The following is a 132,484-nucleotide window of genomic DNA, read 5'->3' on the forward strand; positions in this document are numbered from 1 at the left end:
GTGGCTAATAGATAAATACAAAAATTATAATACAATTATATATTTTTCCGTGTGTATGAGTAAAGTACCTATATAGCCGATTTGGGCGTTAAGAGTATATACAAGGTGCCCGTGACCCGTGAGCATTGCGAGAAATTTTAACGGTGCATTCCTGATGGCAACAGAACCAAAAAATCTTATATGACTTTTTGTGAAAGTCGACAAAAAAATTTTTTTTTTCCTTTTTTTTAACACTGTACATAAAACGTAATTTTTATTGATTAACACATAACCTAAAATTAACTAAAAAGTTTTTTTTTTTTATTTGCGGGTAGCCTCTCGAATACATTTTTTTAAATTTTTCGATGTCAATCAATAGGTATGTATGTTCAGACTAGACCTCAAAGTGGCAATACCGCAGTCAAAAATGTGTTTTGTACCGACTTATGGCGAAATAATGATTTCGAAAAACATTAATTATCTCTGAAAGTAGGCCTAATCCAGAAAATTTTATATGACATTTTAGTTTCTAAATATTACCAGGAATGCTTAGTTAAAATGTCTCGCAATGCTCACGGGCACCTTGTATATCAGCTCAGCCCCTTCTCAAATTTGATCATTTTGACGGGGATGGCTCCTAAAATTAGTGTGATAAGGACAACTGTGGTCGTGGTAGAAGGCGCACATCATGGACTAAAAATATAAGAGACTGGTTAAAAGTGAAGAGCATAGATAGACTAATTCGCATGACTGAACATAGAGAGACATATAGACATATGGTCGCCAACCTCCTGGACGGAGATGGCACGTGAAGAAGAAGAAGGACAACTGCAGCTCAGGCGAAAAAATCCTGCGTAAAAATCTTAAAAATCGAGGTCTCGCTCTCGACATTGTCTTCCTCCAAAACTTGACCAATCATAACGAAATTTTGGGAACGTAATGAAAAAAAAATTACCTGTGTCTGACTGTTTTAACTTTTGCGTTTATTGTTGCCGAGTTTGTATGCTTCTTTTAAAGTTCTTTTAAAGAAAGAATATCAAATAATACAAAACGTACAGACACACATACTGGTAATATTGATCTCGAGAGACGAAAATGTCGTATTTGGATAAATGTCTACTAATGTACTAATGTATCTTCTTAATTGATTTGTATTTATGGCTCAAATTCCAAAAGCTAAGGTTTTATTTCGGTTGATTTTACAAACCATTTGCTGGCTTGACGTCCACTGATGAACAGCTGCCTGACGCTGGGATCTAGAATGGGTTTCATTGCTCTATAAATTGAATACATTTTTTCAGGTTATTTCTTCGTAAGAATAGTAAGAAAATCAACAATGAAAGGAAAACATTGAACATGTTATCCATGTATGCCACCCCTGCAGAAGGTGCCTGCGCCGTGAGAGATTCGCGTGTGAACACACAGCGATTAGGTTTTCATGAAGCTTTGACGGCGATGCGCTTTCTGCCCAGAACCGATGAATAACATTACCGAGTGCCCCGATATTGCTTCAGAAACCTTCCACGTTTTAAATAAGAACCGAGAAAGAGGAATAAAATTACAAAATAATGTGATTTTATATTTTATTTTAACACAGAAACAAAATTTAATTACTAGTTATCGATTTATTAAGTACCTTAAGTTAGTTTATTGTTAAGAATTATGAAGTATTGGTGTAAATAAATCACCTTTTGTAACATGTCTTCTTTTGTTTGTATGGCACGAGGCCTTATTAAATGCATGATCAATAAATATGTAAAATTTGTGTATGTTTGCGTTGACGTTATAACCAACAATATATATTTTTCTCATTCTATAATTAGGTATTATACCCGTTGCGGATTTTCAACTAGACGTAGATACAGCGTGCCTATAAAAATATAAGTAAGTCCATCGTTCAATAGAAATGGCCAGCAAGAACCATTAAGGTAATCCTCTTACCTCTCAGCCACACTATTACTGAACTCACTTTAAAAAGTAAATCATCCCTTGATGTTAAAACTTCATAAAACTTTCTTGCGTTCCAAGAAAGCAAGCAATGTATATTCTACAATTCGGAAAATACACAAGATTATAGAATTTTAAGATATTATAATACGGTGTAAGTAGATGGAGTTAAGGTAAAAGGTGGTGATGCTGCATTAAATAATTGGGCCATAATTTTAAGAATTAACATCGTCTATAAGGAGCTTAGGTGCGTCGGCACTTTCCGCTAGCCTCAATGGTTAAAGTAACTTTGTAGTTTAATCACGGACTCTACATAAAGAACAGGGGAGAATTGCCTAATTAAAAGTGTTACTGCCATTTTCTTCCGTTTGGGGCGCCATTGTATAAAAGTGCTACCTAACCGAGTCCACTATCCGAGCGCTGCCAACAACGGCTTAAAACTAAATCTACACTGACCGTCTGTGCGTCTGCATTACGTAGATATTATTACTACGTAGGAAGTAGTACACTTCCTTAAATAACGTGATTACTTTTAGATGTGATGTCTTAAAGCCTGACCAGTAATATAGAACAATTTTTTCAAACTAAACTGGACTGTCGCCCTATTCATGAAAATAACAGCTCCCTCCTGACAATTATCATTTATTAATTAATTGTCGGGGTTTACCTTAGAAAATTTATACATAATTAATATAAAGTTCGAATTGACTTTAAAATACGTCAAATGTTTCGTAAAGATACGATATGGATTGGATATGTCAGTGCCAAAAGTGTGTTCTATAATCCATACCGTATCTTTAGCAAATGTTTGACGTATCTTCAAGTTCTAATCGGCCGGTAACCAGTCACGCACGAGTTAATCCTAAGAAAAATATTTAAAAATTGTTAACGTTATTCCTTACGCGACATTCATTTTATAAAGTATTATGATCCTAGAGTCGTCACGCAGGTAGACCTAATCAATGGGATTTCTTTGTCCAACTCTTTTAATCATGTACCTAACAGGTCTTTTTAGACTTTTAACCAGTACCATATGGGGAAAACCGGAGATAAAAATGTACATATATGAGCTGCTACCTAAAGGTTGTCTGAAAGAGATCGCTTTTTAGCGATAAGACCACCTGTTGTTACCTAGTTCTATTTTCCTTTAAAATTTATTTGTAGTTTTACATGTATGTAAAATGTATAATTTGGTGCAATAAAAAAATATTTACTTAAAAGTGGTCAGTGGTGGAGGAATTAGGATGGAAGGGAAATCTTATGCAATAGTTATTTTTGAGATTAAGTTTATTATACTTACATTATTTACAACGTTTTACTTATTTCAAATAAACCATATCATGGCTAAGTGCTGTGGGGGGCCAGTAGATGGGATGGGTGGCTGCCCGAAGCGCTAGCTGGACCTGCTGCTGTCCAGGCCCGGGGCGGGGGGCGGGGGTCCGGGCCCGGGGCGAGGGGCGGGGGTCCGGGATACTCAGCGCACGTGCCGCAGTGTAATCAGTGTAATCACCCCCGCCACCGGACACCATTTCCTTAGCAGATCCGGTGCATATTTAATTATTTAGTGCAGCACATATCGCTATCCATGCAGCGAGGCAAAGTCAGCAGCATGATTGGCACATTTATACCTCTCGATCCCAGTTTATAGTCCTTTTAGTTAGGTATATTTATTTTCAAAACGTATTCCCTTTCATAAAAAAAGTAACTACACCAATAAAACTACGAATTAAACCATTCAAGCGGCAATACCTGTTACGAATATAACTACACACATGTAACATTTCAATATTAATTATGTACTCAGTTTGTAGTTTGTAGGTAATGAGCCATAACGGCAATCTCTACGGGTTGTAAATGAGTAATTCGCTATTGAGTGTGCCTATCGACATCATAAATATATGTACACTTCTGCACCTTAATCCCTGGCGATAACTGAATACATAGTTTCGATGCCGATCTTAGGTACCTGTGGAAGCTATTAAAGTATGACCGAGATTGATCCCAATGCGGGATTCGGATGATTATAACTAACACCCTTGGGGATAATTTAAATAAATGAAAGATAAACTATTCAGTTTCATTAAAACGTTACGCGTAGACCGTGGAACCAACAATGGTGGTGAATGATTAATGAAAGGTGCGGATTTTTATAATTTTTTCAAGTAGGTACCTAAGTTAAGGCTTTAAAGTATGCCCAAAGAAGTTCCTATTCCTTCTTTCAGAATTCAGAACAAGTTCCTGAAAACTTATAAAACGCCTGCATATAACCAGGAACACTACAGAGGCCCGCCTCGTTACCAATATAAAAACAAAAATCTACATGCTAAATTATATATCGAGAACGAAGCACTGTAGTATAATAAGTGATCAAACGAACTTACCTTAAGTGATGTTCGATCATTACCTATTATATGAAGTGCTTCGTTCGAAGATATATACCCACCCAACCCAGACCAATAAGGCTAGGGCCTTTACTAGTTACCCTTGGGAGTTGTGATGATTTGGCTCTGAACGAATGACATAAAAGTGAGATAGTCTATGAAGCTAGAATATGCATAGACAAGGAATATTTTTTTATTGTATCAGCTTTAAAAACTTGCTCTTAAAAATGCGTTTTGTTGCCTAGTAACATAAAGATACTACATGGTAAATTATATATCTTCGAACGGAGCACTTCATATAATAATGATCGAACATCACTTATGGTAAGTTCGTTTGATCACTTATTATCTTTCCCCCGCTTGTGCTATAGACTATATACCGCTTTACTGTAATATAGCTGTGAAAGTATTCGGTTGTTTTCTTTGGAGTCAGATCCCGCCACCACAACGACATACTTATTTGGCTGAATTTCATAGCTGCGTGAACATAAAAATTAATAAGTAAATCGGCGCCTGCTATTTTCATTTCAAATTTAATTGATCAAAATAATTAATGTTAAATTGCAACTGTGCGAGCAATTTTGTATAAAATAAGTTATTGTGATAAATTTTTGCAATGTATTTATCATCTTAATACGTAGTAGTAGGGTGCGGAGTGTTAGGGCCGGCAACGTGCATGTAACACCTCTGTAGTTGCATGCGTATATAGGCTATGGAGACTGCTTACCATCAGGCGGGCCGTATGCTTGTTTGCCACCGACGTAGTATTAAAGAAATCAATTAAGTTCAAGGGAAACGTACAAGGGCGTAGCTAGCCAGTGAACTAGGAGGGCAAGTTCATATGTATAGCCTCCGGCCTTGGCGGTCAGACACCGTAGAGGGGCATGTAACTGTAGGTGTAATAGTTTTGTAAATCTTTTTTTTTTTTTCCGCAAATATTTAAAAAAAAACCTTGTTTATTGTACAGTCAGCCAAGAAAGTGGTTTACCACTTCCTTGGCTGACTGTACTTGTCCAAGTGTCATTATGTAGGTATTTGTCCCGTGTCTTTTATTCGCCTATGGCATCTCTACTATTACTAGGTACCTGCTAATATACGTACCTTTTAATAGTTAAGTAAACAATAACGTTTATATACTTGCTTGTTACATTTTTATTGTAGATAGATTTATTTTTTAATATATTATATTCTTCTTTTATGCGTTCCGGAAAACCTAGCTTCATATCCGAAAGTTACTTGGATTTTTTATTTTATTCAACAAGCGTTTTAATACCAAAAGAACGACCTATTTATTTAATTAAACGATGTATGTATCCTCGTATTTATTGTTGTCTCCGCAACGTTCGGTTCTTGTGTACACCGCTGTGCACATAAATCTTGACAGTGTTTGTATTACCGCCTAACGAACCTGCTGCGTCTAACTTGCATCTCTAGTGTTGTGTCCTGGGAATATTGGGAATTTCTGGCATATCTGGAGACGATTGTAACAAAGGGGTTGCGTTATTATTTATTATTAAATGCAATGACACCATGACCTTGCATTGCCATCTTACGAACATGTACATACTCATACCTATTTCATTTCAACTTTAATCGTTAAAACACAGCCAGCCCAGTAATGAAAGACAAGTAATGGCCTAACCAGAGGCCGGATTCATATAGAATAGATAGAATACTCTTTATTGGCATACCTCAGTTAAAAGACACAAGAAAATAAACAATTGATTAAATGTAGAGGCAGACAACAGAATTTGTGATTAGTCCCCTTATCTTATGGTAGTAGTAGGAAGATAAATAATTACTATGAGGACAGAACACGTAGGAGGTATTATTTTATATTTGAGTAAATATATAAAATGTTAAATAATTTAAGTAAATATATAAAATGTTAAAGAAAATTAACACATATTTTTTTTACAAATTCTTACGTATGCCATCTGCGGTCTAAACAAAAAAAAAGTAATATTCTAAGATTGCCGGCAACGTTAATTCTCCAGTTACATAAGCAAGCCGACTACGCAGCCTTCCAAAGCAAATATGACGTAAAAACATATTGGCTTAAGATCGTTTTTTTTTTAATTTTTTTATTTAATCATTTATTTCAAGTAACTTTAGACTCATAAATATGTTAGTATGCACTTACAGCTATGTTAATATCTACAAACTTATCACTAAATAATTACTAAGACAGCTATGTTTCTAGAAGCACCTTCTTAGTGGTTAGACATAATAGGTACTTCTAGAAACATGCATATCATCACAATGCCTCAAATATGGGCAGTCAAATCTCTCGGCAATCGAGCGCAGGATTGGGTTGGGGCTGGCCCGCACCCGGCGCACCAGGGATGTGCATCGTTTGCGCATAGTTGTAAAAAAGCAATCGACGCGCACTTCAGCAAACATCCCTGATTATTGCATTAGTCTATGTAGGTACAGAGAATAAGGATGGATAGTGATGTGCTTGTAATAATGCCGGAAATAACCTAATGTTGCCGGCAATCTTCTCTTAATTCTTAACTTTGAGTTGTAATTATTAGGCGAAATGCTTCTGTGCCATATTGCTTAGCTAATGGTGTCTCTTTTTATGCAAAATAGAATATATGTAATTAAATATTGTAAACATGATGCATCAAACAGGTAGTTTCAGCTAAGTAAAACAATCAATAATATCAATTGCCAACTACCCAGTCACACCAAATCGCAATGATTTCAGCGTATTTTACGAATTAAATTTATCACTCAAAATCTCTCTAAGTAATAAATATTGTTTTCACCACAGCTAAAACAACAGTAAGATATTACTTTCTCCTGTCGATTGCAAGTCCAGTAAACATGTATGGAAAAAATGCCCGATGACAACAGTTTAGTTTTTGATTGGCACGATACGACTACGGGTTTCGAACCAAAAATTAAGATTGATAAAACAAATATGTATAATACTCGTTCAGTTTTTGAAAAAGATACATTTTTGACATGGTAAAAAAATTAAACTTTCTTTGTTTAGGTTTAAACAGCAAAATCTGTTAAATGCATGCCGTGTTTGCCTGTAAATAATTGGGTGAATACTCAAGCAATCTTATTTTATAACTTGTCATTTATTAGTACATTACGATACAAGTGCGAAAAATAGGAAATTCGAAACGAGTGGCGATAAATTAAAACACGACCGAAGGGAGTGTTTTAAATCGACACGAGTTGCGAATTACCTATTCGCACATGTATCGTACAACGTTTTACAGTACATATGGCCCTTTAAATGTTCGACACAGTAACATAATATGCTACTTCTCGCACTAGTGCTATAAAGTAGCCCCATATGTACTGTAAAAGTATTTTTTGTTTTTCCTGTTGGAAAACCTAAATAAAATAAATAAATAAATTAAGTAGTATCAGGCATAATACTCGTTGATGTGTTATTTGAATGAAAATACCATACAATACTCTTGGTTCGAAACTATTTTCAACGACATCAATCTTTCTTAGATTCAACAGGTGACGTCAAATTGCATTCTTCCACGGATATATTTAACTAGTCCGCTTTTAGTGAAGAATGCTCAATTTTCGTATTCGTTTCGTGAAAATTGAGTATCCTTTACTAAAAGCGGACCAGTTAAATATACTCGTAACCACAGTCGGGCTAAATGGATTCTATCGGGAATTTGAAGAGCTCGGTGCAATGTAGCCGAGTGAAATTTTAATGTGATTAAAGGCAAACTTCACAGAATACGTGAGTGGTGCAAGGCGTGGGAAATCACATTCAAATAACACTAGCACTCGTACTATGTAATTACTATAGTTTGTTCTCTATATCTTTAAATATTTTAGTCACATTACTTTCACACTCGACTATATGGGAAGCATTTTCTAAGAGTACTCTATGCAGTATGCAAACTTTCCAGGGAACTCTTTCACGTTAAATCAACGAAAAAAAAACAAGGTTGTTCTATCCACTTCAGTGGCAAACAAACACGCAGCCCTCTTAACGGTAAGCGGTCACCTTTTAAAAACCTATACTTCTTTTTTTGGAAACTTAATGTCCCTCGACAAAACCTCAGCAGGGAGCTCATTCCACAAAAGGAGCGTCCGGGGGAGGGAATTCCTCTGAAACCGCATAGGATACAACAACCGTTTATAGGTTCCAGGGTATTAGGATGAACGCTCTACCGACGGCAAACAGTGCGGTGGTAGAAAGTGGCCGTTGGCATTATGACATTTCTTCAGAGCTCATCTCATAATACTAGCGGTAGACCACATATAATGAGGCAAAATCTCGATATCACTTGTGAATCTAGGATCGTCGACAATTCACCTTTGCACTTAGTCGAAGGGCCCAAGTCGGTATCACAACAAAATATTAAGTAGACAAGAGGTGTTTTTATTTTAACAAATCACAATCAGCCAGTATCAAAAGACTAATTCGCATTCACTTGTCACTAGGAAACTAGCTGAACGCGAACCAAAAGTACAATTTTCTAAACTTCGGCGCGACCAAAAGGTTCGGATGTTTTTAGGTTGGAGCCAAATCATTGGCCGAAATATAATTCTTATGTCAAAAACCTGCTGAAATGGAAACTGGAACTTTGGTCGGACACTAATTTATTTTAGTTTTTTTCCATATTATAATTCTAATACCACAAAAATTTTAAAACTCAATACATTTTCACCAATGGATATACGGAAAAACACGACTCAACCCTTGAGCTGCACCTAGTTCCTTGTATTGGTCCGAAAATGCAATTGTTATTACTTCCTCTCGTGCTTTATATCTGGTCTACAAACAAGCTCACAGTTAATTTATCTAATTCAGGAACCCAAAGTTAAAGTTTTATAAATCCTTTATCCTTTGAATCCCGACAGAATAATGTAAATGTGAACTTACATAAAATAGCCAGGAGGTCACAATGTAAAACATTTATTTTTCCTTGGACCACCGCCGAAACAGGAATAGGTAAAATTGAAAACGAGTCGGATGGAAATTTTATTCAATGGGGAATAAATTGTTAGTTTTAACTGAAATTTACGATCGGGCCCTGGTTTGTTTATTTATGAAGTTTAAGGGATGATGTAGGGCGACGCGGTCGGGTATGAGTTATGGCTCACTACCAGAAAATTATGAGATTGAAAAAATATCGAAACCTAATTCGTTCAAAACATACTTAATATTGCGTATTGTATGATCTTCTACTCTCGTAACTGATGTCAGAGAAGTTGTAGTCATTTAGGTCGTTGCACGGCCTTTTTTATTGTTTCCCGTCACACTGCTCTTGTTAGTGCTTTTCGCACGCACAGATTTAAGGGTGACCCGATGAGAACCTTAACTTTGTCGGTCCATCGCATTGCGGGACGCAATCTGGGTCTTGTACCGTCCACTCTACCCTGAACAACAAGCCTTTCCCTGAGGTCGTCTTCCTTGCGCGTAACGTAGCCGATGCATTAGCATTTACGTTTACATTGCAAAGTATGTTAAAGCTATTGCATAAAAAAAATTACCTACTTCGACTCACCGACACTATCGTCAACGCTGCAGCAGCTGCAGTGGCCACATTCATATTAATATTCGTATATTCACAATATTTTATTTTATGTGTCCCTCTTTATTAAGCAACTACTATAAATTAAAATAAATGCATACTATAAATTAAAATTTGTACGATATATAAAATCTGCAAAATGGTAGAGACTGGTGTTCGATAAGTCATCGTTTAAGCCTACACTTAAAACTGTAGTGCTAAGATGGTCGGCTCTTTATCATTTGTCATCATACCTGTCACTCCCAAACAAATATGTAAGCGCGAAAGTGACGGGCATAGTGACAAGTGATAAAAATAGAACCATGCTGCCACCGCAGGTCGATGATGGCGCATCGACGTGACGTATGCTATTGTAAACCGCCAGTCCTATTACATGTGTCAGTTTTACGGATTTCGCCAGTCTGTGCTTAACGCCCAGGACGAGTTTTCGGACTTTTCGCAGATTTCGACCATGGATATCCGCTCCACTTCGCTGCATCAGATCGGGCAATATGTGAAAACGCTCTTAGCCTTATTAGGATCTAAGGTAAAACATATTTTGTCCTTACCCTTACTTAAAATATTTTTATGCGAAACTTTACTAGCAACGTGGTAGTTAACAATTAGGTTATTATTAAAAGCTGATTGATATTTGTTAAATTACTGACTAAGATTAACTTTTTCGTATAGGTAGAACGATTACAGCAGCTGTTTAATTCCCTTTATTGTAGACAAAATATTATTATATTATTTATGTTGGCTAAATCACCAAGAGTCGGGCTATAGACAGGATTTAAGAGAATACCACTCATTGCGTAGGCATATTAGCACACGTCCGAAAAAAAATACTTAAAATAAATAAAGGCTTAGTAACGAGATAGTTTCAGTTCGTAGCGTAGATTCAACTAGCATATTGGGACATATCCGATTGACCCCTTTGGCTCACTTCCAAAATTAAACTATCAAAGAATTTACTTCGTTAGCCGAGTATGCGATTCGTATTTAACTGAAACAAAGCAAATACTCTTGTAAAGCTTTTTAAATCTCAGCATAGTCATATGTTCAAGGTAGGTATCTAGGTAGCATCTGGTAGGTACCATGTTACTGATTCATAATATGATATTTTACTACCTACCTGTTCCCGCTTATGTTGAAATGTGGTGCACATCGAAATCAGTAAGACGATCAACGCGTAATTGATTCTATCAATTCGCTATCAGGATACAGTATAAAGCCACATTATCTTAAATCCGTTTGCCTTGTGTCTATCGCACAAAGGGTCCCCGGATACCTGGATGTGTTTGACATTCAAATCGAACTCTGTTCCGGACCGATGCGACCGCATCAATGAATCGCGTTTATGAGGCTACCGGATTAATGTAATTACGACTTCAATGATTTCTGTCTCCATCAGGGCTCGTATACTGGGACGAGTGATTCAATCTCATTATAGTCTGATTATTTTGCTTATGCATAGACAAGAGAATTACGAATATTATTTATTACCATCAACTGTGATCGAATATGAGTGGTTTTATAGAATTTAATTATACCTAAACATGGGCATCAAATTAGATAAAAAAAAAAACTATTTACAGGTAATTGATACTTGAAACATTTTAATATTATTTCACATACTTATATGACAAGTCAGTAACAAAAATGCTATTAAAATTAACCATTCAGAAATATACAATAGTATACGGAAACATTTTTCTAAGACAGCTATTAATAATATAACCCACATTGATCGCTATTGAACTTTAAGTTAAAATCATACAATATGGCTGATTTCATGTACCTAATTTTATAATTGGCAGTTGCAATCATAGTTATATGAAAATGGACAATATTGTACTTTTTACAATATTTTTCATACTCGAAATACAGTAAATAGGACTAAATACCGATTCTGGTAAAGAAATAAACTGTCCTCAATATTCTGTACAATACCGATAACGTACAGCATTCATATACCTACTCGGTTTTAGAAACTATATCGATCTTATCCTGACACCATCTCAACTTTCCCCCAGTCTTGTTATGTCGAAAAACTATTTTTAGAAGGTTTTTTTACTCATTGGTACCGCATCACCGGAGTGTTATCGATGAAATAGGGAAGTTTATTATTTGCTCGTTCAGCACAAACTTTTGTAAGTATTTTGGTTACCCCATCGTACCTTATATTAACAAAATAAAAAATATAAAGACAGAGAGCCACAGATTATTTGCTTAAAAACAGGAACTAAACTTAACATCTCGTTCGCATTTTGAACCTTATGGTCATCTAGAATAAACACGGAAATAATTCCTGGGACCCAATCCGCGACAGGTACAAGTCTGGTCTTACAAGAGCTTTTACTGCCTGCTGCTTTAGGTAAGTCCTATATGTATGTTACCTGCACACTTGTAATAAAAGACTTGCAACGATCCTGGAACGGCTCCCAGGACTTTGATTATGTAAATATTTACAGTACAACTATTTGACACAAACGCCTTGGTTTTACCTATCTTATGCTAATTGAAACATCAGTCTTTCAATAAAGATAATTTAAGTAAATATAAACGTCTATATTTTTATAATGGTTGATATCAACACTATAAATTACTTCTAACATTAAGTTTTACATTTTCATGAGTGGCATTTCATTTGTCATTAACACGTTGGCTGCCCACCATACTTCATCTAAAGTGTTGCTCCCACACCCCATAGTAATTTAGTGATCCCTCGGTGATGCTCACCGAATCAGAGTAATACTGAGGTTTGATAGAGAGGCAATGAGCTTTTGATCCCACCAGAGATGCTCATGGCCACACAAAGATTACATGATCGCACCGGTGATGTTCATGGCAGCCAACGTGTTAAAAGTATTGGCACGTCGTAAATTAGATCTAGGTACAGTTTGCATAAATAGTAGCGAATAAAACAATGCGAAAAGTATCTGCCACCTTCGAATATTTTTCCAAATAGAAATATATTTCTACAGTTCACGTTCAAAAGTATTTTGATAGTTATTTTGATGCGTACTCCGATCCGCTACTGTTTATGGTGACTGTACTCAAAATCCATAAAGACTTAGTCCTTGCTCGAACTTATAAGTTCGTGAAAAAAAACATTTTTGAAAAATCTAAATATCTCTCCAAGGAAAGTACTAGTATTAAAACACTTTGTTGTAAAAAAAAAACAAAACAGGAAAAAAACATTTATCATTAATACAAAGGCGAACTTATCCCTTTAAGGGATCTATAATTTCAGTTAAAGTATAGATCATATTAAAAAAAATTCAACGAGAATTTTTGACAATTTGCAGCAACCTGTATTATTTAAATACACCAATAAATATATTAATATTTAATTACCTAATCGCACATGTATCATACAACGTTCTACAGTACGTATATGACCCTTTACATTTTTGACATAGTCACGTAATGTGCTAATTATCGCACTAGTTCGGTAAAGTAGCACCATATGTACTGTAAAATGTTGTAGGCAATTCGCAACTCGTGTCGATTTAAAACATTCCCTTGCAAATTTCCTAGTTTTCGCACTAGTAACGTTATTTACTATTAACTGATCTTTATGATAGTAAAATCATAAAGTTGAATTTATTTCCACCAAAATAAATATACGAAAAAAAGTAAAATAATATAATTTTATGGAAACATTACACTACAATGTAAATCGGAGATTACATTAGATCCATAATTTCTGACGCAATCCATGAGGTTATTCGGAGTGGTTTTTCAATTTATCATGGAAACTTTTGGTAGGTATTCAAGAGTTATTACATAGGTATTAATTTGGTCATATAGGGACAACAACAAATGAATTTAGATGGCGCCCATGATTGCTGTGTATAAGCATCATGTTGATATGTTAGTTTGATTGTTCTATATTACGTATTTATGTAGTACTTAGTACAGTTGCATTTTTCTTTAAATAGTGTTCCTTCGGAAAAGTTCATGATTTTTTGGCTATAATTTAATGCTTCAGTTGTTATCTGTGATGCGGTGTGCGGCAGTGTCCTGAAAACGAAGCAAGACAAGTATTTTGAGAAATCATATGTTGGAACTAAGTATCTGGCCGATAATTATATTAGAGCAAAAATTACAGAACAGCAATTTCTGGTCTTATGTCACGTCATTCAATAGTTTTGCTGTACTCATGCCAATATTTCATGTTAGTTAGGTAGCTCATTAAATTTTACGAGGCGTGCTGGCAGCGCCTACGCCAGCTTCTAGCACTAATGACCGTTAATTGACCTGTTACCCAATTTGGCTCCAACGAGACAGTTGTGTACGACGTGAGTATACCGAGCGTAATTAATGACAAGGTAAGTTAGTAGGCAACACCTAGGGACCTATTTAGGGACAAAAGGTGATTGTCAAATTGCGCAATTCGCCATGGAGCCTTTGTACTTCGTTCTCCTAGTTTTACAAGGTTCCATCAGTTCAGTCACATTCACACAGTCACTCATGATCATCGATGTGTTTCTGGGAAATAGGGACAGGATATCCTATAGTACTGATTTAGTAAAAAAACTTGTTAAAATTTAATTTCAAATTCACCATGTTATTCGATTTTCTGCTATAAATTAAGGGTACAGCTTTATGACTGAAAGGTGAAATAGCATGCACCGAGTCCCAATCAACCATGGGTTTATGAAACAATAGCCTAATTTTTAACATTTTAATGTAAGTTAGAAATTGATTATGATTTTGGTGGTCATTAGACGGGTTAAGATTATTTCCTATTTAACGGAGAGTAAACACTAAAAAAGTTTGTAAAATACTTTAACTTAGCTGACCGTTGAAAATAATCTTACTTCGCGGAATAGCTGACATAGTAGCTTTTGAAGTGCTGTCACTGTCATCCGACTCGGAGCGAGCCTGGAAGCTGGTTTCTGTTGACAAAAATAGGATTTATTACGTCATCTAGCATTTTTTCAGTTAAGTCATCTAATGTGGATTTGTACGCTGAATTTCAGATTACAAAAGGTCTTATTTAACAAAAAATACGTGAATTTAAAAACATGGCTGAGATACGCGTCATACTCGTGAGCGGGTACTGTCTGTTTAAGCTTACACGGGCTACATGTTATGTTAAGAATCAACTTTTTAGCGTCACTCGTTGCCATGGTTACGATTAGTTGTCCAGGGGACAAAAGTTCATTGAAATACTGATTTTATGGTACTTAAATGTATTAAACTTGCGTTTTTGTGGTCGTTATAACCAATGTCCATAATGGGCCCCCTACTAAGCATGTTAATAGAACGGCATACAACGTCTCTTCAAACAAACTGTGCCACTGTTGTCCCTTGGACAACGGGACAGGATAACAAAACAAAAAAAGTTGATTCACCCAACTTTACGTTTGAGTGGCACAGTGAGACACTTCATTCGATTCTTGTCTGTTTCTTAGATTTAATTTCTTGTCTTTTAATTATTAATTACAATAACAATATACATAATGGATATATACAGAGGATTACTATAACTACTTTATTTATATAAGAATGTCTTGGAGACCATTTACATCTCCAAAGAATTTTAAAATTGCCCCTGTGGCCAGGGCTCGGAACCGGTTTTTTTAAACCTTGAAATAGCCCAATATCTTTAATTATTTTATGTTTTTAACGTATGACAGAATAATGTATTTAGGTAACAACTTCGTATTTTTAGATTCTTCCATTAAAAATATAGTAGATTGTTAACCAAGGGTGGAAAGTGAACCACATCAGCCGAGATATTTTGGCGCTCGAACGAAGTGAGAGCGTCGATAGTTCGAGGGTGAAATAGTTACTTTTACCTGAGTTAAACACTCTACTTTTCATTTCGACTATGAGCAAAGTCGAACACATGACACAAACAAGAAATGTAGGTTGAGTTATGACTGCAGGAATTGGCGCCATTTACATTTTCATCGGAAAAAAATCTAAAACCATAGACAATCGGATCTGAAATTGGGTCGTGTCTTAAACGGTCTAAATGTATACGCGCCTTAAAAAAAGTGGAACCAAATGAATGAATGTAATGTAATGATAATATTTTAAACATTTATCTTGATTTTTTTTTCTTTGATTTACTAACAAATATTTATGTTTATTTCATACATTTAAATATTAAATACAAGTAGTATATTTTTTTATTAATACTTGGTATGAAAAGGCGGAAGCTAATATGAGAGCTTTTAACTGAATAATTCCACCCGGCTATCTGCCTATGAAACGTGAACTTTGCGATTAGGAGAGATGAAAAAATAATAAATCAAAGAACGTAATAATACCGCTTTTTTTTGTATGAAGAAAAAACCGGTTCCGAGCCTTGCCTGTGGCCTATTTGTTGAATAAATGTTTAATTGATTGATTGTTGATATACTCAATACTCGTAAAACCTGAACGACAGATTTGTGCGGGCAACATGAGCGTGACGCAAATTAGTGTTCGAGAGCCTACATCTGTAGGTATAGGTACATATGTCATACAGAACCATTCCGTTATACTGACAGACAACCAACAGGCTAAACCGTTCAAGGTAGGGCCTTAATATTTAAACATATACTCGTATTCTTTGAATGTTGTTGAGCTTCATTAAGAAAGTATCCCTAAGAACGTTAAAATTCAATGCAGGCAAAAAAATTACATTGTTTTTTAGCTTTCTGTTTTGAAATTATTTTTTTTACATTCGGTCACGGAAATTAAAATGGCCCGTTGACTGATTTTATGTCGAAGTCAAATAAAGTTACTTTTAGCTACTCATCCCTAATAGACGATATTGGTGACCTAAAGTGGGCAGCCAAAGCTATCTAACAAAAAGGTTAATGTGCCAACAAAACGATCAATCAATTACCGAACCCCAGGGATCTCCGAGACAGATTCATTAAACCAACCTCTACGAAAAACTTACTTAAATGGAAGAAACAGTCATTAATTTTATCTTTTAATTAATCAAGATTAATAGACAGTATTAAATTTAAGAGGCTTGGGGAAAATTAATATTAATGTTTAACATTTGTAATTGGCGTAACGAAGTAATGAAATCATGCTCCTAGTTTTAAATGTAATGAATATCGTTTTTAAACAGCGTTTAATTTCATTAAATATTTACAGACACAGCAATATTACCTTTGACTATAATGTGATCAAAAAATTTCAAGGTATGATGTACAAAAGTTTGTAAAATTAAAGGTTATTTCTATCCTGAGCCATACTCTGATGACTATGGGACCAACTCTGAAATAGCAAAAAAATGGCAGACCTAAAGAAAATATCGACATCTCATCAGTCAAAACACGTGAAAGATCAACAGTTTTAAAGACAAATTTGTTTTTAGCTATATTTACTTATTCTTTTATTCATTAACTTTTCCTTTTTTACACAATTAAGGTACGTAAAAAATAAGTCTGCTATAATACTAAAGCACATATTCAATATTTCTCTGAAAAAGGATCCCATTGGTTTTGATAAGCGACTTAAGCACAAAAATAAGTCAAGTTAGTACACAAGAGAAAGATACAGTGATCGACCTCGATTTCCTCAAAGCACATCAATCACATCATATAGCAAATAATAGCTGCATTAGTATGGATAGGACAGAACGCAAATCAAAGTGATTGGCAGCCTCCGCATGGCAGTTGCCACCCGCATCCCGATTGGTCGACCCAGCAACTATAACAATGGAGTCCCAAATGCAGCGTTGTTACTCTACCTTTGTGTAGATTGTCTGAACATGGAAGAGACAGTTTGAACTAAGCTTAGAATAGCATTATAATAATAGCAATTTGACTGCATTCGTTTCGACGTGTGGGGTATAAAATTATAAATCGACAGAACATCGGTTTTTCGAAACTCATCGGCGCGGCGCTACATAGTATTAATGATTCTGGTTAGTGTGATAATATAAAAAGAAGGTCAAAGGTTATATCCAGTATTTTGGACGGTGTAAAAAATAAGGGTTAGTGCCAACAAGTGAGTAATATTAAAATTATTAAAAAGAGATGTAATCGCACATGCGGGTTTAATTTGCTTTAAACGGATACACATTTGGAGACACATTTTTATGTAAGTATTTTTTAATTTAATATTTCCGTGTCTCTTATTTACCAACAGACTTAGTCTTAGAATTGATTATTTGTTTTGCAGATATAACAAAAGATTCCTATTGCACGAATTTCAACTTCCTCAAAGTAAATCAATAGTATACCACTGTCCAAATAACATTTTATGGATCGGCGTGTACAGTCAGTATTAGAAATGGGTCGCAGGTATTTACCCAATTTACCCACCTAGGTAAATACTCAGTAAATACCCAGCTACCCGGTATATACCCGTATCTACCCAAATGGACGGGTAGATTTCTTATTGCACATGTCGATTTGTGTTATAGTAGAGACATATACCGAATTAGTGGTAATAATTATTGTGTATCATTTAGAATGAAACGGTATCATATAATACTTATAAATAATTAAAACATGCCGTTATGAGAGTATTTTTTTATTTGAGTAAATTATCGTACTTATACGTTGATAATAATAAACATTCCAATTTCGGTCGGTTGGTGTGTGGTTGGAGGAGAGGTTTAAAAAGTAACTTTTTTATATTTCTAGGAATCTGTCAATAATATTGAACAGTGTTGTATGTACAAATTAAAGTACATTTTTGCTATAAAGCCGACTACATACGAGTATATTTGACTTATGAGCTTCCTGAGTTGTGTTCCCGATACTACACAATTTTTTTTTATTCACTAGCAGTCTTTAATTTGAACTTTCTAATGTATATAAAAAGCATTTTAAATAATTTTACACGATTTTCATAATTGGACTCTTCTTATTCCTCGCGTTGTCCCGGCATTTTGCCACGGCTCATAGGAGCCTGGGGTCCGCTTGACAACTTATCCCAAGATTTGGCGTAGGCACTAGTTTTTACGAAACCGACTGCCATCTGACCTTCCAACCCAGAGGGTAAACTAGGCCTGGTTGAGATTAGTCCGGTTTCCTCACGATGTTTTCCTTCACCGTAAAGCGACTGGTAAATATCAAATGATATTTCGTACGTAAGTTCCGAAAAACTCATTGGTACGAGCCGGGTTTGAACCCGCGACCTCCGGATTGAAAGTCGCACGCTCTTACCGCTAGGCAACCAGCGCCTATTTTCATAATTGGACTGACACATTAAAATCGAACGTCACCGCAAACTTTTCGTTATTAATTTGAATGTACATTATATAAAACATTAGAAAAAAATACTTAAATTAATCTTATTTAAACTCACACACTACTTAACACTTTAGAAGAAAAACCAAAATACCCGCGTATTTACCCACGGGTAAGTAAATATCGGGTTTTTACCCGATAGCGGGTATTTACACGAGAGCGGGTATTTACCCGGTAATTACCCATCTCTAGTAGTCGAACTGTTAACAGTTCTTCTTGAAATATGAGAACAAACGGGTTTATACCCGACATCCAAAATGAAGATGTCTTAATTGAATTTCAGACTTCGTGCCTGGTAATTAAATTCTGAGTTCCTGTGTAAGTAGATTATTATAATATTTCGGGTTGATGAATAAAAGTTTGACGTTTTTGGCCCTAAATGTGTTGACAATGCAAAAGTTTCAGAGGTACCAGAGTTAGAAGTTTTGATGACGGTAAATTTATATAATTGCCATCATTTAAGAATAATTAAGTACTCACAACTTTACTGCGCTAAAAAAGAAAAAAAAATATTCTATGCTAGTCAACCGAACAAGTTGAAAGTACCTATCCAGGATTTTTTTTAAATTAACAATGTTATCATCGTCATCGAGTTTTTTCCCGTATTTAATTTAATTTGATTACGATCATGCAAGACGTTACTTTATTAAATGATATCACTGAATGTACAAACTAGGAATTACCGGCTGACCGAAAGAGCTGGCGGTCTCCTCACACAACGTATCAGCATTGCGATACAACGAGGAAATGCCACCAGCATACTTAGTTCAGTTTAGTATTTGTACAATTACTGTGATACCTCTGTAAGTATATATCTATTATGAAAATAAATGAACTATTTTTTAAGAATTATAAGAGTCAACTGAAATAATGAAGATAACCTAATAATCAATATTCCGCATACGGCGAGTTGATTAGCGAAGTCCTTTAATTTCCTGTTACAGTCAATTGTTTGGTATAAGCGAAATTAATATCCCTTTCTATCTCATCCAAACCCCAGCGTACCTATAACAGCCTGCGAAGAATTTATTGCGTGCGAATAGGTATAGTACATTGTGAGACAAAACTAAAGTTTAAGGATTCTTAAATACGGTGACATTTATCAAACATTCGTCCGCCATTTTATAATTTCTTGACAGGTTAGGCATCGAAAGTACAGACCTGTTCGGCATTCAGCCACGATTAAAAATGATGTAAAAATATTTTAAACGGCTGTTAAATTAATCAAATTAAATAATTTTAAACACAAACAAAAATATTAAATTATAAACGTCAATATCTTAAAAGTAAAACTCATTTATGCTACTTAGTTTGTTTGTATGAATAAGTGACATAATAAAATAAAATAAAGCTATACCTCCCCAAGGAGTTTTTTTTACAATCCATAACTCCCGCGGGAACAATATGGGCCTTTGTCCTTCAGTACACCTGCATGAAATAAGATCTTTTTCGAGCAAGTGTGATGAAAAATAATTAAATGAGTTTTTCAATGGCTCTTGCGGCTGTTATGCGTAGCGGGAAAAAATTTAGGCCAAGTTTAGCATACTTCTACAACAATCTGCACAAAAGAATTTTAATAAAATTTGTTTTTGATTTGTTTATCGCAATGACATTGTAATATATGTCATCTAGATCGCTTGCACAAGTAATACAAATGTTACATGATTGAATGATGAATGATTAATTACCGTGAAATGGGGTGAGTAGGGACGAAATCGAAGTTCAAACCTGAATAAGAGTTAAAGTTATATGTGGCACATTGATTTATATACAAAAAAAGTGTTCCGGATGTATGAATTTTAGTTTGTCCATGATAATTTGTTGTTCAATTTCATAGTTACAACGATAAATACACAATAGTAGGCAATCCCAGCTCACCCTGTAGTTGGGGTTAGAAGGGATATCAATGGGGTGAGATGGGAAAATTGCTAGGGTTGACACTCTCGGATCATGACAATAGCTTGACTTGTCAAGATAATATTTTTTTATGTAACAAAATTATGATTTATTTATGTTCCTACATAAAAAGATTTAATGTTTTCTGTAAGTTCTGACCTTTATTGTTATTTTTTATTTGTAGATATATTTTTTAATTATTTTGGTCTATATAGAATTAGCAAGGTGAATCCCATAAAAAAATATAAATATGAAATGAATGACAGCCAAGTATAAATATTAATAATAAGCTATTTTATCGACTGCGCCGACAAGAGTATTGATACTCGTATCTACATATAATGGGTGCCGGTTTCAGTGTAAAAAGTCCTCAAATTTTAGTTATAGGATCATGCCACACAAAAGAATTTTAAATGTTAATAGACTATTACTTAAGCAGTTTTTTTGTTTCACTTGGGACATGATTATACCCCGGGGTTTTCGGTGCGTAAATGTTTGAAATTAGCCAAAGATGTACTTTAGCTGGTTAAAATACATTTTGTTTGTAATCTTTGGCTAATTTCAAACATTTACGCACCGAAAACCCCGGGTACAGGTATTATTGTATGAAATAAATAAAATGAAATTTCTTCAACTCCTCCCATACTTCAATATTTTAATTTAATCATAATTTTAGTCACTTTTAACTACTCATGTAAATTTACAACCCTGAACTACAAACACCAACACCCCTCTCTACCATCCCGTTACACCCCGTTCATAACACCAACTCTCCCCATTCATGACCTAATTGTCCCCGTTGTCATCCCAACTCACCCCTCAATACATGCCTACTCACCCCATAAAATTCCTCAAATGCGGTTGAATTGTTTTTTCATTTTCTATGTTACAACTATTATAAATAAGGAAAATATAACTTATATTTTTCTGTTTTCAATAAGCCTCGTAAGTATACAAACGATATCCAAAAGGTTGGTGAAACTTACTTTGGCAAATTTCACATAAAAACGAAGTTAAATTCAAACAAAATCCGCCGCTTTCGAGCATCCTGAGTCCAAAAATCAAAGTAGCTACTGAAAAAAGAAATTCTGGATTTGCATCCCTATTCCCCCGCAATCCCTACTCAACCCATTTTACGGTACCTAATGCAAATCAAATCGTATTCTCTAAATTGTAATGCTGCTAGTTCTTATGATCTCATCGGAAGATCAGCGCTGCAAGTCGCCATCAACTGAGGTCATTTCATGGCACATTATTTTTCTACGTTTTTCATATGTGTAAATTATCTCCTTTGTGTTTACGAATAAAAATATTTATATTCTACACACAGGCTAATAAAAAAATATATTCTATTTCTTTCTATTTATTGGTTAAAACTAAGCAGTATTGCGAAATCTAAATAAGATTCGAATAAACATTTCGACATCTGAAGTTACAGCCGCGATCAATTCCGTCCCAGTTACTGCGAGCATTGCTCACTCTGCCGGCAGGACAGTCCTGACTCGGCTCTGTGGGAATATTCTAGCAAAAATTGTTTAAAACTAAAAAAAGCAAAGTTCCTAGGTGTCGTACATTGCTAGTGAGTGCATTTAGACTGTTACTTTATTCTTTGTGTTAATAGTTATTTGTAATGAACGTTATGTCCTATTTGCACTTTTCATCGGAAAGAGGCTACAATCGTTTCAGTTACTATGACCATTGCTCACTCTGCCCGCGAGATAGTCCTGACGTGTAGTTATCCCTGCGGGAATATTTTAGAAGAGGTCTCTCGTTCGTTGGTGAGCACATAGTTATTTTTTTTTCTTTATATCTTATGACGTCTTTGTATCACTGGTTCTACAAAATGTATCGTGTTATTATTAAAACTGACACAACATTTTATCAACAATGCGCTGTTTCAGAAAAGTAACTCCTTTAAGTTGATGAGGCAGCATAATTACGAAAGCATAATAACGAAAATTATAAATAATAATTTGCAAGAATCTCAAATTAGGGTACCGGTTAATTTTCAAGTTCTCATTACCCTTACCAATTTAAATCACTAGCAGAATAAGCATGTTTAAAAGCAACAGAGAGACATTCAGTGAGATTTATCTCGGCCTGTTTCCTCTCCGAGTTGGCACAGATCTGAACCGGACTTTATGTTAATTAAATCAACTTTTTAAGCAAAATAAATTTTCTTTCTGCAATTAGAGTTGGACTTCTGAACAGTTTCAATTTAAGAATAATTGACTGTCAGTTTATTTTAGGTTTATCTTTACAGAAAATATTAAACATTCGAACCTAATAAGCTTTAGCTTGTTTACGAGTAAGTATGTTTCTATATTTAAGTGATTCCGAGAAATGGTTATCTTAACATACCAAAAATATAGCATATTGCTTTCAACTTGTAATCAAATTTTATTAGTCTTGGTAGGTAAGTCTTAATAATAGGTACTCATTTAAATATATTTTATTCAACGTTAATAATAAAGTAATTCTATGCTTTCTTAAAACATGATATACTTATATTATGTTAATGTTCCTAAGAGCAAAATAACGCAAACATTACTTAAAAGGAGTGGTCATAGAAATGCAAATATGATTAAACGAAGATACGTTGCAGCTGCTACCCGGCCTATATACCTACTTATTGTAGGTAGAACAGGAAAAGTTATAAATAGGGCCTCTTTAGAGGAAAATTAATGTCTCGTGAGGAAGCTCCGTAATACAGTCGACTTTGTGCCATTTTGTAGGAAAAATTTGCGCTTAAATGGGACATCATTATTAACAATTAAATATATTTAATAATGCATTTAGTTAAACATGGCTGCGTAAACACTCGATAGCAAAAATTTAAGGGAGTTTTAAACACGGTTTACCTGTATCAAATCGTGGTCGCCCAGGCAGCCGGCTTGGCAAGTCTTGATTTTCCACATGATCAAAGGTTCGGAAACCCAGGGCAAACTCGGCGTAGGGACTGATTTCGAACATTTCTGTTTGAATAAGGACTAAATTAGAAATGTTGTACAAAATCCTTATTAAGAACATTTTCTAAAAGTTTTGCTCTTATTAGCTGCCTACTGCCGTGTCACGCGTAACTCGTGTAACTTTAAAAGATGACTTTCGAGATAATTACATTTTAAAGTTTTAATGATCACTTAGATTATCGTTGATGGATCCTAATTTTATTTAATGATGTATATGTAGGAAATATGGTCACAGAATAGGGAATATTTTTTTATCATTTTTTTTTTTTTGGCATGATTGAATAGTTTTCATTTTATTGTAGTTAAAGGAGTTTCACTTGACCAACTCTTGTATACATAAATATAGTACATAATGTGACCGAAGTCACACTATGGTATGTAAGTTATGATATACGCGTGATCAGACGTGGCGTTATTAGTTATAGGATTAACAAATGTAACTAACACAATATTTCTAGGATATCACATTGATAATAAAATAAACCACTCATTTCACATTGAAAAAATTTGTAATAAAATAGCTTCTGGTAATTACGCGCTATTAAAACTGAGGCCCTTAATAAATCGTAAAACACTTTTATCGGCTTACTACGCACTGGTTCACGCTCATCTAAATTATGCCGTAACTACTTGGGGCAATGCGGTTGGAATACAAAGAATTCTTATATCACAAAAACGAGCTGTAAGAATTATATTTAGCTTACGCAAAGGCAGTACAGCCAGAGATTTCTTTATAAAAAGTAGAATCATGACAGTAGTTTCATTATTTATATTTAATAGCCTGTTAGAAATCCACAAAAGCAAAAATGATTTTAAAACACGGAAGGACATTCATACATATAATACGCGTAATAAGGATAAACTATGCGTTCCTTCGACTAAGCTAGTTAAAACATTTAAGCAAGGTATCTCCCTAAAAGTTACCCTTTACAATCTATTGCCTCTACACATAACTAATTTAACATGCATACAATTTAAAAATAAACTTAAACGTTTCTTCCAATTAAATCCATTTTACTCAATCAATGAATTTACAGATAAAATGAAAAATTATGATTTTATTATGTAAAATAATTCTAAGCGTAGGTGCTTTTATACTGTATTATATTGATGTATTTGATCATTTACCATTTAATATATTTTGATTTATATAATTTTGTCTACCTATATACCTAATAAGACATTGCATGATTAGTTTTAGCAATGACCTGTATTTTGACATGCTAGATGTAACGTTCTGTTGTTTCTTGGCCAAATAAAGAAACTTGAACTTGATTATATTACTTTACCAATAAGTTACCTGAATTATCTGATCACGCGTATGTCATGTAACTTAAGAAACAATCAAATGGTGATATTTTTATGGTAAGTGTAAAAATATGGGTGTACACATCTTACCCAAAAATATGTCCCATAGCATCTTATTCCAGTGTAATAAGAGCGTAGTACCATATTTATGAGACGATTCTTTCGATACATATTTTTGCACTTGACTTTACCAGTCGTGCATATACGTATGTATACATGTATATCATGCAACTCAGGTTAAATGAGATGTGCTTTGTGCTTGACGCCGTCGGCAAAAAAATAAGTTATATGACTTAGTTATTTGTATTTCTCGGTAAATAGTTAATATTTTCAAAATTGTATTTTGATGATGATTCATCAGGGACAGAGGGCTCACAGAAGGGATTTGCAATTTTCACGGTCCAGCGCGGCCTCCTCAATCTCCTCCGCTCAGTCAAGGCCAACTGATGCAGCCTCCTTTTCCACTGTGCGCCTGCAGGTCGTACGTGGGCTCCCTTGCCACCTTTTTCCAGAAATTTTCCAAGTCAGCCCTTGCTTGGATATGTGGATAAAAACCTAAATTGGCTTTCGTAATTTTTTTTTAGCATATATATATTTAACGGTTTTAAGGACGACTTAAGACTGGTTATCCATAACTCATGTAACGGAGTTGCGCGTGACACGGCAGGCTAAGGATGATAGTATTAGAACCTAAAACTTTTTGGCTGTTAGTTGAAATACGAATACGAAAACTCATGCATATAAATAAGAGCAAATAGACTACTAATATCATGACCCCTCATTTACATACTTTTTAAGAAAATAATATAATTATTACAAACAATTTAATTAACGAAAACTTTCTAAATTCTTGTAAATAATTTAATTTGCCATTGTTATGTAAATATTGTACTAATTTAACTAATTCTTACCCCGCCTGTTGTCTGCCTCTAAATTTAATCAATGGTTTATTTTTCTTGTATATTTTTACTGAGGTGTGCCAATAAAGAGTATTCTAGGTATCTATCTATCTTACCGTTCTTACTGGTCTTCCTGTTATGGACAGGTGAGGTGTATATCCGCGGCGTGTGCGCATACCGCTCCTTGTGCTCCGACTGTGACGTCATGCTCTCGTTGCGGGACTTCACGTCCTCGGCTATGGAGTGGCGGTATTGGGAGGAGAAGTTTTGTCTATGGAGAAAGCAAGTTTAAGAAATATATATAAGTAACAATATAAACCCGAGAGCCCCAGGATGAATCATGATAAAATAATGGATGGGCCCAAGTGTCCTGTAAATTTTACTGTTTGTCACCCAAAAACTTTCTTCTTGGATTATGGCAGTTATCTACCCGAAAATAACACAATCCTTTGGGCAATAACACAATCATGTTATTTACGGTTCATAAGTATATAATTATTGCAATCTTTTACTTATTACATGTCAATGACATGTCAAAGCCATTCCTCATAAGTGTAGATTGATAGAATGTAGTTACATAACGTAAATCGCAGCCAAATAACACTAGACCCTACTCATAGTGTTGTGTTCCTGCCGGTGAGTAAGGTTGCCAGAGCTCAACGAGGGGTGGGAGGGGGTTAGGGGAGGCAACGCGCATGTAACTCCTCTGGAGTTGCAGGCGTACATAGGCTACGGATACTGCTTACCATCAGGCGGGCCGTATGCTTGTTTACCTCCGACGTAGTATAAAAAAAAATGAAACTCTAAAATAAACAATTTGAAATTCCTTGCCTTCTTCTGAAGAGGATGCAAATAAATGCAAAAACACAGACGACAAGGAGAATGGAGCTGCATATGATCACAAGCATGTTTAGATCTAACATGTCTGACGGCGGCCCAATTTCTTCTGCAAAAAGAATAACAGATTACCAGTGTGATCGCAACGTTTGTTTCTGCGATTAAATTGTAGTTACACAATAAATGAAAACTGAACCAGCTTTTTCCAGTTGACCAAAAAAGTTTCAGCTTATAGGTAGTAAAATGTGTGTAGTATTTTATTATTTCTAAAAATACTTCACTTTATCTTAAAGTGATGTTAGCTGTAAATCTATATCTCCATACTCAATCCCTAGTAGCAGTAGATGTTTAGAGGTAAGCTGAAAAAGCTTCTTCTAAGAGATCAATTCGCCTTTGTTACCTACAATACAGTAATGTTTTAGTTTTACTAGATAGACTACACAAAAGTGTAGTCTATCTAGTAAAACTAAAACATTACAAGTAAAAACTTTCCACTGACTGATTGGTTAAGTCAACCAGTCTCAGCGCGTCAAGTTCATTAGGTCATTTCGTGGTAGTGCATATGATCCCTTTAAAAATAAGGGTGTGGTGAAAGATGTAGGTAGTTGTTTTAGGTACATCAACTCATCGTATAAAGGGCTTTTATGCGTTAATAAAAACGCCTTATAAAATTCAAATAGGCGAGATGTTACGAAGATGGTTAACATTTTTCTTATTATAAATAGTGTTAATATTAATAATAAGCATGTTTGGTTATGCCTACAGAAATTAAAGTGACCGCGAGGATAGTCGTTATAAATTTTCAGTTAAAGCAGGTAAGAATAAGGATATATTGTCTCCTGTAAAAGGATTTGAAAATATGTACATAGAACATAAACGAATACATTTCCTCACACTAGTTCTGTAAAGCACTTTGTAATGACTGGGCCGAAAGTGCAATAGATGGACCCGTATTTTCGAGGGCCTCCCTGACAGGTCGGCGCTCAAACTAACTCGTCCATCTGTTAATCACTTTCTAGCCTCTTCAACAATGTACTATTATTACTACTATATAAACTGAACACAGTTTCGTTGTGAAGATAATTTTAAGAACTTCAAATTAATTTGGAAACATGGCCCGCTTAAGCAATTCTACTGCTTACCGCATAGTTCTATAAATTCAATTATTTATCAACAAGTTTCAATTACTACAATGTTAAACATAAAATCGGTTATATAACCGTTTATCTACTATTTCAAGTTCCTCAGTGCTTATTTGCTTCGAGTTTAGTCTAAAATGAGAATTATTTCAAACCCTAAAGTTAGCAACCGCCTATCCGCAGTTTTAATTAGAAATCTACAAACCGACAGCCAGTGCGGTTATGTGGTTGTTAAATGATTGGTTGTTGAAGTGGCTTGTTAAACAAAAATTTTATGTTACGGTTGGAGTGTTAACATAAAAATATATATTTGAGAAAAAAATGGTATTTCAAACTACCTTAGTGTTTGATTTATAGTAATAGAACAAATGACACAAACATACCCACATAATTATATATATACATTCATACATTACACACAAATATACACTAAAATCATAACCCTTTCCGTAGTCTGGGAAAAAATTGCTTTATTTATTTAAAAGAAATATAGCAAGCATCGTTATAATAGTGGCACGTGATGTTTTAGCTTAGTTAAAGCCTTTAACTAAGTTTTTGGACAGAGGAAATAAGATATCGGGGCGCAGGGGATGACGCACCTCGGGACACTGTATAATATTAAATCATTAAAGACAGTGTATTCTCTTTTTAAACGATTAGGCATTGAGATTTTACTCATTCCACTTTGGACAGCTTACGAGTTTCAAACACTTGAAACTCCAATCTATATATCACCATAAAAACCAGTTTTTAATGAAAATGTAACGCCGTAATAAAATAAAATAAACTAGTTTTAACTATTAAAACGCGTTATGTCTAGTCAAATAGTATAGAAATTAATTTTGTACAACTAGTCAAAACTAGTTTTCACCAAGGCACTTGGCAAAAACTAGATTTAATTTTAACTAGAAAAAACGCGTTTTTACTTAAAACGGGTTTTTACGGTAGCATATACCTACATATACGAGGTTGCTATATGATATTTGTGGAAAGCCTGCGCTTGTCGGGTTTCTAATTAAAGTTAAAGCGAAATTATCGGCAAATTCGACTTCACGAGATTGAATACCTTTAATAATTATGTTTGAGTTCAAAGATTTTGGGGTTGATTTAGGATTCGCTAATATTCAGTAGTTGAGGGTTGTTTGTACGAACTTCGTGGCTAGAGATGCGTAGGGGTGCTTTGAGTAAATACTGACAAATACTCAGTATTTACTCAAAGCACCCGATAAATACTCGTATTTCCTCATTTAGGTGAGTAATAAGTACTACTAATAAGGTATTAAAAAAATCGAGATTTAAGAACTACATTGTTTTTTATTGAAGAGTGTTAACGTATATTCACAATATTTACATAATAACAAGTATATAGGACGCTTAATTTTTGAAAAAAAAAAGAGGAACCGTCAATGAGAGGCAATTTGTGATAATGTGTAGTTAACAATTTTGTTTTTAAAAGAACACCCACCTTAAAAATATGGGACTATGGAATTTCTATTGATGGTAACACGTTGGTGGTTCTGAATATTTTTTGTTACAAATAGTTGTGGAGTTTCCCCCTTAAAAAAATATTTCTTACAATTTTGAGTACTTAATCCAGCAGCGGCTTACAAAATACACCTATTTCAAATTTATATGCCCCTTTCAGCACTCTAAATAGTTTATACCCACCAATTTGGGTATAAACGAGTAAATACTGCTAAATTAAGTAAATACTCAGTATTTACTCGTGAGTATTTACTAATTACCCATCTCTATTCACGGCAGGTTTAAAAGTTTACATAATCGAGATCCTTCTTCCATATTTTACGTAAACGTTGTATTTATTTGTCACTATATTTTTGTACACGTGCCAAGAAACTAAGTAACTAAGTGGTAATTGTATATTGTATACTAATGTTCAAAAATGTTATCCATCACAACCTACTAACCTCCATCCACATTCTTCGTAGCAAATGTGTAAACGGTGGAAGCAACTCCAGCATCATTTGTAGCCGTCACTTTCAGCTGATACCAATTCGCTGGAGAGAGAGGTCCGATTGCAAAAGATGTCGGCATTGCACGAAGAGGAGGAGCTTGGTAGAAACTCCAGCCCATGTTCATATCGACAGGCTACGAAACAAATATTAGTATTATACCCATATAGATCATAAACAAAAAAAGAAACATTAATTGCATTTTAGAAGTTACAATAATATAATAATTATACTCCTCCAGCCAATAGAAAACAAGGACTAAATGCGAACAATTTAACAGATAATAGGCTACTGAGTGTTGTGATTTAAACTTACTGCTTTATTCTCCGCTCTATGCCATAGGTTCGATCCTAGAGGCCGATATTCCACGTCCCATTTTGTGACGTCACAACCGCCATCATCCCAGCCGCTGAGTTGAATGTAGATGTGGGTGGCATTGCTCCATAACCAGTCGGTGGAGGGAGGGGGGACTGGCGCTATTGAAGCACATTTTTGATTAAAACTAATTATTTACAAACCAAGTGCAACATACACCTAAGGTACGTAACTGCAACTTACCTCCTCCTAAAGTCATAACATCGGCTTGAGCAGGAATAGACGTTCCAACGGAATCGGTGGCGGTGACCCTGACTGAATACTTAGTTCCACACTTGAGACCAATCAGAGTATGCTGTTGAACTCCTGGTAGTCGGGATTCTCTAGCCACCGGCCAAGCCTCTTGCCATGGGCCATCACCTTCCCTCCAGGTAAGGTTGTAAGCTGTAATATATATGTATTACAACTCATATATTCAGTGCATTAACAATTTAAACATAATGTACCTAGTAATTAAAAAAAATACAAAATCAATTCAGGATAATTAAGAATAAATGTAGTAAACTCACGAAAAAAGTATATTTTCAGCAAGATTCAAATTGTTTTATTAATTTAATTGTAATACTTACTAATACCATAAGCCAATGACTCGTTGCTGTGGACTCTTATTTCGTCCCACTGGACAACAACTGAATCCTTGTATGGCGTGGCTCTCAAACTTGGGGGATCAGGCAAGGGCAAAACTTTGACTTGATAGACTACGGAGTCAGATCCGTAGAGGTTTTTGGCTAGGCATGTGTAGTTGCCGCTGAGAGCTTGGTCAATACCTAGCAAAAAAAAAAAACACGTAAAAAACCGTTCCAGCTCCATTATACAACATATTAGGATAATATCACCATTCATTATTATACAGGCGATTAATATGATGCACTTACTTTTGATCAATAAACTATCATCTCTATTTCTGGTGAACCTAGGATGATGTGTGATGATGTTTTGATTGTGGTACCAGACTGTCCTTGGCGGTGGAGCGCCAACGCTCTTGCACTCCAAGAGGAGGGAGTTCCTGACTGCGACAGATACCTCTCCGCCTAACGATGCCACGCCTGCGACTACTGTTAGGAGAAGGGAGGATTAGAAAACATTGCTGGTTGTATGTTAGCAACCTTAGCGGATAATGTTGGTTGATTGAAAAAGACTTGTCAAACCATTTAGTTGTATTACCTCTTTGAGAAGGCGTGTTGGTAACCCTCCTGCTCTCTGGACCTTCTCCTATAGAAGTACTGGCGGTAACCCAGACATCGTACTGTCTTCCTTCTGTGAGTCCTTTGAGCTCCATGGTCTGAGTTCTTTCATAAGCATCAGTATTAGGCTGGGTGTCCACGCGGTATGATTGCGGGCCATCATTGCTGTAAATATCTTGACATTAGTATGTTAGTACAACTATTGTCAAGTCGTAAATGTATGTTTTTACCTTGATGCAGGCTTGCAGTAAACAGTGTAGTGAAGTAATCTCCCATTGGGTTGGTTTGGTTTTTTCCAACTGACCAGCAATGCATTGGATGATTGTGATAGAAGTTTGATTTCGGCTGGTGCTTCAGGAACTGAAAATACGAGTATTACTTAAAATTAGTCTTTTTTAGGGTTTTGCAGTCAAATAGGAACGCCTATCTATAGTTTCGCCAAGTCCGTCTGTCTGTCCGTCCGCGGTTTTGCTCCGTGATCATTAGTGCTAGAAAGCTAGAAATTTGGCACGGATACATAAATCAATCATGGCAACAGAATGATAAAATAAAAAAATCATCATTTTCCTCGTATTTTCCCAGCTTTTTGCTTGCCTTGGCGGCTTGGCAACCAATCGCAAAAATTGGCGTAGGCACTGGTTTTGCCATCTGATCTTCCAACTTAGAGGACAAACTAGGCCTTATGTGGATTAGTCCGGTTTCCTCACGATGTTTTACTTCACCGAAAAGCTGATAATATTTCGTAGATAAGTAGCAAAATAAAAAATACAATACAAAAATACACAACGGATGGACCGTTTTTTACGTGAATGCGAGTTTCCTTGCGGTGGTTCTTAGATATGTTTAATAGGAAGCGATCCAGCAGTTTGAAGAGTAGAGCAGTTTAAAAGTAGTAAGGCATTTTTGGCATAAACCTGATTTTTGTTACATATAGCGCAGAGGGTTTTTTATTTTTTTATTTAATAGTTATTGCAAAAAATCTTCCCTTCTTAGTAAAAGTGCTCCAAAGGTACTCTCTTTTGCTTGTTATACACAGAATACCACATAATCGTTCCGTCCCGTTCAAGGCAGCCTATTGTGACAAGCAGGTATGCAGCAACTACAGGACGGAACCCTACACCGAGCATGGCCCGACATACTCTTGGCCAGTTTTTTTGTTATTCATAGACTTCCTATGACTTTTTCTTCTTCTTTTTTTGACTTCAATTGTGCGAATAAGTACATACAACCGAGTACATACTCGGTTGGTTTTCTAAATAACTAAGATGTGTAGATAAAAAAACTTCAACGAACCAAAATATTAAACGAAATTGAATCTAACAGGTTTCAGCATGCCTCATTAATTCCTTATGTTCTTTCATACAAATATCCCAGTATTTAAATCATGTATTTAGTGTACTTTTAATAAGTAATGATGTATGTAGTATATAGTTACTTTTCACGCTCTATTTTAGTTAGTTTAGGTACTTTTTAAATATTTTGAAATAAAATTCAAAGAAGAAATATGATACACTTATTGTAAATATATAAAATTACAAGGAAGTCTCCAAAACTTACCCAGTCAATACTCTGAACAATGCTAAACTTTGTCAAAGCAATCCCTAAGTTTTCGTCCAGTGTAACTTACCGTCCTGTAGTGTGGCACAAACAATAGGGAACGAGAATGGGCCGAGGCCGTAGTTCGAGAAGCCCGCTACTTTGATTGTGTAGTTAGTGAACTTGGAAAGGCCTTGGAGTCTAAGCTCCGTGACTAGTGTTGTTGCGTTGTGCCACTGGCGACCTGCGAAATAAGAAAATAAGTATTCTAATAACACAATGTTCCGCGAATAAAATCAAAAAGTTTCTTTTCGATAAATTCGCTAAGGATTCCTATTTTTGTACTTAACCACTCTTTCGCAGCACTAGGTACACCTTATAAAACAAAGTCCCCCGCCGCACTATGGGGCGAATCGAAGAAAAAGTGGATATTTATACTTTTTTGCGAAAAATTATTTAAAAAATACTATTCGATAGATCAAAAAGTCATCAAATATCGATATTTTCTTCTTCTTAAGCATTTCATACATATTATAATAACCCTTTACACCATACATTTTACATTAATATCTTAGGAGGTATCGTAAATTAAAAAAAAAAAAATCAGGCGGGATGTGTCCTGTACCAAAGTGACTCGATTCTCTTACGCTTTACTACCCGTACGAATCCGGGGCGGCGGGTCGCTAGTTATAATTAAGCAGGAATGTATAACTAGTACGTTTCAATGAGTATCAAGGGTTATACTCGTAGTAAATAATTCAAGGTATTTTTTGTACGTCAAACAATGTTCTTAGAGGTGAATTAAACATGTAAGTAGGTCAAGAACAGACTTAATTTTAATACCATAAACATACGAGTACCTAACCATAATACAAATGTAGAACACTTTTAAGATACACCATGTTTTTATTGAATTCCGTTAACTTCGGGGTATCGGTAAGTACGTTTAAGGAAACTAACTGGCATAGTTAATTTTGTAAAAAAAAATTTTTTTTGTTATTTTTTAATTATTTTTATAAAAAGTAGTTCAATGTTGCATATAGCGTTGTTATAACACGGACATTACATTTAACTCAACTAAACAATTAAAAACTGTGACACATCAATGTCATTTCGAACATCGATTGTCCGAGATAGTACTTACGTTTAGTAGCAAATGTTTGAACTCGTACTAAACACTAATCAAAATGTAAACAGGCCCTAAGGCAAGTGCACTCGTAAGGGCTTTATAAGATCCGAAATGGAGTTAATTAGAATACTGGTGTCTTTGAGAAAGTTATTTAATTTAAGCTCAGGGATGCACCCTTGAAATTAACGGAAATAAAAAAAAACACAGTGTATACTCGTATTATTTTCAGCTAAACTCTGTATAACCTTTTTAGCAATTTCAGAGATGATTCCATAGCTAAAAGCTTTTAGTACGACCTACATATTCACTTTGCAGAGAGACTAGAAGTCGGAAAATACCCTCTATAAAATACACTGTGATATATGTATACGAGAAGTATATCTGCCATAACATCTGACATGGAGCAACCGTTCTCAAAAGCATCGCACGAAGCAAAGGGTCGTGCCATATATTTTATCCAAATCATAGGTGAGTTATACTTTCTAACAACTACTATTTAGGTATAGCAACTAATGTACCAAACATAATTTAGACATATATTTACAATTTCTGTTCAGATAACGTCAAACATATTTTCATTCAAATAAAATAGACTATAGTTTCCCTCAGAAATGTGGTATTGTTTTCGTGAGTATTTTACTCAATCTGTTTATAAATGCCATTCATACAAGGATACCTAAACTTTCCCGAAAATAATGGTACCAGTTCAACGAAATACGGCTCCATTAAATCCTGCTAATAATTTTTTCAGAGAAATAATTGTTTGACAGGATTACGTGTCCCCAAGACTTTATGTATTGCTTATAGCCAACATTATTTTTAGGTGCTACCTTTTTAATGCTGTTCAGGCACGTGCCTATTGGTCCGTAAATCGGATCACAGCCGAAAACATGGCCTCAATTCTAATCTGTCATAATTCCGGATAGGTCGAATAGTATGAGCGATCGATACATTTTGACGACAATAGATTAGTCATTCATTAATGCTGACTAAAAAGAGAACTTGCATACGATTTGTATTAGAATATTTATCGAAATGGTTTGGTATGATGTATCGAACACGATTCTTCTGTTACTAAAACCTATTTACCTTCTTCCACTGTCTGTGCCTATTCCATTAAACTAGATGACCTGTTTTGCGCCCGTAGTTAGAAACGGGTGTAGGGTACGTTACGGCCTACTGAAGAGGAGGAGGAGGAAGAGGTATACCTGGAGTATCATGTTCATCTTTTTTTTTTAAGTGGCCTCACTATAATTTTATTTTATTTATTACAGATAAATCACAAGAATATTTGTCTCGATACTCCATTCCGCAGTATTTAATAATTAGCTATACAATGCAATACACATAATATACACATCTAATTCGTAAATGACATTATGATTGCAAATATCACAAACTGAGCGCGTCTGTTATCATACCGGCCGGCCGAGCAAAACAAGAACCGGTCCTCGCTTACTCGATACAGGCTGCTCCATTTGCACTAAGTAAATAAAATAACATAAATATGCATTAGTTAAATCTCATGTAGTACATAGTTTGATTACAACTTTGTTTTAAGTTTATGAAAACAAAACATGAATTCGGAGTTAGCACTAGTCTCCTGAATTGAACAAAATACTCTACAGGCCTATTAAAAATGAAACCGAATCATCACAAACCTTGCGCTGCATATAACACTGTATATCCGATGAGTGCTCCAGCCTGTTTGTGCGGTGGAATGGGCTGCCAGCTCACCCGCAGAGCCGATGATGTCATACCACCACATTCCACTAACGATGGGCCTTCCTCTGGTGCTATAACCGAAGAAAATAGATGGAAATAAGGATAATATTTTATTAAATACTTAATAACAATAATTCAGCCTATATACGTCCCACTGCTGGGCACAGGGCTCCTCTCATGCGCGAGAGAGCTCGGGCTATAGTCCCCACGCAGCCACTCTTCGCAGATGTATGGAGGTTTCCTCACGATGTTTTCCTTCACCGAAAAGCTAGTGTATATTTTATTATTTATGAATAACTAAACACTAGGAAAAACATAATAAAACAAGAACTTAAAGTAAAGATATAAACACGATATGATAGAAAGAATGAAATACAATATTTTTGAGTAAGTAATGTATTTTTTTTTATTTTTTTTTTATTAAGACTTTATTTCGGACATCCAAGATCCATATGTTAGGTACACTATTACTTATCACTATGTTAGTATTGACAAAACAATTTATATTTAAGTACATACATTATTTACAATTAGATTAAATTAATTCATAAAAATATTATACCTCATTTATCCATCCGGTAGATTGGGACATGCATTGAGGCCCAACACTTACAAAAAGGATTATCAAGCCTCTCGCCAATTTCGGTTAGAAAACTGTTGGAGCTGTTCCTCAATCGGTGCATCTGAGATGCTGTGCGTTTTCTCATAATGGCGTAGAAATCATCCATTCGTGCCTCCGCAAACATCCCAGAAGCACTGCAAAACCGAGGCAGCCCCAACAGCATTCTGTACCCATTATTGAATTGGACACGTAGGGCGCCGTAAGTCCGCTTCGTGTATTTGATCCACAGGCTGCACGCGTAGAACGTTTGGCAGTATGACTTAAATAGCGTTCGCTTCACCTGAGCGTTACTACGCGCAAACCTGCGGATCAACATATTCGTCCTTACTGCCAGCGCCCTACGCTCCCGCTCAATATCATCATCATCTGTGAGGTCTTCTGTTACAATATGGCCGAGATACTTAAATTGAGTAACCCTACTCAAAACGGTTCCACAAAGAGTCACTGGTGGCACCTCCGATGGACTCCTACGGCTCGCCCGGAATATAAGTAGCTCACTCTTTTTGGCGTTATAGCAGAGCCCATGGGAATTTGCATACGCCTCACATACACTGAGCAGTTTATTAATAGCACCAACCGTTGGGCCCAGTAGCACCATGTCATCAGCGTAACTGATGTTGTTTACCATTTTACCACCTATAGAACATCCGACCCTGGTGCCACTGAGCTCAACGATCAGCTGGTTCACATAAATATTGAATAGCAACGGTGACGTTAATCCACCCTGCCTTACTCCACATTCGGCCTTATAGCCATCCGAGTATGTGTCTGCCCATCTTACATAGTTGAGTTGGTTATACTTCATTATTTTTTAATATTCTATTTCATTATTTTTGATTTCGGTTTCCTTTTTATTGTAAAAAGTTTTTATTTTTCCATTTTTAGTTTTAAAGTATTGTTAAGTCGAAATTTGATTAGCTATACGCACCTATACATGTATACCTATATGTACCTATGATGAGCCATCCCACCGCTGCATTTTTAGTTGCAATAAATAGTCATAAGCGTATGGACCTGTTTTAATTTCTTCTAACACCTTCACTCCAAAATGAACCTTAACGTCTAGAACATATGGTCCATCGACCACGGATATCATTTACGGTGACCTATTTCGCGGAGTGAATTTAATGTAATTTGGAGTTAAATATGGACAAATCAGTGCAAAAAAGTGGACAATAAAGCGGATAATAAAGTGTTAAAGTGAATTAAAGTGAAAAGAACGATATAGATTGGTAACTTTGGGATTTACAACAAAATGTTTCTACAATCGTTATTGTTCGAACTAAATTGAACTGAGTGATTTGGCATGTTTCAAGGGACAGTGGAATAGTGCATTTATACATATACAGCGGCAAAATAAGATAGCAGTGGACATTACGTACTTATATGCAGCGCGAAATTACCTACGTACTTATGCGCTTACCCTACACGGTAAAAAGTGAGTGCCGCGTTGGAACATTCTAGAACTTAGTGATTCTGTATTTTAATTTGGTGATATTGTGGCAGTGAAATTACACAATGGAGCAAATAGAAAAACGTATATTACTTCAGAAAGATACTTATGAAAAGATAAAAAAGGCTTATAGCAACTACAAAAAGTCGCCTAAGGAAAGGATAACTATTGGATATGTACAAGGAAGAATGGATACTTTAGATACATATTGGAAGGAGTTTAAGACAGTTCACGAGGAGATACTCTTATCGATTTCAATAGAAGATAGACAATTACTTCCGTACTTCGCCGATGATATGTTCGACCAGTTTGAGGAGTTAGTTTATACATATAAAGGAGAGTTAAAGACGGCGTTATTGAAGCTTAGTTCTGAAATCGCACCTGTAAACACGTCCAACCAAATCACTGTGAGTAACACAAGTACATCCAATAGTGAAGTCCGTTTGCCTAGAATTTCCATACCGACTTTTAGTGGGAATTATACAGAGTGGCAATCATTTCACGATCTTTTTGTGGCATTAATTCATAACAACTCGTCATTAGAAAACGTACAGAAATTACACTACCTAAAAAGTAGTATGACGGGCGATGCTGAAGTATTATTACGGCAGTTCTCAATCACCGGAGAGAATTATACTGAGGCGTGGGCTATTCTGAAAAAGAGATATAATAACAAGAGATATATCGCGAATACCGTGTTTAAGAAGCTTTTTGGACAACGAGCGTTATCTCAAGAATCGGCTTCTGTGATTAAGCAGCTGTTAGATACTACTGTTGAATGTATGAACGCGCTGAAGAATTTGGGTTTGCCTACCGATCAGTGGGGTGCAATCGTCACGTTTGTCGTCATATCTAAGTTAGATGTAAGCAGTCATAAACAGTGGGAAGAGACAATTAGTGAAGATAGTTCTGATGATCTGCCTGGATTTGAAAGATTGAAGCAATTCTTGGAAACGCGGTTTCGCACACTAGAGATGGTAGAACCTGCAAGTAGAAGTTACAAACAACCACCGAGTATTAAACCGAAGTCATTTCATACAACGGCAAGCAACGATGATCTGCAATGCACCTTCTGCAAAGAAAAGCACTACATACATAATTGTAAGCAGTTTAGTAAGCTACCCATTGAAGAGAGATATAGCCACGTTCAAGGCAACAACTTGTGCTATAATTGTCTTATACCGAATCACACCGTGTTTAAATGCAAACAACGCACGACATGTCAAATCTGTAAAAGAAAACACCACTCCTTATTACATAGAGAAAAGAAGCAAGTAAGTGAAGATAAACAGGTTACAACTGCAACGAAAGAGGATCCGCCTGCACACACAAACGAAGAAAAGTTTGTCACCAAGGTTACAGCGCATGTGGCAAGCGGGGAACAGCCTGGTGAGAATGTATGGTTAGCCACAGCACTGGTAGATGTTACATCGAGTTCAGGTCAGTCACACGTCTTCCGTGCTCTCATTGATCCAGGTTCAGAGGTGTCACTGGTAACATCAAGAGTCGTCGATTTATTAGGTTTAAAGAAAAACGAGATCAGCGGCGTCATGTTTGGTGTTGGTGAAGGTAATCGCACATCTCTTAAGCACTTAGTAGATTTACAGATTACGTCTAGATATGATACAAATTTCTCATTTAATGTAAACAACGCATATGTATTGAGGTCTATAACGCGTTTCTTACCTGAAAGGGAAATTAGAGGCTATAATTGGCCACAGCTTAAGGATTTACATCTGGCTGACCCCACCTTCAACGTACCAGGTAGGATAGATATTTTACTTAGTACGAAAATCTATGCAAAGATAATAGATAGTGGTTTGATTAGGGGGCCAGGTGACGTAATCGCGCAGCACACCCGTCTCGGGTGGATCTTGTCAGGTGATATTGAGGTAAATTCAAACAGGTCTCATTATGTCAGGAGCTTTCACATCACAAGACAGATCAAGGAAGAAGACAATCTACTAAGAAAATTCTGGGAATTGGAAATACAACTTTACACAACCAAGAAAGCTTGGTCTAAGGAGGAAGAAAGTTGTGAAGAAATCTCCAAAAATACAACAGTAAGAGATGAAACAGGTAAGTATGAAGACTATGAAGTACATCTGCCTCTGAAACAAACAAAACAAGAAACAATAAAGGTTTGCGGTGAAACAAAGCAACAAGCAACTAACAAATTCCAACAACTAGAAAGGAAGTTCCAGAGAAATGGAAAACTAAAGGAAGAATTCACGAAAGTCACCAATGAATGTTTGAATTTAGGTCATATGAAGAAAGAAGAGAAGGAAGATGAAAGGGAAGGGATTTACTTAGCCCAACACCCTATCATTCGTGAGGACAAGGACGCCACAAGGGTACGGGCTGTATACGGTGCGTCGTTGAACGGATACAACGGTCGATCCTTAACTGACAGCATGCTCGTGGGGCCTACCTTGCAACCTGACTTACGCAGCCTCATCATTCGCTGGAGATGTCACAAAATCTGTGTGGTAGGCGATATAGTCAAGATGTATCGTCAAGTAAGAATGACAAACAACCATACCGATTTACAGCGAATAGTGTGGCAAGACGAAGCTTATGGCAACTTGGAAAGTAATCAGCTGTTAACAGTCACTTCTGGAACCGCCGCGGTACTTTGGTTAGCAGTACGAACGCTACTTCAATTAGCTGATAATGAATCTGAAAGGTATCTACGAAGCGCGGCAGTTGGTAAGGACTTCGTCTACATGGACGACTTGTTGACTGGCCATGAATACTTATCTGAAATGAAGGTAATATGCAATGAAGTTAACAAGTTATTAAAGAAAGGTGGCTTTCACATACAGAAATGTTTAAGCAACTCTGAAGAGTTGTTAAAGTACTTACAAGAGGTTAGTGACAGTAAAGATACAGTGAACAGTCTGGAAATAAAGCAAGATAAGGTAATAAAAATACTTGGACTTACCTGGGACAGGAACGAAGACACCTTTAAAATAACGGTGAACTTACCGGAACTCAGGAATCCTGTAACAAAAAGGTTAGTTTTATCAGATGTGGCCAGTCGCTTCGATCCCTTAGGATGGCTAGCTCCAGTCGTCATAACAGCGAAAGTCATGATACAGAAATTATGGCTTTGCAACCATGGGTGGGATGAAGAACTGCCCAGTGAATTGGTTAATGAATGGGTTACTTACCGGGATGAGCTGAACGAACTGCAAATGATCGGAGTCTCACGGTGGATGAAAATCACAGCAGGCTGCAAGGATTTACAACTGCATGGGTTCCCTGACGCATCATTCGTTGTTGACGCCGCAGTAGTTTATGCGAGAGTCGTGAGTAGTCCGAAATTAGAACTTTACGCCGCAGCCTTGTGTGCAGAGCTATTGCATGAGCTCTCAAACTTACTGAAGACGAGAGAAGAAGAAGGGAAAACCAAGACAAGTCGAGGAGCAGCTGAAATGGAAAAAATAGAAATGAGATGTATAAGATACTACCAATATATTTTGGTATATGAAGATAAAATTAAGCATCTGAAAAGGAAAGGTGAAATTCAGGCAAAAAGTTGTTTAATCACACTGACCCCATACTTAGATAAACCTGGTCTGTTGAGGGTCGTTGGCGGCCTTAACAGCTCTTCCATAAAAGAACAAGCAAAGCAACATATCAAAAAACTAATGATAAAAGAGGCTTCCGTAAGAACTTTGCACATAGAAATTCTGATTATAATGATATACATTCGAAGCATAATATGTTGGATTATCTGTTTAAAGGCAACTATCAGACAAGTTACGCTCGGCTGCAGAACATGTATTCTGGAAGAGGCTACAGTTTCCGCTTACCACTACTTTACATATAAACCGCACGCTTGTATATCACCATCGTGATCTACAAACCTGAGTCCAAAAGGGTGGGCGTTCAGCCTTTAAAATACTTACATCCAATTACAGTTTAAAAGTAAATACCTATTTTTCAGGTAGCATCTCAATCAGACTTAGGTATAGTCGCGAATACCTAAGTAACTAAGGTTAAACGTTCATTACATAACCGCTTTCCCGTTGCGTATCTCAATACATGTGCATACTTACCTATAAACGTAACTTGTAATCATTGAGATGATTTAAGTGGTTATTTAACAAATAAACCACTCGTTATTATTTCGTCAACATCAAACATCATTTAAAAGACTTTATTATGTTAGAGTAAGATTTATACTCGAGTGTGTTCACTAGATTGTTTGTGAAAAATAAGATGTAACGAGTTTCCATGTTCGTACTTAATCATAAACATTATTTACTAAAAAGTTTGTTTAGCTAACATTAAGTTTTGTATTTAGTAACTAAAACAATCCATACAGTCCATTACAATTGAATCGTGTTAACCGTGTTAGCAAACAAAATGTTATTTTCTAAGATAAAATAAATTTATAGTCGTAAGTACGTAAAAAATGTTACATGTTACATGCCCTATGTCAGATCGCTTTTAATATTTGTGATATATTTGCTTATATTATTTTGTTAAATTGCTCAGTTTACATTATTTAGACGCGAAATGAACTAATTAGGAAACATTTACTATTGAAATTATACTTTAATTCTATGAATCTAAGGTTCAAAGCAGTTCATTCATGGTTGATAACATAATATGTTCATACACCTCTTAAATGTAAACGAGCACTTGGGTGATGGGATTTGTTTACTTCTTTTACATTATTAATTAGTTAGAACACATTTTGTGGGTACCTAGCTTGACTAGTTATGTAGTACGTAATTAGCACCAAGCTAACTTGTTCGTGATATAATAATATTTTCTACGGCCCGACCATAGATCGATATTGTGTTTCCAATGAATAAAATGTACCTACATTTTGTTAGATTAGATAATTACCGCCGATACAGTAGTTTAAATTGTATTGAGTAAGGAACTATAGTTTTTATGACTATTTGGTTTCATAGTTTGCATGTCGACTGTTAGTTGTTAACTTAATCGACTAGATTTTTATGCCCTATGTTTTTTCGGTTAAAGTTTACAATGTACTGGTGTTATTATGCGGGTTTAGGTCAACGAATATTTTCTTACTCATTCTAGAGCTTGGTTTAAAAACTGTTGTTTTTGGTGGGCGATATGTTAAGTCGAAATTTGATTAGCTATACGCACCTATACATGTATACCTATATGTACCTATGATGAGCCATCCCACCGCTGCATTTTTAGTTGCAATAAATAGTCATAAGCGTATGGACCTGTTTTAATTTCTTCTAACACCTTCACTCCAAAATGAACCTTAACGTCTAGAACAAGTATTCTTAAGAGCTTTGCGTGTGACGTATGAATGACAAACATACTTAATTATGTTTAACACTGAATTCGTAAAGTTTAGTAAATATTCAAATATTTTCTCGAGTCGGCTCGTCTCGATTTAAAACACTCCCGTCTGTCGTGTTTTAATGTGTGGCCACTCGTTGTGATTTTCCTATTTTTCGCACGTGTATCGTAATGTACAATTTCCCAAACCTGCTTCTAAATCGTCGCATTTTGTTCTTAAATCGATAACGCAAAGTACTCAATTTTTATCCCAGGCTCGACGCGCCCCCGGCGCAGATATATGCAACAGATACAAATTCCATTTTAGTCCGCTGTGCGCTGGGCGCCGTTGTAGGGTACGCGCTGCGCGCAACATCGCAGAAGGAACGTGTACCTTTAATTTCCTCACATGTCACACACACATCACATTCCGGACCTATTGCCAGGCAGATACCACCTCAGAAAATGACTTTCTTTCTATTCCTTCGGGAATAGGTAATGTAGTATTAACTTAGAAGCAATTCACTTCGTACGTACATATATTACTCAATGTAGTTTATCTTTCTTTATATTCAAACTATAATTTATTATGTCGAATGCCGGACGACTTGTGGGCCAAGATAACCACTGAGTGGGAGTCCCACGAATCTAACCGTGGAGCCGGTAGGCCTCGTTGGCGATGGCGGGATAACTTGGACTCCTTTTTGAGAGGCTGGCCAGATAAAGCACAAAACAGAGACGAATGGAAAAAGAGGCCTTTTCCCAGCAGTAGGACACAACAGTGAGCTCTGAACACTAAACTGTAGTTTATCTTATTTTGTAAACTTGTTTATAAGTACCTACTTATCTATAATGAATTATATGAATTTATATTTTGCAAAATTAGCATGGAAGAAAGTATTTGAATGGTAATATTAAATATAACATCTCAACCTAAAAGAATTATTTAACCACACAGAATAAACAAAACCACGATTAAAAGTTTAAACAAATTCAGCCCGGCAAGTAGATACTTCAGTGTAAGTAGTGAAACCGCAGCTACCGAACCGCAACGTTAAACCACATATGGACTTCATAATCCTCTTTACATTCATCTATAGATACTATTGTTTTTTGCATGGATTGATTGATAAGCTAATAATAGGCTTGAAGAGGCATCGTCAAATTTCGGATTTAAAGGAGAATTGAATTATCGTTAAAAGCTGGCAATTGCAGCGATGCATTCAGTTTTAGTATCGATATTATTGATTCTATATTATAATAATCTACTTTTGTTGGAATTTTTATAATTTAGAATTTGCAGAAATTGTATTATTCAGTTTGCCGAAAGTTTTTAGAGTAGAGAAATCTGTAATAATTTGTCCGTCATTCTTTATTTGAATGCGTGTTTTAACTCTTTCTCATGACGTGTAAAAAAAATTAATAGGATAGGATCACTCTGAAATGCACACGGCTCATTCTCGCAAAGCCTTCTATGTATTTATGGCGATTTTGGATCCTCAGAGGTTTTGTATGAAATTAATGAGTTTCATGAGGTACTTGTCGAGATTAAAATTTATTTACTAATAAAAATGTATGCAAAATATTTTTTCTGATGTCATAGGAATACTGTGAGATATCAGAACCTGCTGATATGAAATATTTTATGTCTTGTTTATCGCATAACTGTGATGTATTGGGTCAAAATCAGAGAGGTGAGAATCATGCTTCTGACAAAGATTTTCTTAATAAAATAACGTGATATTACTAAAATACTTGTTTCAAAATGAAGGTTCTGCGCATAATTACACGGCACTTATCATATTTATTTTTCTACGATAATATTTTATTCGATTTTAAACAAAAAAGGTCCAAATAGTCATTTCGGGAACGCGTCCTTATACCATGTTTCATAGTTGGCACAAGTCAAAAATGTTTAAAATTAAGACTCAAAATTGATTTTTTTTAATATTACCTTTGAAAATCATTAAATTACGAATATACGTATAAATTAAATTTACAACAGTTTAATTTCTTCATATTTTGCCTATTCAAATGCTGTCTGACGTTTATTAAATCATTCAGTGAGCGCGGTGGACATCGATCGATGTAACTAAAACAAAACGCGCTAGGTGGCGTTAGCGAGCAACAGTGTGAAGTTCAGTAGTCAAAGGAAAAGACGTGTTCCGTGTTTACGGAAAAAAATAATTGATTTTGTTGGAAAGTACCTTTTAATTTCGTAAGTGGGAAGCGTACTTTAATTCCCTGTCACTACGGGAACGCTGTTTGGTGATTAGTTTTTCAAAAATTTGCATACTTTTTGCTAAATTATTATAAATATTACAGCTCACTTGTTCCTAACCTCTAAAACCAATATCTAACACGGCGGCGTCAAGCGTGATATGAAAATATTCATCGGATAGTCATTTCGGGAACGGTCATTTCGGAAACGTTCTCGTATATGACAGGCGTTCTCGAAATGACTTTAGCGTTCCCGAAATGATACGGGCGTTCCTGAAATGACAATTTTCGGGCAAAATGACGCTCTAATGCTTTTAAAAACATGTAACCATGCAAAATTTTGGTTTTAGGGAACCATTTAATACGGGTAACATGGAAAATGATAAAAATGAAGAGAAAAAGAAGCAAAAAAAAACGTTCAAAACAGGACAGTATAGCTTATAAAAAACATCGTGAAAAGGCTAATGCAAGGAAACGCAAGTTTTTAGATAAAATGACACCTGAACAAAGAGAGATGAAGAGACTGAAAGATAGGAAATATTACCAAAGAAAGAAGGCTGAAAATAAAGTTAAGACTGTTAGTGATATGACTGAAAAACAGAAGAGGAAACAAAGAAAGTTGTGGAGAAAAAATCTCAAAAGTATAGACAGAAAAAAAAGATGAAAGCAAATATTTTAGCTAAGAGCCCACCAGATTCTGAAAATGAGATAGAAAACGATAATCGCGTGTCAAGGAAGAAATCAGGAAGAAAATAGGTTAAAAAAGATAAAGCACAGGCTTACAGAACTGTTAAAAAACAGAAAGATAAAATACAGAAAATGCAAAGAATTATAGATCAGTTGCGAAAAAAGTAAAGAAACAGAAGACGCGAAGAAAGAGCATCCCAAAAAATGCTGATACGCCTACTCGCAAAGTTGATGAATTAACAAGAGGATGTTCTGTTACTCCTGAAATTCGTAAGCGTCTATTATTTGGCGAAGTTTTGACAACCCAACTAAAAGACATTGATAAATTACTAAAAAATTCTAAACAGCGAGAGGCTTTTCAAAAACTTGTCAGTGGCAACCGTATCAAAAAACATCGTTTAAATAATATGACCAAACAATTTATACGCAAAAATAAAAATAATGACAACATTTTAATATCTAATCGGAAGCGTCCAACATTTTTAATCACTAATCAGATTCGTGGAGATATTCATAAGTTTTTTGAGCGGGATGATATCAGCAGAATGTGCCCTGGTAAGAAAGACTGCATCAAGGGAAATAAACAAAAGTGGTTGCTTCTATACTTGAAGGCCAAAACTGAGTTTAACTTTTGATACTCGTGTTGCTCATTCTATAAGTACAAAGAAAGGTATAATACTGTAAATGTATATATTATATTCATGTCCAAAATATGCAAAAACTAGACGTTGTAGTCATTTAGGGAACGTAAACGTCATTTAGGGAACTTCATTGTCATTTTGGGAACACTCCCATCATTTTCGGGAACATCACAAAAACTGCAAATTTATCACTAATGAGTAATGCTATAGTTATATCTTGCATATACAACCTGAAATGACCTTTCAACATTTGTATTTACATTTAACATTTAATTGATAACGTACTGCACAAATGTATACAATAAATTAAATTTTTGAAACGAAATTTACACTAATTGAAAATCTATAGAGAGTAATTTGAAAAATAAGTCTTTTTATTATAAAAATATACAAAATAATAGCATTTACCGATAGAGGGACAGGTTAATTATAATTTCTTGACGGTGATTATTAATGGCATTGGTTATATTATTATTAAAAAAAATAATTAAAAGTGTTCCCGAAATGATTTAAGGCCCTGGCATTTTTCTTATTAACAGGTAGAATTTCTAAAATATATATTTGTGTGCGTGCCTCTTCACAGGAAAGGTTCATGCCAAATGACACAACATATTCCACTAGTTAATTTTCTTCAAAACAAAACTTGATTTCTCAGATATTTCAAAACCGAAAATGCTCACCTCTCTGATTTTGACCCCATACTTATGACGTCGCTGTTGAATGACATGCTATTAATTCGTTAAGTATGTAGTATAAATCGATCAAATTGTAATCAGTTGTAAAAGAACTAGGCTTCGTCACAAAAATAAAATTGAAACCTATTGTGTTGCTGAGCCCACGAAGCTCATAATATATGAGAGTCAACCAAATGTATAGCCAAATGAGGAGTGTCTTTTCAAAAAGGCTTATTTCCACTGTAAACCCTTTTTGGGAAATGGAGAAAAACATAAACCCACAGATTCCATTTCGTAATTATACTTTTATTTTCGATATTATACTAACGTAAGTTGACATAAATGCTAGGGTACTGTATACGTTTCTTCATCCATCTAAATATATATTTAAATTACTATATAATTTCAGAATGAAGCCCTTTTGGGGCGAACAGTAGAAAGTAAGCCGTTTTGTTGTGGCCTTTTTTGATTTGTACATTTCTGAAATAAACTTTTAGAAATGGATAACTTTTTATTCACATTAAATAAACATGCTTACAACTTATTCGTACGTCAGTAGTTACTGAGTCAGAAGATAATCAAAGTGCAATAACATTATCGGCCAAGGAGCACTGTGTAAAACGAAGAAATATCCTATCAAGTGAATTAATTTTCTCTGGAGTTAGATTTATGATTTCTCTGTATCTGTATAATATACCTAATGCCATTACTGCCATAGGTACGATTAAATGAAATACTATTTGAACCTTTTTTTAGAGAATAAAAAGAGACATTCAGAACGTAAATATTAACGATATGCGCAATTTTATGTAAAAAGAAGAAAAATGGAAATAATTAAGCCTTTTTGTATTGTGCAAACTAATAATCAAAATAAAAATCGTTGAGAAGTTATAATATATCGGGTGTTCCAGAAAGTATAAGCTCGTATTTGGAGTGCCCCCATGTCTTTACTAATAATGATAAGAAAAAAGTTTGAATGAAGGTTTTCTGTTGCCATTTTTAACAACAAATACAGTAAAAAATGCGAGGCATTTCTCCCAAAAAGCGTAAAATAATCGTGCACAAATGGTGTACAATCCTTAACATAGCGTTAAAAGAGTTGACCAAAAAAATTTTGGTCAGTAAGATTTGAAAATTGGTTTCTAGAAAAAACATGTCTCTAAGCAGTTCAATTGAGACGTATGTATATTAAAGGAATCGTAATCTGATATAATAAGGTGGCTAGCGTTTGATTTGAAAAATCAGCAGAGTTGCGGGCGGAGCGATATCAGCCTACGAGACACGTCACCTAAAACCGAATCAGAGCACCCCACTATTCACGTGGTCTTGTCTGTCCTACCCCTAGAGAGCAATTGCGAAAACGGAGGCGAGGATGGAAGGGCTGTTCTTCCACAGCGCCGGAGCTACCCAGATCTAACAGCTTTACCCTGCCGCAGTTGCGTCCCGGCCCCCTCACCGCTCACCATACCGTCCATATTGTAAATTTTAACCCTTGAATACACCCTCTCCAACAAAGAGCTATAGTTGCGCACATTTTGTGAATGGGCAGTAAGTTTTTTAAGGACCAAATGAAAGGGAAGTAATCAAATTACGGCTATTTTTTTTTTGTTTGAAATTCAGCTAAATAGCAAAAGGGGTAGGTTAGGTTGGTTATACATTTGCTGATCAACTGATTTTTGATGAATTTGAACAAAATGAAATAATCCGCTTACCCACTGAATCTACTGATTGTTTATCAAAATTTGATTAATGGTGGATCGCTTTACTCCCGATCAAATAACCAACCAAAATAATAATAATGATAATTTGCCAACCAAATCAATGTAGAGCAGCTCAGTATGACATTAATTACGAACTTGCTGACCAAGTATACACTTTGACTGACCAAATATATATTTTTATTCATCAAAATAGGAATATTTTGCAGATCGATTAAATGATACCCCAATTTAAATAATATGTATTTTTAGAAGGGCCACTCCTTACATATAAGTAATTAAAAGTGAAATAAATGTTTTGCAGTAATAACAAAATCTTGAAAAAAAATGTATGCCTACAATTATAGAACTCGTGTTGCCATGCAAATTTAGCTAAGTGTAGGATCAACCGACTCCATAAAACCCTCATAATTGCGTTTTTAAGAAGAACGAAGAAATTAACATAGAGATTGGAAAGTTTGCAAGAAATAATAAAACAAAAGTCATTTCATTACACGAGTACAAAGTTCCTAACTAGGCCGTTAACTTAAATGATTTAAATGTCTAAACCAACAGGCTCGGAGGCATGTTTACTTTTTGTTCACAACAATAGCGTAGATTTATCGTACTTGAAACTTCTCAGAAATTTTCAACAAACTTAACGTGTTCACAACAAAAATAAAGAGAATTTTAAATCATAATATTTCCATCTTTTTCCAACGTTAATTATTCCCAGCTGCAGATTCTGGTACTTATTTAAAACTTGAACAAAACTTTTTCATATAAGGGGCTTTAAAAAAGGTATGATTTTGATTTCAGTATCAATGTGTCAAGGTTATGGTTTTGTAATATGGGCATCGTTCACTCTTTTAGTCTTGTTATATGAAAGGTAAAAACGTTTATTTGAACATTTTTTTTGTATTTTTTTTTTGGTTGTAAATAAGTTATATTAAACAATATTTAATGAATTAATATGCATTGTCCTAACAAGCGCAACGCTCCCAACCCTATTCTGCTTCCATCTGATAATTCTTAAGCATATTCAATGAAAGGTCCCAGTAGGTAATATAACTTTCGGGTACAGAAGAGATTTTCCATGTATGTACTTATTGTACTTACTAGACGGGCAAAACAATACATAGCATATATAAATATAGAAAACACATATACTGTATTTAACCGAATCCGGCTCCATAAAACGGGAAGGTGAGAAGCAATTATAAAAGCAATAAGAAACTTTTGGGCGGTAATTTTAATGACGACAATAAAGCTTTACGAGGGGAGTTCACAAAGTGAGCTCTTTGTTAATTCACCTATAACAATTGTTACGTATTCCAATTGTTACATATTACGACTGGTTCAAAGTTTCATGAGTACGATCGAATCTCAGATAACAGCGGGTCTGGCATAAAACATAACCACAATTTGGTTATGGGTGACCGTTCAAATGCTTTTGCTAACGTGATACTCGTATTGTTTCAGCAACGTTACTAGAAAGGTCGATTGCAAAAGCTACAGCTGCACTCTTAAATGATAAATGGCAAAAAATAACTGGTATTAAAGAATTCGTAAAGGTAACTGTAAAAAAATAATTAAAAAAAACATTCATCAAGATAGAAGTCAAATCTATGAAACGGCAGTGCAAACCTGTCATAATATCGTAAAATAGCTATAAATTAAAATTTCAAAAATTCGAACGGCTGGCGTCAGTCATGGTCTCTCTACTGTACCAACGTTTAAAAAAGTAATATATCAGACCTATGTCTGAGTCTGACCGACTTTGTCTTTCAAACTAATAAAATAGTTGAAGTTAGAAAGTCTACTAAGTTTTACGATTCCAAATTTCTTACATTCAACACAAATGCTAGTTATACAAGTTCAAACTATTGTTATCAGATAAAGTTTTCTTAAACTTACCGCCTTCCCTGGTATCTTGAAATAAAGGGACTGAAAATGGCCCAGTCCCAGCACTATTAAAGGCTGCAATGGATACAGCATACCTACAAGCAAATATAAAAAAATAAATAAAACGTGACAGCGTAGGTAATACATTATGTAAGGGAAAATCATTCATTCAAGTTGCAAAAGCAACCCCCATAGAATGATACCCCGCCTTACACGTCGATCTAATTTTTTTTCGTTTGTCAAGATGGCGTCTGACTGACGCCATAACTGTTGTTTATTTTTATATGTCTTCAGTGACATTTGGACAAATTAAGACAATTCGATCGACGTAAGAATCATCAAAATCGCATCACGCGTTTGGTCTAGAGTGTCACAAAAAAACAAACATACATGCATACATTGCTAAACACATTAGACATTACCCACCTCGGGTATATTTAAAATAGTTACAAAAATTTGACATGTGTAATATCGAATCTTCGTACTTCGTCAATTTCAACCACCATTAAGTTATTACATCTTGAAGTTTGAAGCTCATATCGAAATTATTTTGAAAAGTTGCTGTTACCTGACTCCTTTCAAAAGTCCTGTTATTGTATTTTCTTGTTTCGAGTACAATGAAGCTGTTTTAATGATTTTATCACTTGGCTCTTGGTTTTCTGTTAAATAAATATTAAATATTAACACATTTCCCCAATAGGTTAAAATTTCACTAGAGAGAAAAACTTCTTCACTTTGATTTCTAATTTCAGGCATTTTTTCTTTGTTAAATAATAATTAAGTTTTTTAAATATTAGATACCTTTAATTCCACTCAATTGTGGCACCGCCCTAAGTCTATAACCAAGTATAAGTCCATTATGTGCATCGGCTGGAGGCGGAAGCCACCGCACCCTGATCTCCCCTGGAGACTCCGTCTGTTCCAGCTGAACCGCCAACGGAGGCGAGGTTGGGGCTGCAAGGAAAACAAAATGTTGACTGCATTCCTAGAAGTTACAGGAATATCAGCACTCATTTACTTTACGTCTTTTCCATCACGGAACAATGGTGTTCCAGACCTTTGGGAGGTGTGCGCGAAACCGAATCCGAGATTTAGAGGCCTTTTTGAGACTTTAATGAATTGTAAGGAGTACACCAAGCGGATGCTGCTCTTGCCCGTGTCATGTGACGCACGCAGAGGCTATTAAGAGTTGATGGAATTTAATTATTTACTTGTTACCTTCTTCAGTAGTAGTGAGGCGTACTGGCGTTGAAAAGAGACTTAAATCGGCCTGGTTTCCCCCAGCTACTCTAGCGGTGTATCCTGTTGATGGCTGAAGGTCTTCAATTTCCACGACATGGCGAATTTCATCCGTTCTATTTAACAAAACAAATATTGTTCCAATTCTACATGGCGTATCGTTTTTCGCTGTATGTTTTTATCCTTGTTAAAATAAGTTACATATTATTATTGGGTGATTTTTACGTCGTGATCCCAAATATCAAAAATGTATTGAGACGGTCATACTGAACAAGGTTTCCCATTGAACTAGCTACAAAATCGATAAAAAAAATCTAATGGACACCTTGAGGGCCCGGCGTAGACGTAACGTATGGGACCAGGGGTAAAAATAATTCACGATCTTCATATCAGTCCCATGGGAAACCTTGTTCAGAATGACCAACTCAATATTACACTTATTAACTCTGTATTACAGGTTTACGTCTAGTTCAGACTCCAGTCTCTCACAAAGGGTATAATCGAATTTGCCTTTGCTCTATATAATACTAATTGTTAAATGTATCCTTTGTGAGGTGAAAAAAAAAATAAAAAAATAAAAAATAAAAAAAAAATTAATAAATTTTTGACATGGCCCAAAAATTACCCAGTATAGGTCGTTAAGACATAATGTCACTCACATAATGATAAAATTTTCGTTCATTTCATTCATGCAAGGTTTAAAAACCGAAGCACTAATTAAAAAAATATTTTCACGGAATCAGAAATGCTAAGGATAAGTGTAATTTTAATATAAATGAAGGCCTGGCAACTTCAAACAGCTGCTACATTACAATTTTATCTTGAATTATTAAGTAAGGTACCTATTATTTAAATATTTTACATGATACGAAATTGCTTATGTACGTAATAAATAGTTGCATGACGAAAATATATTAAAGAAAAATACCTGGAGACGTTAATCGCCCTTGCAGTACTCCATGACAGCCTTTGACTATTCGTGATCTGCACTGTATAATATTGTGCCAGAGATCGAGCCATGTCGCGCCACGATAGTTTCACTGACCGACTTTTTATCGAATCTACTGATAAATCCGTCGGAGGAGATGGCGGTTCTAAATAAAAAGAGTCAAGAACAATTGATAATTAAAAAACCGGACAAGTGTGAGTCGGACTCGCCCACTGAGGGTTCCGTACTTTTTAATATTTGTTATTATAGCTGCAACAGAAATACATCTGTGAAAATTTCAACTGTCTAGCTATAATGGTTCATGAGATAGAGTCTGGTAACTGAGTGACCGACAGACAAACAGACAGACCGATGGACGGACAGCAGAGTTTTAGTAATAGGGGCTTGTTTTACCCTTCGGGTACGGAACCCTAAAAAAGTCAAACGACTATGAAAAACTAAAGACCGAACATGCAGCTATTGAAAAATTAAAGAAAATTTAGTGATTTATTTCGAGTGATTTCCAAAAAGTCTGACTTAAATATTAACCACGCATTGATAGGTAAATAAGTATACTACTGTAGCTATAATATTGTAGTATCCCTGTGTGTTAAAAACGTTTTACAAAGTTTAAACAGAGGGGTTAAATGAATATCAGTATTTGAAAAGAGTGACTAACAAGTTTCGAGTTAACGTTTACTTTATGTCTAAAACTCATTAGTGTTTGAGGGCCTATCGCAAACATCGAAATTCGCAAATAGCAAGCATCTTTTAATCCAATTAACGCGTTATTGTTAACTTCGGTGTTCGCGGTAGGCTCCTACAGTTGTTTACCCAAAATATTGAGATAGACGCTGTAAACATCGGCTCCGAAGGGGTTGCCCGCCCTGCACTGATACAAGGCAGCATCGCTTGTTTCTGTTTGCAGAAGTTCCAGCACACTGGTTATACCTTCGTCTGTTTTTGCTTCTGATATTTTTACCCTGAAATATTGACATGTATGAAATAAGTATATTTTATTTAATCATATATTTCATCAACTATACAAACAAAATGAGAACAAATACCAGTTGTGACTTTTTCGTTTTCAATAATCTCACACAGCCGCTCGATACAAAGGTACATCAATTATTGCTTAATACATAGGTATTCATCAGGTTTACCAACATACATTTAATATTCTAACGTATTTCATTTTTTTATTCTACATCAGTGGCAAACAAGCATACGGCCCGCATTTTGGTAAATAGTCTCCGTAGCCTATGTACGCCTGCAACTCCATTTCATGAAAAAATATCTTAAGTACCTTTGTGTCAATGGGTTAATCGGCTTCTCATTCCTAGTCCACATGATCCTTATAGGATCGTCACCTTTTGCGTGGCATTCTATAGTGACTTGTTGGCCGAGTTTTGCTGTCATATTCCTAAGTACGGTATCAAAAGTAACGGGCTCTGTAAAAAAATAAATATTACGTTCATTTATTTTAGTCTATCTTACTATTATCTAATTAAAACACCGAACATTATGTATAACTTTAAATCCCGCCATCTGTATTCCCTGATAAATATGACCTCGGTCTCTTTAAAGCAAGAATGAATAGGCTACTACTGAATCGGTGGGTTTCATCTTAGGCCCTGGTTTCACTTTCCATCAGGTGTGACTAAGGCCAATCGCCGATAGTATATAATAAAAAAAAGAAAAAACATGATCGAGTAAAAGCAAAGATCTCCATTACTTATTTATGATAGACATTAATACGATTTAGAATTAAGACATGTTAAAATTGATTATGAGCCTTGTAGCTTGAAATAAATGTTTTTTTTTTTTTATTACTTACATCTAGGACAAAAATGCTTTCGTGTGTCCGGATGTTCATGTTCTCCTCTACTACAGGTCGCATTTCTCAATCTATTTTCGTAAAATTTTGAGAGTGGGTTCAAAAATTACATATTTTTTTGTTTATTTTAGTTTTTTTCCATAGCGGTGAAGCCATGGGGGTCGCGAAGAACACAGCTCGCAGATCCAATAGTATTTTTTTATTAAATATACTAATTATTCTTTTATCATAGGATTTTAACTTTACCTGAACAATGAAAAAATTAAACATAATTAACTACTTACTGTTTACAGATATCCATATAGTCTTGCTAAGCGCTTCCCCAACTCCATTTTCAACATGGCAAGTGTAAAGTCCAGCGTCTGACAGCGCCACGGTGTCAAACATCAAGGAACCATTCGACAAGCTCAGTACCCCACCTCCCGCCACCTCCAGAACTGGACGCCATGTCTCTGAGACAACTAAATAATTATAAATAAATAATATGTACTTACAGTAACTTGACTTAGTATAAAGATATGTGAGTGAGTCTGTCACAAGTTAATGATTACAAAATAATCAATAATCTTCTTCAGGCTCAAAAAGGTACAAAAATAAACACAGTAGTTAAATATACAAATATTATTTTATCGCAGTCACATTTTAGTATATAATACTACACTACCAACTAAGAAAAATATGAAATGTATGTTTTTAAGGTTCTTTTTTTATGATACAGGAGGCAAACAAGCAGACGGATCAGCTGATGGTAAGCGATTACCGCCGCCCATGGACACCTGCAACACCAGACGGGCTGCAAGTGCGTAGCCGGCCTTTAAGATGGGAGTACGCTCCTTTCTTGAAGGTTTGAAGGTCGTATCGGTCCGGAAACACCGCAGGTTCATTCCACAGTTTAGCTGTGCGCGGCAGGAAGTATTTCTAATTGCTTTTATTATAATATAATGTTTTTATCTCATGTCTTGGTACTTTTACTGCTGTAATCTTGTTACTGTTAGCTTTTTGTACTGTTACTGACTTTAATTATTGATATGTTTAGGGTTCAAACTACTTTGATTGTCAATACTAACGGTATGAAATGCCCAATGTAAAGTAAGCCCTAAATGCCCAATGTACAATACAATACAATACAAATATACTTTATTGCACACCTCAATACAGAAACAGTACAAATAATACAACACATAAAGAAGAGGTAAATAACAGGCGGTCTTATCGCTAAAAAGCGATCTCCTCCAGACAACCTTTAGGTAGCGGAATAAAAAAAAAAAAAATGTTATGTCAGTAGGTGTTCCAGATGCCAATGTAAAATAAGCCCTAAATGTCCAATGTAAAATAAGCCCTAAATGCCCAATGTAAAGTAAGCCCTAAATGCCCAATGTAAAATAAGCCCTAAATGCCCAATGTAAAATAAGCCCTAAATGCCCAATGTAAAGTAAGCCCTAAATGCCCAATGTAAAGTAAGCCCTAAATGCCCAATGTAAAGTAAGCCCTAAATGCCCAATGTAAAATAAGCCCTAAATGCCCAATGTAAAGTAAGCCCTAAATGCCCAATGTAAAGTAAGCCCTAAATGCCCAATGTAAAATAAGCCCTAAATGCCCAATGTAAAGTAAGCCCTAAATGCCCAATGTAAAATAAGCCCTAAATGCCCAATGTAAAGTAAGCCCTAAATGCCCAATGTAAAATAAGCCCTAAATGCCCAATGTAAAGTAAGCCCTAAATGCCCAATGTAAAATAAGCCCTAAATGCCCAATGTAAAATAAGCCCTAAATGCCCAATGTAAAGTAAGCCCTAAATGCCCAATGTAAAATAAGCCCTAAATGCCCAATGTAAAGTAAGCCCTAAATGCCCAATGTAAAATAAGCCCTAAATGCCCAATGTTAAGTAAGCCCTAAATGCCCAATGTAAAATAAGCCCTAAATGCCCAATGTTAAGTAAGCCCTAAATGCCCAATGTAAAGTAAGCCCTAAATGCCCAATGTAAAATAAGCCCTAAATGCCCAATGTAAAGTAAGCCCTAAATGCCCAATGTAAAATAAGCCCTAAATGCCCAATGTTAAGTAAGCCCTAAATGCCCAATGTAAAGTAAGCCCTAAATGCCCAATGTAAAATAAGCCCTAAATGCCCAATGTAAAGTAAGCCCTAAATGCCCAATGTAAAATAAGCCCTAAATGCCCAATGTAAAGTAAGCCCTAAATGCCCAATGTAAAATAAGCCCTAAATGCCCAATGTAAAATAAGCCCTAAATGCCCAATGTAAAGTAAGTCCTAAATGGCTCAACAATTGAAGTCGTGACTGTACATCGAAATAAACCTGAGGTATCCACTCTAATAAATTCCTTTGACAATATTAGCGATATTTTCACGCATTCGTGATTCTAAAAGTACCTAATCACATTTTCCGCTTCATAAATAAATTACCACATTCGTTGATCACACGTCAGACTCGTCAAAATAGCGAACTAAAATTGCGTTGAATCCTGCTACAGTTCAATGAATTTTATTTGCTCGCTGATGGATTCACAAGGTATTTTATTTACTTTTACAGATTGCTCCAACCAAAGCGATTTATACATGTTTTCTGAAAACCTGTTTTGAAGCTTTAAGCAAATACTTGCTCGATGTTTACGCCTCCCACCCGTAGAGTACAAGTTTATCCACGCTAGTTTAGTTTTCATCAAATACTGTAACGTTCTGAATAGTGTCTGAGTAGTAGTCGGTAGGAACTGGAGTCTTTTAAGTCTGAATTTGAAGAGCTCGACTCGTTTTTACGAAACACGGCGCTTAAAAAACTTCCAAGTCTTTTAAGTCCTGAGGCGAGTCACTTATTGAGTCTTTTTTAAGAGAGCTCAAAAGGACTCGAGTTTCCGAATAAAGACTCCGTCAACAATTTCATAGGTTTAACCTAAATAAAAGTAAATAAAATTTGCGTTATTGTATTATTTGTGTGCTTTAACTAACTTATTATTTAAAGACAAAGCATTTCGAAATTTTGCAAACAAAAAATTGAGAGTTCTCTGAAAAGGACTCAAGTCCCTACAAAAGACCCGAGTCTCTAACAAGTTGAAAAAACTCGAGTTTAGACTTAATATATGAGTCTGAAAAACTGAGTCGAGTTTCAAAGCAGAGGACTCAAAGGACTCGAGTCTTAACCAACACTAGTTATGAAATATTTAAAACACGTTGCTATTGAGTCACATAATTGAGATAATCACAATTGTTTCAATCATAGTTCTGACTAAAAGGTTTTAATGCGATTTTCTGCAAAATTATGCAATATCAGTCTCTAAGTAAATGTTATGTTACAATGTATGTAGGTACATGACGTAACATTTTAATGTTTGTGATACGTCTTTAATAGATACCTAAATCTTATTTATCGCTTCTTGGCTATAGTAGTTATTTTTTATATGGCTACTTGCCATAATCTGTAGCAAACCTTATGCCATAATCTGTAACGTGTGTGTACTGTGCAGCCTAAATCTGTTTATAAATTCTGTTTAAAACAAATCTTATGCAAATCACGTAGATATGTATTATCCAACATCGCCATGCAACGTCGGTAGAAAGCTTTAATAATGAAATCAGGGCAAACACATAACTAATGACGATGAATTACGAGAACACAATAATAGTTAAGCAGATTTCATGTATGCAAAACATTACGCAACATAGGCAGATCCTGTGTTAACACACCTAATGCCAAATATAATGGCCAACAACGATCAGATACCTAGTTGGGTAATTAGCCTGCAACTTAGGACATTTCCAACTCGGCTTTTAACAATTGAAACCATAAGATGCTTTCAGAGAACATTATAATTATTATTATGTCAGCCGGGGCGGTAAAGTACCTACCAATTCATACCGAAGAATTCGTAAGAAAAAAATCTGGCGTAGGGAAGACATTCAGATGTTGAGATAATTTTGGACACTTACTTAACAAGCTAGATAGAACACTCACCACTCATCTATTAAAATAGGAGCCGTAGTAAATCTACTTCAATTAGGTACGAAGGCTATTTATTTTCAGTAAACTATATTTTTTATATAAATCATCTTTAATTCTAATTATAATCTTTTTGCTTTAGTATCTAGCAGAACTCTTGATTGTAATGAGAGTAAATAAACTATGCTACGCCACTATGAATGACACCCATTTAGATAAGTCAATAATAAATATTGTAAATTAACTTACCATCTTTCTTAAGCCAGTGAGTCTGAGGTTGAGGATAGCCGTTAGCACTGCAGGAAATATGACCGCTCCGCCCCAAGAGCAATGACGTATTCTGAGGCTCCTCGCTCCACTTAGGGGCCACTGTTACAAGCAAAAGGAATACTTTTATATTAATTACTGTCATTTTACTAACTTAGATGTGTGTTAATATACACCGTGATCTGATAAAACCTGGCAAATATTAAAGGTATATACTTGACCGCATTTAGAGACGAATATGTCATACAAAGGTTTCTGAAATTCTTGTTTTAGAGATAATGACAATTCTTGTGAAAATTTATTTCTGTAAGAACATAGTGAAAAACGGTGCCATTATGTGACTTAGTTTAGACATACCTACTGACAGACATTAAAGTTTTAAAGGAAACTGTTATCTTTTTATTAGGTCTGTTCGTTATTCACGCAAAGCGACCGGATGGATTTTTATTAAAATATGGTTTACAAAGCCCCTAGTGTACATTTAATCGATGGCGTAACGTGATGAACGCGTTTGCGTTAAGTCTCATTTAGTATGGGATTTAGACAGCGCGCCAAGCGGCACGTTTTGGAAACTTAAAATCCTTTACAAAATGAGACTTAACGCAAACGCGTTCGTCACGTTACGCCATCGAATAAATTTACACTAGGGGTACATATTAGTTTAGCTTATACTTAATCAGAATCGACATAAAGGATAGGTTGTATTTGTATACGTATGTAAATACTTTAGTACATAAGATAGATTAAGATACAATAAAACAAAATGTTTGCAATGCACAAATGCGACCTAATCCCTATAAAGGATCTCTTCCAGTCAACCTTTGAGCAATTGATAGTAAAAAAAGTAAAACATGAAACACGAAAACTGTGTACAAAAAAGTAAACTATGGTTCAATTATTACACAAGTTAATTCTATCTTAGAAACCGTTCCCGAAAGGGTTGAAATAGAAGATAAAATTAGTCCGGGTGTTTTACGGATGACTCCCGGATCCTTTATGTGGAGTGAGAGTGTTTTCGTCGCGGGAAGAGACAGTTTAAAACGTATCGCAAAAACGCTCTTTACTGCAACTGTACTGAATCAAATGCGCCTCTGCTTTGGATAATTGCAATTCTCAATAGTGTACACCCATAATATAGCTGTTAACATAGTGGATACAAGTATATCCTCTTAGCACAACACAGCAGTTATAAAATTATAAATAACAGCAACTTTCTTTCATATCATTTTACATACGTAGGTCACGGCATAAGTCTTGTCGTACTGCGCTTAAACATAACGCGGCGTCGATTTGTTTACTTTATTGTAACCCTCTTTTATTTTTAAAGTATCGATAATTTTTGACGTATTTTTTTATTATAAGTAATCCTTTGTTACTGGCTACAATAAAAACAAAAATTAATCGTCCTAAATCTTGTACTTTTATTACAATCGCCATTCTTAAGTCAGAAGACGGCGTTTTTTCGAAAAAAAACCATTGAATTTAGACCCCTGGTTGACTGGGCTAAAAATAGTGTAAATAAGCTCTAGAATAACTGCTTCCAAGGAATAGGTCGAATTACCAGTCGCCCTGTATAAATTATTAGCTATTAACACAATTTAATCGGTGATTTTTTAAATACGTCCCTATGAAGTCGTTTTCTACTATCGGTTATCACGCTATTACTATTACACCCAGTTATTAATAACGTTATGTATATAGCGTCTGTATGGACCCGCTACATTGGCTTGATGATCAAAATACCATCTCTAAACAACTCCTCAAATATTTGACATGCAATTTGGAAATCCAAGTTTTAAGTTAAATTAGATATATTCGACCTTGGACATCAAGTCCATGACCAAGCCAAGTTTCATCCAATTATAGACTCCAAATCAAATTATACTTAATTAACAAAAGTTAGAGTGGGATCCAAGATACTTTAAACGTCCCGAATCTTATTAGGATCCATTTAAATAAATTGATGCTGCTTCTGTTGCCTTTAGCGGCTTTTACATGATATTCATTGTATCTAGTTTTGCTAATAGTGACTTTGTTGAGTAAAATAACCATTCTTTTAAAACTACTAAACATAGGAGTTCTGGATAATTATGTAAGTACAAATAGCCATTTTGATTCCAAACTAATCCAAATCAATTGTGAAAAGGTTAGCCTAGACTAGATAATTAATAACGGTCAGTATGTAAAACAAGCCAAAAGCTGTCATAAAATCCATACTTTTAGTAGTTATTTTTAATTCTCCTAGACAAATCGCTAAAGTTTCTTTCAGTACGGCCTGGCCATGACATTGCGCGACTGGCTTCGGCTAAGACTAAAACCATAGGTTGGAGCCAACACAATGATCGGACCTTTCGTTCCTACCTAATGGTTGTCGCTTAGAATAAGCCAGTCGCGCAATGTCCTGGCCAGGCCGTTCTAAAAGAAACTTTATTGATTTGTCTAGGAGAAGTAAAAATAACTACTTAATTTTCTATTTAAATACCAGATACCTTTTATGTAGAGGTTTACTGTCCGGTTGACTTTAGCCACGTGGTTTGCTGCCACGCAAGTGTAGGTGCCGCAGTGGTCCAACGAGACGTTCTTTATTATCAGCACGCTGAACACTTCCAGACTCCTCTCCACTATCTAAAAATAACACAATACATAGTTGGTAACAGGATTCCAAATGGTGACCACATACCTCAAGACACAGGCCCCGGCCTGCACGACAGCAAGAGGCAACAGGGTTGACTACAGTCATTGTGGTGATTTTTAGTTGATTATTTGCGACATTAATGAATGAAAATCTTTAATACAGGCAACTAGTGGCCCATAGATAAATATCTTGAAACTAACATAGGTACATATAACAATATATTTTAAAACTAAACAAAACAAATCACATTAAAGTTGCGATGCATTACGCAACCTCGCAGTGTCAGTGCAGTGGAATGTGATATGATGACAATGATGATAATACGAGCCTAGAGGCGTTGTTAATGTTTACATACTTATAAACAATTTAATTTTATTATTTTAGTAAATAAAATTATTCTTATGTTGTTCTGAACAGAAATTTAAAGAAGTTATGTTTCGGATTGTAGTAGGTACTTACTGTTCGTTTTTAATGTCAAAATCTGGTTATATTTCAGAAAAAAAATGGTGTGTTTATATAAAGTCGAGTATTGTTATAGAACTATGTATGTTTCTCAATAAATGAAATAGTGTTTACAGAAAATCTCTAAAAAAGTTAATCAGATACAGAGTAAATACTGAAATGTAAATCGCAACACTGCAAACAGCACTACAAAACAATTTTTAAATACCCAATATAATATTGCTACGAGTAGGTACAGTGAGCATCAAGAATAGCGGATCAGACTACGCGTCAAATGTTTCTACCATTATCCTAATATGTAGTTCAAAAAGAAAAGCTATATTTATTTGGAACAATTAGACCGTGGGTGATAATTTTAAACGCAAACTGTACCTACCTAGAGATATGTTTACTTGGAAAAGTACTCAAGAGTGCTTATCCAACGTGCCAATCGTTAACGCTTCTCGTAGCGTAGTCATATCTCTCTATCACTCTTACATAATAGTGCGACATTGACAGCTTCATTTCGTTCGCTACGGAGCGTAACGATTAGCACGTTGGCTACGGGCAGATTCTTAATACTGATGCTGACTGTACTCTGGAACAACTAATAATTGAAACGGAAATTAATAATTTAAACTGTTAAATGAAAACAGTTTTCAACTTCAATCATTAATAATAATTGTATGTTTGTCTGGGGTTTGTTACTATAATATTATGCAAATATAGGTCATTTATAAAAGAGATATTTGTAACGAAATATAATTTTATTACCTAATCAAATGAAACTATGCGACGAATTAATCATGATCATTGGTAGGTAAGTTATGAAATGAAAAAAAATATAAATACCAGCCGAATACAACCTCGAGGCTTGTATGAAACTGACTGAATAGTGTATGCGAACGAAATGAAGTAATCCGTGCAAGCAACATTCGATATTTTAAAATATCTAATTATGTGTAATCTAACTCTAGTATACTTGATACTTTATTTCTTGATTGAGACCTTTTTAAATTATTTTTAAGGACCTTTATACATTGTACATATCAGCCATATCAAGTCCGTTTATTCTGGCTTCAAAAATAAACATAGAATATAATACCTAATTAAAACCTATTTATTAAGTATAACTTCAGCCAATGATCGTGACTTGTTACCAAAGAAGTATGAACCTGTTATTGGGAGGGCTTTAAGTTTTATCTCTTGGCACCAGAAGTGCGGAATAAGTATAAAATGTGTTTGAACCGTTTATTAAAATAAACTTGGTGCTACTAAATCTTGGCAAACCTCTCTTGCTATCGTAAAACAGCAGTAAGCACCAAAAGTGGGTAATCAATTCGGTTAATCTATGTTTTTAATTCATTTGTTTTAATTTGTTCCTAACATTTTTATCAGTCGAAAATACAAAATAATTATTAATCACAATGCGGATAGCACTTTTATATGGAGTTTAACTCTAAGGAGTTTCCGTAACAGAATTATGAAAATGAAAATCAGATAGGTAAAACAGTTTGAAGTAAAAAAATTACATCACCTTTAGATGATTCGGTATTTTCTTCCCATCCTTCAACCACGAATAATACACAGGAGAATCCCCGCTCTTCAAATTACAATGTATCTGCACTATTTGTCCTTCTTGCAAGTCAGATGCCAACAAAATCTCTTCCAGCTGTGGTGCTTCCACGACTTGTAATTCAAAAGATCTCTTAGCCATCTCCCCTGAAGGGCTTCTCACGACGCAAGCATAGCTACCGCCGTTATCATTCTTGTTTACTTTAGCTATGTTTAGTACACCATTGTTGGTTACTGTAGCATCTCTTTTGCTTCTTAACTTGGGTTTTCTGCCAAATATTTCTATGCTGGAGGGCACGGAGCGTCGGTAGCGACTGGACTGTGATATGTCGGGCTTGATTTCTTTTCCCTTGTATTCCCACGTGATTTCTCTGAAATTGAAAAATACTTATAGGTGTACCATTAGTACCTATGTAAAATTTAACTAACTATACACACTATTGATACATGATGTCTTAACAACCTGATTACATTGACTTTGACATTGACATATACCTACTACGTGATTTTGCGAATAAATTAATCAGATCGTTAAGGTATAATTTGGAACGGGAATGCATATCACAAATTAGAATATTCTTGTACTTTAAATGTACGACCTTTTCTCGTTATACAATCCGGAAACCTTTTTTACAAATGAAATACATGATGAAAGGTACCTTACGGGGTAGCCGTAGTAAGGGCACCTGAGAGTGACACTCTGACCGCTTTGAACCTTGAATGGGGGCAACGTTCGGATATACGGGGGACCTGTAACAAATACGTGATGAACACGTTTTTATTTTTTTGTTTGAGTGTTCCGTAGTAAACGCACACAACAGGGTTCAACAGGTACTTATAAAAGTTTTATAAACTATATAGTGTAGTATAACAGGTACCAGAAAGTTTCCTTTATAGTCTCGTTATAGCCCATGACCATCAATTGTACTCTTAGGTCTGTCTGCGGTTTAGCTCAGAGACCCTGAGCATTGAGATTGACCCTGAGAAATCAGAGATTCGTAACTAGAAGATACCTACTTAAATGAGTTCACTTAGATTGCAGCTACTAGGTCACATGCAACAGAAGCACAACTTTCTGTGAATGCTACTATGGTACTCTTGAACGCGTCATTACACTCATAAGTATGTCGTATGTAAGACCACGTTACGATAAAACAATTTTGAATATGTTGAAATTACCGGAATAAACAAGATAATGCTATTTAGATAACGATACGTAAATTAGCGTACTGGCATATTTTTTCTAAACAAAATATAATAAGTATGAGTGCTATATTTATCCGCAACAAACACGAGGCACATTTTGCATTCTGCGTCTAAAATATTCAATCTTCAGCGTCACCATGTTGCAATAAAATAGCTCAAATCTAAACTTCGTATTCTTGACTTTAGACTTTATATCATGCATACAAAGATTATTTTGTATTGCTTTCCCTACGTTATCGAGAGTGATCGATCGTGGCTAGTCGTTATGCTGGAAGTTTTTGGTTTATTTATCTTGTCAAGTAAGTTTGCCTGGGAAGGGAAACTTTCGTACAATAGTCTATCTACAACTATCGATACATTGTGATAGTTGTGGCTCCCAATAGATTTTGAAGTCTGTGAGACATGCTGTCGCAAAAAGACTTTTCTACCAGGTCTCGGGTAGCCAAATGACGGGTATGATGGGTAGCTCTTTGGTAAGCAACATACGTAAACAGACTTCCGTCATACACACATACTTATGAATATGTGACATGTTCAGTTTCACGAACACCCTATCGGACGTAGTGTTGTAAAAGACTCGAGTTCTGGGGTCCTAATTTTGTAGACTCGACTCACTTAATAGACGGCTTGATGAACTCGACGAGTCTCGAGTCGGCTCGAGCTTGAGTCAGCGACTCGAGTTTTCTCTATAACTAGAGTCTACGACTAAACTGGAGTCTTTATTCACTGCGACTTTTAGTTAGCTGCGAATTGTATTGTATTGAAATTTGAAGAATGTTATTAGGTAAAAAGAAGAGTTGTGCCCTATTCGAGAATGTTCTCCGTTTTGTATGGGGAATGTTCTCGATCGAGAATATTTCCCATAGTAACGGTTCGATAATCCATGCCGTCATGCTGGGTCTCTTTATGATGAGCACAGTTGCGTTGCAAGACCTCTGTCTTCCATCCGAATATTGATATTCAGGTTCAACGTCACTACGCCGTTGAGGGCCATCATTCAGAGATATGTACTTTGTTTTAGAAGGAGGAGTTTAAGATAAATAAAATATACTGACCATATACATTTATCCGGTCATAGTGCGCCAACTGAGTCTCTCCATGGTGAGCAACGCACGCGAACAGGCCTCCATCGTCCACCCGAATATGTGATATGTTTAGTTGCGACGTCACCCCGCCATTGGGAGATAACGTTTGACTTATGCCGTACCTGTGGATTAAAAAAAACTTCAAAAAAAGGAAAACCGACTTCAATGAGGATAAAATAAAATGTTATGCCTTTTGTATGCCAAGCCAAATCTTAAAAGCGTCAACACACTGTCGAACCGAATGACGGTGCGGTCCTGGTGCGGTTCAATATTATGAAAGAAAGAAAGCTGTCTATTAGTTTTATGGGGGTATTATTGACCGGTATTGTATTACGGCATTGTAGACCGGTTCTATTTGGCTTGGCACCGACTTCAAAAATAGCAATAACTTTCATTTCAAATTTCAAGGTTTGAGAACTTCCCTCACTTCTCATCCCTTCATTAGAACCCATCATGGAACCATCATCAGAGGATCTTGACAAAATATTCGTTAAAAATAATTTTCCTAGTCGCTTTACAAATGACGGTGTTCTGAGGTTACAAACATACAAAAAAGTACGGTCAAACTGATAACCTAGTTTTTTTTGAAGTTAGTTAAAAATAATCTAAAACAGTGTTTTAGGACAAGTATTGGATTGGATACAAATTAAAACTTCAAATCCAACATAGTTGTACTATACGGGGTTTGTATTTTGAAACAATTTTATCCTTTATGCATCAAGATTTTGGACAATCGCCTTTATATATGTCAGAGCGTTAAAGAAGAGACGCCTTCCATTTTCGTACATTGACACGCATGTATGTACACTATAGGTACTGTAATAGAGACAGCACTCTATTACACGCGTATAATTATATTGATGTCAAGCTCGCACAGTGACATTGGCAACCGGCACCATGGCATGGGCGGGACAGCAATATAATTATGCGGGTGCAATAGAGATAGCAACATGCGGGTCAATGTACGAAAATCTATGCGAAAACCGTCTCTATAACATACACAATTTTACCACGCCTCAATTATCAAAGCGTTATAGTACATACATATTGAGATATTTTTGCTCATTAATGCAGAACAGATTGTTTGATACCGATTACATTCACAATAAAATTGTAAATACTGCTATGGAAGTCACGGAGTAAGAGGAGTCTCGGATAAAGCGCTCGAATATTCACGGGATTTCACGACGAACACGCTCCGTACATTGTTACATGCGTCGTACCTGTCGCACCCCCAGGGATATACGTGGAAGGAACTAGGCTGATCTATAGGTACTTATCTATTTAGGATATTTTCACCACACTAGCTTGTAAAGTCACTCATTATTATTCAAAAACGGGTGAGAAAGTTTCACTTGACTTAGGTAGAAGATTGATTTTTTATTATCAATATTAAATACCATTAATTTGGATTGGATTTGTAATGTGGTTTAACATTACAGTTAGTATTTTCCTCGCGTTGATGTAGTGAAAAATGCTGTGTTTCACTCGATAGCAAAGTTTGTGCTTATTCCCGATCAAGCGAAAGACTTCAAAAATTATTCTACGAGCATAGCAAGTGGTTCGAAAAGTGGCACCTTTTGCGTTGCGAGGATTTCAAGGCACAGGGGTAAACAAACTTTGCTACCGAGTGAAACACAATATTTTTCACTACATCAACTTTGTCCCCTTGTAAAACAAATAACAAAAAAAATAACTGTTGCATTTCGGGCAACATCGCATTTTCAGTAGTATTATTTGATTAACAAATGGCTACTCTTTAGTACTATTTAACAATATTACTATTGTTTATAACTTAAAACTAAAAAATCATTATTGCTATAAAAAAAATTGCGCGTAGGTACGATCTTGACAGCTAAATAACATGTTATTATACGGTGCGTTAAGTTTTGTGGTAACTGAATTATCAAACGTCAACTTTGGCCAACCAGAGTTACGGCATAATGTATGAAGCCGTCGTTCTATAGCATCTACATTAGCTGCGAAATTGCAAGCATAGTTGCTGTTCGAGTTTACATGCACATCTAATACAATATTAGTAGTTAGTACTAAAACAATCGCACAAAATAGGTAGCACCTATACAATGAAACATAACAAAAAACAGTTTTGCAAATATCCGGCAACATTTACAATCGCTTGCATTTTTAAAACTGATCTTTTTACTCACTTTGTGCTTTTAAATGCATCCAAGATCCTATTACCGCTTTTATACATGCATTAAACCTCTTTGCGTGGCGCGGCGTATTCTGATTCATGGACGGTTGCATCTCCGTGGCAATATAATAGGGCGCTTTGACATAGAGAAGGCTACAAAATTTACCATCAGCCATCAGTCACAAAGAAAACGTGATACTGTAGGGCTTTGAAATGCGTGGGTTTATTTATGTGTGATTCGTGTGAAAGATAGGAAGTAGTCTCGTTATAATAGGCTTGTTTCGTTTATTTCGGGTTTGGTATCGACCGACTACAGATAGTTTAGCAGGGAATATTTACCATATAAAGTTGTAATTACATTACAGTACATATGGTGCTACTTTATCGCATTAGTGCGAAAATTAGCATATTACGTTACTGTGCCGAACATTTAAAGGGCCATATGTACTGTAAAACGTTGTACGATACATGTGCGAATAGGCAATTCGCAACTCGTGTCAATTTAAAACACTCCCTTCGGTCGTGTTTTAATTTATCGCCACTAGTTTCGAATTTCCTATTTTTCGCACTTGTATCGTAATGTACTATTATATGCAGCCAATGGGTTACAATATTTCGGCATTATTGAGTTCCTGTAGACATCACATCGCTGGCCGTCACCGTACGGTGTTTTATATCTACTGTTCATCTTCACACCATGAGACCTAAATGGTCGCACACTGCGGTTTCAGACGAATTTCCTTCCGCAAATGCTCCATGAATCACCTCCCTGCAACTGGGCTGCAGCTCGAGAGACAGCTTCAGACAAGGAGTATAAAATATACATAATATGTCACTCCTGGAGTTGCACGCTTCCATACGCTACGGTAAGCGCGTACCAATAGGAGAGCCATAATATAAAGAAAAACACGGCGCTTACTATTACTATGCCGATATATTATTATTAGGAACCAATTTTAACAAAAAATGGGAAATAGCCCGCGGTGAACTGTAGTCATATTCTACGTGACCATGTTAGCTTAAAAATCGTAGGTATATTGTGTAATAAGCGAGATACCTTTTTTTAAGTGAGGTTCTCGATATGATGCTTTGATGGTACTTGAAATTAGATTCTATGGAGCTTGTAAATAATCCCAATACGCCGCATGTCTGCTGGGTAAATACTGGGTTACCAGTCGCCAGAAATTGTTGCTAACAGTAAACACATTTGTAAGTCATTTTACAAGCTTTTTTTTTTAATACTTCGTCGGTGGCAAACAAGCATACGGCCCGCCTAATGGTAAGCAGTCTCCGTAGCCTATGTACAGTTACATGCGCGTTGCCGACCCTAAACCCGCCCCCCCCCTCGTTGAGCTCTGGCAACCTTGCTCACCGGCAGGAACACAACACTGAGTAGGGTCTAGTGTTATTTGGCTGCGGTTTTCTGTAAGGTGGAGGTACTTCCCCAGTTGGGCACTGCTCTAGATCTAGAATGACATCCACTGGCTGTGCCCTACCACACAAAGCGAGATGAAATTCACAATGCCCATATCTCTCTTTTGGACGTGGTTTAAGGACGTACCCGGGTCCAATCTGCTAAAATGCTAGCTGCAAAGCTAAAATGTTATGGACACCGTCCCGTTATTATTATCAATTTATCTACGTCCCTGAATTTGAAAATAAACAAATACAAATGTCTCCCATAAATTGTGCCACAACTGGCAGCATTTCGCAGCGCGACTGAGAGTAGGTACTGAGACCGAGACTTGCTCGACGCAAGACAAGACTAAATTGCCACTAGAAACAAATGAGCGTCGGAGCGACGGCGGATTAAAGGAGAAAAATGAAAAAGTTTCAAATTAACTTCCAGTGCAGTTCTATTTTAATAAATGAACATCCGGTTGGTGTGATTGAAGATTTATGTATAACGTTAGTATTAGTATGTACAGTCACGTCTTAAAACATCAAACAACAAAATTTGTATACACGACCTTAATATATGGGCAATAAAGTTGTGTATACATATTTTTGGCACTCTTTTCGTATCGATATTTTCAGACGTGACTGTACCTATGGGACTTCAAAGTAATGTCGCCAAATAATTAAGTTTTAGTTCAGCTAGTTAGTGTCTAGATAGGTTACATAATGCCATCACTTATATATTATTTCCTACCCTGATATCACAAACTACAATATATTAATTTTAAAAGTTAGTTTTCATTTGCATGCATTTGCATATGCATATTATAATGAATTAACTGAGCGAAAATTCTATCTTCTCTTTGTATTATCAGTTTAAGCCCGATTTAAAGAGAACTATTCAAGTACATTTGGGTGATGATTTTCTTAAGTCTCAAGGACGCAAAAGTCTTCTCATTTAAGTTTTAGGCTACGAAATAGGGTTCATTTTATGTAGTCATGGACACTTTACATTAAATACATTTAACAAAAGGTTTTAGAGGTCATGCAAATTTTACCTCGAATCGGTATTTGACGAGATGAGTATGCCGTCCCTCTCCCAGATGAATTTCCCCGGATGCTGTCCATTCACGGTGCACTGGAGATGTATCTGTACATAAACTTGTTAATATTATTTTCTACTTATCTAAGAGGTAGTCAACCTTTAGTAACGTTGATATTAGTCAAAATGTAGTAATTTATTGAATAATTACTAATTTTGAAAAAATTGAATTACCTATATTATTTGTATGTTTTCAAAATGTACTTATCTTATTACTCCGAACTAATAGAATATTCGGAAATAAAATTTATAAGAAACGCAACTTGAATAAAAAGTTTCTAAATCTAAATGTAGATAAACTTTAAGTTTATTTTATTACTTTTCCCGTCTAGCTTTAGTTACTTAAGTTTTTTTAGCATATTAGATAGTTAGTTTCCCAATAAGACACCGGTCGGTTTGACGACCGGTCTGGCCTCATGGGTAATGACCCTGCCTATGAAGCCGATGGTCCCGGGTTCAAATCCTGGTAAGGGCATTTATTCGTGTGATGAGCATGGATATTTGTTCCTGAGTCATGGGTGTTTTCTATGTATTTTAGTATTTATATATTATATATAACGTTGTCTAAGTACCCTCGACACAAGCCATATTGACCTTACTGTGAGACTTGGTCAATTTGTGTAATAATGTCCTATAATATTTATTTAAGACAATGACAAGCCAAAGAACAAAATATTCCAAGGCCTAAAAAGAAAGGTGATAAATTGTTAACACCAGGAAATTCTTTCCCCAAATTAACCCCTTCGGGACTTGCATCGTAAATAATTCATGTTGGTTTGAGCCATCAGGACACCCCTATTTATATTCTGTCACTTACTCTTTTTATCTATCCAAGAGCTGTTGTCTATTAATCAGATCTGCTTAATAGGAAAGAAAGGTAAAACCAAAATTGTCTGTTGCTAAATAACCCTATGTATATTGCCCTGTATTGTATTGTAACCCGGTAGTACCCGGATGGTAATCCCAACCAATACTGCCATCGCCCGATGTAGGTAAACAAACTCACAACAAAGTCGACTTACGTCAGCTCCAGGCATCACGGTGGTTTCCCCGAAGTGCTGCGACATCGTCATGGAAATGCTCCTACGGATTCTCATTTTTCTTGAGTCTGCGGAAAATTTTGGGTGAGAAAATATGTCTACACAGAATAAACAGGTGCAATTGCAAATACTGATGCCCAGAGGGCCTACCGCGAAAATCGAAAATCATCGGAATTTCATTAGCTGCCTCTCAATCTCTCTTGCTAAATCAAACAATAGAGAGGCAAATAACGAAAAATCGTGTTTCGGTTTTCGCGGTAGGCACGCAAAGCACGAATTATCAGTGGTAATGACATAAGTTAGTTAATATTGTCACGTATCTATGCTTTCAAATAGTTCCAAAACCCAAAAATATTACTAGACTCGGTCCACGCTAAGTTTGCACTATCATACTTGACATATCACTTGGCATGAAAACTTAGCGTGGTCGAACTCTATTTACACTGTCAACAGTAATAAAGTTTTAAATTTTCCCAAGAACTCTTTCAAAACTTTTTATTATATTATGACTTATATGACTTACCGACTGTAGACGGGTCAAATAATGATCTGTAACAAAAATATTACATAAAAATATCATGACTTACTTATCTAATAGAGTTACTGTCCGTCATATCAACTAACTTTACGGTGGCCGAGTGGCTAAGAGCAATGTCTTAGCCACTCGACCACCAATGAATCAATGGACCAATGTCCATTAAGCCCGGTAAGGTGGATTAATTTGAATGCGATACTAATTCCTGTTATTTACAAGATAGGACACTATTTTATTCTCTTATGGCAGTTAATTACTTTAATCAGGTATAAATTATCGTATACAAAAGCGTAATCGATTAAAACGCAATTAAATGAGTCAGACAATTTGCAATTAAAAAGTACTCAACTGTAAACGAACAACAAGCGAGTAAAACTTATGCCAAAAACCGGTCAGGAACAATTAATAGTGGAAAAAATCCTTCTTACTCGTATTTCTAAAGTACAGTTCAATGAATTTCCCAATCATAGTTAATTTCATAGAAACTGCGCTTCTCAAAACATATCTCAACTAATGGATCGTCGTCTGTTAAGTATGTTATCATGTAAGAAGACTTCTCTCTATCATATCTTCTCAATCATTTTTAATCAATTAAAAAAAAATTAATATCATGTACCCATATAAAATGTGATTTGCTCAAAAGAAATCAAATAATATGATCTTAGCTAAATACCTAACTAATATCATAAAACTCAAAAATAATATCATTGAATTACATTCATCTGTCATTCATTAGGAACAACTCGTCGCGAAGTAAATCCTATAATTATGATGATATCAAATTCTGCTCAAAAGAAATTGTTAGCATTTCACCTAGTAAATAAAACAAAATTATTTGTTTTAAAATTTGTAATACCTACCAACATGGACAGTTTTTTTTTAGATTAGAAAGGATGCAAAATCAAGTGGTTGGTATACGAGTATGTTGTGTCAATTACTTGAGTGAGCGAGTCGTATGTGTTGGCATATTATTTTATCGATTAACGTATTAAGTTTACTAATAAGTTTTGGTTTCTTTGTTCAGTATATAATATAATAAATAAATTGTGTGCATTAATTAAGAGAGAGCTAACGCTAAATTGAAGTTTTTATATTGAATTTTTACAAGTTACAATCAAAGGCACATGCCATAAATTTAATATTGCTCCCTTATAATCTTTACATCCTCTTCTTACTTTCTATTTTAAAATACTGACAATCCTAAGTAGCTTAATGTCGCCACTGTGCATCAAAAATATTGAAAGCGGTCAATGTAAAACATACTTAATTAAAACAATAATGTAATGCAATATTTGCTCAACCATAACAGGTTAACCTCTGTGGTGAATATAATAATTAATATTTCCGTTATTGTTTACATTCATTAGGCCGATGTTTTCACCGGATAATTGTCCGTGTATGGCGATTGGCGACGACGCGCGACGATGTCTTGTTTTCTTGGGTGCAGCTGTCGGTACGCACATACAAAACTATTCGGCCTCGCACAAGCGGCCTTAGAACGGATGTCATTCGATACCTTCCTGGAAAGGAGGTATGAGTGGCCGCTTCCGCCTTTCGGCTGTGGCGGGTATGGCGGGTCGCTCCCCACCAATGTGAGGAGGTCAATTGACCGTCATTTTGAGAACGGTGTGTGCTGCTGGTGTAGGCCCTCAGAATGGAGGGAGTAGAGAGGTGCTTTTATAGTAGTCGCAGTAATAAGTGACGACTGAAGTTATAATGCCATCCCTTTCAATAAATAGCGCTAGCTGACCCAGTATGAAAGAGATAGCGATATGACTTCAGGGTAAATTTTTAAATGAGCATTTTTGCTGTCCCAAGTCTATAATTCCAAATATATTAAACGAACAGTATTGCTATGGGTATATTTCCATTATATATTTAATAAACTAATAAAACATATACTAATGTTCCTTAGCTTGTTTTTTGCTTTGTGTTTTTCTGTAGCTTTATTTGACGTTCATAAGCACATTGTAATATGCCTACTTGAATAATAAACTATTTTCATCTTTATCGTAATGTATCGTTTGTGTTAATATATTTCGCGTGTCCCACGTGCGGTTTGGCTCGGCAAAAAAATGATAAGTTTAGATGAAGGCAACGTATTGTCAAATACTTAAATACTTAATACCTTTATGTAGATAATTATTTAGAGAATCGATCTACTTATTTATAAAAAAAATATTGCGTTATTTGTTAAAACCAGGAAAGCCTTATTGTGGTTGTCCCGCGCGGCACTGTTTTTGTTATGACTCAAGGATACCTCCCTAAATCTGGTTTGTCTATTTATCTACCATTACATTTTAATAAACCATACAATAGTACATTACTTGGGCATCAATCTCCAACGGCAGTGGTCGCAAATGACGGTATTTTTGATCGAAGAACAGTTAATTTTCTCTAACGACGTATTTGGGTTGTCTACATAGTGCCATATAAATGTCGGAAAGTTGTCATACGAATATCGTTAGGGTCTTACAAACGCCACAAAAATAATAAATAGTACAATATCAAATTTGATACTGCCATAGAATGTCAAAAAAAAATTACATTTAAAAAGCGCCTTACAAATGGCTGAATAATGCCATACAAATGTCGATAACCAACTATAAAAATTACAGTGAATGACTGTACGAGGGTACAGTATATTTTTTGTTGTTGAAATCCCTTCCTAAAACGATGATTATAAATCAGATTTTCCAAATAAATATTGCTATACAAATGTCGAAAAAACACCCTCTTCAAATATTTACCCTGCAGCCGCCAATTAGTATTAGTATATTACACATACATACTATACATAGTTACCGATGGATGATTTATCAGGATTATTTGGCACGCTATCCGCGGATTCGAATAAGTTAAATGTGAGCCGGTGAGTTACCGGTGAGTTGTTTCAATATTAAAATATTTTGAATGTTATTATGATGTTTAAAATAAAACTGCGCATAATATATTTCGAGCAAAAATTTTCATAAAATTTGACATGCTATATAGTTTGCTTAAATCATCTGCAATCATCAGTTGTCTACGACTCTACGAGGGTGTATTCCTTACAGGTATGATGGTCGTATTTGTCTACGTTAAAGCATGATAATAACAATTTCTGTCTCTTTCTATTTCGTGGTGTTAAAAAGTGACGCTTATGTTATCACGTGACTAAAACTATCCATAATAGGTTCTTAGTAAAACAAATTCTTACTTTTGAAGAAGACCTGATAAACAGCAATATATTTCAATAAAGATGTCGTCCATCTTGTAACTTAAATCACCTATTCGTTATATCAAAGTAGGGCTCAAAATAATCTTCAATTGCTATTAAATGCCCTATCCCAAATAACTTATCGGATATTCAGTGACTCGGCAACGCTTACTTCGCAGCCTTTGAAGTAAGTTCCGAGGATAAAGACAAACGGTCGAAGTATGGAAATAGTCATCAAAGGAACGAGTGAAGCGACAAAATGGAGATTATGAAAGGACTCAGCTGAGGTTTCAAGAACGTTTTTTCAAAGAAATAAGATTATGGGGAAAGTTTGCCCTGAACGGACTTAATACTAGTAGATCCTAAGATCGTACCTAAGTACGTACCAACAATTTTACTATTAATATTTTTTATACCTTTTTACATTCAACTCAGTCACGCTTTTACCTAGCAAAGCTAACACAGTCATTTCTTTTCGCTTTAACTGGTCGAGCGTTAGAAAAGGTCTCTGTTTCAGCTTGGGAAAATATGCTTTCGTATGTTTGGATGTTCTCCTTTACAGGTCGCATTTCTAGACGGATTCTCGTGTTTTTTTTTCTACACACAACAGTACAGCAGGAAAGTACGTGAAGCAATTGAAATCAGACAACACAGAAATTACAATCAAAATGAGGGACAGGGAATTTCGTCTTTGTGGAATCCAGTGATTAGCAAATGTAAGGGTGAAAAAACATTCCAACACATACCATTTGTTGTCGTGAGTGTTGTGTGTAGGCAAAATGACAACGCTAGCGTACAAGTGAATAATCAAGATCAAAACGCGGGTAGTTCGCAAAACCCGCGCAGCAAGATGTTGATACAATTCCTCGCCAGTCTGCCTGTGACCACGAACGTAACGTCACGTTCGAAACGTCAGGCCATATAATAAACGTAAGTTTACGCGATTAAGTCCTGTATTAGTTTTAAAATTACGCCTGAGAGTCTTGAATGAACACTAATCTAGCTCAACCTGAATATCAACGAGTCATCCTGTAAGAAACAGAGCTTTTGTTCCTAAATATTCTCGTATATAAGTAGATATAGAAGTTACTTCGTAATATTTATGTTGGGAAGTGAGGTTCACGTGACTTGTTTTATTGTTGTGATAAAACTTCTGTACGTCGTCGTTATTTTCCTAAAACCCTTACCACGAAAAAGTGTTGTGAATGATCTCTGATTTTTATCTGAATTACTTTCTACTTACACTATCCTTGTATTTTTTTTTCCGATTGCGGCGAAACCATAAAAATGGGTAGCCTGTATAAACTATATGTATATATGCATGTTATCTATTTTCTTCCTCTTCTCATCATATTCGCGTCCACTGCTGAACATATGCCTCTTTCATAGATTTCCATGTTGTTCTGTATGAGGCGGTTCTTTGCCAGGTCGGCCCTATTACCTATGTTTATTTGAAAATGTAGTCGGGCAAGCCAACTTTTTCAGTAGAGTTTGTATGGGAGATTTATTCGTCTCGCCTACTTTTTTCAAATTTACCGCCTTTTTCTATCGACAAAGCTGGGTTACCAGAGTATTCAATATAATTGAGCCGATTAATAAAGTTGGTTAGCTTTTCAGCATCATTAGTACCATCACTGAGTACAATAACATCCTCCGTGAGACGCGACCAAAGCCCTCGTACACCTATACCTACAACCCAGCTGGTCAACTTCATTGCGCACCATGTGATCGCATTTTCAAAACCAAATTTGGCTTTGCAAGTCACATTAGAGTATTCCATGTTTCCCAATAAAAACAGTTGAAGGAGTCGCCGTCGTCGGATACAGCGAGGAGGACTATATATACATAAAAAAATAATCTGGCTTTATAAAAAAATAAGTAGAAAACAATGTTTAGCAGTATTTTTTTAACAAGCAGTAAATATGTTAAGTCCTGCCGGAAGCGTAACTTTTTCATTTTTTTTCTTTAATATAATTTTTTTAAGTTTAGCAGGTTTTGCTTTTTTCTAAACGATTAGAATAGAGTATATAGGTAATAATTTATTACAACACATTTATCATTTATCCACCGTTGAAATAAAAAAAAAAACAGACCAACGACTTGATTTTAATTTTCTTTTTTTTATTAAAACCCCAAACAAAAAGAGTAAACATCCGTTACATAACAGTGTTAAAGTTGAAATACCTCCAGAGTTACGATATGTAAACGTTTATAAATAGAATTCACGGTCATAAAGTTTTACCGCAGCCCGTGGTAGGGGTGGAAGTTATAACCCCGAGGGAGGTGCGTACTTCCCTTTATGACCACTTATCATTGCGAGACGGATGATTCCGCTTTATTGACTTTCAAGTATCAAGTGTTAGGAATAATCGTAAAACGACGTCATTATAAGTTTTTTCTCAACACTAGTTTCCCATATTATTTTTGTTTTATTTACAATAACAATATACATAATGGATATACACAGATAATTACTATCACTAGCTTATATCTAAAATAGGCCCTTGAGGCATTGTACCAAGGATCCTGGTGGCATTTCCTCCTTGTATCGCAATACTGATACGTTGTGCGAGGAAGCCGCCAGCTCTTCGGTCACCAGTTACGTCAACCAGACGTTTCGCGATTTCTGCAAAAAACTTGTACGCGCTGGGAACCCATGGACCTAGAGTTTCAATGCCAAATGGTACTCCCTACCGAGGCTCTTATATTTATTACGTTTCAAAATTTCGGCGCTTTCCGCCGCTGCGCCCGCTTTTACATTAGTCCGTTGGAGGTGGGACGGTGCCAGCGTGTCTAGGCAGGTAGCATCCCACACTAGCATTCGTCTCAAGCTCCAAGGAACTAAGGACACCCCATCAGGCCTCTTGCCATCATCCCTGATAATGCCAGTCGGCTCAAGAAGTGCAGGCACATTGATGGTTGCAAGAGATCGACAGATTATGTCATTAAGCGATGCATGTCTTGAAAAACGACCTGCACTTTTTTGACAAGATAATCCATGGTGTCCCAGTCGGCCCACGTCCATGCCACAAGAGCATATATGTGGCGTACATACCGAAATCCCGAGTCACAAACCAGTCGCCATTTTTGTTTATTTATTTAATAACATACATCGGTATTCTTAAATCTACTCATAGCCCGACAAAACTTAACAATGAGTTTGACTGTGGTGATCAGTTTCTAGTTAAGTAACTAAAGTAACTTGTACGTAGGTAATTAATTGTTGCAATGTATGGTAATGTTTTTTTTAACAATGATTTAAATGTAGACCTATTATTTCCAAGTCTTATGGATTCGGGAAAACCATAAAGTAAGTATGGAATTCGTTTCCTAAGGGCTCTATTTCTATCCCCGTAATAGTTATTAATTCTAGGAATGGGTACTTGAATTTGTATGGAAGACAGGTATTTCCCATAATACATATATTTAATATTATTAACGTAGCATAAACTAGCGGAGAGCTGATCGTATAATTTGAAGTATTTTATTGCACTTTATGCCAATAAAGTGTATTCTTTTGCTTTTAGTAGGGGCAGAAGTTTTACTCGTAACATTATTAACCTAACCTAACCCAGTAGTACCTAACCTTGAATTGCACTCCACGACCAGTTACCATTGCGATACCACACACCCACAACCAATACACACACAACCTATATTACTTTTTAAGCATATATTTACTGAGCTGTCGAATTCTCATGAAGTGCAGTGGGAGTTGAGTCAGAGTGGGAGTACTATAAGTTACGATACGAGTCATATATAAACTTTTAATATAGTTCCAGTAAGTGGCCTAAAAATGGACAAAGGTGGCCACGTTGTGGAAAGGGCCAGACGGAAAGAGAAGACACGGTAAACCCAACGCCCGGTGGTCCGATGAACTCCGGGAAATAGATAAAGAGTGGCCCAATACTGCGCAACACAGGAAAAGATGGCAAGAGCTGGAGGAGGCCTTTACCCGTGAGGGGTCCTAACAAAATTATATAATTATAATCTTAAGTGCATATAACAAAATAAAAATAAAAATAGATTTAAGTAACTTTTTTCCGTCAGTATATGTTAAATGTATTATGTTGTTTTTGGTTATGGAATAAATGGGATTTTTATTATTATATTATTTATTATAAGTGGCCCATTCCGGATACATCAGTAGCAGCACTAGTAGCCCTCGTATTTCGAAAATGTTTTTGATGGGATCCGATTGTCATCTTCAAAGATCATCGTTTTGCTTTCAATACATGTTCAGTAGAATCCGCATATAATGACATCGAAGAGAAGTGACAAACACGTCATACTAAGCGGATGTCTTATAAAACATAGTTGAGCAACTTCTTAATTATGTCAAATTTCCAAATGAATCTCAAATTCCTTTAAAGAATCAAAGCTACAACAACTTACACGCCACGAACGCATTAAACGTTCACGTAGAGAGGTATAAGCGAAGTTATCTTATCTGACTTTGTCACAAAGGATTTTATATGAAAACCAAACTACGCACAGAACGTAAAGTAGTAACGTCATAGTAAGCGGTTGGTCAATATAAGCAGAGTCATAATAAACGGATTCAACTGTATTTAAATGTTGTCCTATTTACAAGCTCATTAGTAGTTCCCAGCCAGAAGGAAGTTTTCCGAACTGTCAGCGCCGACGAAATTAGTTTCTACTCAGTCACCAATTTTGCTCAAACTACACCATACTTCAGAAACTATGCTAAATAGTTCACAAAGGCACTTTGCATTGCAACTTAAGTCGTAAACGATCAAAGCCTTGTATATAAGTAAACTACTAAACTTTAGGCGTTAGTCACAATGCTAAAGCTAAAATTACGTGTAAATATACATACCTAAAATCAAACGATTATCAATATTTTTTTGCAGAAGAAATATATTTGGCTAACAATCAGGCTTGGTTGGAAAGGTAAACACATGACACAAACATGACATGCAGATTAGAAAAGAATAATAATTTTCTTATCACCTATTCGGAAAAGGGCTTTTTTCTTCCCTGCCGGGATCAAAATGGCACTTTTCTTCCTTGTTAGGAAAGATAAATGTGGTACGTTTCTGTCGATTACATGCAAAGATTAATTTAAATTAAATAATATTTTGAAAAGTAATAATTTTCTCATAGGAGATGTGAAAAGACGTAAGCATGTGACACATGGTAGCAAAATTATTTCAACCTTAGGCACAACACTTGATTCCTTACTACTCTCAGGGTTCAATTACGCCCACGCCATAAATATGTGATTTTGCTCCCTTGTGACATAATCTACGCATAAAAGTCGTGCTGTGTCTGAGGACACGCTAATCTATACCGAAACAGAGTGGTTAAGTAAAAATAACTTATTAACCTTACTAAAATTCTCGAACTTATAAACGTTTATTTTGTATGATAAATAATTTGGATTTAATATTTTATAATGTGAGGTGAACATTATTGTTTTACACTCGACAGCAAAGAGTGTTTCATCTCGTGCATTGAAACCCTCGCACGCTCAAGATTACTCCACGAGACAAAAAAAACACCTTGCTTCTTTGTATACAAATAATAATTAGTTATTTATCATTACTTACCTCTGAAAAGTAAAGGTTTCAGGATTTTCCCTTATATAGGAGTACTTCTTCGTCGAAGAGGTGACATCTGTAACAGAGGGCAACAGCTTGTTTTAATAATTACTACTTGCTAAGCAGTTTGATCGTGGGGACAAAGTATTTTTTTTAAATAAATTAAAATTTGTCCTCGATTGGTTAAAATCATAATTTGATCGAATTATGGCAGCCCGCCTAGGGAGTCAAACGGGCGTTTTCAGAACAAAAATATTGCACAAAGTAGATTTTACATATTTTTGATTTCCATATTTAGTAGTAATCTGTCATCATTTTATATAAGTGCGAACTAGACGCTTCTGCAACTGCGAGTAATATCAAAGTAAGTTTCAAATACGTCTGCAGGTTCAGCTACGCCGTAGCGCGTAGTGTACTAACAGCGACACGCTTAACTGACCTTGGTTGAGCGTTATATCTTTGCAATAAGGTTGTCTTTGTAATACGAATAGGCAGTTAACATAGGTATTGAGTGCCGGGAACCCGTTCGCGGGTTTGCTGTTCGTAGTCGCTTTCCTGTACAAACGAAAATGTTGGCAGTGAATGTGTTAACAGGCCTATAACCGTGAAAATGGAAGTTCGTCAATTGCGAGCATTCTTCTCTGTCACTCTAATTACGTTTTAGTGAGAGTAAAAGAGAAAGATCCCCGCAATTTGCGAATTTCGGTTTTCGTGGTCCGGATAGTCAGCTTTCCCGACTACAGATCGTGTCAGTCCCGAAAACTCGAACTATGACCAATGTGGATGTGTGTGTGTGTCATCGTGGATGGCACGAACTATAATCGGTACATCTGACTTGTAGCTCTTTGCCTTGTGTGCAAATAGTACGCTCTAATAAGTGTTCATTCAATAGTTATGAGCTAATAATTGTTAGTCAAGTTAGTTGACATTGTATTTATTTTTTTATATATTATTTTTATATTACATTTAATTGCAATTAGTTAATGTTAAAATGATCATTCATTTGATTAAATTTTTAAATACCACATTTTTAAGCAAATCCGAGATTAAAATAGTCCAGTATCCAAGTATTTTGCTATTCATTTAACATTGTTACTATTAATGCCGCTAATGGTTTTCTGTAGTTCGTATTATTTCCCTCACGGGACAGGCTATGCCTAGTGTTGGGGTCAGTATAAATTGTAACACAGTTTTATTTCAATATTGGGAATTCTTATTTTAAATATAAGTAGTAAAGCACCAAGTAGTATGATTCGTAAACAAGATATCTTCAACAGATACGAACTTGGAGCATCGTTATTTTCACGCTGTATTCACATGGCTTCAGGATTGCTCAACGAGTGTGTTTTCGATTACTCGGCTTTGTAATAGCGTATACACCTATAAGTGACCTATTTCTTTAATACTGGGTATTTTTGCTAGGATAATATGTAGGTAACAGTGAACAACTTTTTATTTAGGACCAATCTCGAAATCGCAGAAACTATTTGTGGCTGTTCTATAAAAACCTCGACATCTGATCAGACAGCATTTTGTGGACCCTAAGTTATTCAGTGTAACCTATATGTATATTCAACTTGCATAATACAGTAAGTACTTACTGCCTTCTAATGCCAAAATTTCAACAAGGCAGTAAGTATATAATCAAAATTTTACTTACCTATTTATACAGCTGTGAACAACTAATTAGAGGCATATGGGGCAAGATCAATGAATGTCCCGTTATAACATTTTAAATTCCGAAATCAATTAGTTTTTGTGACTCGATATCTATTTAAAAGTTTGCTCGTCACGTCCCTTGTCTATATCAGGTAGGCAAAAAAAAACGTAGGCTATTAATAGACTTCTTTTTTTCAGAAAATCGTGCTTTATGAGAAAAGCGGGCAATCTTGACTAATTCGACGGTAATATGGTTTCCGTGTGATTTTTAGGGTACCATATCTCAATAGAAAAAAAGGAACCCTCACATTGTTGTCCGTCTGTCTGTCAGTCAAGACCCTTCATCTCGGGAACGCGTTAAGGCATTGAGTTGAAATTAAAACCATATTCAGGTATACAGTCAAATGAAGCTGTGAAAAAAAAATATGACGGAAAAAACATATATTTTGACACTCTCAAGGGAATTAATATTTATAGGGTACTTTCTGTTGACCTAGAACTAAAAAAATTGGCAAGTAGTACCGTCTTATATACTGCAAGTACTGGGAAAAATCTATAAAATATACATTTGTAATTATAATTATATGGGTGGCCAGATTTTTTTGTAGATTTTTTTTTACTTTTTACAATATGTACCTACCTACAAATTTGTACGAAATCCTCAATGGGCTAGTCCGACTCGCACTTGTCCGGTGTTTTTTTCAGGCCTTTAGTTAAAACGTATAACAATTCAACATAAAAACTACGATTTTGGAGTAGCCCGTTCTTAACTGTGTCAAATAAAAATAATTGAACATAATAAGCAAAAATTAACATAAGAATTTTGAAAATACCTAGTATTTAATGTAAGTTTATACCTACTTAATTTAATAATACGTGCTGTAATATTTTGTAGCCTAAAATATACGCCCCATCCCTAAGCCAATAAGTTTATGAACTCAACTTACGGAATCAAACATTATAATAAAACTTAGCCTCTTGGCAATGGCGGCCCTACGCTACGAGTATATTCAACTCGAGTGGTTTAAGTCGCGAGGGCGCTGCGAGTTTCGATTCGATTTTAAAACTGGGGACCTCTAAGGAGCGGGTATAATATTGTCAACTATAATTATTATATTAGAGCGCAAGACACGGGTAACATAATGGAAAAATGTTATAAAACAAAAAGAAAATTGAGTCTAATTTAAAGAAATTGGTGTAAGTGCATGTTATAAAGGTACCTATCAGACTTGTGGATATACCAATTAATAAAATGTACTGAATAGAATAAAGCAAATTATTTGCAACGGGTTAATATTTAAGCCAGTTCAGAAAGCTTAATATAAAAGGCTATGCCTGCTAACGCTCTAGTTACCCAAGTCAACAGTTTCCACATCACTAGCATCCATGACATGTGACGTTCTTGCCAAGTTGGTAATTGGCCAAGTTTTAATGACGTCACCAAGTTGGCTCAATCGGTTAAACTCGCCTCATTATGGTTGGAGTATGGCCCTGTGTTTTATGGCGTATTACGCTTAGTAGCGGTTTTTATATGTCTTAGCACTAGTGCCTGAGTTTAGATTAGGTAGGTACTGGTTTCGTGAAACTTCCAGGGCTCTTCAAGATGTTTTAATAGTGAATCATGATACTGTGATTTTAGGGAATGACTTAAGTAAATAGGAAATCAGGCAAACTTTGTCAGTTCACGCCCTAGTCGAAAAGATTACCTTAAGCTCTACTATATTAATATGGTTAAATTTATGATAATATACGTATAGATATTCCTACGTCATGATGTTTTTTTGTGACAAATTACCCATGAATAATATTAGACAGATTTTTTTGAACAGGAGTTCTTTGCGATCCTAAAATGCTTATAAGAACGAAAAGGAAGGTATACAGAACAGCCGTGTGACCTGTACTCTACGGCAGCGACTGACTCGACGAGGCATGGGCTATGAAGAAAATTCACCAACAAAAACTTCATACAACTGAAATACGGATGTTGCGGTGGTTGAGTGGAGTTACTCTCAGAGACAGAGTACGTAGTTTTAAAGTCCATTATTGACGAACTAACCGAGACACGGCTGAGGTGGTACGGTCATGTGATGCGAAGATCCGCAGACCATGTCGTAAAAAAGTGATGATGATGGACCTGGGGCCTTATTCGACATGCACAACTGTCAAATTTCGCGTCCACATCAAATCAACACTTGATTCTATCGCATGTTGATTGTATCAAGTGTTGATTCTATCAACTGTGGATATTATCATTTGGAACAATCAAAACTCATTCATAGAAAAAATAATCAAACTAAAATCAACTTTGTTTATTACTACTATACAGTTTGTAATGGCTCTGAACTCGAAGTGGATCGGTTTGATTTGATTGTCACCTGACTGTGGATTGCTAATGTCAAATTTTGACAAGTGTTGATTTTATTGCTAGACTTTTTTGTCCATGGGCTTGGGCACCATCTTGGATTTTTTGACGTACGACAGGGAATACCCTTCCTTTCATACAATATATGGCATAGAGTAAGGCGTCTTTTTTTTTAAAACATAACTTTACAAGAATCAGCGACATCTTGTATCCGATAGGATAAGTAATGCGCTATGAATAATGCGGCGGCGAGTAGTGAAACTATACCTGACAATGTCAATCAATTAAAAAGTGACCACACAGTTGATGGTCGATAAAGGCGATTATTAATTGAATTTTAACGACAATAAAACACTATTGACATGCGATCTTTTTGTTGAACCCACACCTACACGTCGAATAATGCTCGCTCCACATATTCTCCTAGAAACGCTCAAAATTCTAAAAAAATTCAAGCAATTTACTCCGCACCCAGTTGCTTCTAAACCACGTTCACGATCCAAGTTGTAAGTATACCTTAACACATCTTTCAGGCATATGATTTAAAGTCCGTTTTTTTAAAATTACGAGATGGTTCATGAATCCTTTATTATTTTTCCAAAAATTACGCTATTACATTATTTATAAAAAAGATATAATATAACTGTTAGTAACTCGGTCACTTGGTCTATCACCAACTATTTGAATGCTCTTTGTATATATACGCAACCTCATTGTACAGTCGCCATCACCATTAAGACCTACTGTATGGTCTATATTACACGTTTGGCGGGTAGTGAAATTTGTTTAGGTATCCTCCTTGTGACTAGTTAGAACCGTTTGACGGGATGACGAATAGGAACAGATTTGCAGTTTGACCAATAGCTACAAAATTACGATGTGTCCTAATAGAACTAAATCTACTTGTGACGGGTTGAAACAAATAATACTGCTTTTGGCGGTGTGACCGGTTAGAACAAAATTTTGGTGTGATGAGTTGATGCCTAAATCGACCTAAGTACTTATTGTTTATATAAACCTACAAAAAGACGATTCCTATGTACAGGAGATTAAATACATATTATGTTATTCAACTACGAATTCAAAAATATATATTTCTGTTTACACATTTTTTTAACGTTTTTCTTTAATAAAATAAAACATTAAAGTTTTCTGTGACTATATTTCATTTTCTTGAGTGTAGATTATTAGTTTCAGTTTCCAGTTGATACCAGGAACTACACCTCTTCAAAAACTTTGCTGGTGGTTCGACATCTGTAAGTTTATATATAAAATATCATAAAAACACTTAAGATAAAAACTTATAAATAAATTCTGGTCGGTCGGTGGTGTGTCCAGAAGGCTGCTGCCCCTCTGGATAACAATGCTGATCCGCCGATTGAAATATAGGCCAGGCCTCTGGTCACCAGAAACCTTTAAAAGGCGTTTTGACATTTCCTCATAGACCCACGCTAGGACCCCAGGGTTTCAACTTCAACCCCAAGCGCCACAAATATGTAGCTAAGGTTTTAAATTCTAGACTATGAACATGAAATATTGTTCGCTAGTTAGGGAATTAGAAAAAAATAGTAATAGGAGACGGCCGTGGTCGTGGTAGGTAGGTACATCATGCGTGGGCCAGGCAAGCCCTGAAATTATGCACCAATTTTACTATAACTTTGTTCACCTATTGACTGTTTCCAAGATAATCGTTTTTAATATGTAGTCCGTATAATCGGGCAGTATAATTTGCCTCACATTTTTAACACAAAATAATTATCGGTACATATATATGTACCTATTTTGCAATATTTTCTTGTTTGCATCATTTAGTTACTTGTTTACTCCGATTGACGTGTTTATCATTTTCGTTACTATGACAGCGCAATACTTTAAATATTGTAACGTGAAGGTTGAGTCCGGTGCCAAAATAACTCACACTAATTTAAGACCCACCTTACAGTTTACATAGCGTCATTGTCCTACGATGCTTTAAATGAATACGGTAAACATTTAAATACTACTACTAGGCGTTTATTGCGCGTACTCAGTCGAAAAAGTTTGAAACCGATTTTGACGAAGAGTGCATGCGTATTGCATATTCGAGCGATAGAGAGGCAAATAAAGACAGGATATAGTTGCCTTTTCTCAATACAAATTTGAATACTCAAGCCGTAGCCATTTTGGTGGTTATACTGCTTTGTATATGTGCGTAAAAATGTGTATGTGTGGATTTTTAGGGATGTGGACGGGTCGATTTTGATCATATTATATATCGATAAGTGCTACACAGCGAAACTTCGATATCTTCACAAGAAATAAACATCACAGATGGATAATAAATATTTTATAATATAATAAGATAACTAATGTCTTGCAGAAAACATGTTTTAGTAGTTATTTATATATCGTAATTAAAATATCCTGGTCCTTATTTTACTTTTTAGCTTCTCTATGTGCAATCGGTATGTCAGGCTTCTGTCCAGTGTAACACCGAGATACTTTGGGGAATAGTTATGTTGTAAGGCTGTACCCCGGAATCTAACTCTGAGGGTCTTATGTGCCAGCTTATTGGACAGGTGGAAACAGCAAACTTCGGTCTTAGAAGGATTTGGGCACAGGCGCCAACGGGTGAAAAAGTCGGCGGCAGAGGTCATATAGATATAGCTACATGATAAAAGAAATAGAATCCTCCATTATGCGTGGTCGGACGCCTGTTTTTCTGCCAATGCCTATTCATAAATCTGTTAAGACCTTTTTTCTTGATAACACCTAAAATAATAAGTTTATAATTAATCTCAATGTCTCCAGTTTGCTGTTTATTCAAACAGAAAAATCCAAATTTCTCAGTCATTATACGACCGCTGTCTTATATTATACGCCATTAAAAATTCAACATTAATAACAATTAATTAGGCATATCGTCCAATTTATAGTATGGCACAGGTATTAGTTCTTACAAAGTTGACCTTAATTTACAAATTTATAAGGAGTTGATGTAAAAGTGAATTGGAAGAAGTTGATAAGCAGACGCAACCAGCTAGTCGCCGAAGCTCCGCTTCCCTCGGATGAGCCAATTAAGCCTGCACCTAACAGGCTCTGGCTCATAGGGGGCTTTGAGCTTGCTGTTGCGTCAATTTTCATATTAACAAAAAAAGCTAGTCTAACAACACAATTAATGATTATTTTGCCGCATTCTTCACTATCTCTCCCTGTCTCACTGCCATCTGACCTTCTAACCCAGAGGGGAAAATATACCTTATTGGGGCTACTTCTTCCTCGTGATATTTTATTTAACCGAAAAGTAATTGGTAAAAGTTAAATGATATTTTGCACACAAGTTACAAGATGTTCATTGTTAAGAGCCGGGGTTAGGACCCACGACCATTGGTTTTAAAATCAAACTTTATATATAATTTTGTATTTTTATAATAAATCAGTTTTCTTTTTGACATTTATTAATTGTCAAGTTTTTTTTAAATCCTCGACAATTGTCACATGTACGTTTTATGATAGATCTACATCGACGCAACTGCATGTCATCGTCATGGTTCTTGCGGTTTATTTTTATAACGCCAAGATCGGAATTTGGCAGCTAACTCCATCTTGCGTCGAGTAGAAGAATCAAAATCGTACAGAAAAAACTACTCTCTGCCTTAGGATCCCCTTTCAAATGTCATAAATCCAAACATGGCAGCCATACCCATCGACAAAAAAGTCTACCGTTGATCTAATTTCATTTGACAGTTAACTAATACGTATTCGACACGCTTATATTTGACAACTAGAATCCTGACTAGAGCTGGGACTGCGTACCAAAAGTACGTCTCTGTTACTCGTACCAAAAGTACGTCTAAAATACTACTTTTACGAGTATGACCCCCAATAGGCAGTTTACGTATTTGCCGGTCTTAGGCGTCTTACAAATAAGGATTATTTATGCAAATATCGACTTATTATTTCGGTAGGGGTCGGAAATATTATGACGTTTTGAGTGAAGGCTATGAATCCATTGACATATTTTTATTATATATTATTACACTATTTTTAGATACAACAGACGCCCAGACGACCGTCTGTTAACATAATTTTGTTTTGCTTAAAGTAACGGTAAGAATGGAGGTACGAGGTGATGAAAGTTTCATATTTGTTTTATTTCAGAAATCAAAGTTCGTACTTTTAAATACTCGACAAGCTAAAAGTAGTCTATTACAAAAAACCTGTTCCAAAAACTATTCCGGTACAACGCCCCGCCTCTAGTGTGGATATTGTTCACTGACAGGTGGTGATAATAGCAATTCGACAAGTCACAATATTTCCCACATCAAATGGAAATCAACACGAAACGTCACTTTTAGCATGTCGAATAAGGGCCCTGGATGATGAATGTCCAGAAAGACATGAAGGAGCTCGGCCTAACTCTCGACGACGCTTATCAGCGGAAAAAGTGGCGTCTCAGGATTAAGAAACCGGTCCCCGCGTAACGGGAAGTGGCGAGGAAAAAGAAAGAAGAAGAAAAATAATGAATCAAATCCTAGACTAAACTTTTACTAGTAAAACATCGCACAAATTCTTTATCAATACCAGATAATGGGTATATAGACCTATACAACTGCATCGTGTTTGTGGAATGCATAAACCTATCCATTTTTCTACATGTATCAGCAGTAACCTAAAGGAGAATACTAAAACACCGTAAATTTCAAAGAAACATCGTCTGAGAAGATTAAAAAAGCTATCTAGGCTACATCTGTCCCGCGGCTATTCAACGTGAATTCAATGGCAGGCGAACTTGTGTGCATGTCTTGGCAGCAGTTTGAGAAACACTAAGCATGCGGCAAGAAATGTGGGAGACATTTTGGGATAGAATGTTTAACAAGTTGTTTGGTTTTAAAGTGTTATCGAAACACATACGTAGTAAAAAAACAGCCCGATGTATTAAGAGCAAAGGGGACCAAGTCACGTGCTCGCTTCTCCGTACAAACGTAGTCCCCATTTTCCTCTCTTTATTAAACATTTTTAGATTAAGTCTAATAATAAGTTTATTAATTATATTAATCTATGTTTTTGTCATGTTTTTTAAAACATTTTTTTATTATGTTTAAATGCATAAGCTAGAAAATTTTGAAATTGATTTGACACTGTGTATCCACTACTGCATGTTTTTTTTCCTTATGAGCAATAAAGATATTGACTATTGAGTATTGAATACCTACCTTTTAAACCTTTGTATGGATGACATTTGTTTCTCGCTCCTAACTGTTATAATAATGTAATAAATCTAAAAAAGTCAAACGATGTGGCATAGCTACGGTTAATATTCGTAAAGGGTGTCTCCCATCATAGGGCGTTAAATGCAGGAGTTGCTGGACTCTATTCTACTCGCTATACTGAGCTACTTTTATAATGGGACCAAAGTCGAAATCGCGAATTTTTTTTTTGGCTTTTTCATACATTATGGCTGTTCAGATATCGATTTTTTGTATGGAAAAGGTAAATAATCATATATATATATCTGCACTCAATGTAATTTCCTTACAATAACTTATATCATTAACTAGATTTAATTTAAGTCCCATGGTAGGAGACACAATATACAATAAATTGTCTAAAAATATTTTCCATATAATCCAGGGAGGAAAATGGGGAGTACGATTGTACGGAGAAGCGGTCGTCCTCTATCGTCTTAAAGCAACAAATGCCGCTGACTATATAGTGGTCGATTACGCGCCTGCAGTACCCGTACCATGAGTCACTGGCAGTGTCAAAACTGACATATACGCTATCGAAAACGTAATTTACTTTCTATACATCTCACTCGCACTTATAGGCGAGTACGAGCAAGATGCAGAGAAAGTAAGTTATGTTCTCGATAACGTTTATGTCAGTGCCGAACTGGTGGTAGCCACACTGTTGCACCATCAGAAAAAAATTATGGAAAGTTCACACAGATCGTCCACCAAGCCTCAGTAGGTCAGTTGGTTAGAACGACCGGCCCAGTGTTCCAAAACCTATGAATTTCTTGTATTTTCTTGTAAATTCCATATTCCCTAGTTTTAAAATAGAAAGCAAGATATAAATGTATCATGCTTTAGTTATATACATGTGTGTGAAAAATATCCAATATTTATAGAACTAGCGTGCGCAGAGTAGACGTGGACCATAAATGGGTTGTGATGGCGATGAATTTATTGTTTTCATGGTAGAAAATCTAATCTCATGAGTTATTAAATTAGTACCTGCACTATAGACTTTTTACCGTAGCTGTAAAGTTCGTTATTCTAAAATTGATTGAAAAATATCATAAATCGGAAAAGACCAAAAAATACGAATATAGTTTATGATGAATGTAAAATATTTTTTTAATATTCATCAATATTTATTTACAATAACAATATACATAATGGATATATACAGATGATTACTATAACTAGCTTATATCTAAAATAGGCCCTCGAGGCTTTTTTTTAACTTGTAGTTTAATTAAAATCGAAATTCGTTAAAGCGGAAATTTGTTAAGATCGAAAAAGTGGAATTCGTCTAGTAAAAATATATTTTTTTAAACATTTCATTTAATCGTACAACAAGACGCAAAAATTGTTATAAATGCCGTTTCATCCACATATATTTTGACGTTCATACGTTGGAAGAGTGCCAGTTCTTTTCGCCCCAGAGACCGTAACGAGGCGTAAACAACCCCATTAGGATATTTACCCCCACTTTGTATATAACGAGCTCATAATAGAATCAACAAGTCATAGATCACAAACTTAGATACAGACCCATTAGCATTACAAAAACGCACGACGAATATTCTTTTAATATTGATGACAGGTGAGTCACATATTTAATGATTGAATGAAAAACGATAAAATGACTGATTTCTCTAAAACATATACTTTTTTCAAGTAGCGCCATATAGGTAGTTTAGATATATGTAAATATAAAATTAATTTTACTACACATATATAAACACGAGAAACGTGCTACAAATATAATAAAGACTTGTCTTCATTGTCAACATCATATTATATTGTCTTTTCTATAATTTATAATGTTTTTGGACAGGAATGAAGATTGTACGTGGGTAGAAAGTAGATTGATTAAGTTTGAAAATTGTAAATGAACTAAAATAGGGTCTTACTTGGTTCAATTGATCTCAGTTGCAGTGCAACAAAGAAATACTTCAGGCATTATGGGGACTTTTGTGCTGGGCATGACGCAGAGTGTAGCGCATACTCGTATTAGGTTACACGTAAAAAAATATTAGTACAAAAAATTAGTAGTACTTTGTACAAAACTATGCTGTATATATTTGTACACAAATTTTCAATAAAGCTATTGAGCCTAAATAAAATAGCATATGTAACATAACATTTCCGACATACCTAGCATTTGATTTTATAAATAATGCCATGTTAAATTTGAATTTATTCATTCAATTATAAAATGTTTGTAAGATAATAACGACTCTTTTTTCTTCTCTGTTCAGATTGCCACCATATATCCGTACAATATTGATGAATCTACGAAAAGAATAATCAAACTTCCTAGCAAAGGGAATAATGAGTCTGTAAAGCTTACGTCATATTAGTTTCAAATATGTAATGTAATCTAACACTGTAAAACTATTTTGAAGAGGGGATTTACTTATATGTTTTCACCTATAGGATAATTTGGATCGTCGGTTTGGGACACAGGTAATCATTGTAGAAATCTATCACATGTTTTAATAAATGCAGCCTACATTTAGGGGGGGGGGGGGGGCACATTTAACTACACGCCACACCACAGGGTTGCTAGTCAATTGCTTTTGACTGAAATATCCCAGTTAAAACTAGTTTTTGCTAGTGAAAACGCACTTACACCAAAGAGTTTCGGAAAACTATTTTTAACTGGAGAAAACGTGTTTTCACTAAAAACGGGTTTGTAGGCTAATAAATATATGTACCCTGGTTAAATTGCAGCTTTCTAGTATCTATTAACGATCACTGAGCTAAGCCGCAGATGGATGGGCAGACGGACCCCCTGAAACTACTTATACAGGTTCCTAGTCGACTACAGAATCCTCAAAAACAAATTTATCTTATGAAATATATCAAAAAACGTGTCAAGACGACGTTCCTTGTTTCTAAACACAAAAAGTAAAATTTTCTTGAACTCACCAGTAAAAAAAACAAACGAAAACAGAATCCAGAAGCGTACATCCATTTTGTTCAAATTACACTCGCGCCCGAACTGTCATAATCATAATATTAAATGTTACACGTTGTTGATAAAGTTTAAGTGTCACGACAAGAGAGTTCCCGCGTTTTTGATGCGAGCGAGCGCGTGGTCCCTCTGGCGGTTGGGAGCGAACTGAGGCCACTGAAACCTCTGAAGCTTTCCCACGAGCTTGTTTTTTTAATGCTTGAAAATGGAATTCCGCTTGATGGCGTGATTTAATTTGGTGGTAACCGCCTTTGCCGCTAATGGTAATTGCTTGTTTCGGTTAGGAGATTATTTATTATGAGTTCGTTTAACACATTCCTTGCCATTCTCTTGCTCGGAACAGTTTACAAATTTCATTTTTATTTGGTGATAGCAATTATAGCAGTAAGTAGCTAAATTGTTTAGCTGAAACGTGTTTAGATAAGTAGGTACCTAGTAACTAATTACCACTTAAGAGCAATGAAAACAGTCATTTTATATTAAACATTTTATACAAGTTAACCCGTTGTCTGGGCTTTTGAGTGCACATTCTTTTGTTTTGATTATTACCCTACTAGTAATATTCTACATGTGAAAGTAGCTCTGTTTTTCTGTCCGTCTGTCTATTACCTCTTCACGCTTAAACCGCTTAAGAGATTTAGATGAGGTATGAAGGCCTGGGGATGGACATAAGATAGTTTTTAATAATCATCATTATTCCATGTAAACAAAGTCGCGGGCAGAATCTAGTCCTATACTATACTTATCCTTCCCACGCCTTTAAACTTACTGCATCGTGCCCGCCCATGACATTCAGATCGCGCATGGTGAGTTTCCGTTATTGAAACGCATTCATGCAGGTTTTTTATTTAGTTATTTAAAATTTATTGTACAATATACATACAACAATGTACAAATGGCGGACTTAAAGCTAAATGGCATTCTCTACCAATCAACCATAGGGCCAGACAGAGACACAATTGGTGCAGAGAGAGAAAACAAAATCAATGAATTAAGATAACATAAAGGACATTTATTCGTGACAGTCACACTATAAATATAAGACGCACATATATACATACATACATACTATAAATATAATATCCAATTTTTTTATCCAAAATTGGAGGAAAAAAAGTAGGTAACTACTCCCTCATTGTCTCATTTCAATTAAACACCTTGTATCGGTATACTGATTTAATCAATTCAGCACTAAACACAAACCGTCAAGGAGGAATTTCATTAATATTAGCCAACCACGCATATTAACCGCCAGTGACATCGAAAAATCAGTTTGAACTTGGAATAGAATTTGATGAACAATTGAATTAGTTATCGAATGTCTCATCAGTTAGTACGGGTGGTGGCGCAGAACAGAAAATAAATGAGGATTGTATTATTATAAGCATTAGCCCTAGCGTCGCTGTAGCGAGTTTATTAGGATTCAGTACCTCAAAAGGAAAATACGGAACCCTTCTCCTGTCTGTTAAGACCCTTTACCTTGGGAACACGTGGAGGTATCCAGTTGAAATTAAAACCATGCTGTGAAAAAATCAGTCTTCTAAGTTGACGTAAAAAAAACCGGCCAAGTGCGAGTCGGACTCGCGCACTGAGGGTTCCATACAAACCTCTAGGTATGTATTATTATCGTTGTAACTAAAAATTCACGGTTTTCGCAATTTTTCCTTTATTTGTGCTGAAAGACGTTGCTTCGTACCAAATTTCAAGATTCTGAGTTCACGGGAGCTACCCTGTAGGTTTTGATTCCCTTGCGAGTGTCGAAAATTTGCGGAAATTTGCGGCATAAACGGCTGTATCTTTTGATTTCGTTGGCTTAGAAATTTGATTTTTTCACAGCTCCAAGTGATAGTCGACCTGAGTATTTTATATAAATTCCAGCTTGATACCTCCACGCATTTTTGATAAAAAGGGTCTTGACAGACAGAAATACGGACGGACGGACAACAAAGTGATCCTATAAGGGTTCCGTTTTTTTCCGTTCGAGATACGGAACCCTAAAAAGATACGGACGTTTATGCCGCAAAAATGTATGTGTACACTCTCAAGGGAATCAAAATTTATAGGGTGATTTATGTTGACCTAGAACTAATAAATTTTGCAAGTAATATCATCTTATATTACACTTATATATTTTTGTAATTTTGTACGGGTGACCAAATATTTTCTGTAGATGTAAACCTACAAATTTGTACGGAACCCGAGGTGGACGAGTCCGATTCGCACTTTTCCGGTTTTTTTTTTAAGTTCACTAGTATTTATGCTAAGGTAAAACGTAGATTACAGCACTCAAGTGAAGAGATCGCGTTACGCTTGGCTCAAGAATCTCAAGATGCCATGTTTTGACGACGACGTCTCAACTCGAGTAATGCTTTGATGATAAAAAAAAACTTTAGATGTGAAATTGAGAATTGCTCGGACCTGCTTTTACGCTCCTGCAGAACGAAAGTGGGCTGCCTACATAAAATATTTAATTCAGATAAGTACGCTTAATTTTAATATTATGTGTATGTATATTTTTGTTTGAATGATATTCCATTTCATAATTAATCTTTGGAGTGACGATTATTGCTTATATGTATTGTACGTGTTAAAAGGTTTCTATTATGTATGTTTTTGCGGCCTATTTTTTATAACTAGTCGCTGGCAAACAAACGTACAACCAGCTTGAATCTAAGCGGTTACCGTATCCTATGGACGCTTGCAACTTCAGGGACTAACACATGCGCCGTAGCCGCCACTTTAAGAAGTATACTCATAAATGAAACATGTAACATGATAAGTAACAGATCGCTAAAATCGCATGAATGTATTAAAAAAGGTAAATAATATTACCTACTTCAGAAATCACTTCCATAATACTTTCAGAATAGGAAGACACACAATCGAAATTCAATACAATGGGAACACAAAAATGATTTTGCCTATAAGAGATAAATAAAAGGTGTCAATCACAGTCACCTTAATAAAATAGGACTACATTTCTTACAATTATCTTAATAAAAGATATGACTTGAAGGAAGCGCGTTTGTATTTATAGAGACATAGTTTACATATTATAATTACTTGCTATAGAGATTACGAGAGGAGCCCTAAGACTTACGTCCACGCATTGGTACTAAGAAACTAGGTAGGTATAGGTAAAAAACTTAAGTAAGTCACCTGTTGTATGTAGTTGTTACGTGTTCGAATAGACAATACATGTTTAAAAGACACACACAAACAAAAAAAAATGTCTATTCGAACACGTCTCAACTACATACAACAGGTGACTTACTTAAGTTTTTTACCTATATACTACTAAGATGTACCTATCAACCGCAAAAGTGCATAGCGACTTTATCAATGAATTCATTCATAATTTCTGCATTCAATTTCGCAGCTCTACGTATACTTCAGTTTCAAACTCAGGAATATTTACACCGTAATAATCCTTTGATCCTTCAGCGACTACTTTTCCAACAGTAATGCCAAAAAAACTACAATGGCAGTAGTTTTGTTTTTTGTCCAATAGTAGTCTAGTGCATTTGCTATAAGTATTCCATGGGAATGGTTTCAAGCTCTTTCTAGAGTAATATTTACATCAAATCGTACACGCTCTACACAAATTCTCCAGGAAATTAATATAAAATTTAATTACATCGCTTTACGGTACTTCCGCAGCATTACAGAACTCAATTCGACTTGTTTTGTGCCAACGCGCGATATGGCGACTGTAAACTTGTAAAGTCGTCTGTGGAATAAGTTAGTAATGGTATTCTATAGAAATTACTGATACCACATATATTAGGTAAAAATAAGTCTACAAGCACTTCCACAGCTCAGACCAATCCATACGCAAAAAGTTACAAGTCGTTTGAACTAAAAAAGTCATGTTGTAAACTGAATTTGTATGGCGTACCTATATTATAAATAAATCTAAAAATGTAGGCGGTGAGGTTTTATGGGAAAGAGAATCCATGTTAAAACTGTTATTACTAAATTGCTTCCCCAGAATCAGTGAATAATTTCGAATCGTACACGTGTTTTTTGTGTTAATTTCAAGGGTACATTCTTGAGCTTAAATTAAGTAACTTTCTCAAAGACACGGGTATTCTAATTAACTCCATTTCGGAGATAATCAATAATTTGTTTTTATCTTATACGGCCCTTACGAACGTATACATTTGCTACTAGAATCTGTGCGGAAAGAGAAGAGTCGTGGAATGTATGGGGCCCAATACATTCCACGACTCTTCTCTTTCCGAACAGACTATAGCTATAAACGTAAGTACCGTAAGTACTATCTTCCGAGATCGATGTTCGAAATAACATTGATATGTCACAGTTTTCAATTGTTTGGATGAATTAAATGTAATACCTTTGTTACAATAACGCTATATGCGATATTTAATTATTTTTTATATTAATTTTTTTTAATTAACTATGCCTTTTAGTTAACGGAATTCAATAAAAACACGGTGTATACATAGTTAGGTGTTATTTACGGGCAAAGAGAATCATCATGTTAAAAAGGCTTAATTCTTTAATACAGAAAGTTCCACGGTAAGGCAAATAGCGGTTATATGTTGGCTTTTGATATCAGATACTTTATAAAAGCAATATGGAATATTGCTTCTGGTAGAGGATAACGTTGTAGAGAGTAGGGTAGGGAGTTTAGCGAGACGCCACGCGTTAGCTAATTCTCGTGTGTTGCAGCAGCTGGTACACCATTACTGTACATCATCTTTGTAATCGTCTAGGCATGAGATTGTATTTTTGTCGATACATTTGTAGGATAAAAATATCGATAAAAAAATAACGTGCTTAATTACATATCACACAATTTTTAAATGCTATTTTATTGATTTTTACACTGTATCGCATTTTCTATATATTGTTGCTATTGTTGTTGTTTTGTATATTTTTTGTTTCGCATTGTGTATTTGACGACTGGCTTGGCCTAGTGGGTAGTGACCCTGCCTATGAATCCGATGGTCCCGGGTTCAAATCCTGGTAAGGGCATTTATTTGTTTGATGAACACAGATATTTATTCCATGAGTCATGGGTGTTTTTTATGTACTTATAAATATTTATATATTATATATATTGTTGTCTAAGTACCCACAACACAAGCCTTATTGAGCTTACTGTGGAACTTAGTCAATTTGTGTAATAATGTCATATAATATTTATTTATTTAACGCACTTCAAAAATTATTTGGTCTCGATACATGCATATTGCACAATTACACATACAGTGTTTACGTCATAAATTTTAATACCAGCTATTATTTAATTTCACTTGTTTTGTTATCTGTTCGTATGTTTGTGTTGTTTTGTTTATTTATTTTGCTGTCAGGTGTAATTTCCTAATTTATAACTATTGTAACAGCTATTGTACCAGCATGCAATTATTAAAAATAAATACTGTGTTGCGCTATGTTTAAAAAATCTAACAAAACTTCCCATAAGCGATAAAAGTATTAGCTGTTATCTATCAAGCAATAGCATTTTTCATATGTTTTGGTGTGTATTAAAATTATAAATTACAACATATCGATAAAAACGCGTGACATCACTATCAAAAGGCTTGCTGTCTAAAAGCTATTAGCAGCTGCGACGGGAGCACCTGCGACTGTCATTTCCCGCCAAAGTACCGCGGAGTAATGACAGACCTGCCATGTGACTCAGCTTTACTTTGACAGCCAATAACTGTACCTACGTATGTGTACACGTCACTGAATGAATCTGCATAATCAGTACGAGTATTTTGACGAGACAAACATAAGATCAATGAACACGGGTAAATTTAGAATTAGCATTTAAAAAAATACAACACTTTTACTATTGTATGATTATTCATAATAACCGGCTCGCCCCACGTTCCGCGCTTCTAATGAAGTTGATTTAGATATCACTGGCATTCTTCTAAAATTCTAGGAGTCACGAGCACCAAGGCACGGATCGGATATGCGACAGTACGCTGCGCTCCTAAAGACGCATAGTTGACTTTGGCGAGAAAGGTGGAACTGAGCCGGTCATGTCCATGGATATGCTGGTGTAAACTTTGACGACTCCCGAAGTTATGCTTTTTGCGGTACATTTCCGAGATTTTGGAGTCATGGAGATTAAGACTAGTAAGTCTTTTCCCAGCAGCACTATGAAAAAATGATTCGCCATATATTTTAAAACAATTTCTCTTTTATTAATTACTTAGGCACTTTGCAATCATAAAAATAACCAGAAACTACCGATACACTTAAGATTTTATTTCAATATAAAATATGGGGTACTATTTTTACAATCAGTTACTCGTTTCAGAATAAAACGACGTAGTACAAACTATATAAAAGCTATACGGAATTGAAAATTGTTTTTAATTCATTTCTTTTACCCACAAGCGTCCTGGGAAATGTTATTTTAGTCTCTACGTGCAGAGATGCTATTCAACTTTATTTTTTGGCGCTCGCGACATCACAATCTTGTAATTTTTTTTATATGATATAGGAGGCCAACAAGGAGACAAATTTAGGATATATTTTGTATATGGACAATTGTACATCCTTTCCTGAGTATTCCAAGACTGCTTCAAATTTATCTCTTAAGTAAATTGGAAAAATTTTGGTGACATTGTAACTTTTGGCAAATTTCTATTTAATTGCAATTCCACAAACTGTCAGAAAAATTTGTTGAATTGGCCTCCGATTATATATCGTACAGATTCGAAATATATCTACATACTATTTTATGTATGCGTACATTCTTGTGGAACTGAGCTTAGGACTATTCAGAAACTTATTTTTTGTATGTGTTACGATGTCGTAATACCCATTTATATAAAATATATGTACCTCAGGTGTTATATGCTCTTGCCCGACCCCTAATAAATTTATTATACTATTATACCTTACAGTATTTTATCTACACACATATCATAAACCCTATATGATGCCTTCAAAGTCCGTAAGTAATGGCCAACATTACGATAAACTGTTTTGTTACAACAAATTTGTTATCTGTGATAATGTAGTTATAGCTTCATAACTACATCAAAATCGATTTGGTTATGTATTCATATTTGGAATATCTCTGAAAAGAAAGCAATTCGATTTGACCTCTATACTAATATCAGTCGAGATGCCTTTTTGTTCGAAATGAAATATCAATTGCATACAATTTTGACATATCTCGCATGTTAGTTTGTATCTAATGATACGGAAATAGGCTCCCGACTCTAGTTTGTCTCTGAATTAAAAAAAAACTACATGCGTGAAAACAGTTTTCATTTACCGCCATTTGACGTAAAGTTTATCTTTTAATTAGTTTAAAGTATAAAATTAATATGTTTTGTTATTTTTAAGGTAACTATAGCAAAAATTTCGTGTAAAATAAGCGATAAAAATATTTCGGTGACGCCACTATATATCCGCGAGTTCCGTTTCGATTTGGCAACGATGCCCTAACGGAGGCTGTAATTTGGGTTAGTGAATATTTCATAGAAAGTTTATAATGTGTGTAGATAAAATTGTGTATGTAACTGTACATCAACTGGGATCTTAATATTCAAGGACCGAAATTAATAAACGAAACATAGTTATGTTTTGTAAAGACAGGTTCGATTTTTTTTTCTAAGACAGCAGCAAAAAATCAAAGTAAATATTAGTTTGTAGATCTTTCAGAATTTAAAAATAAGGTAAAACAGTTGCATAATATTGTATAAATATTCCTAACAACACTGCTGTTAGGATCCTAATCGGATCAATTAAAGTTACCTAAGATTGGGGGGGCAACGATTACTCGCGTCCGCAGGAAGATTACCTTAGATACCCTGCACGTGTCCCCTGGGTGGTGCTAAAGAGTAATCAACTTTGGCTGCTGCACTGCACTTTAACGAGAGCCTCGCAGCAATACACAGAATATACAGATACGAATCCCACTGCTATCACCGATAACTACACTATAATTAAGTAAGCATGAACACCAAGACTAGAGATTTAGGACCCTCCGTCCGAATTTGCCAAATCAATGTCGAAGGGATCAGTAGACCAAAGTGTGATTACATGTCCAGACTTCTGGCCGATCACAAAATTGACGTCCTGAATATACAGGAAACGCACGCAAAGGACGATCAGGATATCGAAAACAGAGGCCAAATACCCGGCTATCAACTACTCAAGGCGCTGAACCACCGCAGTTACGGAATCGCTACGTACATCCGAGCGGGTCTGAATCACGCAAGTGTGGTATATTTTGATGAGTCTGCTGATAATTATATTATAGTCGTACAAATTGAAGACATCAAGATAGCCAACATTTACAAACCGCCTTTGGCAACTTGGGCAAATAATGGACCCCCACCTTTCGCTCACCCGTGCGTCTACATCGGCGATTTTAACAGTCACCACACGTCATGGCGCTACTCTAACGACGATACAAATGGGCTTACTTTGGCACAGTGGGCCGAAACTTTCAACTTATTCCTGGTTTTTGACGCTAAAGAGAGAGGAACTTTCCATTCGGCCCGCTGGAAGAAAGACTATAACCCGGATCTTGTTTTTGTTACTAAGGATGCCTCCGGCACAGCTCTCCCAACGAACCGGGTCGTACTCAAAGATTTCCCCAACAGCCAGCACAGGCCAGTAATCGTGGATGTAGGCATGAAAATTCCCCTCGTCAACTCTATGCCCCTCCCTCGCTGGAACTTCAGGCGCGCGGACTGGAACGCTTTTGCAAGACACATCGAGGCTGGTATCCGTTTCATCCCACCCGCAGCAGGAAATTACAACCGTTTTATGGGTCTTATAATATCGTCTGCAAAACGCCACGTGTGCAGAGGTTTTAGGAAGGAGTACATACCGGGCTGGAATAGCGACAGTGATAAACTGTATAAAACCTATCGGGAAACAGGCGACTGCTCAATTGGCACTGAACTCCTACAGACTCTGGATGTCAACCGTACTAATAAGTGGAAAGACACCGTTAACTCTATGGATTTCAAGCGGTCAAGTCGAAAGGCGTGGACTGTTCTCAACAAACTTACGGGGAAAAGAACAGCATCCCGACAGACCTCTGCAATTCATCCGAATGAAATCGCTAACAGGATTGTGTCTATTTCTAGAGCAAAAGGCGTCAAACTGGAGACCAGGAAGGTCAAGAAAAGAATGAAGGAACTTAAGTCTAACCTCGTGGAAAATCCTAAATTAGCAGATCCTTTCACAGCTGATGAAGTCCAAACAGCAATTAAAGGGCTTCAGACGGGGAAAGCCGCTGGCGTGGATGGTATCTATAACGAGTTTCTGCTTGGACTGGGCCCCATGGCGGTAAAGTGGCTGTCTCTTTTCTTTTCTGATGTTCTCCACTACAACAAACTTCCCAGAACTTTTAAAGAATCAAGGGTGATCGCACTACTAAAACCAGCCAAAAGAGACGACGACCCTTCTAGCTACCGCCCGATCGCTTTACTTAGCAACTGCTATAAACTGCTAGAAAGACTGATATATCGCAGAATAGCTCCTCTCATAGACCGATTGGTACCGGTTGAACAGGCGGGCTTTAGAACAGGGCGGAGCTGCACGGACCAGGTACTAGCTCTAACAACTCACTTGGAAAACGGTTTCCAGAAAGGGCTAAAGTCTGGGGCTGTTTTTGTCGATCTCACTGCTGCTTATGACACCGTCTGGAGGGAAGGGTTACTCTACAAGTTACTGCAGGCCGTCCCTAACCTAACCATCTTCAAGCTAATTTCCAACATGCTCTCTCAGAGGCGATTCATTGTGCATCTAGGTTCGGAAGCAAGCGACGTCAGAGTGTTAAGCAACGGCCTGCCCCAGGGATCGGTGTTGGCGCCTGTTCTGTTCAACCTGTACATCCACGATCTCCCAAATACCACTGCCAGGAAGTTTATTTACGCCGATGATATTTGCCTTGTACAGCAAGACAAGAACCTCAAAAACTTAGAGGCCTCACTGTCCGGCGATATGGAGGTACTAGCTAAATACTTCAGGATATGGCGACTAACACCCAGCACAAGCAAAACAGAGGCATCCTGTTTCCATCTGCACAATCAATGTGCCACGCTGGAGCTGAAGGTGAAGTACGAAGGATCCACGCTAAAGCACAATTTCTCTCCTAAATACCTGGGCATCACACTCGATCGTTCTTTGACGTATAAGCAACACCTAACCTGCACAGCACGCAAACTCCAGACCCGAAACAACATTCTCCAGAAATTGAGCGGGACGTCTTGGGGTGCAAGTGCCGATGTCCTGAGAACCTCTGCTCTGTCTTTGGTATACTCCACGGCTGAATACTGCGCTCCAGCATGGTTAGGCAGTACCCACACCACCAGAGTTGATGTTGAATTGAATAGAACCATGCGACTCATCTCCGGCACGATACTGTCTACCCCCACCCACTGGCTGCCAGTACTTTCTCGGATCGCTCCGCCAGACTTGCGAAGAAAAGAAGCCCTGTTGCGAGAAGTAGCAAAGATCCAGAAAAACCCTGCCCTCCCAATCCACGTGGAGTTTCTGGAGCCAGCAAGTCGTCGTTTAAGATCTAGGAATGCTTCCTACAGTATCTCCAAAGGTCTTCTCGTCAGTTGCTTCAACCTGAAGCGTGAGTGGACACAGTCGTGGAACTCATTGATGGCGGGAAAGTTGGGCTCTGGGATCATTCCAGGTACCATTATTAAAGGGTCTGACCTACCAAGACGGCACTGGTGTAACTTGAACAGACTTCGCACTGGCCACGGCCGCTGTGCTCATTACAAACACCGGTGTGGATGGGTGGAATCCCCGGCCTGCAATTGTGGAGAGGCTGCCCAAACAATCCAGCACATTATCGAGGAGTGTCCCATAACGCGTTATGCCAATGGACCTCCTGAAGACCTGATCACCCTTAGCGACGAGGCCATCAAGTGGCTGACTGCCCTAAATCTACATCTATAGCTGTCTGTATTCTGTTTAAAAATATGCCATACGATTAAATAAACCTAAGATTTTCCAGTGACAAATTGTGTGTCACTGCAAAATCTTAGGTAACTTTGCTGTAAAAGTGCCATAAAAGATATCTTCATAGAAATTTGATCTTTATAGTGACACTTCAACGGTTATCTGTCTCAACGTCGATAACCTTAATTCCGACTATTAAAACCCCAAACATCTTTCTTGTATTTTGGTTGACCCTAATATTGCTTGTACCATAAGAATCATTGTCATTGCTCATTGGCCACGTTTTCAATAATTTTATTTGATTTCAGGTTTATTTAGCAAAATCTGAACACTTACTATTCCGATATATCTTAAAACCTATATTTAAATAATCTAACCTTTCCTGATAGTAGTTCGGTTCAGTAAGGGTTACAATATTCTTCTTTATGTAAAGCCACGAACTTGTTTTTACAAACACGAACTTTTGTTGAAAGGAAGGAAATCTGTTTTGATCGACTTAGAGACTTAACATCGTATAACAAAGTATTTTCGATCGTCTGTTTACTTTACCTTTCCAGCCAAATTGTAGGCTTAGGGTATTTTGACAGTTGGTTCCTTATTTACTACTTCGGGATATTTTAAACAGATTTTTACTCATACTCTAAAAACTAAAACAATGAACTGACACTTATTTTCCTAGATATCATGTTTATTGACCATTGTTATTTGCTAGCCAATAAAGACTACATCAAGGCAGCTAATGGAGCCCGTATATTTAAACTAGCAATGTTCATGTTGTTAGGTTTCGCTTAGTCAATTAAAACTCTGGAGGCACTTAGTCCGCCCCTCCCTTTTACCCTTCCTACAAACCTCCCTCTGTGTCTGCTGCGGAAACTGGGTATTTGTAATTATTGGGTAGAATTATACTAACTTCAGTACCATATAATTTTCTGACTTAAGACATGTACAGTCAACCAATTTGAATCCTAGGCCACTATAGAACCTTGTCGCTTTAACTACTCTATACATGACATGCATCACTCAATAAGCACTGTCGTAGAAGTCATTATGACATGGATATATAGTGGCCTAGGAATCAAATTGGTTGACCGTACGTTAAGTACCAGCGAAATGCACGATAACTGAATGACAGCTGATGATGAGTTCAAGGTTATTCTGATATCAGTCAACGTTCGAATTGGCCTGTAAGGCTAAGTATTCAAATACAAAGTTGTTTCTTGTTTTTTAATCCCTTCCTTCTGAACTAACCCCTCCTCCTAAACTAGTAACCATCTTTACAACAAATAAAAGCAACCGTCATTGCAACTATTATTTATTTATTTAACCTTTATTGCACATTACAAAAAAGTACTATTTATTCCCACTTGTTGCCACCAAGTTGATACCAGTGGTAACTGCTGGTAAAATATTGGGATTTTGTTTCCCACCTTTTACGCAGTAGTTACGACTGACTCAGTTTACTGCAACTTGTTTTTATTAGTAGGTATTGAACGCTAACAAAATTTTGGTCGTAACTACTTACTGGGAGAAAAAGTCCCACCTTATACCAATACATGGAAAAATATTTCCTAGTATTTGGTGGTTGGTGGTAACTAGCGAGAAGTTACCACTGGTAACAACTTGGTGTTAACTGGTGGGAATAACCCGGCGTGCCTAGTGCAGGTACCAAAGTTAATATTTTAGTAATTGTATAAACTTACTGTTACTTAATAAAAATAAAAAACATTTACTTTCATTTTCATTTCATTATTTATTTATTTTTATTTAAAACTTTATTGCACAAAAGACAAACTTAATGTACAAAAGGCGAACTTAATGCCATGAGGCATTCTCTACCAGTCAACCTTAGGGCAAAGCAGAAAAGATTGTAGGCGGCGCGTTTAAAACTAAAAGAAATTGTTATTGAAAGAATTAGAGTCCTAATACACATAAATTAATTATAAACTACTTAAATACATAAAGACACATACATACATTACATAAATAAATAAATAAATAAATATATATATATATATATATATATATATATATATATATATATACATATATATACATAATATACATAACCGATTCGTGAGACTGATACTTAATTGATCTTTAAACTGCCAGCAAATAAATCACGCACAGATTTTTTGAAAGCAAACTTGTTGGGAGCTTTTCTAATGTTAGGGGGAAGACCGTTCCAGAGACGTGCTGCCTGAATGGCGTAAGAGTTAGACATGAAGCTTGTTCTATGAGTGGGGATAGAAAGAGAGAAATTGCCAGTAGAGCGAAATTGACGGTCACGAGAAGCACCATAAAAGTGAAAGAAGTACTTAAGGTATTCAGGGGAGTGTGGATCATTGAGAATGGAATAGAGAGTGCAGAGCATACGAATATTACGCCGTTGACGAATAGGGAGCCAGCCCAACTGGGAACGAAACGAGGACACATGATCATATTTCCGGAGACAGAAGATAAAGCGGATACAATTATTAAGAAGACGGTCCAACTTGTCAAGTAGCTCTTCATTTAAGTCAGGATAGCACACATCACCATAGTCGATAATGGGTAGGATTAAGGTGTTAACTAATAAAGTTTTAGTTTTGACTGGCAAAAAGTGTCTGAGTTTGTTAAGAGCGTGAAGGGTGCCCGTAACCTTCCGACTGATTTCGGCAACCTGCGGTCTCCAGCTCAAAGTACAATCCAAGTGCACACCTAAATCCTTTACAGACGGGCTAAAAGGTATAGGAGTGCCATTGAAACACACCGACCTAATCGTATCCAGATCCAACTTAGCCAGCTGACGAGAGCTACCGATAATAACGGCCTGACATTTGGCGGGATTTACAAATAGGCCAAACTTTTCTGACCACTGCTGAATATGAGCGAGGTCCCTGTTTAGCTTTTCCGTAGCGGCTAACAAATCCGTTACTTTACACTGGTCGTAGAGTTGTAAATCATCGGCGTAAAGATGGTATGCGCAGCAAAGTTCGGCGGTGATGAAGTTAATAAAAGTGGAGAAGAGAAGCGGGGAAAGAATACCACCTTGAGGTACGCCAGTAGCCAGATCGCACCAGTCCGACAAAGCCCGATCAACTCGGACTGCTTGCTTGTGGCCCCCAAGGTAAGCAGAAAACCATCTAAGGGCTGTAGATGAGACATTTAGATGGTTGAGAAGAGCAAGGAGAATGTCATGATCAACAGTGTTAAAAGCGTTTGAGAAATCAATCAAAATGAGTACTGTGACCAATTGATCCTCCATGCCACGTCTGATGTCATCAGTTACCTTAATGAGAGCAGTACAAGTACTGTGGCCAGGTCGAAAACCAGACTGAAACGGGCTCAACAGTTTGTTAGAGTGTATAAAGTCAGAGAGTTGTCTGTGAGCCGTGGCTTCAGCGATCTTCGATAGAAAAGGGAGGATACAGATGGGTCTGAAATTACTAGGCAAAGTAGGATTACTAATTTTGGGAAGAGGAATAACAAATGCTTTCCGCCAGAGCTCAGGGAATTCGCCATTTACCAAAGAAAAGTTGATGATGTGAGTTATCCACAGGAAGCACACAATCAAGAATTGCGACTATCATGTGACGACTCACATCATCACAACCAACGGCTTTAGATTTGATGGCCCGAACAATGTCTTTTACATCAGTTTGAGAGGTTGGGTTGAAAGAGAAGAAAACAGACAGGGAAGAGGAGGGAAGGGACGAAATAATTGAAAGAGTTGTTGCCTTAATGCGATCGTTAACGGACAGAGCAGATGCAAAGTGCCTATTGAGTTCGTTAAGTGAAAAAGCAGTGCCATCGCATCCAGCACCTTGCTTACCCAGCCCCAGTGATTTAAGGAACTTCCAAACATCGGCCATAGAAGAAGAGGAGACATTGTGGTGAATGAAACGACGCTTCGCTGCACGCACCATCTGATTACACCGGTGGCGAGCTTTTTTAAACAAAATCCAGTTGTCCTCGGTACGGCGGTGCTTATAAAGTCTAAAGGCTCGGTCCCTTCTCCTCATGGCTGTACGAATGCCTTCGGTAATCCAAGGTGACGGGGGACGCCTGACCCGCACGGTACGCACTGGTGCATGTTTATCAAAAATATCTAATACGGCAGCATTGAAAAGGGACACCTTTGCATCAATTGAAGGGGCAGAAAACACTGGCGTCCAATCAATGGCCGCTGCATCTCTAGAAAGAGAACCAGAGTCGACTTTGGCAAAAAAGCGCATGGTTACAAGAGCAGGCTTGCATTTCGGTGGTTTTATTTTATAACACGCATATATCAAATCGTGATGAGAAAACCCAGGGGCCGGAAGTTGACCATGCTTTACAACGAGATTAGGGGATGACGAAAGAATGACATCCAGCCACGTGTCAGTTGTAGCAGTGTGATGAGTTGGAGCTAGAGGAAGAAGAGAGAAATTAACGGACTGAAGTAACGCTTTCAATTTATGACTATGGGGCGAGTCTTTACATAGGTTAGTATTAAGATCACCCATTATCAGGTGATGTGTGTAATCCGTGCTAAGTGACTCAAAAACTTGTTCTAATTTTGAAAAATAATCGATTGCTGGGGGACTGTAGACTACCCCAAGAACGGCTTTGACCCCTTTAACATTTATCTCGAGGAAAATCCACTCCGCCGACCCCGTGTAGTGAGACTGCGTTAAGTTCAGTATTTTATACGGAATAGTGCTCCTGAGGTAAATGGCCACACCACCGCCACCCTTTCCAGTACGATCATTCCTAATTAAAACAAACCCAGGCAGGGCATAAGAAGTAGAATCGAGTGACGGTTTCAACCAGCTCTCAGATACCAGGACTGCATGAACAAGGTCAGTTTGAAACGTATCAATAAGGTCTGTGTAATGGGACGGTATGCTTTGGGCGTTGATGTGGCAAACATTGAAGTGGCAAGAATCGAATTCATGAGTCTTTAGAGTGTTTAGAGAATTAATTGACAGTAATGCCGAATTATCATTGCTGGCAGAATAAAATAGTATCATCATCGGACATCAAGTGCAACAAATATAAATATATAATATATTAAATATGCTAAAAATATGCTTATAAAAATAACATAATTACATTAACAGCACAATCACACAATCCTGCTTATCCTGCTGGTTTGCCTGTGAGAGATTACAGAGTACAGAGTAAACACATAGAAACAAAAAACTGTAACAAGAAAAAGAAAACTTCAACAAACAAGTGTTTTAAAACAAAGCTCAAACGATTTATCTACAAACTGTGACTCAAACAAACTTTAGCAAGAACTGACAGATCTTGACGTTAGACTGACGTTTCATAAAACATGCAATTAAAAAAATTCTCTAAAAGTAAACTAGAGGACATTATCAGAACTAGGTACTTTAAAATACTCGTAAAACATTATAATGATGCGCTCTTAATTATCTGTTTTGCCTGCACTTACTTTTAGTCTCCGTTAAAATGTTTAGTTCGCGGAAAATATATGACTAACTACACAAATTATGCAACTCGTAATAACTACAGAGAGTACAACAGAGCTAACGAGCCAAATTATTCCATAGGGACAAATTTGAAACTATAGGATGGGATGTACGGGCCTCGATGCTATGTTCTAAATAAATTATGTACTCGTCTAGTCAGAACCTATTCTTAGGTTCTCCCATTTGTACAAAAATAACTGTTTAAATAAAAAAACGCTGTTTAAGTCCAATATTAATTTAGTTTATTTTCGTATGAGAATACGAGTATTCAACAATAACAAATTTTAAACAAAGAATTTTGTTTAAGCTAATATTTTCGGGTAGGAATTAAGAAAGGCCTATCAGTCTGCCATTTAGGTACTGACAGCGCTTCGAGTCGATGAATGCAGAAGTGCGATATGAGAGGATACGAGTAATGTAATTTGGACGTTTTTTAAAAGTCCATTTTTTCAGTTGGCAATGTTGTTCGATGTTTTCACAAGAATCGTCAAAGATGTACTTAAATTCTCAGAAGTTGATATTTCTCTTGATGCAAAAATGTTATCTTATGCGAAACAATAAACCTACTTGATATTATTCTCCCTTACATATTTTTTATTCACAAATCTGAGTTTGCGACCTCGGCAGATCTCGGCATCTCCATTCCTTGAATTCCTTGGACTTAGACGTGAAAGAGCCCAGACGTACTGGAATTTCTATGTAATAACGGTCCTTTTACTTTGTTAAAGGAGTATTGTTCATGTTTTATTCATTCAGGCCCCTACGTATGACAGTAAGTTTGTAATAAGTTTTGCAATTAGATCCAGCTGTGCGATTTACATTTTACGAACTTAGGTGTGTAGTACTTGTTGAATTCTCCGTGAAAATTTCTCGACATGTATTGTGTCAACTCAGAAGAACTATTCTACGGAGATGGCAAGGGGGTGGGGGTATATGACTGAACAAGATGGTCTTATGGAGCTTTCCGTTATAGGAGTAGCAAAGAAAGCGCAATTAATGTTTATTTTTTTCATAGTCTTACTTTAATTTCTGCTTACTTCTAAAAAGTCATAAGTGCCACATCAGAACAGTACCTATACGTATTGTTGTTCTAAGGAACCACCAAGCTTTGGTAAGCCAAAGCTTGGTGGATAACAATGAACCTGACTAAATTATGTACTTAAGGTGTTTTGTTATGTTGTCAAAATTTTAAAACGTGTTATAAATTTCATCGCATTGCGTATGTTCTGTCCGTCACGGGCGCACACCTGCAGCAACTCTATAGTATTCTTGCTTTGATCGTGTCAGGGATTATCCTAAGTAAAATAAAAAATCACGAAGGCAGAACATACCGATTACGACAATATCAACAGCCTGTCTTTGTGTGTCTTGCACATTCGGCGCTCAACTAAGGACCCTCGGGAACGGGTCAGTCTCAGACGTCATCACGTGGCATTGCTATAATGCTGCACAACATGTAACTTGGTTTCCCGTATTCCTCATTTGAAGCGAAGCTTCTCTTATGAATATTTATTTATTAACTAGATAATTTTTAAGAATAAAACATCATATTTTGATACAGTACGATTATAATACAAGTATAGACTTAGCACTATGTATGAATTAAAATTTCTTCTGTACACTGAAGAGCATATTGGGCTTGAAGCCCCCGCTGCTATGAGGGTTCATGGATCTGGTCGCACCAAGATTCAGGCTCATAGCGGAGGTAGGAGTCTGGTGTAGGTTAAACTTGGCGCCGATGTTTTGTTCTGTGTGCTTGAACATCGGCGTATGCGCCACTGAAGCACTCGCACCGACTGTGTTCCTGTCAGAGAAAACGAACTGATTTATACATGTTTTTCTTATAGTATGAATTTTATGAAATGATTGTTTCGACTAGGGTCCTAATTTGCTAGCGCTACTGACTGAACTGAAACAACCTCGTTTAAAAAGTAATTTTGCCATCCTGTTTAAATGGTTCAAATACATCTATCAACTTATTCTATTATCTGATAGGTCACACACAGCAGGCGACCAATCGTTCCTACATTACACAAACTCGTTATATCTCAGAATGAGGTATTACATAAATTTTAACCTTAATACTATCACGATAGTTGCTTTTTAACGTCATGTTTGCTTTGCCACGCGCCTAAGATGCCTCTCCATAAAAAAGGCTTTCGTTTAACAGCTTAGGGCCCGACCCGGAAAAAAATTTTAAAAATAAAATTCATACTAAGTATACCTATTTTACATTTCTCATACTCTTTAAGTTTATATGTGAAACGGATTAAAAATGATGCATTTCGGGCCTGGCGAGCTTCGGGATTCACCTTCGCAGTTTTCTTTTCGCAGTTTCGCTTTGTGATTGGTGTGGATCACGTAACCGCAATACATACTTGTACATATAGTCGACGCCTCCGCCATGGGTGACGAAGTTGGGTTGGTTGTGGGGCATGGTCTTCGTCGCGAAGGCGTGGACGTCCATTTTATGGTTGTCAGTATGGATAACGTTCATCTGGGCAGCTGCGGACATCTGGTCGGCTTTGGCAGAATGCACAGCGCCAAGTTGACCTCCGAAACCCGACCTAAAAGCAGCAAGAATTATATTATTTATATGAGATCTTTATGTTTTATCTATTAAAATCCAAAATCTTTGGACTTAAAATACGTGATGAGCCCGTTTCAATACCTACATTTAATATATCTGTGTCTCCCGAAAGTTTTGTAATTAAAATACAAAATTATTGTCGGTAATGAAGGATCGAGTGCAGGGGCGATTGGCCCGGAACCGATTTTCCCGATACCGTTTAGCAAGGTACGCTCTACGTTGTTAGCACGTACAGGTAAAGTGAACTACACACAGAACCCTGGCTAAACCAGACTGGATGCAAACAGGCCAAACAAGCCATGCCTGGCATCAACGGGAAACTCACAAGGGCGCTCCTTCAACTAGGGAAGGTCCGACAGAGTATGGTAACCAGTGTCATAACAGGTCATGGACTATTTATCAAACATCTTTTTATAACAGTTGTTACAGTTGAGACGGAAGAAATATTACAGTACAATAATTAAGTGTCAAATAATAATGGTCTCAAGCAAAAGCTAAAAGAAGTCAAAGAAATTGTTTTATAAAACAAAGGACTATACACCGTCTTTTGAGCCTGCGGTATGTTTTATTTCATTCATTTACAAAATATAGGGTACCAAATTAAAATGTTTTCGACATAAAGTGGAAAGACCTACAAACATTATTACAGTATTTTAAAATAAAAATAAAAGAACTCACTTTTCCATAGCCACGTTCCCTCCAACACTCTTGTAAGCACCGGCGTCCGTCAAGGAGTTGACAAACGCGGTGCCCTTCAAACAATTACCAGGTTCACCGTGGGTCACACTAAGTTCGTAGTTCTTGCTCCTCTCCCTGTCGTGGTTCTCGGACATACTACCCTCTACCGACATTGCTATAAGTGCTAATAACCTATTCGAACCTCAAAAAATGCTTTACCGACAAATGAACAACGTGCAATAAACTATTTTTAATCAAGTTAATACTTAATTATTTTTTTATTTTAAAACACGATAGTTGTTCTTTGTAGCCTGACTGGAAATGAGTGAGTGAAGGTTTGAAGCATGCAGCTTTATATACTCTTCCCGTTTTGGTCGGGAGTTCCCCCGGATCGATTGCAAATACTGGTTGCAGTTGAAATGTGTAGTTAAAAAGACTACGAGTATACGATACGGTATTAGACTACATGACACGGGCTTCAATTTACATTATACCAAAAACCCCTAAAGTCCTGCGTTGTACTTGTATGACTGCGTGCGCTGTCTCAAAGTAGTTACACCAACATAGGTACTTTTAAACAAGGTTTAAAACGGGTCCCGTAACAAATGTATTTAAATATCTTTGAAAAGTGGACTGAACAAACTTTGCCATTGGTCCAGTATACATAAATAATGCCTAATCATAATTAAATCACATTTAATTTCATCATATTAATACCTACTAGGTCGTCGTCAGTGAAAACTGGCGTGAATCCGCTCAGGCAGAACCGGGTAAAATGACGTGTCAGTTTTAGAGGCCGAGACGAAGGCGAAGAAGATCATCTTGGGTCATTGCGCCAAACTAGTAAGTAGGTAAGTAAGTTAGTACTTTTAAATACACCTATTAGTCAAAACTGCTTATCACAATTAAATTGCGCAATTGTTTCCTGTATGTACATAATGTATGTTCGAGATTCGAACAAAGCAAAGCAATCCACTCCTGCGCATGATTCACGACACTCACTGCAAATATCCAATTATAAAGTGCACTATGTTACCCAATTGTTCAGTTGCAATCTCAACCTTAACTCAATGACGTTAAGCTTTAAATTTCAAAGGTACAACATGCTTGTCAAACTAAATTGCTAAAGGTTGTTTTATCCAATTTGTTAAATTTTGAATGGCTCGGGGACTCCCTGGCGACGCTAACTCACGACGACATGGTTCTGTCTGATAAGTAGGGACTTTTTATCTAGTTATTACAAATATGTATATTTATATAAATGGCATTTTTTGAATTTTCATTAACCTGTTCATATTGTTCGTTCGTATGGGATGAGGCAAGGAAATTGGGACCTTGTAACATTATGTATCTTTATATCTACGAGAATGTATGTATGTTTTTATGCAGACCTACCGATGCGGCTTAATATAATTATTGAATTAATAGGTAGGTACTTAATGTGGTTGGGAACCCATTTTTTGAGTTTGAGAGAGACATATGATATAGTAAAGAAGGAGGCTTGGATAATATGTATGTATGTAAACACTTTATTGTACATAAGAGACAGGTAAAAATACAATAAAATAACAAAAATGTTGGCAATGTACAAAGGCGAACTTATCCCTATAAGGGATCTCTTCCAGTCAACCTTTGAGCAATTGAGAGTCAAAAGTAAAACATAAAAGGCAAACGAACACTATGTACAAAAAGTAAAGTATGGTTCAATCATTACACAATTATGTCATTGAGTACTAGAGAAAGTGGAAAAATAACACAAGCAGCTGACAGATTTATTTGCGAACTGGCATAATGTATTTACAGACAATTAATATACTTCAAATAATTTAAAAATAGAATAGAAAATGAACTTAAACTGACATAGACAATAATAATCAGGGGTCGGACAAAAAGTGCGGATGACGTAAAAATGACGTAATGTTGCACACAGGATGATGTTTGAGTTTGTAATTAAACTTCCGTGTGACATGTAGTAACAAAGTAGTATTAATGAAGTAACAAAATAATCGTAAATAAATCCATGGAATTAATAATACATTTATGCATTTTTTTTATGAAATTACGGAAGTTTTCATTTTGTAGTTGCACCCAGGGTATGTTTGCTGCTATCATAAAATTTGTAAGGTTCATATTAAATTCACTTTGCCCTTTTTTTCTACGTTTCCGACATGTTTGGTTGTCTCCAAATGTCTTTTAATATTGCTTACCTTCGTTGGTATATCTTGATTACAGCAAGAGCAGTAAACGTGTTTGTCACGTACCTCCAAAAACGGAAAATTGCCACAATATTCGAGTAAAGATGACATTTTAGAGCGTTTTCTTATACATTAGTAAATATAAATTTTAGCTAAATATAATCGTGAAGATACAATAGCTAAACAATAACGAAGTCAATTTATTGTTCATCTGATTGACAATGTGTCAGTCAAAAACGTACTTACTCATTTCAAGTGGCGATATCGTTTAATAAAGAGGTTGATAAATGATAAGTGATAATTGTTTATGAAAATCAAAAATACTATTTGAAATCAGTCAATCCTATAAGTGGTTTGACGTCATCCGCACTTTTTGTCCGACCCCTGATAATAATAAATGGTTTTGGTATCATACAACTTTAACGTATAGTGTCTAAATAATGAGATGATTTTTTTTTTCATTTCTTAAAATTGTAGTTGCCGTAGTCTGAAGGTAGACAGACAGTAGGGGGAAGGTAGAAGGTAGTACAAATAAACCTGACTACCTGTCTGTTCTAGTGGGTAGTCCTGAATTCAAATCCTGGTAAGGGCATTTATTTGTGTGATGAGCACGAATTCTATCTATTTAAGTATTTCTAAATATTTATATATTATATGTTTTTTTAATAAATGATTTGATTTATAATGATAAATGATAAATAATGTATAATGTCCTATAATATTTATTTATTTATTTTTAAATAAAACAGAATAGTGAAAAATTATTACACAATAATCTTATGCTACCCCAGCAGCACATACACACACACACACATCACACACACACAGGAAGGGGGTAACAGGATAAAAGAAGAAGAAGAATCTTATGTTGGTCAATCCTAGGTCTGGTTCGTACCTGGGGGCCTACCGCGAAAACCGAAATTCGCCAATTGCGGGAATCTTTCTCTTTTACTCTCACTAAGACGTAATTAGACTGACAGAGAAAAATGCCCGCAATTGACGAACTTCGATTTTCGCGGTAGGCCCTCTGGTCCATGTATATCGTTGGCTATTTCAACGCGGGAACGTCGCCGGTATTTTGGGGACATCTGTGCCAGGTACTTACCGGATTAGGATATAGGTGTATTTATTATTTTAATGTTTTAGTGATCACTTATTTGCTTTATATTTTGACGATTGGTGTTGCAAATGCAGCCCCCGGCATGGCTATTATATTTTTTCTTCATAAACGAAATACAATAATGTCGACTAACACAGATGCTTGCAACTTTCAGAATGAAAACGCCTGCAGATCTTTATTCCTTCAGCAGGGCGATAGTTCTGAATTCAAATAATCGTTGCCAGTTATCTATCAAGAGACTGTGCAGGTTTTCAACCTTCACAATACTTATATGTGTAAATGCATGTTTTATTTTGACGAAACATAAGGTGGATGAGCTTGCTGTAAGATGTCGAAGCCTGCGCTCTGCGGGTCTGAAGGTATGCAATTTTTTTTAATTTAATAGGATTGCTTTTGATACGATAATCTTATTACTTAGTGCACATTAAGTTGCAAAGTTGTGCCAGCTTTTTATTTGCTAAGTAAAGTTCTTGGAACAAAGTAAACATTTCCTGAACGTAAGACGGAAACAATAGGGATTGTACCTACAAGTATAATAAATTCACCGCTCCCTTACATTTTGGGTCGCCTTTTGTTCCCCGCAAAATTATGTTGTTGATGAAGACTTTAACCTTTAGTATTACAGATTCTAAGAAGTCAAATAATTCTTGTTGGACGAGAGTTTCGTATAGAAAATTTGTAAGGAATATTTTAGGAAACTTTTCTCGTAAGTATATTAGCATTGTTAAATATAGATAAAAAAATTCGCGTAATAGTACATAATAACGTTAAATATATTGTTTCGGCTAGATTACGACGTGAACGTAAGGTCTATGCTCAGCTGTGGGAGATTATGGGCTTATAATTAATAAAAAAATAGTATAACAACTGCAATCACGATCACTTATGCCACAACAATGAAATGAGTGCAAAAATAAGCAAAACATGAAAGAAGATATTTTTTACAATATGACGTTTGCCAAAATTATATGTTTCAAGAGTTTTCTATTAATACTAGTGCTATTTGTGACTAGCCTGAAAAGTAGACGCCCTTTCAAAGCTAAAAACACCTAAACAATCCCTTTTCAATTTTGTATGTCCATCCTCGGACCTCAAACTATATCCATACCAAATCATCTAAATCGGTTCAGCGGTTTAAGTTTAAGCTTAAAGAGGTAACTAACAGACATACAGAGAGTCAGAGTTCATTTCTCATTTATAATATTATAGTAGGGATATTTTCATAGATTACATACCTACTTAGATAAAAGGGAATCATCGATTTTGGGCCCGGTGTAAAAACCATCGCGTATGGGACAGAGTATTACAGTTGCTGTATATAATATTGGGCGTAAATGAAACGGGAATTAGAAATACATAACAAATATACATTATTTTATTTATTTCCGTAATTCAATATGTTTCATTAATTGCGTAAGGAGGGTAACATATAGGTTAAAAATACATTTTCGTACAGGTACAGCAACAAAAGCATTGCCGTTGTCAACGTCTTTATAGTATTAACATAAGGTTTAACTTCACCTGAACCATAAGCTTTTTTCACTAAGGAGTTACATTGTCTTTGTACTAAACTATATGATGGGTATATAGCCATAAGGCATGGCTAACATAAGTGCGTTTCGATACAATTTAAAATAACAATAGTGTCATTCATTATTTATTGATATATACCTACTTTCAAAACTAACAAATCGACTATAAAAATACCAAAAATAAGTAGTTAAGAAATATACTTATTATTTCACTTTCTATTTAAGTTCAAAGTATGAAGATTTAGGCGAAATAAGAATACGACAATATCATGCTACTTTTATTAAACGAAAAGTATCCATCTGTTCACTTACCTTAGAAGTAAGATCAAAATATAACTTTTTATTATATAAGAATACGATTTTAGTTTCATTTACTTGACAGAATTTGTCTATTTTCTTTTGAAAAGCCAGAATACTATTACAGATTGATGTGATTAGTATACGGTTTTGTGTACCTATAAAAGTTTTTTGTTTCTAATGCAAAATTTCTCCAAATACCCGTTATATTTCGTGATTCTATTTTCACCATCATAAATATATTACATGTATACGTTCAATTTGACGAGGGGGCCCAAACGTTTAAGAAAATCGACGATCTCGTACATGTATTGGCGATAGCTAAATAATATCATTTTGATGTCAGTGTACGTTCGAATTGGCCTGTTTATCATTCATTAGAACCGTTAGTTGGGTGGAAAACGATTGTTTCTAAAATTTAAACTTGGTCAGGTAAACTAGAATAATTGATAAGTATGAAAGGAAAAGACTGTTAGAGTAGGATGCTCTAATAATAATCTAGTTTCATGCCAAGCCGTCCTCATGAATATGTAGGATATGTCCGCTCGAACATATTAATTATGCACAGTTTTCGTCCTCCGCTGTTAAGGAGAATGTTATAGAAAAACGCTCAGCATGGTAAATTTGAGCTAGGTTTTAACACTTTCGCTACCGACGTTTTCGTATCGCTACGCTCGTAGCCGATCCCAGCGCGCGCGCGATCCCGCTTTGTAGAGGAAAGCTATTACAAACAGAGAACCCGCCGAGCGGGTTCCCGGTACTCAACGTGTTTTAAGTGAACGGTAGCGAAGCGAGGAAGGTGTTCAGAGTAAACATGCAAGGTTACAGACCTACCTAAGTAGAGAAAAGAAGAGAAGACAAGAAAATAAGAAGATTGCGAGTAATATTATTGATATAACAAAGTCGTTCTTGAGAAATTGTATAAAATTCTAGATGTGAACAAATGTCACCGAGCTTATAGACTCTAAATTCAAAACTGTTGTTAAGCAAAACAACTAAATTCGCGAGCATTCTATAAAATAAGCGATTATATCATGGATAGAGAGATGTTTGGATAATAACGTCCTGCATTAGCAATTTAGTGCATCAAAATCCTATAGGAAATTGTACTTTAAGTACCATAAGAACTGTACCTATTTTATGTTTTTTATTTATTTTCCATATTAATTTAAATTGTATTTTTTAATTGAATACATGTCAGTAATAAGATGTAATGTTTTAAAAAGATGTGTCTCGCCGAGTTTTTTGCCGGTCCAATATTGGGATACCCTCCCACAATTTAGGAGGCATTTAAATCTTCTCGGGTCAGCGGTGTAGGGTTAGAGTAGGGTTGCCACCCGTATCATACTATATTTTAGTCAATTATACTATATATTATATAAAAACAATATACTTAGTACGAAAAATACTATATTTTCATTACTAAAGAAAAGGGGATACAAATGTCACCGATAGCACATCGTAGAGTCAGACCAAGATAAGTTGGCAGCGATTTTGATAGAACAGACAGCGCAAGTGTTATTTTAAACGTTATTTTATTTTATCTATGAAATGATGACGTTTACTTAACACTTGCACAGGATGGTTGCGATTTTGATGGATATATAAGTTAGTTTGGTCTGACTCTATGCGATTTGGATTTTTAAACGCCGCAATTTGAATCAAATCATTATCCTATTATTTTCCATTTTCCAAGTACGAGTAAATACTTTTTTTTTTCAATGTTTTGACAAAAATACTTTTTTTCGATAGAAAAAGGTGGCAACCCTAGGTTTGAGCATGCGTAGCTTTATTTGACGTTCATAAGCGCATTGTAAATTGTCTACTTAAAAAATAAACTATATTTATCTTATAACACATAGAATGGGAGGAAGATGAACGTAATTAGATAAGTACCTACCAGAAGTTACATAAAAGATTGTAGAAAAGTAAAAATACGGTTTTCTTAACCACGGACGCAGAAAGAGGGGATTTACGGCTTTGTTATTTACGTACATGTGACAAAAATAATAAAAACACAAAAATAACGTAAAGCAACTTCTTCTTAACTACATACGGTTTTATAGTCTGGATTTTAAGCGCTGAAACTTGAGAGCGCTGAGTGGGCAAAAAACGAGCAGCGTCACAACGAAATATTTTACGGGCTTCATTTTATGTCATTTTAATATTTAATGCTCTGGTTTGGAAAAAGAAGGAAGAAAACATTTAACTTTCAAAACATGTTTTTCACAAAATTTTATCTTCCTATTTGGCTCAACAATAACTTTTGACAGTCCACTTAAAAGATTAGATCTCAAGACAGATATCGTGAAATACTGCAACTACTTATACCCCTATGGGTCCTATGGGACCTATGTCCACAGGTTCAATACGTAACAATACCAATGTTTTTTAGTATACATGTTCTGGGTTTTTAATTCTATTTATGAAAATATTTTGCCTCAGAATGAAGTCATTCAAATTTTCAAATAATACTTACGCATAAACCACTTACTTTAGGACGATAGTTAGAGGATGTTTCACTAAAGTTGGATACTATGGTAGTGTTTTATAATTTTATTCATCAGTTACAAACCTTTGAGATTGCATTTATACAAAAACACGTCATGCAAAGACGTATAATCTCACTTTAGGTAGGTAAAAGCGGTGTCCTCTCTCAGAAGCGTTTTGATGTCAAAGTGGTTAGAGAGCTAGCTAGAACATCGTTAGCTACACATCCCCTTTGACAGAAAATAGAAGACCGGGGCGCTTGGTATCTGCCTCGCACACCGGATTGCGCAATGGCTCTAAAACATTGGATCCAAATCAATCCAAGCATATAACTTTATCTTCCGTGTCGGGTTTACTAAGAACAACCTTTCCAGTTGCTTTCTAAAAACTCCGTGTTATAACTTAACTGATCTTAATACCATCAGAATAAAAACTAAAATTGCTTAATAAAATTAAGATGAGCTGAAATCGACGGCAAACATAAGTTGGTCTATTACCGATAGCTGTGACAGTATGCCAGGTTATGCTTTTCGAGTCACTGACCTCGATCATATAAAGCTTTCATGTGAAAATGTACCTACCCACTGGGCAAATTACGCATTCTAACCAAACGCATGTTACATTGACTTACTAATGCTGTAGGCACTGACATGTATAACCTCCAATGGGTTGCCTACCTATTATTAACACCCACGAGGGCCCAGAGGAATGAATGCAGGTTTTCTGTGCCTTCATACAAAGTGACCCCGTTTTCATTGCTCTTGAGTGTTTTTTAATTCAACAGCGTAATAAAACTTGCTTACGAGTATATCTACTTAGTTATTATTCAGCTGTAGTACAACATCAGTTTTGCTTCAGCTATTTGGAGTCCGTGAGCGAATAGGCCTATTAGAAACTATGACAATTGCACACTTGGAGCTAGAGAGTTCCATGACATCCCAATAATAGATCGCCAAAATGTTTTCAAGGTAATGAACGGATACGAACTATTCTCTAATGTAGTTAATATCTTAGAACAGTACTTTGTCTAAATGAACCGTTGCTATAAAAACCGTATAGGAACGAAATTTTCCAAACAAGTATTAACATTTCCATTACAAAGTGGCAGCCATTTTAAAGTGGGTCGCAAATTAAATTAGGTACTTTGAAAGGGTCCAAAAGAAACATTTTCCGTGATAATGTCGGAAGGAAATAACTTGCAAATTGGATAAAAAATAAAATTGCTACAACGACATTGCCAACGACGACGCGACGGCTTGTTACTAGCAAGAAAGTTGATTTGACTAAGTCAATGTTTTTAACAGAATTTACTTCCGGGATGTAACGACATATATACGTTTGTCGCTTTTTTTGTTTCACTACTATTTCGACGCAATTTACTTCCAAATAGCCTTGTATATATAAGTACATTCGGCATATAGCTAAAAACGACACAAAACTTAATTATTTTACAATTTTTTGTTTGCATATAACTTAATAATAACAAATATATTGTACAGAATAAGTAATAGTATTTCTTATAGAACGGCCACGCACCACCCCGCCTCTAATGAAATTAAATAGGTACCTCACCCCGCGACGGCAGATTGACTTCAGACTGAAATCAGTCTCAGTGCAGTTACAACGCGAACACGTAAAGTTCAAAATATCAAAATGGTACACCATTTTGGCATCCATACTTGACACAATACACTATATCGTGTGATATATCAAAAGAAAGGTTATTTTTTTAATTTAAAGAAAATTGGCAAATGTACCGTCCTAGACTCTAAAAACTTGAGCTCCACGTGACTGTATTATTTTAAGTTAATTACAATTTCGAAGACGATCTATGTAATTCAATTACATCAGTCACAAAATGTAATCATCCCGCAGAATCCCAACAAAACAGAGCTCCAACGAAACTGGAATATTTCTCTTTTACAATGACAATTCTCGTCCCAAGGGAATTCATACAATATTTTGTACAAAGCCTAGCATTACTCGAGAGCTGTCCGAGAAATTTTATATGCCCCGAGCGGGACATGACGCGATAAAAAGGCATTTGGAGTTGGGAGGACTATTCGGGAAAGTCTCCCGAACCCATTCTATCGTGAAACCACAGTCTCACGAACCTATCCAAGCTGTAAATGTTTAGCTTGAGTAATGCTACTACTTACTCACCTAGGTTTTCCAATCATTCAAATCGGTGGCAGCATGGTTCCATTTTTATCACCTGTCACTATGCATGTCACTTTTGAGCTTACTTGTTAGAACGTGACAGGCATGGTATAAAATGATGACAAAGAGTCGACCATCTTAGCCCTACATAATCGTATTTACGACTAAATTATATCAACTCAATCGAACAACAATAACAATTGTTAAATAAAGTGAGGAACTTAAGGTGAGATTCTTATAGACAGTTGCGACTAGCTGTGGCGTTGACGCGGGTGGTCACTGTCAGTTTTCTTGATAAAATGAGTGACGTTATTTACTGTATTACTGCCGGGAAGGAAGTTCCATCCGTTAATAATTTTATCAAGAAAAATGACAGTGACGTCAATGCGGCAGCCGAAATGCGGATCCGGTATCCGAATGTCATCTTCAGAAGACCAACTGTGGCTGATGTGGCTCCCAGTTCCGACGATTTATACAATGTAAGTTTGACGTTTTTTATACATACAATTTTTAGCATCACTTATATGGATTTTCAATTTCACAATTGTAAAATATTACTTATTCTTTGCTATCTATACTTACAATACCTTAGTGATATTAAGGTATACAAAGTTAACTAAGTTCATGGTTTATGCTGAAATGTGTTTAAGACGCCTTTCCGAATAACGCTTCTCAACTTTTTGAGCATTTAAATATCGGGGTACCGTTTTGTAAAGCAGTGCATTTATTGCTTTGCTAGCAGGACTTTAAAGCTTTTGTGACTACGGTTTCGTTTAAAGCAGCATCCTAAATTAAAAGCAACTGTAAACAATTGTGAGCAATAGAATTCAGTAATGGGTAGGCCAGAAGACAATTGGAGAGGAGTTTTGGGTTATATGTAGTGTAAATACGTGGTAGTGGCTGATATAGTAAGTATATTGTGATTTTATTAAGTCCAGTAATATGGGGGTTATAAATACACGTGTATTTATTTTAAGGGACTCGGAAGATCCCTACAAATATAAAGAATTTGAAGTAGACCAATGTATGTATTTTACATATACTTACCTAAATACCTAATAAGTGGTTTCGACTAAAGTAGACTTGTTCAACATTGCACTTCCAAATATGATTAGTACCTATTAGTAATTTCTCTGACATTGGGGACCTTTTACGTCTCCAAATTTAATGTATTACTAATCCAAGAGAATATTCATGTCTGTTATATTGTCGATTATTATTTATTTTAAGATTGTTATGTAATGTTTGCCCAGGTATTGCCTGTTTCTATGTATTGTTCATGTCATTATTTAAACGATGGTGCCGTAAATGTTTTATATACTTGTGAAAGTGAGGTATTATAATAATTATACAACTCTTTTCTTTGAGGCCTAGAATAATTACTTACATTTGAATTATGATTTTTAAATTGCCTACCATTCCAAACACTGCCTTGGCTGCGAAAACAGCGATTTTATCTAATACCTAATAGTGGTCGCCCTTTCTTCTGTAACTAGGCATTCGAATGGTAGGTAATGATGAGTACATTTATTGTACTATATTAGGGTCAGAGCGATATCCACCAATTATGCGTAATTAATCGGCATATAAAGGCATTATAAATAGTTGCGATAACTAAATCCATGTTCCGACAATAAATACAAACAATAACTAATACAGTAAACAGTAAATTACCGAGCCCTGAGGACTGTAGCCACGAACCACGAACTTATTATGGCCGGGAACTGTAATGCCCTGTGGAGATGTTAGACGAGCCCTACTCCTAGACCGTTAAGGTGGCCCTGCGTGGAAGCTGGGAGTTAACAAAACAAATGAAGAGTGTAGTAAGAAAGTTATTGGCCGATACTTTTTTTAACTCTTAATTACAAATATGTTAATAAAATACAATAGTATTAACACTGCAAGACATAACAACACTAACAACAGTAATGAAGTAAAAAAAAAAAAAAATGGAGGTCTTCTCAGAGGATAGGGACTCAAAACGCATGTCACAGAAAAAGAGGATGTGACCTGGCAATTGCGTCATGTTGCTATTCCAGTGACTGGATCTATAGAAAATTAATACATTGCTATTTTATTTGTAAAATATTGTATTTAAGGAATTATGTACAGTATTGTAATCCAACATGTTCCATTGCAATACTATACTATACAGATTGCCTATTTTCCATCCAAATTTTACAGTATGTAACGAAATAGATAATTTATAATAAAAAAAGCAGCCAAGTGCGAGTCGGACTCGCGCATGAAGGGTTCCGTACCATTTATGACGTATTAAAAAAATTTACTTACTAGATGTCGTTCAACATTTTACCACTTTGGACACACATTTTACCACTTTGGAAGTGTCTCTCGCGCAAACTATTCAGTTTAGAAAAAAATGATATTAGAAACCTCAATATCGAAGTTTTTTGCCATTTGGCTACGGAACCCTAAAAATGCATAGTAGTTCACTTATTAATATAGGTATGAAAAACAATTATTTGGAATTGGCAAAGTAAGGGCCCCTTAATATTTTGCCTACTCACTGATAACTTAAAAGACCCAAGACTATTGTAGTTTAGGAAATTTGAAACCTGTGGCCAAATAGTTTGCATCCAGGGAAATCATCTAAGAACATGAAATCAAAATGTTGCCACTTAAATTGGTGCTTAGGGTCGGGAAGGGTACGTTTAGATGCCCGTCGTATTATGGTACGATTAAATGGAGCAAGTCATATAAAATAAAACATTACAAATCAGAATACGGTATATAGAGAATCCTTCAGAAGTTCAATAATATGTGCCCCTCGCCCATTATTAGATCAAATATATATTATTATAGAGAAAACTTCGACAATAATAACTTTTTTTGACAAATTTGACAGAGATCATTTTTTTTATACTAGGTACGTCGGTAGCAAACCAACATACGGCCCGCCTGATGGGAAGCAGTCTCCGTAGCCTATGTACGCCAGGAAGTCCGGGCGCTGGGGAGTTTTCTGGCGCCCGTGGCCTCCTTGTGGCGGGCTCGGGGGGGGGGGTCCGCTACACTGCAGGACGGAGGCCAAGGAGGAAGGCGCGTCGAACCATCTGGCGCGCCTCGCGTGAAGGGCCTTCGGGCATTCGCGAAGGAGCCGCTCGCGGGCGGCTGCCGCCGGTGGGATCGCGGATGAGTACGCAAGCGTTCCCGTAACCATTAGGGCGGTGAGGTGGCATATGGGAGGTTTTTAGTGGGTATACCGTGGGCCTCATTAGCTTAGACGGGAGTCCCACATAACCACTCGGGTCACCCCCTGCACCCGGGTGGTATGCGGAATGCATTTTCCACCCTGACAAAAAAAAAGTTTAGTGATCCACTGTCACTCCAGTGGCTCACTCAACCTAATTTCAACACGAGAGAGACGATATATGGGCAACTGAGCCTCTGTTCGAGCTGAGCCACTGTTTCTTCCTTGACCTTATTTAATTATTATAAATGTTTTCTCATTTTAAGTTGCCTAGTGATTAATAAATTTATGTACGTAAGTAACAAATTGAAATACCGATATATTTTATACCTAACGTCTTGATGATACTCAACTTCTTTGAATAAATATTTTGATATCATCCTTTGAAATCTATAAGATGAATAAACACTTTCAGTGAGAAAGCAGAGTAACCGGTACCAAGAATTCTCCTTAACTTATTATTTTACCCGCAAAAGATCGTCTAAAAATGATTATACAATAAAGAGCCAAGCTTCGTCTGAAAACTTATAATAGGTCACCCTTTCGGTAAAGTTTTAAGAGATCCTAAAAGTTTTCAAAAAGATATTGGGTACTTTTAGTTATGGTATTTTTAAGTAAAACGTGGTGCTCCGGTGCTATAGTTTAGTTTTCTTTTAAGATAATACTGGTGCTTTGGCAAGGTGCAACTACAATAAAAGTGCCATGTAGAAAGTTTTTTACGGATCGTAGCCAAGAACTGCCTAATTTACGAGCAGTTACTTCACTAGGTATATGGGTAATTTATAATATATCATGACGAAGAATTTAAGAGAACAAGAAGACTTTATTATATTATAATAATCTATATTCTTTTAAACTGGAAAACGTATCAAAGAGCTCACCACACAAGTATTCATTCCGTTCCTAAGTGCGAAAACGAAAACTCTTGAAATAATCTTTAAATACGACCCCAATCTAAAAAGAATTCCCTTGCAATTCCAAAATAAACCTTACTGCTACTACCTTTAAATCTATTTTCAAATTAAGCTCCATAAAATGTAAGATCTCTGAATTATAAACCATAAAACTTACAGCTACAGAGTTGGAGTTCCAATGCTTAAAATGTGAGTATGTACGGAGTGACAATCGATTGTTTGCAAATGGATTGAGGACAATGGATGCGTGAGCCCACTTGTGGGCTAGGAGTGGACTTGAATGTGAAACCAGGATTTACATACAAACGGAGAGTGCTAGAATGGGTTGATTCGTAAGTGTTTGGGGATCGAATGTCGCGGGGTGCGTGGAATAATTGAATGCTTCGGGATTTCAGATGCGTTCAGATTCAATTTTGAAACACGTAATACTCGTATGTTTTTAAACATATTGACAACTGAAATATTAATGACAAACCTGCAATTTAATTTATTTTAATAATAATCTATTTCATCAGGCTTTGATTAAGGCGCCGTTCAAGTTTTGGCGTTAAGGTGCTGTAGATTCAGAGAGCGGAGTTTTTGGAAAATAGTAAGTACTGCTTTATTAGATAACAATACGATTGCCAAAAGTTTAATTAGCAATCTTGAGGATTGTCTCTAGAAATTTCAGCGATTAGAATCCTGATTTTTTGATTTTCGTTCGATAGAAAAAATAACACGAATATTAAAACGCATTTTAATTTTTTTTACAATTTATGCACAAAAGCTAAAAATATGATAATTCCTTCTAAAAATGAGCAATATTATTTTTGAGGGAACTCAGTGATTACTTTATGCTTTTTAAAAACTTGCACTTACAAATTAATATTCAAAGGTATGACATCCGCGGTCCCGAGCACGCACATCCAGGCTTACGCTGGCTCGCGCTTGCGCTCAATGAGAGTGAGAGAAAAACACGAGCCTACGGAGCCTAAAAATTTTGTAATTTTATTTAGGCTTAAAATAAACGCGTAGGGCCAATCTCCGCACAGTTATGACCAAATACTAACTAGTACAGTATTTTAAACACAACGGTAAGCCAAGCACATACGGCCTTATTCGTTTTTTGCTTTGATATAAAAAAATCGGTTTAGTTTCTTACGATTATGTTAAATAAGTCAACTCGATGTTTACCGACATAAATCGGCCTGCTCCCACCTTGCTTTAAATTTGAACATTTAAAGTTCAATACTTAAAACACGTCAATACGCGTGAGCATGAGTTTCAATGTCGTTTCATTTTCCCAATTTCAGTTTCAATACTTCTTTAACGGTGTGAAAATAGGACCCAAGTTCTAGCTTCAAACTTACCTCCATCAATAATCGGAACACGTGCCTTTCGTGATAGTTTAGCGAGATCATCTTGTCATAAAATTTAATGTCCAATACAACTTTTATGAAGGAAAGAACTGACACCGCGCTCCGTGACTGACAGTTTGACATTAATTCAATTTACTCATGAAATTGAAAAGGAAAATACGGACTTTCTCAAAGAAAGAACCTGGGCTAATGAGATTAGAGTAAGTATATTCCTGGGATTAATGTTGTTTGCTTGGGTGATCTTAATTTGAAAAGATATTTAAACGTAGACACAAAAGAGGATTGAAGCAACTAGAAAATTTGACGCAAACTACTTAAAAGTAAGAATTTATAATGCGGTATTTAAATATCCTCGCTGTTTTTCAGCAGAAATACAGTTTTTGTATAAAAGAATTTTTTTAACATATATAACACCATTCGGATGCAGACTGCACTGGACCAGAGTTACTGTTACAGTATGCTGTAAGCGAAATACTGACAAATCATGTGTGTTTCATGTCATGTTTAGACATAAAAGCACTTCATACATGGAGCTAAATATAGAAAAAGTTTTTCACTATCTAGTTAAAAAAACTAGCTTCTTAAATTATTTTCTTGGGATTTTGGGAAAAATCTGTTGTAGAAAAAGGACATACGTGTCGCAATAATGCACCCTATGATTTTTTTTTTGTATCGTAGGAAATGAAAGTACCCAACCCTCCATTATGCGTGGGCCCACACATATTTTTGCCAATAGACAAATAATTAGTTCCTAATGTATTATATAACGAAAAAAAAAATAACTTTTAGTAGACGATATAAATTGTGACATGATATTAAATAAGCCGCTTGTTGTAATATTCCGTAATTATATAAAACAAGGAAAAAACGCTATATTGCTATATTTTGATAATAAGCTTTCCTTATTACCTGCCTCAACAGTGAATATAGCAATTTGCCCATTTAAGGATTCTCATTTCAAATTAAAACATTAAGTTATGAGAGAGACATCAAATCAAATTAATTGCCGTTTTCCGTATAACTTTCGAAAGCAATTCAAGGTAAACGTAATCAAGACTAGCGTTCCCCGCATTTTATTTGTGTTTTAGAGCAGCCATGAAGTATTTTTATTATTTATACATTAAAACGGCAACAGCAGCAGAGTTACTGTTGCAGCTGCAGCAACAGCAAATGGCTAATTGCGTTGCTGTGGCTTTTCGAATTGCTGTGGCGATTAAAACGTTAAATCCGTCACTCATGTTATCAACAAGATAGAAAACAACTGTGACATTGCTCATGGTTAAATCAAAAATATACATTTTACATATTTGCCTGATCGTTTACCCGACTGCGAAAAAGCCAGAAAGGAAGAGTTATTAATAATTTTATACACCATAAAACAGATTCGCACTTAAAATTTATTTTCATGGCAACCACCATTACCTACTTTATTCGTCGTATCAAAGCCTTACTCCAAGATTAAAATATAGATTGGGTCCAGTACAGAAATACAGAGAAACTTCCAGAGTGACTGTATCAGGAGAATAAAGATAGCCACGGAGCGGGGCATGTCTCGTCCCGACTGCTTTTGTTCGGCTGACTTTATGATATCTCCACTCGTTTCATCTTGCAGCCATGGAGATGGTAAATGGGTGGCGAAGAATCTATTAGGGAAATCACCCACTTCATCTCAAAACTCCCAAAATTCTGAGGAAAAATAAGGCAATACCTAATACAGAATCCGTAATATCCAAGAAAAATATATCGAGTGTTTCTTTTCAGCAGAATGGACGTCTTCGTGAAGAATCAGAAAGACCTTTGTAGATATTAAAAAACTGAAAACATTATTTGTAAAGAGAAAAGTAACATATTCGATAGCGCACACTTTATTATGCAACTATGCTGTAGGTCCTCTCGAATTCTTTTAACAGTAATCAAATAGCAATAATATAATTTTAAACACTCAGAGCTTAGGTCATGTAATCGTCAATGATCAATGATTTAATCAAGCCGGCAAGCCGTATTACCAAAGTATCGAATATTAAATCGAAATTTTATTTCACGATCACGTACTCCTAGATTTTTTTTTCTTCTCCTGTATCTTTCCATCGCCGTGGTCGAACGCTGCTTTGTTCGATACATATTGTTTACTTTCAGATAGAGCCTGGCTCGGGTAAAATCTCCACTTCTGTTTTTAATCTCGAGGTTTTTGCATGTTTCAAAGCAGTCAATTATTTACATATTTAATAATAAATAATGTATAATATTTATTGAATTATTACAAAAGTTCTCAAACAACAAGATTGAAAAAAAAATTGAAAAATAGAAATTTGGGTAATTAATTCGTGGTGGGTGACGACACAGTTTATGGAGCCTTGTAGTAAGTATAATAGTTTTTGGGTACAGTTTTAGTATATTATTGTATTAGGTACTCCAACTTACTTAAGGTAAGATAGGACGTCCAATTATTTAAATTTTAAGTATTTAGTGTAGAAATCGTTTGAGCTCAACAAGGGGTGGAGGGGGATGTTAGGGTCTGCAACGCGCATGTAACTCCTCTGGAGTTGCAGGCTTACATAGGCTACGGAAACTGTTTACGATCAGGCGGTCCGTATGCTTGTTTGCCACCGACGTAGTATTAAAAAAAAAGTGTACTATGTGGTATACGTGTAACATTGTTTGATGCTGCAATATTGGTTTTGACATGTGCATGTCCTTGGACCCTCTTTTCATTTGAAGATATAAGCTTGTTTCTCAAATACATACTGAAAAAGATAAGTATTTGAAATCCATTGAGTATAAAAAATGTATCCATCAAAAACATTTTCATGTAAAATGTCGCCAAGACCAGACCATAAGGCTTGCACTATCAAAAAGTTATCAGATCTCTTGTAGAGGCAAGCTTCTAACTCTACAAGCCTTAACTTCACAAACTCTACACCTTAGTCACCATATAAAATGTTTTTGATGAGATTTCATTTCCTTTTGTAAGTCGCTTATAACAATCTTCCATCCCCTAATTTATAAGGTTGGGGGTGATTTACTATTAAAAATCACAAAATACGTATCTCGAGGCATCTTTTATACAATCAGCTTTTTTACTGATTCCCCATACAAACTTCAACCCCTTTTTCCCCCTAACGTCCTTTTTCTCCCGCTTTTCACCCTTTCGGGGTGAATTAGGATTGAGAACTATTATATGCCCTTCCCCATAACAAAAACGATCTACATACAAAAATTCAACTCAATCGGTTAAGTGTTTATTGATTCCCCATAAAAAATTCAACCGCTCTTTTCACCCCCCTTGGGGGCAAAAAATTTTAAGTTTATTTTGTTGCTTGTGTACTAGTACTAATACTACCAAATTTCAGTTTCCTAGGACTTGAAGAAATACCCTAACGGTTTTGATGATCATCAGTGAGTGAGTGAATCAGTGACGAAATCGGGGTTTTTTAGATATGAATAAAGTTTAAAGTATGAGAGCTATGCAATTAAATTTTTTTATATCCACTATTGACATTATATCCCGATAATTTTGTTTATCTGGTATAATCCAAACCCAAGTTACGAAGCGCTTCGAGAAAAGGCAGGTAGTGCCCTTGCGCTTCGCTTCGCTCGTCTTGGTGGGGGCATTACCGTGCCCCCAGATTATGGGTACCTACTACTTAGGTACCTACTACTTAGATTCTTGTGGGATTCGTATTTTTTGGCACATCTCTACTTATCTCTACCACAACGTGTCAAAACTTTACGTGTCCATCCATATGACTCACAGGTACTTTACTTAATTAAAGTGTACATATTTAATCCACTTTAACCGATTTTTTTATCGAATTTAAAATGTCAACTTTCACCGATCATTTATCAGAGTTATAGGTAGAAGAAAAGCTTACTTTTTGCACGATTTGTGTAGGTAAGCTACGCTTTGCCGACCGAAAATAGGTACTACAGTATGGAAGGCAGTAGGTGTACGCGCGGGTATAGGTTCCCGCGCGTATTTTTAGGTTTTAGGGGTATTCTTTTTGA

The 132,484-nt window shown here is 35.9% G+C and overlaps 2 protein-coding genes and 1 long non-coding RNA gene across 4 annotated transcripts; all 3 read right to left on the reverse strand.

Moving 5' to 3' along the window:
* Positions 1-11,408: 11,408 nt before the first annotated feature.
* On the reverse strand, positions 11,409-96,957 carry LOC133516385 (cell adhesion molecule Dscam2-like). 2 transcript variants are annotated; one of them, XM_061849290.1, is made up of 32 exons: positions 93,504-96,957; positions 81,348-81,414; positions 72,564-72,589; positions 72,023-72,108; positions 70,957-71,048; positions 66,316-66,467; positions 64,714-64,804; positions 64,017-64,425; positions 61,893-62,028; positions 59,386-59,505; positions 55,476-55,652; positions 54,661-54,805; positions 54,189-54,337; positions 53,355-53,520; positions 52,406-52,542; positions 51,989-52,141; positions 51,756-51,846; positions 51,200-51,282; positions 35,945-36,079; positions 33,246-33,398; positions 31,849-31,978; positions 31,599-31,783; positions 31,310-31,489; positions 31,004-31,201; positions 30,618-30,818; positions 30,375-30,535; positions 30,015-30,195; positions 26,942-27,056; positions 26,227-26,381; positions 23,796-23,909; positions 14,629-14,724; positions 11,409-13,846 (listed from the first exon to the last, which is right to left on the reverse strand). In XM_061849290.1, exons 1-32 carry the CDS (start codon positions 93,547-93,549, stop codon positions 13,818-13,820), a joined length of 4,359 nt encoding a protein of 1,452 aa, XP_061705274.1. In that variant the 5' UTR covers positions 93,550-96,957; the 3' UTR covers positions 11,409-13,817. The 2 variants fall into 2 exon arrangements, with proteins under 2 accessions (XP_061705274.1, XP_061705275.1); XM_061849291.1 differs by having other exon boundaries at positions 14,647-14,724; positions 93,504-96,953.
* LOC133516384 (uncharacterized) lies at positions 86,454-87,300 on the reverse strand. Its single transcript, XR_009799213.1, has 2 exons — positions 87,026-87,300; positions 86,454-86,613 (listed from the first exon to the last, which is right to left on the reverse strand). It is a non-coding gene; the product is annotated as an uncharacterized LOC133516384 (long non-coding RNA).
* A 14,530-nt stretch (positions 96,958-111,487) lies between the features above and the next one.
* LOC133516386 (attacin-E-like) lies at positions 111,488-113,752 on the reverse strand. The gene is made up of 3 exons (XM_061849292.1): positions 113,206-113,752; positions 112,316-112,504; positions 111,488-111,741 (listed from the first exon to the last, which is right to left on the reverse strand). The coding sequence occupies exons 1-3, from the start codon at positions 113,376-113,378 to the stop codon at positions 111,540-111,542; spliced, it is 564 nt and encodes a 187-aa protein (XP_061705276.1). The 5' UTR covers positions 113,379-113,752; the 3' UTR covers positions 111,488-111,539.
* Positions 113,753-132,484: the final 18,732 nt, after the last annotated feature.

Source organism: Cydia pomonella, chromosome 3, assembly GCF_033807575.1.
Source record: "Cydia pomonella isolate Wapato2018A chromosome 3, ilCydPomo1, whole genome shotgun sequence".
Taxonomy (NCBI): Eukaryota; Metazoa; Arthropoda; class Insecta; order Lepidoptera; family Tortricidae; genus Cydia; species Cydia pomonella.

Bases quoted from the DNA above. Each gene is read 5' to 3' on its own strand.
- LOC133516386 (XM_061849292.1), bottom strand. From the start codon at position 113,378: ATGTCGGTAGAGGGTAGTATGTCCGAGAACCACGACAGGGAGAGGAGC. The intron at 112,505-113,205 runs GTGAGTTCTTTT...TGCTGCTTTTAG, and splicing joins GGGAACGTGGCTATGGAAAA to GTCGGGTTTCGGAGGTCAAC. The intron at 111,742-112,315 runs GTATGTATTGCG...TTTCTCTGACAG, and splicing joins GGCGTCGACTATATGTACAA to GAACACAGTCGGTGCGAGTG.
- LOC133516385 (XM_061849290.1), bottom strand. From the start codon at position 93,549: ATGGATGTACGCTTCTGGATTCTGTTTTCGTTTGTTTTTTTTACTG. The intron at 33,399-35,944 runs GTTTGTGATGAT...CTTATTTCGCAG, and splicing joins AGTGTTATATGCAGCGCAAG to GTCGCCAGTGGCACAACGCA. The intron at 31,784-31,848 runs GTAAAAACATAC...AGATATTTACAG, and splicing joins TACTGCAAGCCTGCATCAAG to CAATGATGGCCCGCAATCAT.